Below are 121,896 nucleotides of genomic sequence, written 5' to 3' on the forward strand. Positions count from 1 at the left end.
ACTCAACATTAAAAAAACTAAGATCATGGCATCTGGTCCCATCACTTCACAGCAAATAGATGGGGAAAAAGTGAAAACAGTGGCTGACTTTATTTTTCTGGGCTCCAAAAGCACTGTGAACAGTGACTGCAGCCACGGAATTGAAAGATACTTGCTTCTTGGAAGGAAAGCTATGACAAACCTACATTGTATACTAAAAAGCAGAGACATTACTTTGCTGACAAATGTCAGCATATAGTCAAAGCTGTGGTTTTTCCAGTGGTCATGTACGGATGTGAGAGTTGGACCATAAAGAAGGCTGAGGGCTGAAGAATTGATGCTTTCGAACTGCAGTGTTAGAAAAGACTCTCAAGAGTTCCTTGGACAGCAAGGAGTTCAAACCAGTAAATCCTAAAGGAAATCAATCCTGAATATTCATTGGAAGGACTGCTGCTGAAGCTGAAACTCTAGTATTTTGGCAACCTGATTTGACCAGCTGACTCATTGGAAAAGACCCTGATGCTGGGAAAGACTGAAGGCAGGAGGAGAAGGGGGTGGTAGAGGATGAGATGGTTGGATGGCATCACCGACTCAATGGAGATGAGTTTCAGCAAACTCCAGGAGAAAGGGAAGGGCAGGGAAGCCTGGTATATTGCAGCCCATGGGGTCACAAAGAGACACAACTTAGTAACTGAACAACATCACCATCCTTTGACTGGTACAGTCAAATCCTCACAGCCCAATCCTCTGGAAATCTATCACTAGGCAAGTTTGGGAAACACTGCTCTACCACATTGTAGTTAATGGGGTTAACCAGAAGAGCCCTGAAGAAATAAAACCCAGTCCTGGTGAGTTTTGAAAGATCTTTGGAGTTCTTTCTGGGTGGGGCATTTCAGAGGTATTCTGAGGAGTCTATGGGTACATGAGGGAAGGGGGATTAGCCATAAAAGAGAGAGAATAGCAAACGAAGGGGGCTGGAGGAGAACTCTGATGAGATTCTTTAGCAGAGATAGACAGAGAGCAATTAAATCAGAACCTTGAGGGGAGGACTCTGGCACTGATATTTTTAAAAGCTCTGATGATGACTACAAACTGCAGCCCAGGTTTATAATCTCTGTTCCTTAGCTGAAATTCACCAGTTTCACACCAGGTAAAGCTGGTCACTGATACTGAGGTTGTGATTCATTTATTCCCTGCTCAAGAGGATGTGAGGATTTTAGTCGAGCTGCTCCTTTTTAATTAGAGCAAAATTCCTAAAGAGGAAATGATTAGCAGGTTCTGTCCATTTTAATTGTGTCATATCACTGAATGTTCCCTTTCTACGAGTAAAAAGAAAAAGAATAAGGTAGATTTTCCACTTATCACTGTGTGTTATCCAGTTGTTGCAATAACAAAAAAAGAACTCAGAAATATGGCTGTAAAAGTCTTTATTCTTTTCTAAGCTATTGCAAAGAGTAAAGTGAAGTGAAAGTGTTGGTCACTCAGTCACGTCCGACTCTTTGCAACCCCATGGAATGTAGCCCACTAGGCTCCTCTGTCCATGGGATTCTCCAGGGAAGAACACTGGAATGGGTAGGCATTCCTTTCTCCAGGGATCTTCCCCACCCAGGGAACGAACCTGGTCTCCTGCATTGCAGGTGAGCATGACCTAGTAATACTACAAGCGTCCAGAGGAAAAAGAAATGAATTTGGTCTCAGAAGATAGGTAGGACCAGTGCCAGTACTGCCCATGGAAATCATTAAACACTTAACTCACACTTAGTTTCCTTCTCTGAAAATAAGATTTTTCATCTCTTTGGATCTATAATGCCACTGATTGTAAGATGCACCAGTTTTATATATCACAAAGAAAACACAGATGACTGTTTTATTCCATCAGTAATGTAAATAGCATTATGACAGCATCTATTGGTAACACAGTCTAATGTTCCAGAATATAAAAATAAAAACTTTTTTTCTTGTCAGATAAGCTGAGAAAAATCCTCTAAATCAATCTTTCCTAAAGTCAACTTGCTAAAAATGCCCATTGAAACTCCCTTCTTCTCATGCTTGTTGTTTAGTCGCTAAGTTGTGTCCAACTATTTTGTGACCCCGTGGACTGTAGCCCGCCATGCTCCTCTGTCCATGAGACTTCCCAGGCAAGAACACTGGAGTGGGTGCCAAGATACAAAAGATTATCTAATTAAAAAGCGACCTAACTCAAAAGTTTCCTATATAACTTCCAAAAGATGTGCTAAAGAACACTATCCACCCCCCCAAGAAAGTGATTAGAGATTTACACATATGAAGGCAATGGCAAGCCACTCCAGTACTCTTGCCTAGAAAATCCCATGGATGGAGGAGTCTGGTAGGCTGCAGTCCGTGGGGTCGCTAAGGGTCGGACACGACTGAGCGACTTCACTTTCACTTTTCACTTTCCACTTTCACACATTGGAGAAGGAAATGGCAACCCACTCCAGTGTTCTTGCCTGGAGAATCCCAGGGACAGGGGAGCCTGGTGGGCTTCCGTCTATGGGGTCACACAGAGTCGGACACGACTGAAGTGACTTAGCAGCAGCAACTGGTGATAAGAGCAAGAATTGTTTTAGTCAAAATCTAATCATGGGATCTTAAATACATTTTAGTTTGGCAGAAGCCAATAGTGTTTGTTTCAATGTTGCAAATGTGTAGGGAGAAAACATGAGGGTGATTACAAAGACAAAAGGTGAACTGGGCAAGCGTGCTAAGTTAGTGAGGTATTCCATGTAGACGGAGGAGGGACAGCAAGAGGGAAAAAAGATACAGGTGGAAAAGACTAGGGGAACACAAGAGTTTGAGGGGGAAAAAAGACAACTGTGTAACAGGAGAGAAGAGAGGAAGGAAATCTAAGATGTTAACTGAACGCCTCTAACAATTGTTCTCCTGGATGAGGCCTTTAACAAACGAATAACCTGACAGAAAACAACATTCAGAAAATATCCCGAAAAGAAACAGCCTGCATGCAAACAGTAACGAGGGTGGGTGGCAAGAAACTGTAGGTAAAGGACAGAAGACTGTGTGAGGGAGGCTGGGCCTACAGACCCACTGAATGTCTCCAGAAGAGCCTCTTAGTAGCGAAGAGAGGGAAACAGGTCGGCAATCTAGCTTAAGAAACAAAGGCAATTTGTTAGCTCATGTAACCAAACTATGGAAAGGACCGAATGATCCAGAGACTCAAAAGACAATGATACTCTTCCTTCATTTCTCATCCTGGTCTTTTTCTTTCAATTTCTTCCTTGGGGTACCAAGAGCCTTAGGTTGACATCCTTTATAGTGCAAGAGCGAAAGGTTAAAAACAAACCGACAGCCAGCCAGCCAGACCCTCTACCTGGGCAACGTTCATCACTGTATTCTAAAATCGTTAAGTGAAAGGTGTATGGGAAACTTGATAATGGAGGTTCGGGCTGATGACCTCACCTGAACCCACTGATTCAGCCAGACATTACCCGCCTTTTGTTGAGATGCGATAGGAAAGGATACGTGCTACCAGTGCACCTCTGCTGCTGCTGCTGCTGCTAAGTCACTTCAGTCGTGTCCGACTCTGTGCGACCCCATAGACGGCAGCCCACCAGGCTCCCCCGTCCCTGGGACTCTCCAGGCAAGAACACTGGAGTGGGTTGCCATTTCCTTCTCCAATGTGTGAAAGTGAAAAGTGAAAGTGAAGTCGCTCAGTCATGTCTGACTTGTAGCGACCCCATGGACTGCAGCCGACCAGGCGCCTCCGTCCATGGGATTTTCTAGGCAAGAGTACTGGAGTGGCTTGCCATTGCCTTCTCTGAGTGCGCCTCTAAAGCTTAGTAAATTATACCAGGATCTAATTACAGCTTTATAACTAACTATAAATTTTCAAAAAACATGGAGAAACAAGTTGAACGACATCATCAGTGATAAACGAGCCAAATGAAAAAATGTTACGTTTCATGGTGTAAATATCCGGTTCGCCCAACAAATCAGTATCATGAAGAGAAACGGCGGTGGGGGAGCGGGGAGTGGAGATGGGATGTTAGGAAATTAATGACACTTTCATGGGGTCCCGGAGAGTCCGACACGACTGAGCGACTGAACTGAACTGAACTGAACTGAAGAAGCAAGGAAATGGCAACCCACTCCACTATTCTTGCCTGGAGAATCCCACGGACGGAGGAGCCTGGTGGGCTACCGTCCATGGGGTCGCAAACAGTCGGACACGACTGAGCGTGACTTCACTTTCACTTTTCAAGAAGCAAGGAGATCCAACCAGTCCATTATAAAGGAGATCAATCCTGGGTGTTCATCAGAAGGACTGATGCTAAAGCTGAAACTCCAATACTTTGGCCACCTCATGAGACGAGTTGACTCACTGGAAAAGAGTCTGATGCTGGGAAGGATTGGGGGTGGGAGGAGAAGGGGACGACAGAGAATGAGATGGCTGGATGGCATCACCGACTCTGTGGACATGAGTTTGAGTGAACTCCGGGAGTTGGTGATGGACAGGGAGGCCTGGCGTGCTGTGATTCATGGGGTCGCAAAGAGTCGGACACGACTGAGCGACTGAACTGAACTGAAGAAGCATAGCCGGAGAGGGCGATGGCACCCCACTCCAGGACTCTTGCCTGGAAAATCCCATGGACGGAGCCTGGTAGGCTGCAGTCCATGGGGTCACGAAGAGTCGGACCCGACTGAGCGACTCCACTTTCACTTTTCACTTTCATGCATTGGAGAAGGAAATGGCAACCCACTCCATGTTCTTGCCTGGAGAATCCCAGGGACGGGGGAGCCTAGTAGCCTGCTGTCTATGGGGACGCACAGAGTCGGACACGACTGAAGCAACTTAGCAGCAGCAGCAGCAAGAAGCATAGCAACCAAACACAACGTGGGAGGACAGAACCTTCTTTGGAAGGCATCTTTTAAACAACCAAGGAAATTAGAACGTAGTGAATATTACGTGATAGATACTAAGGAATTACCTTAACTTTTCGAGGTGTGATAATGGGTGATTACTTTTCTTTTTTCCCCTCCAAGGACTCATCTAAGAAAGTTTAACTGGGAAACTACGAGCTCTAAAGTGAGGCGGGCGGCCCACTCAGAAGAGCGTCCGGCTGACTGAGCAAGCGCGTCCCGCTAGCCGGCGGCCCCCTCAGCGCGCAACTCTGAGGGCCGTTGTCGCGCTCTCCGCTCCCAGCATGCTCCACGGGCCGAGCGCTCCCGCAGGAGGGCCCGGGGCCCTGGGGCCCTCGACGGGAACCCTTACCCAAGATGCTCCGGGCGCTCATTTGCATGTTCCACCAAGAGGTGAACTAGACTGCGGTCTAGTTGTCAGAGCACCAAACGTGCGAGCTTTGTGAATGGCTGCACGAAATTAAATTTCCCTAAACGTTCCGCTTTCGCTGGGAAGAGGCACAGTTTGGTCACCATAAGTGTATAGGGCCGAAAGATATCTGTGCCTTATATATGCCGTGGGGGGACGTTCGTTACGTGCTCGCTTCGGCAGCACATATACTAAAATTGGAACGATACAGAGAAGATTAGCATGGCCCCTGCGCAAGGATGACACGCAAATTCGTGAAGCGTTCCATATTTTGCTCTTTTTCCCACGCTCCAGATACTGTCTCAAGCCCAAAGGAAACGCTTTGGGTCAAGCACGTCTGGCACGCAATACTGAATTTGTGATTTTTCACTATGTTATAAAAAATATTCGTGCAAAGCAATCTATGAAATGAGAATGAAGCTGAGTTACATCTGTAAATTTATGTGCAAATATGAGCTTGAGTAAACTCGGAGTTGGTAATCACAGGGAGGCCTGGCGTGCTGCAGCCCATGGGGTCGCAAAGAGTCGGAAACGGCTGAGAGACTGACTGAACTGAACTGATGACGTTTCTACATTATCTTGGAAATAAGAAATCTTGCATTTCCTTAAAAGAACTTGAATGTTCTGAAATCGCCTGTTGATCTGTCTCCCTCGACAACACAAAGCAGAGGCTCAGGTAGCTCTGGCTCTTAGTTCACTAAAGGCTGCCTGACACACGAAAGGCTCAATGAATCCTTACCAAATCATTTCTAAATTATTAAATAAATGAAGTATTGCTAAGTTAATGAATCCTTGCTATAGGAAGTAAGCATCAGTAGTACACATTCTCAGACTGAGCTACATAAAAGCAGGGACTGTTACCAAAGAGTAGTTATAACGGAGTGAGCTCAATGTTGGCCGGTGGATCCTAGAGCTTCAGGATCAATTGAAAACTGGCTAGAAGCAGCAAGCCCGTTACTTAAGTCTTTCTGAGACGGGTTTTATATGCCTGTTTTTATCTGACTTCTAAAGCCATGAAATTAAAAGACACAGTCCTTGGAAGGAAAGTTATGACCAACCTAGGTAGCATATTAAAAAGCAGAGACATTACTTTGTCAACCAAGGTCCGTCTAGTCAAGGCTATGGTTTTTCCAGTAGTCATGTATGGATGTGAGAGTTGGACTGTGAAGAAAGCTGATTGCCGAAGAATTGATGCTTTTGAACTGTGGTGTTGGAGAAGACTCTTGAGAGTCCCTTGGACTGCAAGGAGATCCAACCAGTCCATTCTAAAGGAGATCAATCCTGGGTGTTCATTGGAAGGACTGATGCTAAAGCTGAAACTCCAATACTTTGGCCACCTCATGCGACGAGTTGACTCACTGGGAAAGACTCTGATGCTGGGAGGGGTTGGGGGCGGGAGGAGAAGGGGACGACAGAGAATGAGATGGCTGGATGGCATCACCAACTCGATGGACATGAGTTTGAGTGAACTCCGGGAGTTGGTGATGGACTGGGAGGCCTGGCGTGCTGTGATTCATGGGGTCGCGGAGAGTCGGACACGACTGAGCGACTGAACTGAACTGAAGGTGCACTCAAAACGCCGCTTTACCTAAACCGGGTGGATTCTGTGATGGGAAATACAAAAATTCAGCGCCCAAAACCCAAAGTGTATTTTTACCAGTAAAAACAAGCATTCAACTGCAGGCACCAAGATTAGCTAGGTAATAGGATGAGACAGGTTGGTCGGGGGGATGCCAGGCAGCCATCGAGCTAGAATCGACGGAGGATCCGGTGGGAGAGAATTGCAGGTGTCCTCAAGTTCTGGGGATGCACGCCGGAAAGCGCAAACCGGAGGTCTGCCTCCAAAACTGCCTCTGAATACTTCACATTTTTTTGTGTTAACACGGCAAACAGAGTCTGGAGGTGGGGAATGGCGCAAAATATGGAACGCTTCACGAATTTGCGTGTCATCCTTGCGCAGGGGCCATGCTAATCTTCTCTGTATCGTTCCAATTTTAGTATATGTGCTGCCGAAGCGAGCACGTCCTGGCGTCCGTCCACGGCGTATATAAAGTCCGGAAGGTCTCATCTCTTTACATTTACGGTGACCAAACCGTGTATCTTTTCGATGATTCTGAAAGTTTCAGGGAAGTTTGATCTTACAGATCCACGTACAAGGCTCTCATGTTTGGTATTCTGACTGCTAGATCACAAAACTTGTCGAGTTCGCCTCTTGCTGGGACATGCAAATACGTGCCCGGAGCATCTTGGGTAAGGGCCCTGTCACCAGCTCCAAGTCGGACGATGGGTCCTCTGGGGCGCTCAGCCCCGCGAAGCATGCTGGGAGCGGCAAGCGAAGCGCTAGGAAGCTGGACTCGCGCGGTCCGTGACGCGGCCGCGATGCGGAGTGGGCTGCCCAGCTTCGACGACTGAGGCAGCCCTCGGGGCCTGCCTGGAACAAGCGGCATCTTCCCCAAGTCTAAGAATTTGCGAATCGGTTGCTTATAGGATGCTGGGTCACTAGGATTTGGATCGAGCTCGGGTTCTCCCAGCAAAATGGGAACGTGTCACCAATATTTCACCCGTGACATAGTAGCCTTGTGCCAGTTCCAGAGGCTTTGTTGATATAAGCCTAGCGTCCAGCCCTCCGGGAGATTCCTCCCAACAATTAAACCAACTTAGATAATGACTGTCAGCACCACACTCCAGGATGCCCCGGGCTCCTCTGGCGTTAGGACCGGTGGATCCGACCTGCATCCATTCTGCGCAGAAGTCAGTGAGATGGGCGGGGCAGCCAGGACGGATGGCCACGCCCCTCACAGGTGTCTTTCCCGGAGGCCACCTTGTAGCCTGGCCTCCAACCCGCTGGAACACTAAAGGACACGCTGAAACGCAGCTGTTTGGCCTGAGAGATCGATTAGAAGAATTAAAGTATTAGAGCTGAACTGGATAATCATTCTTGTGCTTCCGCGTACTTCCCACACGCTAAACCTAACCCTATTATGATACAAACATGCCGGATAGATCTACCTGCAAGACAGACTAGAATGCTAGTGTTAAACATCCTGATTTTAACTACTGCTCAAGTCGCAGCCTGACACGTTGTGAACTAAGGACCAAAGGTGAAAGCCTCCATATGTTGAATTAAAGTGAAGGACATAAGCTTGCCTGCGTTGTGTTAAAATGGCACCCTTAACAAGGCACATGGCACCCCACTCCAGTACTCTTGCCTGGAAAATCCCATGGATGGAGAGGAGCCTGGTAAGCTGCAGTCCATGGGGTCGCTAAGAGTCGGACACGACTGAGCGACTTCACTTTCACTTTTCACTTTCATGCATTGGAGAAGGAAATGGCAACCCACTCCAGTGTTCTTGCCTGGAGAATCCCAGGGACGGAGGAGCCTGGTGGGCTGCCCTCTATGGGGTAGCACAGTCGGACACGACTGAAGCGCCTTAGCAGCAGCAGCAGCAACAAGGCATATGGCATATTATAGAATAAGTGGGATTTTGCTTCTTTTTTCTCTCTTCTATGGTCGTTCTACCCTTTCCACAACACAGTATTTTGAAGTAAAAATCTGTAAAAGATCAGTAATTTTGAGGAGTTTTAAAATTGGTATCCAATTTTATGATGTACAAGAAGAAAATGGGGAGAACTCATGTAAGAGTTTCTGGTATTGATGAGATAAAAACAGAGAAAGGAACAGAGAGCCTACATGGATTATTGCTGAACCTATCTTTCTCTGTGTTTATAGTTATAACTCTCTTCGTTCATAGATTTTCAGAAGTAATAAAATATATTGTTCTTACTTCTTCCCAAATCAGGCAAAAATGACAGTCTGTTGAGTTAAATTGTCCAATTACAAATAAAATATGCTTTGATGCATTTTTTCTAAAGGCCTGTCTTTTCAATAAGCATTTCTGACTTCAAAGCTATTAAGAAATAATAAATTGATGTTCAGTTTTATGATTTGAAGAAATATATCAAAACCCCTCATGTTCTTACTCCATTTAGAAACTGCACAGCCAGGTTATTAAAGGATACATGTTAAGAGGAATCTGTGGCTCAGCTGGTAAAGAATCTGCCTGCAACTGGGGAGACTTGGGTTCTAATCCCTGGGTTGGGAAAATACCCTTGAGAAGGGAAAGGCTACCTACTCCAGTATTCTGGCCTGGAGAATTCCATGGACTCTCCATGGGATCACAAAGAGTCGGACTCGACTGAGTGACTTTCACTTTTACTTCATAGTTGGAAGGATGGTCAGAGTTCTAATGACATGAACTTGATGTCTCTATAAGTTGTAAACTTCAGTCAGGCTACACTTCTAGGTGACCATGTTTAAGTCCTCATATTTTGAAAAGAGGAAAAATGTTTTATTACAGACAGAAAAAAATTTGAAAGTTGACTAAAGATCAAATTTTTATAATGGCTTTAAATTATCAGATATGCATAGAAATAGCAAAAATGTGTGATTTTCGAGTCATGACACTTGGAGTAGAGCAGAATTTCTCACAGGTGATTTACACATGACCCCCTTTAAAGAAATAAAGTCTCTCTAGGCTCCCTGTATTGCTGTAATTACTTCTATTACGTTGTTATTTAAATATGTATAAACACAAAACTGGGTATAAATTCATTCTTGTAGCTGTTACATAGTCTAAACCAAAACAAATTTACAAATTAAATACACAACTACAAATCAATATAATTCAAATGAACAACATTAATTTATTGCAGTAGATAAGGTGTATGGCTGAAACTAAGTAAACACTCATGGGTTTGATAGTGGAAAGATGTAGCCTCAGATTTAGTTCTGTACTAAACTTGTTTCTGTGTTTTGACTCATGCAGAGAATGCAACTCACATAAGCATGTTCTGAAAAAAACTGAACCTTGGTTTACTACCAAATAATATACTGGAACATATTTTAAAAAATATTTTAGCATTTTTGAAATCAGGCCACAGCACACAATAGATGGGAGCTGAGACTCTATGAAATAGGGTATTTTCAGAATATCAGGCCTCCTCGTTAACACTGCAGTAAGCAATCTTTAGATGACTCCATAAAGCTGTAGTATTTATTTCAACATGGAGTTGGTGTAACAGTATAATTGAAATCAGCACTGAATATATATCTAATCAAATTCTGCTGAAATTTAGAACAAGATAAGATTATATGAAGTTAGTTTTAAACTCTTAAATATTTTTTTAACTTTTTTTTTCCCCAGATTCAGCCCTGAGATTATAGTCAGACAATTGAAAGATAAGAAGGAACTAGGTTTCTCATATTGTTTTGTTTACATCTTCTTGGGACTCTATTTGGACAATATTTCAACAATTGTTGGCAAGAGAGGAAAGGATTAACAGAGAGGCTGTATAATCAAAATTACCCTCTCACCCCCAAAACAAGGCAGACAGGTTCTACAGAGAAACAAGTCTGACACAGGCATCATAAGCCTCGTGGTTTTTTCAAACAGGCTCCATACGATGTTTGCCATGAATGAGGCTTGAGAATGCAGAATTTCACAGAGGCAATTAGATCCTGAAACTGCCTCATTTACATCATTTCAAAATTGATCATAAATCAGACTTTATTATGATTGCTTCCACTCTGTTTTCAGTTTAGAATATTCAAATTACCATTTAATCTTTATTTGAATAGACTGTCCTGAAAGCATTTGGATTTCTCTTGGTGCAAATACATCGTTTATATTATTCAGTTTATCTCTGTTCATTTCTCATTAGCCCCTACAAAATAGTACAGTACTCAGTGGCATATCATTTTCTTGATGAGAAACCAAAGTATTGATTTCTTTTAAAAAGTAAGAAACTAAAGACAAGCATTGAAAATGTTATTCATATGTATATTATTCCTAGGGAAATAGAAATTTTGCCTTCACAGAATATGAGTACAGTGGCAGACACTGGCCATTGCTACCATTTATTATAGATAATAGGACATGCCAACCAAACAGCACTGACACACTGATGGTTCCTTAGTTCAGAAAGCGGAAATTTCAAAGGTAAATGAAAATTTATATTGAAATTTTATGGCAATGATTAGTTGTAAACTAAAGATAACTTATTCAGAAGTTTCGGACTCTGCTTATTTTAATATTTTAGGATAATCATCCAAATATAAATAATTTCTCTTTAAAATCCAGTAGAAAACTCTGACCCCTAAGAACCTGTTTTAAGACTCCAAGAGATTCTATATCCCAGTTTGAGAAACACTTTATAGGTTGATAGAGAAAAATCTACTTTCTAGAGTTTGTGCATCTTTATATGTGTTCTTTTCTTGAGAGGACAACTCAAGAATTAGAAATAGGAGGGGGTAATAGTTATTAAGCACCAACTACTTGGTAGGCATATAAGACTGCATTTAATATTTGCAATTATCCCATTCTACAGCTGAGGAAACTGATGCTAACAGGAATTGTGCACCTTGTATAAATTCATATGAGTAATAATACTGGGTTAGGGGAAAGCCAGCATTCAAACTCAGGATCCTCAGAATCCAAATCAAGGCTGCTGCTTCGTATCTAACATTAGAGAAACCCTAATACAGCTTTAACCAGGAAAATCTTTATGAACTATTTTTAAATTCTTGGGCAATCAATACATAGAATATCAGTTCAGTTCAGTCGCTCAGTCATGTCCAACTCTTTGAGACCCCATAAACTTGGGGAACTTGGATACTTCCCCAAAAGATATTCAAATAGCTAATAAGCAAATAAAAAGATGCTCAACACCATTAATCACTAGAGAATTGCTAGTTAATATACAATGTATACTATTGAACACCTATTAGAATGGCTAAAATATAAAACATTGACAGTATCAAATATTGGCAATTAGGTGGCTCAACTAAGAACTTTCATACATTGTTGGTAGGAGTATAAAATGATACAACTTTCAAAGAACAGTTTGGCAGTTTCTTATAAAGACAAACATACATTTACACATACACTTACACAAACTTTCACATATTTGCCCAGAGAAATTAAGATGTATGTACACAAAGATTCAAACAGGAAGGTTTGCAACTGCTTTACTCATAATAGTTCCAAAGCGGAAATATTCCAAATGGTTTCCATCAACAGGAAATCGGATAAATTGTAGTATACAGTGGAATACTACTCGGCAATAAAAAGGACTGCATCACTGATACACATAACAACCTGGATGAATTTTACAGACATATTGTACAAAAGAAGCCAAACATAAAAGAGTACCTTTGTATGATTTCTTTCATATAAGGTTTAAAAAGAAGCAAAACTAACCTCATAGGAACAGAATTCAGAACAGCCATTGCTTAGAGGGGAGAAGCAATGGGGAATGGACTAAAAGATGGTACAGAGAAACTTTCTGGAATGATGTAAAGGTCTATATATCTCAGTCAGTGGGTTATATGAGTGTATATATTTGTCAAAACATATCAGCTATACACGAGATGTGTGCATCTCACCATTATCAGTTATACTGCAATGAAAAAGCAGAAAGCATTGAGAACAATAGTTCAGTTCAGTCACTAGGTTGTGTCTGACTCTGCGACCCCATGAACCGCAATACGCCAGGCCTCCCTGTTCATCCATCACCAACTCCCGGAGTTCACCCAAACCCATGTCCATTGAGTCGGTGATGCCATCCAACCATCTCATCCTCCATCGTCCCCTTCTCCTCCTGCCCTCAATCTTTCCCAGCATCAGAGTCTTTTCAAATGAGTCAGCTCTTCACTGTTGCTAAAATCTAATGCTGATGGATTTTTAACCACCATTGTTTTTAACCAGTGTTCCTGGAACTTTATACTCTTTACTAAACATATATCCCATCTAGTAAAAAGGCATTTACTAAAGCTGGTAGGTATAACCTTTGTGGAGGTTTCATCAAGTTGAGTTGAGAAATAGAAACATATACTTCTAAAGTAGTGAACTGAATATCTTTCAACACACGGTGTGTGTGCTTAGTCACTCAGTCACGTCCAGCTCTTTGCGACCCCATGGACAGAGTAGGCCCCCAGGCTCCTCTGTTCATGGGGATTCTCCAGGTAAGAATACTGGAGTATGTTGCCATGCCCTCCTCCAAGGTATCTTCCCAACCCAGGGATTGAACCCAGGTCTCCCGCATTGCGGGCAGATTCTTTACCATCTAAGACACTAGGGAAGCCCTCAACACACAGTAATTTCTTTATTTAATAAGTAGTTATCGGACTTCCCTGATGGTCCAGTGGATAGGAATCTGCCTGCCAATGCAGGGCACACAGGTTCAATCCCTGGTCCAGGAAGATTCCACATGCCTTGGGCAACTAAACCCTTAAGCCACAACTACTAAGCCTAGGCACGAGAGCCCAGGGAGTGGCAACTACTGAGCACCTGTACCCCAACTACTGAAACCCACGCACCTAGAGCCAGTGCTCCGCAACAGGAGAAGCAACTGCAATGAGAAGTCTACACACCACAGTGAAGTGTAGCCCCCAATCACCCCAACTAGAGAAAGCCCACAAACAGCAACAAATACCCAGCAGAGACAAATGTTAAAAAAAGAAAAAAAGTAGTTATCGAATACCTATTATACACCAGGTACCAGAGGTAGAGTAGTGACCATGGAGTTTTAACTGAGTGTGAAAGAGAGAGATTTTTAAAGTATTCAAATAAATAAATGAGATAAGATCAGATGGTGATAAATACAATGAATAAAATGAAATTATTTGACCACATTTTACTTATTTCTGAGGCAGGATATGTGAATCACATATTTGCACGTTTCAGTTCAGTTCAGTTCAGTCGCTCAGTCGTGTCTGAGTCTTTGGGCCCCCATGAATCACAGCACGCCAGGCCTCCCTGTCCATCATCAACTCCCGGAGTTCACTCAAACTCATGTCCATTGAGTCAGTGATGCCATCCAGCCATCTCATTCTCTGTCGTCACCATCTCCTCCCGCCCCCAATCCCTCCCAGCATCAGAGTCTTCCAGTGAGTCAACTTGTCGCATGAGGTGGCCAAAGTATTGCAGTTTCAGCTTTAGCATCAGTCCTTCCAACAAACACCCACGATTGATCTCCTTCAGAATGGACTGGTTGGATCTCCTTGCAGTCCAAGGGACTCTCAAGAGTCTTCTCCAACACCACAGTTCAAAAGCATCAATTCTTCGGCGCTCAGCTTTCTTCACAGTCCAACTCTCACATCCATACATGACCACTGGAAAAACCATAGCCTTGACTAGATGGACCTTTGTTGGCAAAGTAACGTCTCTGCTTTTTAATATACTATCTAGGTTGGTCATAACTTTCCTTCCAAGGAGTAAGCGTCTTTTAATTTCATGGCTGCAATCAGCATCCTCAGTGATTTTGGAGCCAAAAAAAAATAAAGTCTGACACTGTTTCCACTGTTTCCCCATCTATTTCCCATGAAGTGATGGGACCAGATGCCATGATCTTTGTTTTCTGAATGTTGAGCTTCAAGCCAACCTTTTCACTCTCGTCTTTCACTTTCATCAAGAGGCTTTTGAGTTCCTCTTCACTCTCTGCCATAAGGGTGGTGTCATCTGCATATCTGAGGTTATTGATATCTCTCCCGGCAGTCTTGATTCCAGCTTGTGCTTCTTCCAGCCCAGCGTTTCTCTTTTAGCTCCCTCGTATTTCAAAGATCAATTCTCATATACTTTCGTTTCACTCTATGAGGAAAACACACTTTCAAAACATGAAAACATGAAGACCTGTTTCACTGGTACACATTTATGTACATTTTCTCACACACTCTTTAAAAGGACAGATTGACAATTCATCAGATCATCACACATGAATTAAGAGCACGTGGACTGTAACAGATCCACTATCATCCTTTAGTTTCCCTGGAAACTCACACTTTCTTCTCAAGGCTTGAATATTCAAGAAGGTATACTACTGATTTGGATTTTTAAAACCTATTGGCTTCAAATGACTCAAGAAAACCATACTATTAATACATACCAAGCTTTCATTCACATAACACATATGGTATAAAAAAAAGTTTGAGTCTAAAGTCATAGCACCTAGTTCATTGAAATTATTCTAGAGTCATGTAGTTGAGTCACAGGATTTCATCAGTCTAAGAATCTGTTACCAAACAATAGTATTGCTGCTTTTGATATCTTACAGTTTACTTTAATTCTCATCAGTGGAGGAACAGAAAAGAGATTTGAGCCACTGGTGCCTTTAGCTTTGTTTGCCACTGATGAAAAGCTACAACTGTAGTAGTCTTCACTGTGGCAGATCAACCCTTGTCAGACAACCAGCTTTCCCAAAGTCAAGTAGGCCTGTGCAAGCCAAAACGTGGGTGGAATAATTTCCTGTCGTTTCTATGATGCATTATATCATTTTGAGAAATGGTGGTTTTTTTCATTAGCAAATTCTATTAGCACTTCAGGGAAAATAATTCCTGAGTGATTTTCAGAGACAAGCATCTTTAATGTCACTTGCTTAGAAACAGACACTCTGCCAAAGGGCAGTGGGGTCTGCTCAGTGGCTTACTTGTAGAACTGCAAATAACCAGAGTACGATGAATTGTCCATTCCAGGTTAATCTTCTAGCATTTCATCTCACCTACACAAATCATATGGAAGAAAAATATTTGCTGATTGTCAACACAGTCTACACATGATGAAAAGCTACATTTATATTCATTAACCTTGCAAAATAACGATAACAACATTGGTGATAGCTCTTGAGAAACTATGGGGCAGGTATTCAAGTGAAGGCAAGCAGTCAAAGAGAAGGACAATTGGGTTTACATAGTTAGCTGAGTAAAAAGATAATTAAGAATTAAAATGATCACATATATAAATGTGTGTAATAGTAATGAAAGTGAAAATGGACACTTACAATTTATATGATGATGCTAGTGGTTTTTTCCTTTTTTCATAAAAATATATCCACAGTGTTCGTACTCACATAAACAATAAAACTCAATTCATTTTATCTTTTAAAAACAGTTCGAGGCTGATGGCAGAGGCAAAGTTAGTTGCGCAGTCTTGTTCGACTCTTTGCGATCCCATGGACTGTAGCCCACAAAACTTCTCTGTCCATGGGAATTCTCCAGGCAAGAATACTGAAGTGTGTTGCCATGTCCTTCCCCAGGGCATCTTCACAACCCAGGGATCGAACTCAGGTCTCCCACATTGCAAGCAGATTCTTTACCATTTGAGCTACCTGGGAAGTCTACTTTACACTCTAGGCTAAGAAAATAATGCCAAATCATCGTTGGAGGGCATCCATAATGGTGACTGAACTCATGGTCAGCAGGTCAGCAAGGACCTCGTTTCTATCTATCACACGGCTCTTAACCCACGGGGTTGTTAAGAATACAAACTTTGGGGGAGACATATCTGGATTTGAATCTCAGCCTGTATGATCCTGGGTTAGTTTTTTGATTGTGCTTTCCCACAGTTCCTTGAACTGGGAACAGTACCAACCTCATTAACGTAAGACTGAAAGATAAGATGCTGTATGAAACATGCCTGACCTATCAAAGGTACTCAAATAACTATTTGGTTCATTTCACATCTGTTTCTTTCTCATAGGTCTTATCACACATTGCTTATAAAATGTCATCTTGCTGTTTACCCCTCCTTTGATTATAACCTCCTCAATAGTGAGGATGGCAGATCATTCATTTTTGTGTCTTCTAGAGCCCACCACATCGTGCCTTAAACAGAGAAGGCACTTGGAAACTATATATTGAATTTTACTTCTTGTAACTCAGCATACACTCAGCAATTTAATGAAATAAAACCACAGTCAAAATGTCTAATGATAATTCTTTTTCCTATAGACAGGCTGCTTTTATTTTTAGAAGTGTCTTTTTGGAGCATTCACTTAGACTGATGGCCTTTCCCTTCAGGCAGACAGTCTTCCCAGGTTAGACGGGGCTATCTGTTTTCACCACACATCTGAGGCTTTGCTTTTGTCTTGAAAGTAGTTTGTGACATGCATGTTTAGATGAGTTTTCCAGTAAAACAGGAGAAGCCCAAGGAGTAAATCAGCCAAACTATTCCACCTTTTGCCAACTGAACATCCATTAGCTGCAATTTACAGTACAGCTGACTATATGTATGCATGATACATTTTTAAGCAGTCATAAGAATTTTAGTGAGCCCTAAATATATTCAAAATGCTTTAATCCAAGGAAATTTATTTTTTCCAAGTTCTCCATATATAAAGTAAATGGCAATTATAAAAATACTTTAAAGAGGCAAATTCAAATCCGTCACATGGGGCCATGCCTTGTACATTTTACTATGGGAAAAATGTGAATGAATTAATGGTCTTGAATATTTATGAATTAAGTGCAACTTTTGTTTACTTTATCTTTTCCTTTGGGTCTGTGACCTTAGAGAACCTCGGTTTTCTCATCTCACAAGTCTGTTTTGAGGATGAAATGATGTAAATATACACAGTGCCCAATGCAGCACCCACTGCACAGTGCAGACTGGAGTTGGGGCAGGTGGCCAGGTGATACTGCTATTCAAGGCACAGCATGAGCCCAAGTCTCCCTTTCAGGAGAGATGAGAGTTCTCAATGACAATCCAGTAAGGAATTTCCCAATCCCCTTCTCTCTGAGCCCTCAGACATTCCAAATACTTTTGAGTCAAAATACTGTAAGCATTCTGATCACAAGAATAACAAATAGAAGCAAACAAATGAAAACATTAGCGAGAAAGGGAGTTTGTGGTGGCCCAGTGATTAGGACACTGTGCTCTCACTGCAATTCCTGATGGAAGAACTGAAATTGTCTCTTGTAGGAAGACATTTTAGGAATCAGTGAACTAAAATGGACTGGAATGGGTGAATTTAACTCATGACCATTATATCTACTACTGTGGGCAAGAATCCCTAAAAGAAATGGAGTAGCCATCATGGTCAACAAAAGAGTCTGAAATGCAGTACTTGGATACAATCTGAAAAATGACAGAATGATCTCTGTTCATTTCCAAGGCAAACCATTCAATACACAGTAATCCAAGTCTATGCCCTGGCCAATAACGCTGAAGAAGTTGAAGTTGAACGATTCTATGAAGACTTATAAGACCTTCTAGAACTAACACATAAAAAAGATGTCCTTTTCATTATAGGGGACTGGAATGCAAAAGTAGGAAGTCAAGCGATACCTGGACTAACAGGCAAATTTGGCCTTACAGTACAGAATGAAGCAGGGCAAAGCCTAACAGAGTCTTGCCAAGAGAACGTTCCGGTCATGGCAACACCCTCTTGCAACAACACAAGAAAAGACTCTACACATGGACATCACCAGATGGTCAATACTGAAATCAGATTGATTATATTATTTGCAGCCAAAGATGGTTTATGCTGTACAGTCAGCATAAACAAGACCAGGAGGTGACTGTGGCTCAGATCATGAACCCCTTATTGCCAAATTCAGGCTGAAACTGAAGAAAGTAGGGAAAACCACTACACTATTCAAGTATGACCTAAATCAAATCCCTTATGATTATACAGTGGAAGTGAGAAATAGATTCAAGGGATTAGATCTGATAGAGTGCCTGAAGAACTATGGACAGAGGTTCGTGACATTGTACAGGAGGCAGTGATCAAGACCATTCCCAAGAAAAAGAAATGCAAAATGGCAAAATGGTTACCTGAGGAGGCCTTACAAACAGCTATGAAAAGTAGCAAAGCAAAAGGCAAAGGAGAAAAGGAAAGATATACCCACTTGAATACAGAGTTCCAAAGAAGAGCAAGGAGAGATAAGAAAGCCTTCCTTAGGGATCATACAAAGAAAGAGAGGAAAACAATAGAATGGAAAAAACTAGAGATCTCTTCAAGAAAATTAGAGATGCCAAGGGAATATTTCATGCAAATATGGGCACAATAAAGGACAGAAATGGTATGGACCTAAGAGAAGCAGAAGATATTAAGAAGAGGTGGTGAAAATATACAGAAGAACTGTACAAAAAAGATCTTCATGACCCATATAATCATGATGGTGTGATCACTCATACTCACCTAGAGCCAGACATCCTGGAATGCGAAGTCAAGTGGGCCTTAGGAAGCATCACTACGAACAAAGCTGCTGCTGCTGCTAAGTCACTTCAGTCGTGTCCGACTCTGTGTGACCCCATAGACGGAAGCCCACCAGGCTCCCCCGTCCCCGGGATTCTCCAGGCAAGAACACTGGAGTGGGTTGCCATTTCCTTCTCCAATGCATGAAAGCAAAAAGTGAAAGTGAAGTCGCTCAGTCGCGTCCGACCCTTAGTGACCCCACGGACTGCAGCCTACCAGGCTCCTCCATCCATGGGATTTTCTAGGCAAGAGTACTGGAGTGGCTTGCCATTGCCTTCTCCGCGAACAAAGCTAGTGGAGGTGATAGAATTCCAGTTGAGCTATTTCAAATCCTAAAAGATGATGCTGTGAAAGTGCTGCACTCAATATTCCAGCAAATCTGGAAAACTCAGCAGTGGCCACAGGACTGGAAAAAGTCAGTTTTCATTCCAATCCTAAAGAAAGGCAATGCCAAAGAATGCTCAAACTACCGCATAATTGCACTCATCTCACACGCTAGCAAAGTAATGCTCAAAATTCTCCAAGCCAGGATTCAACAGTACGTGAACCATGAACTTCCAAATGTTCAAGCTGGAAAGGCAGAGGAATCAGAGATCAAATTGCCAACATCCACTGGATCATCGAAAAAAGCAAGAGGTTTCCAGAAAAACATCTACTTCTGCTTTATTGACTATGCCAAAGCCTTTGACTGTGTGGATCACAACAAACTGTGGAAAATTCTGAAAGAGACAGGAATACCAGACCACCTGACCTGCCTCTTGAGAAATTTGTATGCAGGTCAGGAAGCAACAGTTAGAACTGGACAGGGAACAACAAACTGGTTCCGAATTGGGAAAGGAGTACATCATCCTGCTTATTTAACTTGTATGCAGAGTACATCATGAGAAATGCTGGGCTGGAAGAAGCACAAGCTGGAATCAAGACTGCTGGGAGAAATATCAATAACCTCAGATATTCAGATGATACCACCCCTATGGCAGAAAGCAAACAGGAACTAAAGAGTCTCTTGATGAAAGTGAAAGAGGAGAGTGAAAAAGTTGGCTTAAAACTCAACATTCAGAAAACTAAGATCATGGCATCTGATCCCATCACTTCATGGCAAATAGATGGGGGAACAATGGAAACAGTGACAGACTTTATTTTGGTGGGTTCCATAATTACTGCAGATGGTGACTGCAGCCATAAAATTAAAAGACGCTTGCTCCTTGGAAGAAAAGTTATGACTAACCTAGACAGCATATTAAAAAACAGACATTGCTTTGCTGACAAAGGTCCATCTAGTCAAAGCTATGGTTTTTCCAGTAGTCATGTATGAATGTGACAGTTGGACTATAAAGTTGAGCACCAAAGAATTGTTGCTTTTGAACTGTGATGTTGGAGAAAACTCTTGAGAGTCCCTTGGACAGTAAGGGGATCCAACCAGTCCATCCTAAAGGAAATCAGTCCTGAATATTCATTGGAAGGACTGATGCTGAAGCTGAAACTCCAAAACTTTGGCCACTCGATGTGAAGAACTGACTCATTTGAAAAGTCCCTGATGCTGGGAAAGATCAAAGGAGGGAGGAGAAGGGGATGAGACGGTTGGATGGCATCACCGACTCAATGAACATGAGTTTGAGTAAACTCCAAGAGTTGGTGATGGACAGGGAGGCATGATGTGCTGCAGTCCATGGGGTCGCAAAGAGTCGGACATGACTGAGCGACTGAATTGAACTGAACTGAGGATGACAAAAGAAAAAAAACTAAGAACAATTACCTTGAAAAGGAAAACAAGGAAGCAATTATCATAGGTGGGGATGTGTGGAACATTCAAGGGTTTCCTGGGAGTTGGCAGTGTTTTGAATCTGAGTAGTGGCTACATAGTTTGATTTATACATTTATACATTATACATTTGAATTATACATTAGCTATACAGTAGCTAAATTAGTGCCTATGGAAAGAAAACTGATGAGGTACTCTCCATAAAATAGATCTCAAGTAATTTCAAAGAAGTATTATCAGAAAGACTATGATTTCTACAATTCTTCCATGTGTGAGTTGCACCAGCTAGAATCCCAATTTTGAGCTTTCCCAGCTAAAGTTCTTTTCATCAATCTTTTCTCTTGGTTGAAAAAAATCACAGGCAATTTGTTGACTCTGATTATGATGAAATAAAATTCATGTTTTATAGCAAGATAAGAAAAAATTTTTAAAGACTATGAACTCGAAAAATTCAAATAAATTAGAAACTATACAAAATAACTACAAACCCTCTGTATACAAAATTTTAAAAATGCTTCTTAACAATATACAAATTAGGAAATATTTCAGAATAAACAATGACAAAAACATATACTACATCAAAATTTGTAGAATATAGCTAATGTACTATGTATAAGAAAATCTAGAGCTTTAAATGCACATTAAAGGAATGAAAAAAAACCAAAACTAATGATTTAGGCAATCAACCTGAGAAATTATAAAAATAACTCAATAAACCCAAAGAAAGTAGAAGGAATTGATAAAGAAAAAAAGAGGAATTTAATGAAATAAAAATAAAGACCCTATTTTTGAAAGAACCAATAAGCCCAAAAGTTGTTTTTTTGGGGGGCGGGGAACTAACAAAGTTAACGAAATTTGGCAAGACTGATCAATACAAAAAGAGAAGAGGTACAGAGGCATTGTTTAAAATGTAGAGGAAGGGATATTACAGATACAGAGGGAATAAAAAAGGTAATAAACACAAACAACTTGTGACAACAGATTTGAAAGATTAGATGAATGAGACAATTTCATTCAAAAATACTTCGTTCACATGAGATTGATATGGTTATGGATGGTGTAAACTGCAAATTCACTAAAAAATGTCAGACTCACACCAAAAAGGGGTGATCTTTCAGATTATTGTTTGGATACTTCTTGACCAGAAAAGGAAGGATTATCTGAACTCTCATATCTCATGCTAAACCTCTGATGGTATAATGAAAGACAAATTACATTTGGGGGTGGTGTGGGACAGGCCTAAAGATCAGTACCCTATCAACAATAGAAGATGATTAGTCAGTCAGTTCAGTAGCTCAGTCATGTCCAACTCATTGTGACCCCAAAGACCCCATAGAAGATGATACAAGGTATGAAATTATGTTTGAGCTTTTATTGTAAACTATTGCTAATATTCTTTTCATTCTTTTTTTTTTTTTTTGAAAAATCTTTTCAGAATTCTGACCTCATTTGTATTTATTTATTTAGTGACGTCCTGTGGCTTGCAGGATCTTAGTTCCCTGACCAGGGATAAAAGTTTCCAGGCCTATAGCAATGAAAGCAAAGAGTCCTAACTGCTGGACCACCAAGGAAATTCCCTAGTTTTCTTTATGTTGCCATGTTCAATCTCAGAAATTCAAGTTTCAGGTAATACAGCATTGACTTTGGAGTTTTTTCCGAATTGATCAAAACTGCAGCACCCTCAGCTTTGCAGGCTTACTTGCCACTTCCTGGTGCAGTAAGAATTGGTGACCCACTCCAGTATCCTTGCCTGGAAAATCTCATGGACAGAGGAGCCTGGTGGGCTGCAGTCCATGGGGTCGCAAAGAGTCAGGCACGACTGAGCAACTAACACTTACTTACTTATGGACTTCTTCAAAGGACCAGCTGTCAAAGAACAGCCACTTCTTCCCAGTCAACCTATCACATTAGTAAGAAGCAGATAAGACTGTGCAAGAACATGGGTTTTAGACTTCCCTGGTGGTCGAGTGGATAAGAATCCCTCTGCCAATGCAGGGGACATGGGTTCAATCCCTGGTCTGGGAAAGTTCCACATGCCATGGAGTAACTAAGCCCATTCGCCACAACTACTGACCTCAAGCTCTAGAGCAGTGAGCAGTAACTACTGAGCCCACATGCTCCAATTGGAAGCCCATGCACATAGAGCCTGTGCTCCACAACAAGAGAAGCCACCGCAACAGAAGTCTGCACACCTCAACTAGAGGGTAGTCTCACTCTCTGAAACTAGAGAGAGCCCACACACAGCAATGAAGACCCAGTGCAACCAAAATATTCATTGTAAAAATTTTCAAATGCCTTAAAAAAAAAAAAACATGTACTTTGAAGTCAGATCAGTGTACAAATTCACCATGAAGCTTGTATAATCTTGAAAAAATTACATTTAAAACATCTGAATCTCAGTTTCCTCATCTGCAAAATTAAAATAGTATTGTTCATAGAATTACTAAGCCCAGGACAGAACGTGTTGGTATAGAAAGTGTTTATTGTAGAGCCTGTAGGTGCTCTATTGTGTAGTTCTTGTCCCTGGTTCCTACTCAGTGTTAGAGATAACATGTTTTTAAGTGGGTATAACATACAGTGAAAATGCTTCTCCTGGAATCTTTGGAAGTTATAAACATCACATATTTAACAATCCAGTTGTTTCGGCAAAAAAATTCCATTTCAAGAAATTTTGCATTTTTGGTTATCACACTGTTCAGGCGGCTGGTTAGATTTTTTTGGGGGTCTGTATTATAAAAGAGAATGTCCTGTTTTTGAAATGGCTGTAGAAGGCATAAAGGCATCAGTGAAGTGGCTGACTGCCCACCCACCCCAAGATGCTGCCCAGCTGATATCCTACTCCTGTGTATAAATTTAGGGAAAGAAACTTTTGTGGACCGACCTACTTTATACCTTAAGAGATAGGTTCTCCCAATGGGAGATGTATTTCCCTCCAAACGACTTCCAATAAGTAGTTCATATTTGACAAATTAACCTTTGAGTACCTATTCTTATCAAGTTATATTTAAAATCTAGAGTTTCTAGGCCTACAACTCTCAACATTCATGGGGTTTTTCGTTGCTGTTGTTTTGTTTTGTTAATTTTGGGACCTAACCTATTACTGGGCAGTGAAATCACCTGCAAGGGAGGATTGCAGCTATAATTAATTGGTTATGATCAACACTAAAAAAATACAGAAAATATTTGAAAGCATTAATATATGGTAAGGGCAAGTTCTGTTTGGGAAACTTTCATATCTGTGCTCTATGCGTAGGTGTATATGTGTGCACATACACAAATGAATCATCCTGTCAAAATAAACTTTTATTCTGGGTCTGGGTCAAAATGAGAATCGAAAGCTGCTGCTCCGTGTAACCTGGGCAAAGGTTTGTTGTCCACTATATCATAGGGCAAGTGTAGGGGAGGAGATTCCCTCTTGTTGATCTAAAACCCAAGAATCCACACATATCACACACATACCATGCAGTTCCCAATGTTCAAGTTTGTTTTGTAAGTTTTAGAGGACTCAGAATGCATCCTGCAAGAGAAAGACATCAAACCGGTCCACTAAATTCTCTTTAATCTACAGCCAGAGTATTAAACAACCCAAGAATTGTGGAACAATATTCCACAGGGAAATGCAATCATTTTCAATTTATGAAGTGAGATACTCACTAACCTGGAGTAGAAGACACCTAGCTTGATTGCCACTAACCTGTTAATGATTTTAGGCAAAGCAGTCATCTCTCTGAACCCAGCTTCCTCAGGGAAGAAATGCTGAGGTTCTTTAAGGTTTCTTCTTCCTCTGTCATGTGATGATCCAGTATCTCCTCTACTGTCCCACCTTCCTCCCGACAACAAAACGTGGGCACTTGGTGTCCACAGTCAAGTGTTCCTTTCTCCACCAGAGCCCAGCAATGTGTCAGGAGCTGTGTTTCAAAACATAAAAGTATTCTAGATGGCATGATCTTGTTCCAGAACCCCAAGGGTCTGTCCCTTTAGGATTTTCAACAAACTCTACATTTCCCCTATTGACACCTCTAAGACCAGAGGGTCTGTTGGATACTATTGTATACTTGCTTGTACCAAAGCTTTACCTTCTTCTGGACTCTCTTCTATTCTGGACCACCTTGAAATCTGGCAGCTTTTCCTGTCACTGTTTATGTGACAGCAGAATTCCTAGGTATGTAACAAAGATTCCAAACCAGGGGTGATTGTGCTCCCCAGGGGACATTTGGCCAAGTTTGGAGCCAGTTTTTCATGACCGGATCAGGGGTAGTGCTATTCAGATCAACTTGGGTAGAGGCTAGGGATACTGCTAAACATCCTACAATGAACAGCATAGCTCCCCCCACAAAGAATTATCTGGTCCAAAGTGCCAGTAGTGCCAAGGTTGAAAAACTCTGGTGTAGAATGTGTTCCAGTCAGAGCCTGAAGAGGCCTACCAGGTGCTGTACTTCCTTATTTGTAGTAGGGGATGCAAGATATGTAACAGCAAATTTCTCTCACTTTGAGGGGGACCCTAAAAATTCCACTGAAACTAAAGCTCCCTGATCTTAAAAAGGCTTCTCTCTCTCCTCTGGAGTGTACTGTCTCATCAAGGACTCCACCTGCGTAGTCAGCGTAACATCAGTGTAATGGATCATGGGATGCCCAGACATTTTCAGCTCTTCAAAATGTAACAGGTGTTAAGAGAATTGACATGGTTCTGAGGTAAAACTGTAAATCAATGTTATTGTCTACTTCACTTGAAAGTAAGCTGTTTCTCATTCTCTTTCCTAATTGGAATATACTCTTATACTTGCCAAATCAATGACATGTATATTATTAACACATGTTATCAGTGATATACAAAAAAGATCTTCATGAGCCAGATAACCATGATGGTGTGATCACTACCCTAGAACCAGACATCCTGGAATGTGAAGACAAGTGGACCTTAAGAAGCATCACTATGAACAAAGCTAGTAGAGGTGATAGAATTCCAGTTGAGCTATTTCAAATCCTAAAAGATGATGCTGTGAAAGGGCTGCACTCAATATGCCAGCAAATCTGGAAAACTCAGCAGTGGCCACAGGACTGGAAAAGGTCAGTTTTCATTCCAATCCCAAAGAAAGACAATGCCAAAGAATGCTCAAATTACCGAATAATTGAACTCATCTCATATGCTAGCAAATGCTCAAAATTCTCCAAGCCAGTTTTCAACAGTATGTGAAGGATGAACTTCCAAATGTTCAAGCTGGATTTAGAAAAGGCAGAGGAGCCAGAGAGCAAATTACCAACATCTGCCGGATCATCGAAAAAGCAAGAGAGTTCCAGAAAAACATCTATTTCTGCTTCATTGACTATGCCAAAGCTTTTGACTGTGTGGATCACAACAAACTGTAGAAAATTCTTCAAGAGATGGGAATACCAGACCACCTGACCTGCCTCTTGAGAAATCTGTATGCAGGTCAAGAAGCAACAGTTAGCATTTGACAGGGAACAACAGACTGGTTTCAAATTGGGAAAGGAATACATCAAGGTTGTTTATTGTCACCATGCTTATTTATATGCAGAGTACATCATGAGAAATGCAGGGCTGGATGAGACACAAGCTGGAATCCAGACTGCCGGGAGAAATATCAATAACCTCAGATAGGCAGATGATACCACCCTTATGGCAGAAAGTGAAGAACTAAAGAGCCTCTTGATGAAAGTGGAAGAGAGTGAAAAAGTTGGCTTAAAACTCAACATTCAGAAAACTAAGATCATGGCATCTGATCCCATCACTTCATGGCAAATGGATGGGGAAACAATGGAAACAGTGACAGAATTTATTTTTGCAGGCTCCAAAATCACTGCAGATGGTAACTGCAGCTATGAAATTAAAAGACGCTTGCTCCTTGGAAGAAAAGCTATGACCAACCTAGACAGCATATTAAAAAGCAGAGACATTACTTTACCAACAAAAGGTCCATCTAGTCAAAGCTATAGTTTTTCCAGTAGTCAGGTATGGATGTAAGATTTGGACTGTAAAGAAAACTGAGCACTGAAGAATTGATGATTTTGAACTGTGGTGTTGAAGACTTTTGAGAGTCCCTTGGACTGCAAGGAGATCCAACCAGTCAATCTTAAAGGAAATCAGTCCTGAATATTCATTGGAAGGACTGATGCTGTAGCTGAAACTCCAGTACTTTGGCCACCTGATATGAAGAACCAACTCAATGGAAAAGACCCTGATGCTGCGAAAGATTGAAGGCAGGAAGAGAAGGGGACGACAGAGGATGAGATGGTTGGATGGCATCACCAATGCAATGAACATGAGTCTGAGCAAGTTCCGGGAGTTGGTGATGGACAGGGAAGCCTGGTAGGCTGCAGTCCATGGGGTCACAAAGAGTTGGACCTGACTGAGTGACTTAACTGATCAGTGATATCGGGCTTCCCTGGTGGCTCAGATGGTAAAGAATCCACCTGCAATGTGGGAAACCTGGGTTGGGAAGATCCCCTGGAGGAGGGCATGGCAACCCACTTCCAGTACTCTTGCCTGGAGATCCCCATGGACAGAGAAGCCTGGTGGACTGCAGTCCATGGGATTGCAAAGAGTCGAAAACAACTGAGTAACCAAGCACATCAGTGATATCATACATAACACGACCACCTTTTGGTTGAATTTATGACAGCCTACAGTCATCTTTCAGGAGCCATCTGGTTTCTTCAGAGGGCAGACTAGTGAATTTCTAACAAACAGGTGGGGATGATGCTTTGGGTCTCTAGGCATCAAATATCAACTCAGCCTCTGTGTCTAAAATTCTTTGAAATCCAAGGTTCTCCTTTCTCCAGTGTCCCATCACCAAGTAATGGCCTCAGTTGTTTTGGGAAAAGACAAAAAATATTATACTTGCTGAGTTGTTGTAGGATTCTTCCTCCAGGAGAACCATTCACCTTTTTAGTCAGTTGGTTCTGGGTGTGAATACAGGTCTGGGAACTAAGTAAAGGATTTTCACTTTTTTTTGGAGTGGCTGCCTTTGGCTTCTTGTTTCTCCATACTTGGTTAAAAAAAATTTTTGTTCTTAGATGTTAAACAGCATCATCACTGAATGTCCATCTCTTGCTCCTACCCATGACATGTTCTATTAGCCGTCTCCACAATTCCCTGGTCAAGCCTCTGAGACCACTCCCTCCAACCTTGCAGGTCATTATTGTAATTTTTGGCCTTGTGATTTCTTGCAGTTTACTGTGCCACCTACTTTGGGATGCCATCATTCCTGTTCCATTAATTAGCTCAATTCTGTGACCACTTTCCTACCATCACCCCCAGTCGGCAGATGAGAGGAGCCATCACTACTTTTTAGTGAAACTGGTACCCCTCTCAGAAGACCATTCCTCCTGGTCTTGATGGATGCAGAAATGTCTCGATCCCAGTATTTGTTCAACACCACCCAGCAGTTGGTCATTGGCTATAGGTGCCCATGGATAGTACGTCTTGAGTTTAAATGCTGCGGTAGATTCTGACAGTGTTGCAGCTGAGAACTGTCAGCTGACTGGAATCCTAGAGGCAAAGATTTGAGCAGTGGTGCACTTCCATGGCCACCATATGGACATAGTTTTGAACTGAGAAGAGGCACTAGGGCAACACTAGTTGATGGGAATCAGGATGACTTGCTTATGCAACTTGATTGGGTCCTCCAGCCCTGAGGTCCACTCACAGATACACCACTTCTGTCTTATGAGAGATTGCTACTGGGTCCATCTGACCTGATGATGCCTTGATAGATTTGACAGAACCTACCTCATCTTATCAATAGTTCTGGCCACATGGTCATTGATAATCCATGATCATGCTTGCTGTCTTGTCCATGGCCCATAAGCATGCCAGGAACTTTCTGAAAAGTAGGTAATTCTCGGCTGCAGGTGGCATGGATTGCTTCAAAGCCCTAAGAATCTCTCCTGTTGGGGAATGCCATAAATGTCACATGTTGTCTTCTCCCATCACATACCTAAAAATATATGTAAATCTGCTTATTTGTCCTTTCAAAGATATCAGTTGCTATTGATACATACACACTACTATATATAAAATAGATAACCAACATGGATGGACCTACTGTATAGCATAGGGAACTATCCTCAATATTTAGCAATAACCTAAGAGAAAATAATCTGAAATATTATATATACACACACATATACACATAAAAATAACTGAATAACTTTGCTGTACACCTGAAACACACTGTACATCATCTATACTTTTTTTGGCTGTACTAGGCCCATTGTGGCTCATAGGCTTAGTTGCCCTAAGGCATGTGGGATCTTAGTTCCCATACTAGGGATTGAACCCATGTCCCCTGCATTGAAAGGCACATTCTTAACCACTGGACCACTCAGTTCAGTTCAGTCGCTCAGTCGTGTCTGACTCTTTGCGACCCCATGAATCACTGCACGCTAGGCCTCCTGTCCATCACCAACTCCCGGAGCTCACTCAAACTCATGTCCACAGAGTCGGTGATGCCATCCAGCCATCTCATTCTCTGTCGTCCCCTTCTCCTCCCGCCCCCAACCTTTCCCAGCATCAGAGTCTTTTCCAGTGAGTCAACTCGTCGCATGAGGTGGCCAAAGTATTGCAGTTTCAGCTTTAGCATCAGTCCTTCCAATGAACACCCAGGATTGATCTCCTTTAGAATGGACTGGTTGGATCTCCTTGCAGTCCAAGGGACTCTCAAGAGTCTTCTCCAGCACCACAGTTCAAAAGCATCAGTTCTTCGGCAGTCAGCTTTCTTCACAGTCCAACTCTCACATCCATACATGACCACGGGAAAAACCATAGCCTTGACTAGACGGACCTTTGTTGGCAAAGTAATGTCTCTGCTTTTTAATATACTATCAAGGTTGGTCATAACTTTCCTGGACCACTAGGGAAGTCCCAATTATACTTCAAAAAAAAAATTTTTTTTAAGTACTTCATTTTGGGGAAAGATTTAAAAAAAGATGAGTTGTGACTTTACTCTGCATCTATTTTCTACTTCATAATTTTCACTTTTTCCCTGCTGATAATCTAGATTTCCTAATATATGCACTAACAGCTACACATTCAAAGCCATAAATCTCCTCCTAAGCAAATGGCCCTAGCAATCTCCCACAATTAACATCCCACATGATTTGATGCCCTGGTGGCTCAGGCAGTAAGGTGTCTGTCTACAATGCGGGAGACCCGGGTTTGAGCCCTGGATCAGGAAGATCCCCTGGAGAAGGAAATGGCAATCCATTCCAGTACTCTTGCCTGGAAAATCCCATGGACAGAGGAGCCTGGTGGGCTACAGTCCATGGGGTCGCAAAGAGTCGGACACGACTGAGCGGCTTCACTCACTAAGATATTTCTATTTTTCACTCATGAACTTTTAATAAGTATATGTTTACTATCCAAACATTTCAGGATTTTATCTTGTTAAATGATTTTTACCTTAATTCTGATATAACTGGAGAACAAACTTTGTGACTTAAATTCTTTGAAATTTGAGATTTCCTTTGTGGTTCAGCATATGTTCAATTTTATAAGTTTCATGTAAATATCTAGAGTTATTGGGTACAATGACTAATATAGGTGCATTATGTCATGTTTGTTCACCATGTCCAAATTTTTGATACCTTTATAGATATTTGCTTCAGTTATCAAGAGGTGCTAATGTACTTGGGATTGTAAACTTTTCTGTTATTTCTAACTATTTTGCTTTAATACTATGCTATTCAGTTCAGTTCAGTTCAGTCGCTCAGTCATGTCCGACTCTCCGCGACCCCATGAATCACAGCACGCCACGCCTCCCTGTCCATCACCAACTCCTGGAGTTCACTCAAACTCATGTCCACGGAGTCGGTGATGCCATCCAGCCATCTCATCCTCTGTCGTCCCCTTCTCCTCCCACCCCCAACCTTTCCCAGCATCAGAGTCTTTTCCAGTGAGTCAACTCGTCGCATGAGGTGGCCAAAGTATTGCAGTTTCAGCTTTAGCATCAGTCCTTCCAATGAACACCCAGGATTGATCTCCTTGCAGTCTAAGGGGCTCTCAAGAGTCTTCTCCAACACCACAGTTCAAAAGCATCAGTTCTTCGGCAGTCAGCTTTCTTCACAGTCCAACTCTCACATCCATACATGACCACGGGAAAAACCATAGCCTTGACTAGATGGACCTTTGTTGGCAAAATAATGTCTCTGCTTTTTAACATAATATCAAGGTTGGTCATAACTTTCCTTCCAAGGAGTAAGCGTCTTTAATTTCATGGCTGCAATCAGCATCTGCAGTGATTTTGGAGCCCAAAAAAAATAAAGTCTGACACTGTTTCCACTGTTTTTCCATCTATTTCCCATGAAGTGATGTGACCAGATACCATGATCTTATTAGGTTCCTACAAATTTAGAATTGCTCTCTTCTTGTTGAGTAAAGTTTTATTATTATTAAATATCCTCTCTAGTAATGTTTTTTGCCTTATACTGATAATAGTATAATACCAGCTATTAGTATTTGCATATTTTAATAAAATGTCTTTTTACCTTTTGATAGTCATACATATTCCTTATTCCAAAAATACAAATTAGTCACTGATTTTTAAAAGTTGAACCAACTCTATTTCTTCCTCTTAGTATTTGGCTAAATACTGAAGGTTTTCATTTATATTCATGAGATTGCCCCATAATTATGTCCTTGTTGAATTATCAAGATTCTGTTGACCTCATCAACTGTTACTCTTTTTAAGTTCTGCTAAAGACTTTACATAAAGATTTGTTATTCTTTATTTAGTAAACTTCATCAGCAAAACCATGTAGGTCTAGGTACACCATGTATTTTTAAGTTACAAGTTCATTTTAATAGATATCAGTGGTTTATAATACCAACCTTTTCCTCTTAATATTTCTGATCCTTAAGACTTTTGGTGGGATCCTTATAAATGTTTATGATTTTGTCATTTTTAAAATGTGGTCTGATTCTTGTATCATTTATTTAGAACAATTTTTAAAATTCAATGTACTTATTAATACATTGGGGCCTAAGAGGTGATCGAATTCCAATTGAGATATTTCAAATCCCAAATAATGCTGCTGTGAAAGTGTTGCACTCAATATGTCAGCAAATTTGGAAAACTCAGCAATGGCCATAGGACTGGAAAAGGTCAGTTTTCATTCCAATCCCAAAGGAAGACAATGCTAAAGAATGTCCAAACTAATGTACAATTACACTCACTTCACATGTTAGCAAAGCAATGCTCAAAATTCTCCAAGCTAGGTTTCAACAGTACATGAACCAAAACTTCCAGATGTTCAAGTTGGGTTTAGCAAAGGCAGAGGAACCAAAGATCAAATTGCCAACATCTGCTGTATCATTGAAAAAGCAAGAGAATTCCGGAAAAATATCTACTTCTGCTTCATTGACTATGCTAAAGTCTTTGTCTGTGTGCATCACAACAAACTGTGGAAAATTCTGAGATGTGAATACCAGACCACCCGACCTGCCTCCTGAGAAATCTGTATGCAGGTCAAGAAGCAAGTGTTAGAACTGGACAGGGAACAACAAACTAGTTCCAAATCGGGAAAGAAGTATGTCAAGGATGTATATTGTCACCTGCTTATTTAACTTCTATGTAGAGTACATCATGCGAAATGCAGTGCTGGAAGAAGCACAAGCTGGAGTCAAGATTGTGGGGAGAAATATCAACAACCTCAGATACGCAGATAACACCACCCTATGGCAGAAAGCGAAGAACTAAAGAGTCTCTTGATGAAAGTGAAGAAGAATGAAAAGGCTGGCTTAAAACTCAACATTCAGAAAACTAAGATCATGGCATCTGGTCCCATCACTTCATGGCAAATGGATGGGGAAACAATGGAAACAGTGAGACGATTTTTTTGGGCTCCAAAATCACTGCAGATGGTGCCATGAAATTAAGACACTTGCTCCTTGGAAGAAAAGCTATGACCAACCTAGACAGTATATTAAAAAGCAGAGACATTACCAACAGAGGTCCGTCTAGTCAAAGCTGTGGCTTTTCCAGTAGTCATGTATGGATGTGAGCATTGGGGAGTGTAAAGAAAACTGAGCACCGAAGAAATGATGCTTTTAAACTGTGGTGTTGGAGAAGACTCTCAAGAGTCCTTTGGACTGCAAGGAGATCCAACCAGTCCTTCCTAAAGGAAATCAGTCCTGAATATTCACTGGAAGGACTGATGCTGAAGCTGAAACTCCAATACTTTGGTCACCTGATGAGAAGAACCAACTCACTGGAAAAGACTCTGATGCTGGGAAAGATGGAAGGCAGGAAGAAAAGGGGACAGAGGATGAGATGGTTGGATGGCATCACCAATGCGATGGACATGAGTTTGAGTAAGCTCAGGGAGTTGTTGATGGATAGGGAAGTGCGGTGGGCTGAAGTCCATGGCATAGCAGAGTTGGAAATGAGTGAGCGACTGAACTGATGCAAATTACTGTCCTTTCCCCCAAAATCCTTGTCCTACTGCCTTTATTATCAGTTTCTCCCTTTCTCTGATTGAACCCTTTATTCACAAAATGGGAGTGACGGAACTGTAAACACTTTAATTTTCTAGGAAATAGCATTAAAACTCTCCTTACTAACATGCCCAGATCGCTACCATTAAAAAGCTTAGCTTTGACTAGCTTAATACAATGTGGGACTGTAAAACTGCTCAGTTACTATCAAGCCTACATGATATAAAGTTGAGTTTAAATATTGAATGCCAAGGTTTTTCCTACATAATCAACTCCTAACATATAAAATTTTTCCTTTGGGAACTCCCATTTTGTCCTCCCTACATGGAGTATAAAGGCACATGACAGGGACTCTCTTACTCTCACACCTCAGAAAATTGTCTAGTTGTATAGCTTTTGGATAGCTCGATTCTTAAAAAGCTCTGACAATTGATTTTGATATACAGAAACCACTGCTATAAATAGAAAAACAATCTAAAGCCAGCACATTCTTAAAACTTGAGAAAGGTTAGTTTCACCTGAAGGAACTTGTTTGAATTTAACAAATCTATTAGGATTTGTCATTATAACCCTCATATAGCACTTACATAAAACAACCAAAAAGATTTCAGAAGTAAAGATCTACAGTTTGAAGAGATCACCCACTTAATGATGGTCATACACTTAATCCATTTGGACATTTTACTTTTGGTTAGCACTTTAAAGATATTAATCACTTCACTAACCTATATGAAAACTTATTAAAACACTGTATGGTCATGATTACAGATTAAATTACTACCCTCAAAAATACTAAAAACAGAAATAAAGCTGTGAAAGCAATTCATTTGTGACATAAAAAATTATATCACCTTTCCTAACTTCTAGATGCAATGTTTTATTAATCTACTGTGATCTTTCAAAGAAAACTATTCCACACAGTTCTCATTTATTTATTACTTACAACTAAAAAAGAAATGATTCAGTTTTTGGGGAAAAAAAGTGGTATGAATAGAAGGCAACTGTCATTATCCTTCGTAAAATTTTACTCTGACCTACATTATTCGGAGTTACTCTATCATACATTATTCCACGTGAATAAAAATTGGAAGATTAATTTTACTAACCATCTAAGGCAAGGATCAGTCTAAGCTCTGTCGACCAAATCAAGTCTGCTGCCTCTTTATAAACCTAAGTTTTATTAGAATGCAGTCACATTCAATTCTGTATTCTGGTTATTTTTGCACCATAGCAGAGTTGAATGGTGTCAGAGATTGTATGACTTATAAAGTCTAAAGACATCTGCTGCCTGTTCTTTAACCAAAAGTGTAAGTATTAAAGTGGATTTAAAAAATTTTTCAAATTACTTATTGGCTGTGCTGGGTCTTTGCTAGTGTGTGCAGGTCTTCTCTAGTTGTAGCAAGTGGGGGTTACTCCCAAGTTGTGGCGTGGGCCTCCCATTCTGGTGGCTTCTTTTGTTGCAGAGCATGGGCTCTAGAAGTGTGGGCTCAGTAGTTTCAGTTCCCAGGCTCTAGAGCACAGGTTCAATAACTGTGTTGCAGGGGCTCAGTTGCTCCATGGCATGTGGGATCTTCCTGGACCAGGGATCAAACCTGTGTCTCTTGCATTGGCAGACAGATTCTTTACCACTGAGCCACCTGGGAAGCCCTTAAATGGATTTTAATGTAACTTACAACAGTTATTTTGTAAAGAAGAATTGGATGAAACAGTTTGTATTTTTTTTAAAAGTACATTGCTAATAATGGTTTCTTTATATAAACTGAAACTGTACTTTTGAGTGCCAACAATGATGACAAATTTGGAAATAAAATTTCAAGAAATCTCAGAGTATCTAAGACTGTTCTCTCAGATGGCTAGTTTTAAAATAACCTTTTCACCTACACATTTGAAGTAATTTGCTTTATACAAATAATTAACCATAGTAGGGACAGAGCACACTGCTTCTAATTTTATCATTTTAAGTTATTAAATATAAGCTGGCTTCATTAAACACCTACGAAGATATTTATATGGATAAAATAAAATACCAAGACTCTAGAGATAAGAGAAATTAAGAATTTGAAATTTAAAACTGGTAAGACAGTTTAAAAACTGGTTCAGTTCAGTCGCTCAGTCATGTCTGACTCTTTGTGACCCCATGAACTGCAGCACACCAGGCCTCCCTGTCCATCACCAACTCCCAGAGTTTACTCAAACTCATGTCCATCGAGTCGGTGATGCCATCCAACCATCTCATCCTCTGTAATCCCCTTCTCCTCCTGCCTTCAATCTTTCCCATAATCGGGGTCTTTTCAAATGAGTCAGCTCTTCACATCAGGTGGTCAAAGGATAAGAGTTTCAGCTTCAACATCAGTCCTTCCAATGAACACCCAGGATTGATCTCCATTAGGATGGACTGGTTGGATCTCCTAGGAGTTCAAGGGACTCTCAAGAGTCTTCTCCAACACCACTGTTCAAAAGCATCAATTCTTCGGCAATCAGCTTTCTTTATAGTCCAACTCTCACATCCATACATGACCACTGGAAAAACCATAGCCTTGACTAGATGGACCTTTGCTGGCAAAGTAATGTCTCTGCTTTTTAATATGCTGTCTAGATTGATAACTTTCCTTCCAAGGAGTAAGCGTCTTTTAATTTCATGGCTGCAATCACCATCTGCAGTGATGTTGAAGCCCCCAAAAATAAAGTCAACCACTGTTTCCCCATCTGTTTGCCATGAAGTGATGGGACCGGATGCCATGATCTTACTGTTTTGAATGTTGAGCTTTAAGCTAACTTTTTCACTCTTCTCTTTCATCAAGAGACTCTTTAGTTCTTCACTTTCTGCCATTAGGGTGGTGTTATCTGCATATCTGAGGTTATTAATATTTATCCCGGAAATCCTGATTCCAGCTTGTGCTTCTTCCAGCCCAACGTTTCTCATGATGTAATCTGCATATAAGTTAAATAAGCAAAGTGACAATATACAGCCTTGATGTACTCCTTTTCCTATTTGGAACCAGTCTGTTGTTCCATGTCCAGTTCTAACTGTTTCTTCCTGACCTGCATACAGGTTTCTCAAGAGGCAGGTCAGATGGTCTGGTATTCCCATCTCTTTCAGAATTTTCCAGTTTGTTGTGATCCACACAGTCAAAGGCTCTGGCAGTCAATAAAGCAGAAATAGATGTTTTTCTAGAACTCTCTTGCTCTTTCGATGATCCAGCGGATGTTGGCAATTTGATCTCTGGTTCCTCTACCTTTTCTAAATCCAGCTTGAACATCTGGAAGTTCACAGTGCACGTATTAAAAATTGATAGGGACTTAAAAACATTAAATAGGACAGACTACTTAGTTCAAGGTCATAAAAAATGATCTGGTGCTCAGTCATGTTTGACTCTTTGCCGACGCCATGGACTGTAGCCTGCCAGACTCCTCTGTCCATGAGATTATCCTGGCAAGAATATTGGAGTGGGTTACCACTTCCTCCTTCATGGGATTTTCCCAATTGAGGGATCAAACACGTGTCTCCTGGGGCTCCTGCATTAGAAGGTAGATACTCTACTGCTAAGCCACATGGGAAGCTCTGGTGAGTACTGATACATAACTAAAACTAATCTGGATGAATTACTAAGCAATTAGTAAATATGTCAACTCCGAATCCAACACCACGTATACTGGGATTAAGATTTAATACAAAATTGAAAGAAATTTGAAAAAAATTGTTTTAATACCAAGGGAAAGTACCAGACAAGCTATTAGAACAAGAACCATTATTAAATAGTTCAGAATAAATTTTATAAGGCAAATAAAGCTGAACAGAAAATCTATACTGTGGGAATAAACAAGTATCAGGTTGTTCCTAAACTATAAATTCCCTGACATCTACTTACAGCAGAAGTCCATTCTACTGAAGGTCTTGGCACTCTTCCAACAATGAGTAAAAGTAACTAAACCAGAACTGCCAACACTGCATTAATTCCAGGATTTAAAATTTAATACATCAAGCTAAGATCCTGAAAGATTTCTATAAAAGATTAATATTGAACACTTTAAGATTTAAACAACATGAGAACTGTAGATCCTTCCCACCCAGCCCTGCACCAGAGATAAAACCTTTCCAATTCCTTAATCCCAACAGCACAGAGATAAAACTAACACTGTATGGGGGAAAAAATGGAATCATGCTCATAGGAACGATGATGAGGATCAACTAAGTAGTGAATATCCCCAAAGTTCATTAGTCAGTGGACTTTAACTACCTTAACAGATCATGGTACTTGGATCACTTTTAATGACTGGACATTGGATATAAACTGTTATTAACACTTGAAGAGTCTTCTCAACTGCATACAGACCCTACCATAAGTCAATGTTGAAGAGTAGTTTCTTCCCTTATTCAATTTTAGAAAACTTTATTTTCAGACATTTGCTAAACTGAAAAGGCTTCTGAGAACTTCCAGAGTTCAGACACAATAAAAAATTTAAAATGTGATATAAAGTTTTGAAGTAGATCAGAAATTCTTCAGTGTAAGAAGGTAGTTAAAAGGATTAAACTTAAGATAAAACACATACAATCATCATTCAGGTCACTGACCTCACCAGGTCCTTAGAATTTGGTAACAAAGTCCCATAAACTTTGACTGTAATATTCACGAACCATGAAGAAAACAAAAATATTATATTCTTCAATGTCAGCACCTCTGTTATAAACTAGAATAGGCTTCCAATACTTCCAGTAGCTCAAAATAATGTCTCAGTCAGTCAGTCAGTTCAGTCGCTCAGTCGTGTCCGACTCTTTGCGACCCCATGAATCACAATAGGCCAGGCCTCCCTGTCCATCACCAACTCCCAGAGTCCTATCAGTTCAGTTCAGTTCAGTCATGTCTGACTCTTTGCGACCCCATGAATCACAGCACGCTAGGCCTCCCTGTCCATCACCAACTCCCGGAGTTCACTCAAACTCATGTCCACAGAGTCGGTGATGCCATCCAGCCATCTCATTCTCTGTCGTCCCCGTCTCCTCCCACCCTCAATCCCTCCCAGCATCAGACTCTTTTCCAGTGAGTCAACTCGTGTCGCATGAGGTGGCCAAAGTATTGCAGTTTCAGCTTTAGCATCAGTCCTTCCAATGAACACCCAGGATTGATCTCCTTTAGAATGGACTCGTTGGATCTCCTTGCAGTCCAAAGGACTCTCAGGAGTCTTCTCCAGCACCACAGTTCAAAAGCATCAATTCTTCGGCAATCAGCTTTCTTCACAGTCCAACTCTCACATCCATACATGACCATGGGAAAAACCATAGCGTTGACTAGACGGACCTTGGTTGGCAAAGTAATGTCTCTGCTTTTTAATATGCTATTTAGGTTGGTCATGACTTTCCTTCCAAGGAGTAAGCGTCTTTTAATTTCATGGCTGCAATCAGCATCTGCAGTGATTCTGGAGCCCAAAAAAATAAAGTCTGACACTGTTTCCACTGTCTAGCCACAGCTAAAAATTCAGACCGAGGTAACATTTGAGTCTTAAGAAACCTGTGCAACCTTGTTTTTCCAAACATTTTAAAATTAAATTTTCATCTGTAGGTATACATCCAGAACAGATTTTGGATCTCCTCTCATGGTACAGTAAAAGCTCAATAACACACTTCTCAAAGTAAATTATGTCACCATACTGACATAATTTAGAAAATATTTTCCTACTTTATGGAAAAAAAGTTGATTTTTACCAATGAAATGGTAAAATTAGAGGCAACTATAACTTAAAATTACATAGCTTCTTAATGTTTTATTCATAGCATTCTTTACACAGAAGCTTCACTGATATTTAATTTACTGCAGCATCCTGTTGGTGAAGCACAAAAAATTACATAATAAACAAAGAAACAAAGCACTTTGACTTTTTAAAATTATATATATATTTATATCCAGTTGACAAATAGCATCACAATTATTACCGTATAAAAACTAAAAATCACCATGTAAGCTAAGGCCTAAGTTCTTAATCCAACTGCTCCCTTCTGTTACTATCTAAGAGATATAAGAAATTAAATTCCAGTACCTCAAAAAAAAAAAAAAAAAGGTCTACATTATTTACATACAGTATGGAAAATAAAAGCTGCTTTTTGGCTAAGTTAGATTGCTGGTACCTACATTATTTACATTGGAAATATCAGAGGGAGAAAGCACTACTAACAAATACCATTTCAAATGAAAATATATTTTGCCTGGAATTTTGTTCTAAAATTAACTGTATATCCTAAATAACTGTCTGCTGAAGAAAATTTGATTTCCCATAAATCTACTGAAAATTTAGACAGTTCCACTATGCTTCTTTATATTGCTAATCTAGATAGTGTTAAGTACAATATGAAATAAGCACTGAAGCTTAAATGAAACGATGGCAACATGTGTGTAGATGGAATTTTATTTAAAACTGTAAAATATAATGCCTTAATATTTACCCATAATTACGAGACTATCTAATATTCTTTTCATCCTTTAAGAAGTTTCATATATGACAGGTCCCTAAAACAGTGAAACCTTCCAGTAACTTACCAGAAAAATGTTTCATTATATTATTTTGCTTGTAGAATTACTTTTCTAACATTAAAAAACATAACTAAACCCTTGGCAAAAACAAACGCAATCAATTCAGTGTAACAGACTGAACTTTAAAGTGTATTTTAATTATCAATTAACTGTAACCTATTGGTTAACTGAACCAAAAGTAGAATTTTAAATGATCCGCTATGAAACTTTTCAAATCAATTATAGAATGCATAGAAAAGTGGAGATAAATTTTGGGGAAGGTGTAAGGTAGTAAATATGGAAAATGGTAAATGCTAGTTTTAATAACAAAAGTTGCACTAAATGTACATGAAAGTTAAATTAACACAGTATAAAAGAGAATAGCTTAAATAAACTGGGATTCACATATTACAATAGCAAAGTTATGACCGAATGAACTGAAGACATGAACAGTTCTGAAAATTCTCTCAGCCTACTTCCAAAAGAAATAGTCAGGCTTTTTTCCTGTACATAGTTTTGAGCTTTGTCTATACCATATATAGTAGAAAAATAAATTCTTTAGCAACCTAGAAACAGTTTATAAAACTCTTAAAGTTTAATTTTCTTTGCCAGACATGCTGATGTTAAACTGACAGCTATAAATTAAAGCTATATAGACAATAGGTATAAGTAATATAGAACAAGAATACTACATTTACCAGATTTTTCTTTTTAAAAATTACTGTACTTTCTTAATTCCTGTGTGCTTTGCAATAGGAATAATAGGGACTTTGTTTTCTTAGAAAAGATAATAACATGTAAGAGTATAACACAAATAAGATAATTTATAATATACATGTACTTCCACAGCAGCCTGGTTCATGTCAACATCTTGATTCTGAAGTCAAAATTAGAAGTACAATACCTAGGACATAACAGTTGGGAAAGACAGTATTTATTTTAGGAAAAAATGGAGCAAATAAAACTCTTAGGAGTCTCAAATCTCAAAATCATCTATTTACTATAGTATACATTAGACAACCTTAAAATTGCAGTATGAAGATTACAACATGGACTGAAGAAATTTTTCTTTACTATATAAAATATAACCTAGCAACAAAAAAAACCACATTTTTTTTTCCTTTCTGGGGAAAAAAAAAGGGCATGGTTTGATGATGAACAAATTTTGAATAAATCCTAACAAAATTTACCTATGCCACTTAATTCTAAAAATTTTATCTGTAATTTAGTGTTCTGGTTGTAACTTTGCTAACAAAATGTTTAACCTCCAAAGCAGCAGTCATTTATAGCAAATCTGGTACCAACATCAAAGGAAAATAATTGTTTTACAAAATGGTGCAAAAGCCACTTTGGATTTTAGTACAACATATCACAGAAAAGAATGTGAATACAAGTTTGCAACTTTATATATACATACTCCAAAGAGGCTGTCAGTACCCAAAGTATTTTTATTGCTATATTAGCAATGGACTTTTGGATATGTTTTTTTAAGGGCCACATAAAAATAGATTCAAGGGACAGATTAAATTGAAGTCCTAGATTAAAATGTTTGGTTTAAAGAATTTTCTACAACAAATTTCATGTTTATGTATGAAAAGTTATATAACCTTATATGAAAATGTCATGAAGTATTTTCTACACTATACTAAATGTATTTCCCAAGAGGGAAAAAATTAAAATATCTAAAATATATTAGATTAAGATTACAAGACCATAATAGATCTTTTGAACATGCATCTGTTTACAGAATTAACAGTATACAAGATGTTGGTTTCATTATGGACTATAAAGAAATGAGTTGGTGACAACTATCCTTTGCACAACGTTATCAACTCACTTTAGCCACAAGCATGTCCCTGGTATGTGTGTACAAGAAATATTTTCATTTAACCCCATCAAATCATCCACAGGTTTACTTAGAAGATGAAGGTGCAGAAATATGTTAAATGTATTTTTTTTTCCTTCAAACATCATCCCAAGCATGGCATAAGTAGCCTGAAATAATAAAATACTTAAATGGGCTTTTTAGTTATCTACACAGACTACTAAAAGTAAATTAAGTTGCTCAAATAAACACATCAAATAACAAAACCAGCCATAAAGCAGGCTGGAAAGCATTAAATGTTTCATATACGTGAGTTTTTAAATCATTTAATTTCTATAGAAAAATTTTATTCACAATATAATGTGACAGAAAATGCCACAGGAATGATATACTGATTGCAATAAGGTTGCATGCAACAGCAGCTTTGTATTTTATAGCTATTTTTGTTTATAAAAATTAAACCTCTCAGTCATGCTTATCACATGGTCTTAGATTTGTAATGTAAATGAGTAAGGAATACCATACAGTTCAAAGAGGAAATGTCTCATTTTTTGAATGTGAATTATCTGTAAGAAACATGAAGTATACTACTGAACCCTGAAACATGCATGTCTAGATTTTCTTTTGTCCAAATTCGGCTGTCTGCAATCCTTCTTACTTATATAATACCAAGAGGATCCGTCTGTAACTGTGGTTGTATCAGCTGAGGTTGCAATGGTGGTGGTAACTGAAGTGGTACCATTGGTTCTACCAATTGTCCTGGGTTTGAAGGTGGCGGTGGAGCCACAGTGTTTGCAGTTTCCACAATTTCTCCATTGTAAAAGAAAAACTGACACTGCTGAATGAATGTTTCAACAACGGACTGATGGATCTTGGTGGTAGACAGAAATTCTCGATTTTCAAAATCAGGTCTCATCAAAGTTGGCCAAAAACAGATGGATAAGTTGTCTGCTGTCATTAAGTTGACTTTATTATGTTGACTGACCCTGAAATTATGATATAAAAGAACAATTAGAAACCAGTCAAAACTCATTACAATTGAAGAATTCATGAGTTGGAAATTATTTCAGATGATTTGGCTTTACTTTTTTTTAAAATCTTAACTTCAAATTTGAAACATTTTCTTCTTATGCATTCCATGTTCAACTACATTCTAATAACAGAAGACAGCAGTAAAATCCATTCCTTATGAGAATCAAAGATGGTTTTTACTTCCAGAAAAATTATTCTACCTCCAACCAGGAGACTTTTTAACTTTCAAAGAAAATTAAGTTTCTAGTATTCTAAAAAAACAATCTTTTTAATCATCAACTACCTTGCACATCATCACAAATTCAATTTCAATGACAACATTCTACCTTAAAACTCTTATGATTTAACAATAAATAATTTACAAATGACCATATATTACTAATTTGCACTTAGTCTTTTAAATGTGTGAGCAAAGCATTACTACCACCGTATATAAAAAATCAAGAAGAAGCAAATCTTGAATTTTAACTCAAAATTATTAAATGGGGAGGAAGTTTTAGATATTTAAGGCAACCCTCTCAGTTCACACATAAAGAAATAGCTCAATACGCATAGTAGCAGGAAAACTTTATACTTAACTGTTCATATCAAAATGTTTAAAACTTTAACCAAAGGACCCACATCCCCAAACATAGGAATTGTTCATCCCAGGTAAAATAAATGCCCTAAAAACATGTATTCTGTGGTAAAAAAGTCATTATCTTTTGTTAAGAGACTAAATTAGAATAATCAGAATAAAATCAACCTTTTCTTAAAATACAGTGTATAGTGGGGCCCAGTCAGGTATATCTATGTGGTAGTCAAATAAAGATTCTGAAAATGCCTATAAATCTGAAAGACATGAACCTGGGCAGGTCTAATCGTTGAGTCAAAACAAACAAAAGGGAGGTAATGTTTGAGTTGAGTAAAGGGTAATAGGTGTTATAAAACCCTAGGAAGAGTACTTCAGTCACAACAGTGGTTCTCAAACACTAGAAAGCTAAAGTAATCAAACAGCAAAGTATTGGCATAAAAACAGACACATGGATCAATGGAACAGAACAGAGGGCCCAGAAATGAACCCACACATCTATGGACAATTAATCTTCAACAAAGGAGAATACACAATGGAGAAAAGACAGTGTCTTCAGCAAGTAGGAGAACTGGACAGCCACATGTAAATCAATGAAGTTAGAACACTTTCTCACATTATACAAAAAAAGAAAAAAATGAAATCAAAACAGCATAGGACTTAAATGTAAGACATGACACCATAAAACTCCTAGACGAGAACATTTCCAAAATACTCTCTGACAATGTCGTTTAGTCGCTAAGTTCTATCTGACTCCTTTGTGACCCCATGGACTGCAGCCGACCAGGCCCCTCTCCCCATGAGATTTCCCAGGCAAGAATACTGGAGTGGGTTGCCATTTCCTTTTCCAGGGAATCTTCCTGACCCAGGGTTCAAACCTGTGTCTTTTGCATTGGCAGGCAGATTCTTTACCACTGAGCCACCTGGGAAGCCATATTCTCTCCCATTAAATCACAGCAATGCTTTCTCAGGTCAGCTGCCCAAGGCAATAGAAAGGAAAGCAAAAATGGGACCTAATCAAGCTTAAAAGCTTTTGCATAGCAAAGGAAACTATAAACAAAATGAACAGACAACCTATGGAATGGGAAAAAATATTTGCAAACAGTGTGATGGACAAGGAGTTAATTTCAAATACACAAACAGCTCATACAACTCAGTATCAAAAAAAACACAAACCCAATCAAAAATGGGCAGAAAACCTAAATAGACATTTCTCCAATGACATACAGATGACCAATAGGCACATGAAAACATGCTCAAAATTACTATTAAAGAAATGCAAATTAAAACTATACTGAGATACCATCACATACTACTCAGAATGGCCATCATCAAAAAGTCTACAAATACCAATAATAAATGATGAAGAGGGTGTGGCGGGAAGTGAACCCTCCTAAACTGTCGTTGGTGGGAATGTAAATTGGTACAGCTACCACTGAGAACAGTATGGAGGTTTTTTAAAATATTAGAGTTGCCATATGATCCAGCAATTCCACTCCTGGGCATACATCCAGAAAAGATGAAAACTCTAAACTGAAATGATATATCCACCCCAATGTTCACAGGAGCATTATTTACAACAGCTAAGGCATGGAAGCAACTTAAGTGTCCATCAAAAGATGAAAGGATAAAAATATGGTAAATATATATACACAATGGAATAAAAAAGAATGAAATGATGCTATCTGTAGTTAATGAATGGACCTAGAGACATACTAATAAAGTAAGTCAGAAAGAGAAAAATACCATACAGTGTCACTTATATGTGAGATCTAAAAAATAAAATGATACAAATGAACTTATTTGTTCAAAACAGAAACAAGATTCACAGACAATAGAAAACCTATGGTTACCCGAAGGGAAAGGGCAGGAGAGGAATAAATGAGGACTTTGGAATTAACAGCTACACATTACTACATATAAAATACAAAAACGATAAGGCCCTACTGTATAGTACAGGAGCTATATTTGATATTTCATAATAACCTATAATGGAAAAGAATCTGAAAAATTATGTAATCGAATCACTTTGCTGAACATCTGAAACCAACATAACATTGTAAATCAACATTAAAAAAAAAAAACCTCCCAGTGGTTCTCAGTGTATATCAGAATCTCCTGGAGGGCCTGTTAAAACACAGGATTGATAATTATGTCTTGGGTGGGATCTAATAATTTGCATTCCTAACGAGTGCCTAGGTTTTGCTGATGCTGCTGGTTTGAGGACTGAATTTTGAGAAAGACTAAGGCAGTCATGTGGTGCTGGAGAAGACTCTTGAGAGTCCCTTGGACTGCAAGGAGATCCAACCAGTCCACTCTAAAGGAGATCAATCCTGGGTGTTCATTGGAAGGACTGATGCTAAAGCTGAAACTGCAATACTTTGGCCACCTCATGCGACGAGTTGACTCACTGGGAAAGACTCTGATGGCTGGGAGGGATTGGGGGCAGGAGGAGAAGGGGACGACAGAGAATGAGATGGCTGGATGGCATCACCGACTCTGTGGACATGAGTTTGAGTGAACTCCGGGAGTTGGTGATAGACAGGGAGGCCTGGCGTGCTATGATTCATGGGGTCGCAAAGAGTCGGACACGACTGAGCGACTGAACTGAACTGAAAGCAGTCATGTTAAGATGTGGTAAGGAGCCAGGCACAAATTGATACCTTTTGTTAAATGCTATCAGTTTAATACAGTGGTATTGTAATAATGTGGTGGAAACAGAAAGGAAATTTAACAGAATAAGTTAGAACTAGGCCATTTAATGTTAAACAATTTGGATTTTTTCTTCAGTATATAAGTGATCTTTACAGAAAGAGTTTTCAGAATGATCACTCTGGCCTTGTGATCAAAGGAGAAAGAAAAACCAGCAGAGCGCTCAATGAAAAACTAGAGTCCCCTAAATGAGAAATGATGAAATTAAAACTAAAGCAGTGGCAGAGGAATGAAAAAGAAAAATAATTAGGACAAAAAACTAATTTGACACAGTAACTCACTCAATATGAAAGGTGAAAGAATATATTTAAAGAACAACTCTATGGAATAATTTTTGCAATCTGTCAATCACCGATTATATATTTATCATTTATTTCCTATACTAGAATGTAAGTTCCATGAAATGTGTGATTATTTTATTTATTGATATCTGTATAGCACTTATAAGAGTACCTGGCACAAAGAGTAAACCCATTATCGTCAATAATTGAGTATTTCTTTTAAAATTTAAGTCTGATGATACAATTTCTCTATTCTACTTTCTAGTGGCTCCCCATACCATTCAGAGAAACAATCATGCAATGTTTTTTTCATTGACACTTGCTCCCCTCCCCAACCCCTATAAATGTCAGTTGAACTCAACAATAAAATTAGTGATATACATGAAAGCAACCTCCTTGTGAAAATATTTTGAGGACTAAAGCTAGTCAACAGGTTACATTCTAAGTAGTACTGTCCTATCCTTAACTCTGCTCAAGCAATGTATGCTTCTTTGCTATTCCTCAACGTATCAAATGTGCTTGTTGTCATCACTGGAGTCAAACACACTAAGTGTCTAACAATAACACTGATGGTGGACCAGCACATGATTCTTTGAACATGCTCTTTCCTTTGTCCCTTTTCCATATTATTTTTTAATGAAGTTCAATTCTTATGTCAGCACTTCAAACTATAATATGTTCCTATACCATCCCAACATTCCATACGAGATAATGTCTCTTATAGTACCCTGTACATATCTGTTAAAAGCATGAACCATCTGTATGGTAATTTTCAAGAGAAGAAATTCCACTAAATACTGCAATGTTATGTATGCTGGTATTTTCTCAGAGAGGGAAACTTCAGACAAGTTACTAGAAATGTTTATAATTTTATGCTACACTGAAAACTTTAATAATCTCTTTTAAGAGGTACAGGCTGAAATGTACTTGTTTTGGACACTGATATTATTAGCTTAAAAAAACCAAACATGAGTTCATTACAATGTTAGTAGAAAATATTGTGAAGGGTGGACTCTCAGTCTCAATAACAATTCTGTGAGGTGTTCTTTTTCTCACTCTTACACAGTCAAGAAAATCAAGACTTAGGAAGGGTTAAAAAAGTTGTCCAAGGCCACAGAACTAAAAATGTTTCAAAACCAAACCTATTTAACTCCAAAGTCTTGAGGTTTATCCCATTATACAATATCGATATTTTCTTTCATTTAACAAATGATATTGGCAAGAGTTTCTTTACAGAGAAAAGCATCAACATGAGGCTTTACATTATCTAAGGTTTTTGATATTGGATAATGTTACGCATTTCAATCAAGAAGGACGGTAATATGAATTCAAGTTTCTAATAGACTTTCACTATGAAGACTAGCTAAACAAAACAAGCAAGATATACAAAAGAAATAGTACAAAAGAAGAGGGAATTAAACCACTTAATAAAATTTGGATTCTAATCGTAAGATGTGTCACTTGAGCATATGATTTCTCTCTTTAAATCTCAATTTTTCCAACTTCAAAAAGGTTGATTAGGTTAATTATCTAAGTGTCATTTTGTAACTAAAATTCTATAGAAAAGAACTGTTAAAGAATAGCAATGACAAAAAAAAAGTACTCACTTACTTTTTATATAATTATTACATATACTAAAAGGGCCATATATCTTTCTTTAAAAAGGTTGATGAAGAACCTATTTTACAAATCCAGGAAAAAATGATCTAGAGATTCAAAACTGAACTGTATATTTAGTTTGTCTCTATCTTAAAATTATCCAATTTATAGTTACATGTTGAAATCTGTAGTGCATTTTACTTGCAAAAACAAAAAACAAAAATACCTGTTTAGATGTGTTATTATATATCTGAATACATCATAGTTAACAGGATGAAATTTCTTAACAATTTCTTTCAGTGCATGAAGGCGTTCTGCTTTATCCAGGATTTCTGTAAAAGTAGTGAGGAATTTGTATGAAACACAGACATTAAAAAATATTGATAAAGCTTCTTGCTATGCTTATTGTATAAAACAATCAAGAATGTATATGAAATATGTCAGGAGGGGTAAACAAAAACAAATAAAATGTAAAGAATCTGTTAATAAATAGATTATCATTTATTACAGTAAGACTTCACAAAGTTAATAACTGGACAAGTAACTTGGGGATGGCTAAATAGTGTATTAGTAATTTTTTAAAGTGACATCTAACTAGATACTGACTTAGAATCAACTAATTACTAACAAACTTGTTAAGCTCTTAATATTCATGGCACAAAGAGTAAATATTTTAGGCTTTCTGGGTGAAACTATTCAACTCTGCAGTTGTACAAAAGCAGCCACAGACAATATGCAACAAGACTGGCTTTGTTCTAATAGAACTAAAAAAAAAAAATCTGAATTTCATATAATTTTAACATCATATAATTTTTTCTTTTAACATTTTCAACCATTTAAAAATGTAAAAAAACATTCTTAGCCTGCAAGCCTTCTGAAAACTGATAGCAAGCTGAATTTTTGGCCTATAGGTCAGTTTGCCAGCACCTGATTTAAAGCATCACCATATACTTATTTATAATTCACTTAGCTTATCAAACATCTATTTTCACAATCACTACAGCAGTCAGTTACTTTTCAAACTTATGCAAATTATGAAACAGGATAAGTGAAAGGCAGTTCTGCTGTAAACAGGAGGAGAGAAGAGAGCACCCTTACTTGCTTCTCTTCCTCATTCACTTCTTTCTTCCAAAATAACAGTGGGTTCCTCTGGAGGGGCCCATTCCACATAGCAATTCATGACAGGTAGTACAAATACCACTTACTGTGTATTAGTCACTCAGCTGTGTCTGACTCTTTGCGATCCCATGAACTGCAGCCCACCAGGCTCCTCTGTCCATGGGATTGTCCAGGCAGGAATACTGGAGTGGGTAGCCATTCCCTTTTCTAAAAGGGGATCTTCCTGACCCAGGGATCAAACCCAGATCTCCCACATTGCAGACAGATTCTTTACCATCTGAGCCACCAGGGAAGCCCAAAAACCAAGTACTAAGAAATTTCTCATTTGCCACATATTACTTCTAAATCAGCCCTCAATAATTTCCTAACTAGGAAAGGTATAAGGCTATTGTTTACAGTCAAAAAAGTAAGAAAATCTAAGCTATCAAATGGACCATTTTCCCAGTTTATATATGAGATTATGTATAAGGCAACTGCATCGTGTGCCAATATATTGAAGTGGGTTTTAATTAAAAGAAAATTAACTGAGAACTCTAACAATCAAAATTCTAAGAAAGTAACTTCACTCTAAAGAGCCTGAAGACTTGGAATCAGAAGGACATATTGAAGAGAAATATTTAGAAACTAAATAATGAGAACACAGTAAGGATTAAGCACTAGGTTACCTGACAGTCAAATAGACCTTTTTTTCTCATCTTCCAGATAACAAATGCGTATCTGCTAAGCAGAATCATCTGGATGAATGATGATGCCAAGTAAGAATCAATACCGAATAGGTATTCATTTTCCTGTCTAACTCTCTCAAAAACTGACTTAAGACACGAGGCCAAAGTCAATTTCTTTGACTTAAAACGTATTTTACTAAAATACGTTACAGATACATTAGTTTGAAGAATTAATTTCTTTTTCCTAAATGCCTTTGAGTTTGAATTAAAACTCAAACCTCAAACTTTCAGCACTATGATCTAACTTTAGGAGCACCTAGTCATCTAGGAGGCTAGCTAAAACTATTTAAAGGGAAAGAACTTTAATAAACAGCTCTAAAAGCTGAATTTTTATTTGCTACATATTCTACTGAACGACCTATTTTAACACATAGCAATCAATGTACAAACCCCACTACCATCATCCCTCTCAAAAAAAAAAAAAAGAGGCTTATACTTACTTGCTGCTTCCAGTAGCTCTGGATGAAGAGAATATGGAATTAAAGGATCTGGTAGATCTGCGAAGAAAGCTTTAAGAGCTCCAGCTACGGCATTTACTGTTACTTCCATTGATACTAGACTGATATTATGATCTACAAGACAAAAATTGAAATTAAAAATTATAATAAATTTAAATTTATTACAAGAGAAGTAAGCTAAATGGGTATTTGAAGATCCAAAGATATTTAAGTCTTCTCATTGATCACCTTTATTTACAGGCAGATTCATCTCTCCCCCATTGTTTTAATGTAAGTTTACCTGATAAAACTATAGACAATGAAAGAGAAAACCAAGCAAGCAGCATTTTCTGTTACAATAAAAAAACCTATTAGGCTTATTAGTATACAGGCAATATTATTTAACATCTCTCTTAAAACATTCTGTTTAATGGAAGCTATTTCAAAGAGGTCATAAGGAAACAGAGACACAAAGATAGGAATCATACATATAAATTCAACCTTCAACTTTTTAACTTATACTTAAAAAATTTTAATATAAAACACTTTAAACACTTATCAGTGAAGTTCTGACTTTAAATAGACAAGAACAGAACACAGTAAAGATGTATTATAAGGTTAATTTGCTATTTTAAAGTCTTATTTTCCTTTTATAAATACAATGAATACTTATGATAAAAAATTATCCCCATAACCAAGAGATAATCACTTTTATACTTTAGCATGTTTCCTTTCATCCCTTTTCTGCTCATTAAAAAAAAAAAGATGAATCATATATATTTTATATTGAATTTCATTTTTAAGGCATTATCCAAGGTTATTAAAATTTCACCAGTAACTTTTAAAAAATATTTTGAGGGAGCAGGAAACATTTCACTGCAATTTCAAGCTTGTAGAAATTCTGCAATAATAATAAAAATACAAAGAACTCACGCATATCATTAACCAAGAATCACCAATCTTCACATTTTGTCCTATAAACAATTTTAACGACTATAAAACATTCTCCCAGACATAAAATTTACATAATATTCTATTACTGAAGATTTAGATTTCTTTTAAAAAAACTATAAAGATGTTATGATTAAAAACATGTATTTATTAAAGCTTACTTCCTTAGGCAGACAACATTCCTTGAAATATAAGCTACCCAGTGAACACTTAACATGGTGTCTGGCACAGAAAACTCCTCATATGCATTATCTCATTATTCTTTGGTTATTTTTATCACTTCCATTCCAGACTATGAAAAGCTGCTGTTTAGAAAGATTAACTTCCAGAGGTCACAAAGGTAAGTGACTTCCCAGGTAGCGCTAGTGGTAAAGAACCCGCCTGCCAATGCAGGAGATGTTAAGAGATGTGGATTTGATCCTTGGGTTGGAAAGATCTGAAGGAGGGCACAGCAACCCACTCCAGTATTCTTGCCTGGGAAATCTCATGGACAGAGGAGCCTGGCGGGCTGCAGACCATAGGGTCACAAATAATTGGACACAACTGAATCAACTTAGCACAGTAAGTGGTAGAACTAGAAAACAAAACCAGAAAGTCTAAATCAAGAGGCCCTGGTACTGACTATTCTTCCATTCTTCCTTTATTACTTAGAAGTAAAATTGTAAGAATTTGATAAAGTCTAAACAGTTCTTGTAACAAAATATTTTAAAAGTGAAACACTAACAATACTCTTTCAAAGCAAAGCACATACACCCTCTTCTCCAACACTCAACAATTTTACCATTTCAACACATATAATCTTCATTATTCTATATGGTTTTCTAGTATTCTGCTTGTAAACATGAGTGGACTTACCTTTAAAACAGAATACAAACATTGCTGCAATAAATTTCTTGGTAGGCTTACAGGAAGACTTGTAACATAAATATTTACAAATGGAATTTCTCCAGCAAAAGCTATCTAAAGCACCCATAATCAATAATATACAACATACCTGTTTGCCTATGCCCTATCAATAATCTTTTCCATTCTCATAATAAATACAACCTTTTTGTTTTAATTTTTATTTATTTATAACTGACAGAGGCTGACCATATTTTCATTTGTATATTGGTTGTTCTGAAATGAATTGCTAAACCTAGCAAAGAAATTCCATAGCCCCCCTAGATTTACAGTTTTTCTCCTGATTTTGTTTTATCCACTGTCCCATACAGAAGTTTTTACATTTTTAGGCAGTCCAGTTTATCATCTTGTTCCTGCTTACTAGGTTTCATGTTAAGTTTAGGCCTCCCCTTACTCCAAGATTATAAAAATATGCACCCATTTTTCTCCCTAGTTCATACAGATTTCATTTTTTTCACTTAAATCTTTGATCTCATATAGAATTAATTTGAGTAGGAAATTAAGCTTTTTAAAAAATCCCTAATTAGTTGGCACAGTATCATGAAAGAAAAAAAAACTTTCAATTTGAACTTAAAGGTAAATCTGCAAACACAAAGATGATGATGCATCATAACTCAATTTACTGCTTTTCCAATTCTGGTAATGGATTTATAGCTCTCCTGTCTCTTGACTCTGGTATCTGCTTTGATTAAATACTCCTAATACTACTTCAAAACTTTCTCTCATAATACATAATCTTAAGGAGGTTTTCATATGAAATTTCAATAAGGAAACTAACAAAATTATGATTTTGTCTTATATAATTATCTTTTTACCTTGATCAAACTGCTTTTGAATATTGTCTTGATCAGTTTTGTTCCCACTAACACGGTAGAGTCCTTCAGTACATAATCCTAAAATAAAGAAAGAGACTTTTGGTACATACATATATAGGTACAACAAAGAATATACTTAACCTTATGTACAACTTAGTGACTTACAAAATATGGTGGCAAATATTTTTAGGAATAAAATAATTTTGAACATTTCATTTAAAGTAAGTTCACAATGGACTATTTTAATTTTAAACCAGTTAGCCTACTCAGTTCCATGCAAAAAATGAGAAGAAACATTCTTCCTATTTCTTTTACTAAATACATCTAATTTCCTGACTGTGATATATTGAAAAAAATAAAGACACTGAAAGGTGGAGAGAAACTGAATTAACAGCAACTCTAAGAACATGAAAAACAACATGACTGAGTTCTCTGGGTTTTCTTTTTGCCTTATATATCCTAGACCAGGCAACAGAGAAGCCTGCAACCCAGAAACACTGATGAACACAGGCACAAAATAAAAACAACAAACCACCACCCAGAAAACCAACAAGAAAAGTCTGCTCTCTCCGGTGAAAGGATGGGGAGAGGTGCAGACGAGCAAGCAAAATCATTTTTAATTACTGCCCTACTCCAGCCAAACACCGTGGAACCTACTCCTCCTCATTCACAACAATGGCAACCAAATAGAATTCTACTTGAGCTAGCAGTAACAAAGGTGTCCTTCCCCTTTCAAGATGTCAGCAGGGGCTGATTGAAGCCTGAAGTTCTTAACTACCACCCTGAGGTAAGAGGTACCCTCCCCTCTCCACCACAGTGGTCAACAGAGGCTGGTGGAGATCAAGCAGGGTGGGAAGGCCAATCTTCTAGCCTCACTTTGTAGTAATGAGGCAGCCTTCCTCCGCTGCCAGTACAGTGTCAGAGGAGGCCTGTTAAAAATAGATTTAAATAAGACTCAAAGTTTCACAGCACACTATCCAAAATCTAGAATAAAACCATAATAAAATGAAAATCATTCATCATTTCAAGAATCAAGAAAATCGCAACCTGAGTGAGAAAAGATAATTAACCAACACCGATACAAAGATGTCAGTTGTGGAATTATCTGATAAGGATTTCAAAGCATCATAAAACACTTTGGTGAACAATTATAAACACACTTGAAACAAACTTTCTAACGAAGTTTCAGCAAAGAAACAGAAATATAAGGAACAACAAAATGGAAATTTTAGAACCAGAAACACAGTAACAGCAACAACGAATTCACTGAATGCAATCAACAACAAATGACAGAGAAATGAGCAAGTGAACTTGAAGACAAACAACAGAAATTATCCAGTCTAAAGAACATAAAGAAATTAGACACACACACACACGCGCGTGCGCGCTGCAGGGATTTGTGGGACAACAGAAGACCCAAGACTTGTATCATCAGCCAAAAACCTATCGCTATGTTCAACGGGAAACTTCTAAAAGAGACTCAATTTGATAAGGCATTGTACTCTTCTGATCACAAGGAGGAAAAAGAAGAAAAGAATAGTGGATTCTGTCAAACCTATTTACAGAGCAATATCAAGGTACCTGTATGGGACAATATATTAATCCCTTCTAATTTTCATCAGGTTAAATTATTTTATTAATATTGTTTTATAAATTTCACAAATATCTTTACATACGAAGATGTGAAAGGGGAAAAAAATGTACCTCACAGTGGAGGAAGCAAGTCAACATTGAGAAATTCATGAACATAAAGGTAAGGGAAGATCCCCTGGAGAAGGAAATGGCAGCCCACTCCAGTATTCTTGCTTGGAAAATCCCACGGACAGAGGAGCCTGGCAGGCTGTAGTCCATAGGACTGCAAAGAGTTGGACACAACTGAGCGATTGAGCACAAACACGCAAAGGTAGCAAAAATCCACTAACAAAAGTTTCATGGGTCAAAGTTATTAAATCTAAAGTTTTAACTTCAATGAAGCACAGCTTCTGCTGCTGCTGCTAAGTCGCTTACTGACTCTGGGCGTGTCAGGAAGTCGGGGTCTGACTCTGTGTGACCCCACAGACAGCAGCCCATCAGGCTCCCCTGTCCCTGGGATTCTCCAGGCAAGAACACCAGAGTGGGTATAAAGCACAGATGCTGCTGCTGCTAAGTCACTTCAGTCATGTCCGACTCTGTGTGACCCCATAGACGGAAGCCCACCAGGCTCCCCTGTCCCTGGAATTCTCCAGGCAAGAACACTGGAGTGGGTTGCCATTTCCTTCTCCAATGTGTGAAAGTGAAAAGTGAAAGTGAAATCACTAAGTCGTGTCTGACCCTTAGCCACCCCACGGACTGCAGCCTACCAGGCTCCTCCATCCATGGGATTTTCTAGGCAATAGTACTGGAGTGGCTTGCCATTGCCTTCCCCGATAAAGCACAGCAGATACCACCAAATAACCAAAATTATCATTTACTGTGGGATAAAATAACATCCTATCCCAACAACTCAACACTCAAAACACGAAGATCATGGCACCCAGTCCCATCACTTCATGGCAAATAGATGGGGAAAATGTGGAAACAGTAACAGACTTTATTTTTGTGGGCTCCAAAATCACTGTGGACAGTGACTGCAGCCATGAAACTAAAAGACGCTTGGTCCTTGGAAGAAAAGCAATGACAAACCTGGACAGCATATTAAAAAGCCGAGGCGTTACTTTGCCTACAAAAGTCCGTATAGTCAAAGCTGTGGTTTTTCCAGTTCTCATATATGGATGTAAGAGCTGGACAGTGATAAAGGCTGAGTGTTGAAGAATTTATTCCTTCAAACTGTGGTGCTGAAGAAGACTCTTGAGAGTCCCTTGGACAGCAGGGAGATCAAACCAGGCAATCCTAAAGGAAATCAACCCTGAATATTCACTGGAAGGACTGACGCTGAAGCTCTAATACTTTGGCCACCTGATACAAAGAGCTGACATTGGAAAAGACTCTGATGCTGGGAAAGACTGAAGGCAGGAGGAGAAGAGGACGACAGAGGATGAGATGGTTGAATGGCACCATGGACTCAATGGACACAAGTTTGAGCAAACTCTGGGAGGGATGATGAAGGACAGGTAAGCCTGGCATGCTACAGTTCATGGGGTCACAAAGAGTCGGATACAACTGAGCAACTAAACAACAATACCAACAGATATGATGAACTTAGATACAACAATACTTTGGTGGTATTTCTAACTAAAATGCATAATTTGAATCCAATAATGAGGAAAAGCAACCTCAAATTGATGGAGAAAGAAAACGTTTATTTGTATAGTAAAACACCAATCAATAAACATAATAAAAATGATAGACTAACCTGACATAGTGACAAGCATTTATTTGCTACATGAAAAAGGAACGTGTGTAATCATCCATGCTAAAAACCTTGCCTTCCTTTCACTGATAACTGAGAGATGTATTTTTTCTTTTTTAAAAAGCAGCAGCAACAGCAACTTAATAATCTAGATGTGAATTAAATCATCCAAAGTATCCATCCTGGGCCTCCAAGTAATACAGGCATTAGAAATTTATACCAATATTCCAAAACTAAACTTAAAATATGTTCTAACCAAGTGCTTTCACCTTCTTTTTCTTCCATTAGAAAGATAACTAACCCTTACACTGCATAGAACTCACGATATCTGAAATTCTAAAAGGGTCTAGGTTCTATTTGAGTTGATAATAGATATGAGTTTCAAAGAGTTGGACTGTGAAGAAAGCTGATCGCCAAAGAATTGATGCTTTTGAACTGTGGTGCTAAAGAAGACTCTTGAGAGTCCCTTGGACTACAAGGAGATCCAACCAGTCTATTCTAAAGGAGATCAATCCTGGGTGTTCATTGGAAGGACTGATGCTAAAGCTGAAACTCCAATACTTTGGCCACCTCATGCGACAAGTTGACTCACTGGTAAAGAGTCTGATGCTGGGAGGGACTGGGGGTGGGAGAAGGTGACGACAGAGAATGAGATGGCTGGATGGCATCACCGACTCGATGGACATGAGTTTGAGTGAACTCCGGGAGTTGGTGATGGACAGGGAGGCCTGGCATGCTGTGATTCATGAGGTCGCAAAGAGTCAGACACAACTTGAGCGACTGAACTGAACTGAAAGTCACAAAACACACGACAAACAGTAAGGGAGAAGCAAGCTGTGTAGATAATCCATGAATTATATTGTTTCCATGGGAGGTAGTGTCAGCAAAAGAGACAAAGAAATGAATTTTGGAGCTTGGTTCCCCAATAAAAGCAACTAAAAGTGAAAGTGAAGTCACTCAGTCATGTCCGACTCTCTGCGACCCCATGAACTGTGGCCTACCAGGATCCTCTATCCATGGTATTTTCCGGGCAAGAGTACTGGAGTGGGTTGCCATTTCCTTCTCCAGGGGATCTTTTCGACCAGGGATTGAACCTGGGTCTCCCACACTGAAGGCAGACACTTTACTGTCTGAGCCACCAGGGAAGTCAAAAGCAACTAAGGAGCAGCCAGAATGTATCAGAATCAACTTCTGCAGAACTCTTGAATCTACTAAAGAAATTACAACCACCATTAGAAGTTTTGGAGAAGAAAGAAGCTTTAAACTGCTCAGCTACTACTCCCCATACCCTAGACTGGCAACGACCATGAGGAAGGTAGACTGCAAGTGTCGGGGTTTAGGCTGCAAGTGTCAGAGGCGGGAACAAGATCTTGTTTGCAAAGAACTATAGTTGTAAATTTTAACTTGTCTGGTGGCTCCCAGAAGAAAGTGCACAAGGGCTTGCCTATGTTTTACTATGCTAAAATATTTAATATCTTATTTTCAACAAAAAATTTAAGAAGCATAGAAAGAAAAGCCAGTATGGTCCATTCTAGGAAAAAATATTAACAGAAACTGCCTATGGGGAAACCCAGTCACTGCACTTATTAGACAAAGACTTTAACCTTTAAAAATGCACAAAGAGCTACAGGAAGCTGTGAACAACCAACCAAAGAAAACCAAGGGAATGGTGACTTAAAAAATGAAGAATATTAATACATACAAATTCTAAAAGATGATGCTATTAAAGCACTGCACTGAATATGCCAGCAAATCTGGAAAACTCAGCAGTGGCCACAGGACTAGAACAGGTCAGTTTTCATTCTAATCCCAAAGAATGCTCAAACTATTGCACAACTGTGCTCATTTCACATACTAACAAGGTAAAGCTTAAAATCCTTCAAGCCAGGCTTAAACAGCATGTGAACCAAGAACCCCAAGCAGCGTGCCAGGCTCCCCTGTCTTTCACTATCTCTCAGAGTTTGCTCAAACTCATGTCCATTGAGTCCGCGATGCCATCCAACCGTCTTATACTCTGTTGCCCTTCTCCTTCTGTCCACAGTCTTTCCCCAGCATCAGAGTCTTTTCCATTGAGTCAGCTCTTCACATGAACTGGCCAAAGTGTTGGAGCTTTGGCTTTAGCATCAGTCCTTTCAGTGAATATTCAGGGTTGATGTCCTTTTGGATTGACTGGTTTGATCTCCGTGCTGTCCAAGGGACTTTCTCCAGGACCACAATTTGAAAGCATTAATTCTTCAGCGCTCAGTGTTCTTTATGGTCCATCTGTACACGACTACTGGAAAAACCACAGCTTTGACTATATGGACCTTTGTTGGCAAATTAATGTCTTTGCCTTTTAATACGCTCATAGGTTTTAATAGGTTTTTCATAGCCTTCATTGGAAGGAGCAAGTATCTTAATTTCATGGCTGCAGTCACTGTCCATAATGATTTTGGAGTCCAAGAAAATAGAATCTATTAATGTTTTCACTTCTTCCCCATCTATTTGCCATGAAGTGATGGGACTGGATACCATGATCTTAGTTTTTTGAATGTTGAGTTTTAAGCCAGTTTTTCACTCTCTTACTTTCAGCAAGAGTGAAGTTGCTCTTCACTTTCTGTCACTAGAGAAATGGCTGCATATTTGAGGTTGCTGATATTTCTCCCAGCAATCTTCATCCCAGCATGTAATTCATCCAGCCCAGCATTTCGCATGATGTACTCTGCATATAGTTAAATAAGCAGAGTGACAATACACAGCCTTGTACTCCTTTCCCAATTTTGAACCAGTCAGTTGTTCCACGTAAAGTTCTAACTGTTACTTCTTGACCTGTATACAGGTTTCTCAGGAGACAGGTAAGGTAGTCTGGCATTCCCATTTAAGAATTTTTCACAATTTGCTGTGATCCACACAGTCAGTCTTTAGCGTAGACAATGAAGCAAACGTAGATGTTCTTCTGGAATTCCCTAACTTTTTCTATAATCCAGCAGATGTTGACAATTTGATCTCTGGTTCCTCTGCCTTTTCTAAACCCAGTAGGTACATCTGGAAGTTCTTGGTTCATGTACTTTTGAAGCCTAGCTTGAAGGATTTTGAGCATAACCATACTAGCATGCAGAAAGCATGCAACTGTATGGTAGCTTGACAATTCTTTGGTAATATTCTTCTTTGGGACTGGAATGAAAACTGACCTTTTCCAGTCTTACGCCAATGCTGAGTTTTCCAAATTTGCTAACATATTGAGTGTAGTACTTTAACAGTATCATTTTTAGGGATTTTAAATAGTTCAGCTGGAATTCTATCACCTCCACTAGCTTTGTGTGTAGTAAAATGCTCCCTAAAGCCCACCTGAACTTCACACTCCAGGATGTCTGGCTTTAGGTGAGTGACCATACCATCGTGGTTATCTGGGTCATTAAGATTTTTTGTATATTTCTTCAGTGTCTTCTTGCCACCTCTTCTTAATCTCTTCTGCCTCTGCTAGGTCCCTACTGTTTGTGTCCTTTATCAGGTCCATCTATGTATGAAATGTTTCCTTGATATCTACAATTTTCTTGAAAAGATCTCTAGTCTTTCCCATTCTATTGTCTTCCTCGACTTCTTCGCATTGTTCATTCAAGAAGGCGTTCTTATCTCTCCTTCCTATTCTCTGAAACTCTGCATTCAGTTGAGTGTATCTTTCCCTTTCACCCTTGCTTTCCTTTTCTTTCCTCGGCTATTTGTAAAGGAGCGATAAGCCTCCTGGCTGGAGGAGGTAATGGCAAACCACTCCAGTATTCTTGCTCCAAGAACCCCATGAACACAAACAGTATGAAAAACAGAAATATCTAAGTACAGATCTAACAAATATATACAAGATCTATATGAGAAAAACTATAAAACTGATGAGTGAAAGCAAAGGACTAAATACAACTGACCCTTGAGCAATGCAGGAGCTAGTCCATGTATAACTTATAGCTGGTCCTCTGTATCCACTGTTGTTCCACATTCACAGAGTCAACCAAACATGGATTGTGGTTAGTACTATATTAACTACAGAAAAATATCCAAGTGTTAAGTGGACACACACAGTTCAAACTCATGCTGTTCAAAGATCAACTGTAAAGGAAAGGTATACCATGTTCTTGGATAGGAAGACAAATACCATTTGGGTGTCAATTCTTCTCAGCTTGATCTACAGATTCAAAGCAACCCAATCAAATTTCCAGGAAATTATTTTATGGTTATCAATAAACTGGTTCTAGAGTTTATAGAGAGAGGATAGGACTTATAGCCAACAGAATATTTATAGAGAAAAAAGTTGGAAGATTGATGCTACTTGACTTTAAGATTTACTATAAAACTACAGCAATCAAGATGATATGAGGGCTTTCCAGGTGGTCCAATGGCTAAGAATTCACCTATCAATGCAGGGGACATGGGCTGGATCTCTACTCTGGGAAGATCCCACAGCTGTGTGGCAACTAAACCTGTGTGCCACAGCTACTGAGCCAGCATTCTAGAGCCCATAAGCTGCAACTACTTAGTCCATATGCCACAACTACTGAATCCCATGCATCTAGAGCCTGTGCTCTGCAACGAGAGAAGCCAAAGCAATGAGAAGCCTGCACACTGCGACCAGAGAAAGCCTGGTACAGCAATAAAGACATAGCAGTCAAAAATAAATAAACCTTAAAATTTTTTTTCAAAAAACAGAGATAATATGGTATTGAGGAAAAAACAAGCAAATAGGTCAATGGAACAGAATAGACAGCCCAGAAAGAAACACCCATTAATAGTCAATTGATCTTTGACAAGGAGCAAATGCAGTAAGAACAATAAAGTGAAAACATTCTCTTCAACAAATAGTGCTAGAGAAACTGGATGTTCATACACAAAATAATGAATCTAGACACAGACCTTTGCCCTTGAGGAAAATGAACTGAAAATGGATCACTAACTTAAGGTAAAATGCAGAACTATAAAATCCCTAGAAGACAACATAATAAAAAAAACCTAGATGACCTTGGGTATGATGATGCCTTTTTAAATACAAGCTCAAATACACAAGCTGTGATAAAAATATTGATAAGGTGGACATCCTTAAAATTAAAAGTCATTGCTCTGTGAAAGACAACATCAAGAGAATTAGAAGATAAGCCACAGATTGGGAGAAAATATTTACAAAACACGTATCTGATAAGGACTGCTATCCAAAATATACTAAGAACACGTAAAACTCAGTAATAAGAAAACAACTCCACTGTAAAATCGGCCAAAGACCTTAATACATACCTTATCAAAGAAGATATATAGATAGCAAATGAATATAAAAAGAAGCTCCATATCATATGTTACTAGGGAATTTCAAGTTAAAACAATGAGACATCACAATCAGAATGCCAAAATCTGGAACACTGACATCATCAGCTGCTGACTAAGATGTGGAGAACAGAAATTTTCATTTACTGCTGGTGGGAATGTAAAATGGTACAGATGCTCTGGAAGACGGCCTGTAAGTTTTTTAACAAAACTAAATGTACTCTTTGACCTTCCACTGCCAGGAGCCTGGATTTAATCTCCAGTTTGGGGAACTACGATCCTGCAAGCCTCAAGGTAGGCCAAAAAAACAAAGAAACCTAAAGGTACTCTTACCATGTGTGCTCAGTCACTCAGTTATGTCCAACGCTTTGCAACCCATTGGGCTGTAGCCCACCAGGCTCCACTGTCCACAGGATTTTTTAGGCAAGAATACCGGAGTGGGTGGCCATTTCCTCCTCCAGGGGATATTCCCAACCCAGGGATTGAAGCCGTCTCATCTGCATTGTAGGTAGATTCTTTACTGCTGAGCGACAGAGCAAGCCCACTCCTACCATACCATTCAGCAATAATGCTCTTTGTTAATTTACCCATAGGAAATGAAAAATGTCTACACAAAAATCTGCACACCGGTGTTTACAGCATTTGTTTTATAGCTATAGCTATGTTTATAGCATAACTGCCCAAACGTGGAAGCATACAGGCTGTTCTTCAGAGGTAAATGGATGATTAAATGGTGGTACAACCAGACAATGAAATATTATTCAATGTCAAGAAAGAATGGAGTTATTAACCTATGAAAAGACATAGAGAAAACTTAAATCCATATTACTAAGTGAAAGAAGCCAATCTGAGAAGGGCACATATTGGATTATTGTAACTATACATTGCAGAAAAGGTAAAACAATAAACAGGTACGTGGTTGCCAGGGGTGGGGGAGGTAGAGATGAATAGGCAGAGAACAAAGGATTTTTAGGGCAGTAAAAGCACTCTTTATGCTACTGTAATGATGGATATGTCATTATACATATATCCAAACCAGTAAAATTTACAACACCAAGAGTAAATACTAATGTACACTATGAACTCTGGATGATTATCATGTGTCAGCGCAGGTTCATCCTTGGCAAAAAATGTACCATTTTGGGGAGTGATGGTGATGGGCAATGGGGAAGAGTTTCACGTGTGAGAGGGGGTAAATGGGAAATCTCTCTCTTGATTCTGCTATAAATCTAAAATTTTTTGTAGAAAGACACAAACATATATAGAAACATATCAAAATGTATGAGGATGGAAGTAAAATCAATGGAGTAATTCTTTTAGCAATGATAAGTGACATTTCAGGGACAAGAATACTATACCAATTAATAAGGCTAAAGGCACTATTTTTTCCCCCTCAATCAAAAATAGTAAATTTTAAATATGGGGGGAATATTACTGCAACTGGAATTCACTGTATTAAAACACACCACCACTTTCTAGCCACTATATCTTCAATATCTGAAAAAAAGCAACAACAGTATTTCAACCTTTCATTTTGCTACTTTCTTTACATAAAATGCTTAAAAGTTCATAATGTAAATATGACATATTTGTTTACATTTCATTTTCAAAATAACTGACAAGAGACCTTATGTTAATGATAAGGAGACAAACTTTGAAAAGTGAATTGACTTGCTAAAGGTAAGATACTGGGCAAGCCAGGGTCATTACTTTGTCTCATCTGATACATAAAGGAAATATTTTTGACATGCCACCCCATTTGTTTCATGGTAGGTGGTTTCCTCTTTCTGCATGCTTTCTATCACTGAGGTTGGCATAATAATTTCATTTCTAGACATTTTTCCCAGAAAATAAAAATATAAGCAAATATGTAAACAAAAGGATAACTGCCAATATTGAATGTAAAAGCTGAATACATTACTAATTATTTCCCCATAGGGATAAAAAGAGGAAGGGCGAGCGTGTTTCTTCGGACTTGCAAACATTCATTTTCCTGCAGGAATTTCACCATTAAAAAAACAAGAGCTACAGGTGTAATCACCTGGTTGTCAATCACAAAAATGACAATTCCATATGTTTCCATCTAACTTAAAAACAAAGTATTTGATATAGTTTTCTCCTAAGAACAGCCTTTTCCTGCATTAACCAGAGCATTTTGTGTATCACCTTCATCAGCTACTATTATCACAAGGTAAAGCCTGGATTTTTAATGATGTAACAGCTCAGTACAATAAAAATTACTTGCAATGTGAAGTCAAGTGGGCCTTAGGAAGCATCACTACGAACTAAGCTAGTGGAGGTGACAGAATTCCAGTTGAGCTATTTCAAATCGTGAAAGACGATGCTGTGAAAGTTCTGCACTCAATATGCCAGCAAATTTGAAAACTCAGCAGTGGCCACAGGACTGGAAAAGGTCAGTCTTCATTCCAATCCCAAGGCAATGCCAAAGAATACTCAAACTACCACACAACTGCACTCATCTCACATGCTAGTAAAGCAATGCTTAAAATCTCCAAGACAGGCTTCAGCAATACGTGAATCATGAACTGATGTTCAAGCTGGTTTTAGAAAAGGCAGAGGAACCAGAGATCAAATTGCCAACATCCGCTGGATCATCGAAAAAGCAAGAGAGTTTCAGAAAAACATCTATTTCTGCTTCATTGACTATGCCAAAGCCTTTGACTGTGTGGATCACAATAAACTGTGGAACATTCTGAAAGAGATGGGAATACCAGACCACCTGACCTGCCTCTTGAGAAACCCGTGTGCAGGTCAAAAGCAACAGTTAGAACTGGACATGGAACAACAAACTGGTTCCTAATCTGGAAAGGAGTACATCAAGGCTGTATATTGTCACCTTGCTTATTTAACTTATATGCAGAGTACATCAGGAGGAATGCTGGGCTGGAGGAAGCACAAGCTGGAATCAAGATTTCTGGGAGAAATATCAATAACCTCAGATATGCAGATGATACTACCCTTACGGCAGAAAGTGAATAACTAAAGAGTCTCTTGAAGAAAGTGAAAGAGGAGAGTGAAAAAGTTGGCTTAAAGCTCAACATTCAGAAAACTAAGATCATGGCATCCGGTCCCATCACTTCATGGCAAATAGATGGGGAAACAGTGGAAACAATGGCTGACTTTATTTTTGGGGGCTCCAAAATCGCTGCAGATGGTGACTGCAGCCATGAAATTAAAAGACGCTTACTTCTTGGAAGGAAAGTTATGACCAATCTAGACAGCATATTAAAAAGCAGAGACATTACTTTGTCAACCAAGGTCCGTCTAGTCAAGGCTATGGTTTTTCCAGTGGTCATGTATGGATGTGAGAGTTGGACTGTGAAGAAAGCTGAGCGCCGAAGAATTGATGCTTTTGAACTGTGGTGCTGGAGAAGACTCTTGAGAGTCCCCTGGACTGCAAGGAGACCAACCAGTCCGTCCTAAAGGAGATCAGTTCTGGGTGTTCATTGGAAGGACTGATGTTGAAGCTGAAATTCCAATCCTTTGACCACCTGATGCGAAGAGCTGACTCATTTGAAAAGACCCTGATGGTGGGAAAGATTGAGGGCAGGATGAGAAGGGGACGACAGAGGATGAGATGATTGGATGGCATCACCGACTTGATGGACAAGAGTTTGTGTGGACTCTGGGAGTTGGTGATGGACAGGGAGGCCTGGCGTGCTGCAGTCCACGGGGTCGCAAAGAGTCAGACATGACTGAGCGACTGAACTGAAATAACTTTAAATTATAAAAAGTCACACCATCTTTTGCAACGGTCATGCAGTCATAGGAAAAAATAATAAATGCTAATTCTATTTTGGGAAATAAAGACTTAAAAAGATATCACTTTTGTGTTACTACTGGCACAAGGACACACACATAGGGTTATTAAAAAAAACTAGGGTTCGTTTTTTAAACATTTTTAAAATAATGATTTAGTCATATGTGCCCCCAGTTTTAGGAGCTAGGGGTCCCCTAATCTCTTAGAGTTTATGGTCTAATGGCTGTGGTGTTCAAAAAAACAAAAAGAAAGGATTAGCTGTACCCCAATGACCAGCTACTTCAAGAAGAAAATGTTCTTGCTAACAGATAAAAAATATGTTTCAAAGCCAGAAAACACAAAGGCAATTTATTAACATACTAGAAATCCTTAAGGAATTTCTGCTAGACACAGGCATACTAAAATTATCTAATGAAACACTTTAAGGGCTAATTTATAATTCTTGGCTAGATCAAGAATAAGTCACTCTTGAATCATTAAAGTTGGATGTCAATGATCACAACTTTAAGCATTATCTGACACTGTTAAGGTGATTAAAAGTCTAGAATTTCAAAAGCAACCTAAAAAGTCTTTTAGGAAACAACATCATATGTTTCTTAGTGTGATGCATCAAAGACACATCAGCCTTGTGTAGAATTACAACCAAAAATGGTTAACTTGAATCTGATCAGGAATCAGACAAAATTTAGGAACATTCTGGGAAAAAAAAGAATTTTCAAAAAATGTGTCAAGAAAATATAAGTAAGGCTAGAGAACTATTCTAGATTAAGGAAAGATAAAGAGATATATTTCATGCATAACAATAAATGCAAATGCACGATCCTTAACTGGATCCTAAACTGAAAGAACAAAGAAGCTGTAAGTGTTTACTACTGGGATAATAATGGAAATCTGCTTATAAACAAAATATTTGAAAGTAAGATTTTATCAATGTTTTATTTCCCAAAGATGATATTTATATTGTGGTTATGTGGAGAAAATGTCCTTGTTCTTAGGAAATACATGCTAAGAGATTCAAGAGTGAAGTACATGATATCTGTAACTTTCAAATGGTCTAGCCAAAAAAAAAAAAAAAAGGCTGGGGAGAAATGTGGCAACCTCCTCCCCCAAAACTGGTATATCTAGATGAAAGTTATATGGATGCTTCATAATATTATCCTCGTAACATTTCTGAATGTTAAAATGTTAAATGTCAAAAAATTTTCAAACTGTGAAGAAACAAAGAAAATATGGGATGATTACTTCAGATTTGTGGTCACATATTTAATGTGAAATGCATGGTTTATGTTCTTCTACAGCTATGATCCACTTTTCTCGTCCAACCACAGAGTAGGCAGAGTGAGTTTAATCAAGGTTGAGGTTTGCCAAGAGAATAACATGGTGGGGGTTGATGAGATATGCAAAGGAGTGAATATAAAAATGGACTGATATATAGGTAGGACAAGGAAGCACAGAAGATAAAAGGCAATGACATTCAGTGAAAAAGTGTTATTTAGATTAACGAAAATGAGTAGGAGTTCTTCAAAAAGGCAAGTGGGAATGATGAAATATAAATAAAAACAAAAGTTATAGTGACCTTTATTTTAGCAATAAAACAGATTCATTTATACTCCTTTCACCTCAATTATTTATCATTGGTGTGCTGGAACAACATAATTTTCAGACCAATATTTAAAGAACCCCACTGAGACACTCATGCTTCTAACATAACCTGAGCAGAAAAATAACCTCCAAGCTTTAGAGGTAATCTTCTCTTTGTAATTTGTAATAATGAGGGCATTTCAGATTAACTACATCTACATGAAATATAAATTTTAGGATAGTGAGAGAAATTCCTCATTTATCTGGAATTTGGTCATCCCATCACCTAACCTATCGTAACTGAAAAAATGCAAATAAAAAGGCTTATAAATAGCCAAAAAGATGTTACAAACCCCTGCACTAAAATATACTGTTTTCTTTATAGGAGGAATACCTCCTGTTTTCCCACAGATTCTATTAAACTTAACCAAAAACACAACTTACACTAACTCTGCCATATGTTTTCCTGACTCACATCAAATTAGAAGTTGCAAACTGGAAATGCAAAATAAAATTATAAGCAGCAGGAGATACGCTGGCAACAAAACAGAAAATTGAAAAACTAAAATCTAGAAAAAATTTTAGAAAATCTCTAACATAGAAATGCTTCAAAAGTTCCTGAAGATAGCTCTTTAATAACAGAGAAAACTAGCATTAAAATATTCTAAAGAATAAAAAGATAAAGGAAGAAACACTTCCGAGCTCATTCTAGGAGGTCAGTACTAAAGCCGATACTAAAGCCAAAGACCCCAAAAGAAACGAAAGCTATATACCAATATTCTTTAGGAATACAGATGCAAAAAACTTCTGCAAAACACTAGCAAACTGAAGGGCTATCCAGGTGGCACAGTAGTAAAGAAACCGCCTGCAAATGCAGGAGATGCACAAGATGTGCGTTTGTTCCCTGGGTTGGGAAGATCCCCTACATTAACGAATGGCAACCTGCTTCAGTATTCTCGCCTGGAGACTCCTTGGACAGACAAGCCTGGTGGGCTAAGAGTCAGACGCAACTGAGCGCACACACAGCAAATTGAATGCAACAGCATTAAAAAGATTATATACCATGAGGCAGTAGGATTTATCACATGAATGCAAATGTAGTTCAACATAAAAAGATAATGCAATTCACACTAATAGAATGAAAGAAAAAACCCTACATGATTATATCAATTGACACAGAAAAATACTTCACAATATCCAACACTCTTTCACAATAAAAAATACTCTACAAACTAGGAATAAAACGTTTCATGGATTGACTTAGTCTCCCCAAAAGAGATGTGGAAGTCATAACCCCCAATGCCTTAGAAAGGTACCTTACTTGCAAACAAGACCACTACAATCAGCTAGGATAAGATGAGGTCATACTGGAGTAGGGTGAGTCCTTAACCCAACAACTAGCATCTTTCTAAGAAGGCAGATACAGCCAGAACTCCAAAGACAGAATGGAGTAACATTATTGTAAGCTAAGGAATATCAAGGATTGACAGACACCACCAGAAGCCAGAAAGAAGCAAGAAAGGATTCTAACCAGAGTCTCTGAGGGAACATGACCCAACTGACATCTTGATTTCAGATTTCTAGCCTTTAGGCTGTCAGCAAATACATTTCTATTGTTTTAAGCTACCCAGTTTGTGGGAGTTCATTCTGGCAACTCCAGGAAACTTCCGTAACATGATAAAGAATATTTATGAAAAATTCAGAGCTAACATGATAATGGTGAAAGAAAAAAAGCTTTCTTCTAAAGTAACGAATACCAACAATACCTGCTTTCACCACAGCTATTCAATATTACACTGGAAGTTCAAGCCAGAGCAAGACACAGAAACAAAAGACAACCAAATTTCAAAAGAATAAGAAAAGCTATCCCTATCTTTAAAAAAACTGAAAAGAAAAAAATTTAACAGCCTAGAAATCAAAAGAACAAAGTTGGAGGTCTATATTTACTGGTTTCAAAAATTACCCCAGAGATAAAATATTGAAAACAAAGTGGTACTGACAAAAATGGATAGGCATATAGATCAATGGAATATAAGTGGAAGAACTACTCACATTTACAGCCAAGTGATTTTCAAAAAGAATGCCAAGGTAATTCAATAAATGGTGCTTGGACAATGGATATGTACAAGCAAATGAATCAAGCTAGAATGCCTCCTTGCACCACACACAAAAATAAACTCAAAATGAATCACAGACCTAAATGTAACAGGTAAAACCAAAAAGCTCTTTTAGAATATACAGGAATACGTTTTTGTAATCCTGGTTTCGGCAAAGCTTTCTTAGATATGATACCATGCACACAGTGACCAAAAAAAAAATTAGATTTCATCAAAATTTACAACTTTTGTGCTTCAAATGATACCAACAAGGAATTTGGGGGAAAAATCTGCAAATCATATTTGAAAGCAACTTGTCTCACTGCAGATGGTGACTGCAGCAATGAAATTAAAAGACGCTTACTCCTTGGAAGGAAATTTATGACCAACCTAGATAGCATATTAAAAAGCAGAGACATTACTTTGCCAACAAAGGTCCGTCTAGTCAAGGCTATGGTTTTTCCAGTGGCCATGTATGGATGTGAGAGTTGGACTGTGAAGAAAGCTGAGCGCAGAAGAATTGATGCTTTTGAACTGTGGTGTTGGAGAAGACTCTCTAGAGAACTTTGGACTGCAAGGAGATCCAACCATTCCATCCTAAAGAAGATCAGTCCTGGGTGTTCATTGGAAGGACTGATGTTGAAGCTGAAACTTCAATCCTTTGGCCACCTGATGCAAAGAGCTGACTCAACTGAAAAGACCCTGATGCTGGGAAAGATTGAGGACAGGATGAGAAGGGGACGACAGAGGACGAGATGGTTGGATGGCATCACCGACTCGATGGACATGAGTTTGTGTGGACTCCAGGAGTTGGTGATGGACAGGGAGGCCTGGTGTGCTGCGGTTCATGGGGTCGCAAAGAGTCAGACACGACTGAGCGACTGAACTGAACTGAACTGTATCTAGAGTATATAAAGAACTCTTCAACTCAACACTTAAACAACTCAACTTAAAAAAGGCAAAGTATCTGAATAGATATTTTTCCAAAGATATACAAATGGCCAATAAACAACTGAAAATATGCTCAACATCATTTGTCATCAGAGAAATGCAAATCACAACCACATGAGACTTTCACACTCACTAATATGGCTATAATCAAAAAATCAGAAAATACATGTTAGCGAAGATGTGGAGAAACTAGAACTCTTGAATATTGCTGGTGGGAATGTAAATGGTGCAATCACTTTTTGCAAAACAGGCTGGTAAATTCCTCAAAGGGTTAAACATAGGGGCTTCCTTAGTGGCTGCCTGCAATGCAGGAGACCCAGGTTAGATCCCTGGGTCAGGAAGGTGCCCTGCAGAAGGAAATGGCAACCCACTCCAGTATTCTTGCCTGGGGAATCCCATGGATGGAGGAGCCTGGTGGGCTACAGTCCAACGGGGTCGCAAAGAGTCGGACACAACTGAGCAACTTCACTATACTTCACTATACCCTATGATCTAGAAATTCTGCTCCTAGGTATGCATACTCAAAAGAAGTGAAAAACATTTCCACACAAAAAACTGGTACATAAGTGTTCACTGCAGCAATATTCAGAGTTGTCACAAAGTGGCAATCAACACAAATTTGCATCAATGGAACATTATTCAACAATAAACATGAATGGGGATTCCCTGGTGGCTCAGTGGTAGAGTTTATCTGCCAGTGCAGGAGAAATGAATTCAGTGCTTGATCTGGGAAAACTCCACACGCTGCTGAGTGAGCCCATGCGCCACAACCACTGAGCCTGTGCTCTAGGGCCTGGGAGCTGCAACTACTAAGACCACGTCTGCAACTACTAAAGCCTGCGTGCCCCAGAGTCAGTGCTCAGCAACAACACAAGCCACTACAATGAGAAGCCCATGCCCTGCATCTAGAGAGTAGTCCGTGCAGGAACAAAGACCCAGAACAGCCAAAAATAAATAAAAATTATTTTAAAAAATGAAGTACTGAGAGATACTAACACGGATGCTATAAAACACTATTTTAAAGCAAAGAAGACAGTCACAAAAGACCAGAATAGGTAAATCTATAGAGTCAGAAAGTTAAGGGAGGGTAAGTACGGAGAATGGGGAACTGACTGCTTAATGGATAGGGTTTACTTTGGAAGTGATGAAAACACTCTAAAATTGAACGTGCTGATGCCTGCACAACTCTGTGAACACACAAATATACCACTGGACTGTACAATTTAAATGAGTAGATTGTAGAGTATGTGAATTATATTTTTATACAGCTGTTTTCTAAGAGGATTATAACCTAAGAAAATCTTTCAAAAATAAGGATAATTGTTTAAAGTAAAAATTATAAACATGTGATACTTAAAACATATTGTAAATTTAAAGTGTACAACAGAACAAGGGATAGGAGGGTTAAATGTACTGTTCCAAGGTTCTTAAGCTACACATTATGCTGGTGTAATGTTGTCTAAAGATGAACTGTGATTAAAGATAAATATTTAAAATTCTAGACTACCACTTAAAATAACCCTAACAGATAAACACAGTAACTGTATGCTGGAGTTAAAATAAGAGTAAAAAGTTTTCAGCTAATCCAAAAGAAAGCAAAAACAGAAAAGGAATAATGTTCACATGAGATAAAGAAAAAAAAAGAAGATTTAAAACCAATTAGATTGATAATTACATAAAAAACCCAATGATCTAATAAATACTCCACTTAGAAGAGTGGATTGTCAGACTCAGTCCATGAGAAACGCCATTAAATAAAAAGATACAATTAAAAGGATAAAAAAAGATATACCACATAGAAAAAAAGAAAATGCAATTTGCTATATTAATTTTAGATTAAGTAGGCTTCAAATCAAGGAGAATGCATCATAAAGATACTATTTCATAAAAAAGACATAATCCTAAATATATGTGAAACTAAACAAATTTCAAAACACACGAAGCAAAAACTAACACAACTGAAAGGAGAAACAGACAAGTATCAATCATGATTAAAGATTTTAACAGTACTCAATTAAAAAAACAAGTCAACGAGAAAATCAGTAAGGAGAGATAAGACTTGACCAATATTCTCAAAGAACTTGACCTGACATTGGACGAAACATTTTGCTCAAGGTCCCAAGGAACATTCTTCAAAATAGACCACATTCTGGGCTATAAATAACAAGTCTCAATAAAGTTACACTGAAGTCAAACTGTTTTCAACTGCAACAAAATTAAACTATAAATGAATAACAGAAAATTATCTGGAAAACATCTGAAATAAAACTTAATGCATTAAATTAAAAAGTCAAAGGGAAATTACAAAGTATCCTGAACTGAATGAAAATGGAAACAGCATTAAGACCGTAGTGTACAGCTAAAATAATATTTACAGGAAAATTTTAAACGCTAAACAGTATAGAAGACTGGATAAAATCATTAATTTAGGTTTATACTTTAAGAAACTATAAAAAAATCAAATGAAAGTAAAAAGAAGGAAAGAAGTAGTAGAATTCACTGAATTTAGAAATGGACAAAAGATAAAAATAATAAAATCAAAAGCTGGTTCTTTGAAAAGATCAATAAAATGAACAAACTTCTAAAAAGAGGAAAAAAAGAAATTAGTAATGCCAAAAACAAAAGATGAGACATCCAAAGTATGATACGGAATTTTATAAATCACCTTATAGCAACTTGCATGAAAAGGACAAACTCCCTGAAAGACACAATCAATGCTTACTGAATAAATTGAAAATCTGTACAGTCCTATATCCATTAAAGAAATTTAATCTATAGTTAAAAGCCTCTTCACAAAATTCCAGGTCCAGATAGTTTCGCTGGTGAATTCTACCAAAATTTAATAAAGAACTATTACCATTCTATATAATCTTTTCCAGAAAACAGACTCAGTCTATGACGCCAGCTTTACCCTGATACCAAAACCAGATAGAGGCACTGCTAGAAAACTATAAATTGTTAATTCTTAGAATGCAGAAATCCTTAACATTTTAGCAAACTGGGTCCAGCAATAACACATAGGCCAAGTGGTATTTATCCCAGGAATCTAAGGTTAGTTTAACATTTAAAAATCAATTAATATAATTTCACCATTTACACTGAATTAAAAATGAGCTTTCTAGATAGGACATTCACCTAACTTTTTAATTTAAAAATATGCTTATCAAAAGGTCATTAAGAATAAATAAAGCTATAATGAAATTAGCTAATTCAAAACCATTGAATTTTGTAGTCTATTCAGATCACTGTGGTTTCATGGTTAACTTGCATTCATTTTAAATGCACATAAACATAATATTCTGCCTTTATTCCTCAACTGTGACTAGTCCAACCCTCAGTAACAGATTCACTGGATAAAACATGTTAAGAGCAGGCTTCTTTTTAAAACAGTGAGGATATCTACACACGCCTTACAAATACAACTCAAACCATATAAACCATATTAAGCTAGTGCTCCTGAATAAATAATAACATCACAAACAAGCTACCTCTTGTGCATTCATAAATATTGCTATGAATTTTAAAAGGAAAAATTCATGTGTAAAATGAGTTAAAAAACAGTATCAGACTTAAACATTTTGAAAACATTCAAACTACTACCTTAAATCATATCTATGATTAAATAGTAGCATAATTTAATAACTGAGTTAAATTCCAGAATTAATTTAACATTCTAGGATCTGACTTTGCCACTTAATAAAGAGAAGTCTAATAAAAGCATGACTGGCTAACAAAAAAACTGCTTTCAAATATCAGATGGTTATATCTAGAATATGCAAGATAATTAATCCTAATGAGAATGACATACTTTTTGCAAATTTTAGTTTGAATCAGGAATATCCGACAAACTATGGGTGTAGCAAAAGTAAAATTTTAAATCAAACCTCTTGCAATGATAACTTCTACCCTACCTGTATCTTCAATAAATTCCACACATTTTTCAACAAATAGTGGTATAGGCTTCTCAGCTGTAACCAGATCCTGGAGGGGCATCCCAAAGTAATTACTTTCCCAATTTCTACGTGTTGGTGGATTGAAGTTCTTAGTTTTCTTTTTCTGCTGTAAGAAAACATATTCAAGTTAAAACTATTTTAATTAATTCCCTTTAAAATAACATTAGTATCAAGCAATATAAATATACAACTTGTATCAAAAGAAATATCTAAAAGTTACATCCAACCTAAATGTCCATCAATACTGGATTCAATAAATAAATTCTGCTATAAACAGCAACTTGACCAAGAGAGACGAAAGTGAATAGACAAAAAATGGCTGAACAGAAGAAACTGTTCTCTTTGGAAAATAATAGAAAACTGGATAGGCAGGAAAATTAGAAAAGATCATTTTTCAATGCCAATGAAAAGGAGAAACAAGGAGTAAGCATCACACAATTCACAGTTCAAGTGTGGTATGTTAATTGCTGCATTTGTTATTTGGTCTTTGGGAAGTTCCAAGTGAGATTTTTGTGCATAGCTATATTAGTAAGCATAACATAGCTTTAATTATTGATTATATAATGAAGCTATGCAACTCCATGAGTGTCTAGTTTCATCATTTATGTCTTATTTCCCCATTTTCTTCCATAGTATCCATTGAATATTTCTTAAACATTAAGATATTTTTTATAAAAGAAAGTAACATCCCAGTGGGAAATGAGAAGTTAATTCAGTCTATTAAAAACATTTTACTAGGCACCCAAAAAGGTAATTTTTATTAGCCATGAACAAAACATTTTCACAATAGTAAAAAGTTACATAAGAATTTTCAAAGTTTAATTTCAATCCTGCATTGGGAGAAAATAGCTTCTTAACCAGGGAGTGAACATTTCAAAAACTAAGGAAATACTGCCTGAAATTCAACCCTTAAGGAGATTCTGAGTCAGTCTTCCTTAAGTAGGGTGTATTCATATTTGTCATAAGTATTGTAACTGACTTACAAATCAGATAAAAACATGCTATTTCTAATCAGAAAACTGTATGTGTGTGGTGGGGGGTGGGTGGCGGGGGTGGGGGGGGGCAGCACAGAAAGGGAGCACAGGCTGAGGTTTCAATGCTTAAAGCAACAGCCCTTATTTTAATTTCCAATTCTTCCCAGAGGAGTCTCTCCTTCGGATGGATTGATCTTTCAATATTCTTTCAAGTTCCAGGTTACGCAATTTCCCTGGTGGCTCAGATGGTAAAGAATCCAACTACAATGCAAGAGACCCGGGTTTGATCCCTGGGTCAGGAACATCCCTTGGAGGAAGAAATAGCAACCCATTCCAGTATTCTTGCTGGAGAACTTCACGGACAGAGGAGTCTGGTGGACTAAGGTCCATGGGGTTGCAAAGAGTCAGACACAACTGAGCAACTAACACTAACGGTCAATTAAGTCCTTTCTTTCATTTCAGTTTGAGGCTGCTCTACCTAGCAACATCCAGAGTTCATGAAATCCAACTTCTAAATTTTCATATACCATCACTCTGGTGATACAGATTACACACAGTATAACTAGGTGTTTGGAATGTCACCATCAAAGCACTGGAGTACTTGACCTGGCTCAAGACCTAGCGTATCAAGTCAAGTAGTGTGGATTCTTCCTACTCCTTAAACAATCCTTCCACTAACCACCACCACCAAAACAAAACAATGTGCAAGAAAGCAGAAATGAGCTGAGGAAGGCAATGGCAACCCACTCCAGTACTCTTGCCTGGAAAATCCCATGGATGGAGGAGACTGGTAGGCTGCAGTCCATGGGGTCATAAGAGTTGGACACGACTGAGCAACTTCACTTTCCCTTTTCACTCATGCACTGGAAAAGGAAATGGCAACCCACTCCAGTGTTCTTGCCTGGAGAATCCCAGGGACGGGGGAGCCTGGTGGGTTGCCGTCTATGGGGTCGCACAGAGTTGGACACGACTGAAGCGACTCAGCAGCAGCAGCAGCAGGGATACAGTGGCTGGGTCTTTCTTAGGAGGAGCATTAAGATGCTTTCTAGTCTGCAAACTACTAGAAGCACCATCTGATTAGAAAAGTAAAAACTAAGGCAATGATGGGTGTTTTTGTTTAGAATGATAATACACGTGGTGAAAATAAAGAGTACATTTAAGCAGATTAATGATAACAGCAATGCCTAGCCTTTGGTAGCAGCAACAGAAATAAAAGATCTTAATCTGCAATGCCACCTAAAGGAAAAAGTTGTAAGAAAAGTAAGCTAGCTAGTCCTAATTGCTCCAATCAACTCTTAAGAAATTTGCTTTTCATATTACCCTTTAGGAACCAATCTAAATTCTGAACACTTTACTAAAATTGGGGTTAGATTTCTCTCGGTTATGCAGAGGGGATATCTCCCAAGGTCCATAAAGGCACCAGGGCAAGTTACTCAATTCTGCAGATTCAACACCACTAATCTGAGGGACTAAAAGGCTAGGTGGCTTATAGCATGGAATTTCTGGCAAACTCTAAAGGGATAATTTACTAACATTTAACCGCCTTGACAGTCGAGTTACAGGTCACACACACTGTGGGGGAAAAAAGGGTAAAAAACTTACGAGACGTTACCAATTTTTCTACTAATTTATACTGCTGCAAAAGAAAATTCGTGTAGGAAAACAGTCTTGAATTAGACACTCCTGGTGGTTCAGAGGTTAAAGCGTCTGCCTCCAATGCGGGAGACCCGGGTTCGATCCCTGGGTCGGGAAGATCCCCTGGAGAAGGAAATGGTAACCCACTCCAGTATTCTTGCCTGGAGAATCCCATGGACGGAGAAGCCTGGTAGGCTACAGTCCACGGGGTCGCAAAGAGTCGGACACGACTGAGCGACAGAACGGAATGGAACGGATGAAGAAAAATGTCTATAACTTTTTTCTGTAAGTGATAGTTCATTTATTTATTTATTTAGGCTGCATTTGGTCTTTTTCTCTAGATGCTGTGAGCGGGGACTACTCTGCAGTTGTGGTGCCAGGAATCCTCACTGCAGAGGCGTCTCCTGTCGCGGAGGACAGGCTCTAGGTACTGAAGCTCTAGGCTTCAGCAGTTGTAGTGTACAGGATTAGCTGCTCCACAGAATGTGGGATCTTTCTAGACCAGGGATCGAACCCATGTCTCCTGCATTGTCATGCAGGGTCTTCACCATTGAGCCACCAGGGAAGCTCTATTAAGTGACAGTTCTTAGGCACAAAAATCACTTCAGAGAGTTCTTTAAAAATGTGAATTTTTATGAAGTTTTGAAAAACTACATAATTCTAACATACAACCCTTAGTTAAGAGTTGCTAATCTATAGCTTCAAATTTATACCAATTGAAAATAATTTATATAATATAAAATCTATTTCATAAATTAAACTGTCTAAGGCTAGATGATGACAACTTCTATTGCCATCAAGGTTTTCTGAAATGCAAGAAAAAAGATGGGGCATATGGTTATTTGGTCATTTATATCTATAGCTTTTGACCAATCATTAGTCAGAAGTGGCAGCCCCCAATTAAATAACTGTGTTAGTAAGAAAACAAATCTGATTTATGATAATTCAACTTTTGATTCATTATTACATTCATATAAATTTTAATTTCTGCTTAAATACAAATACCCATGGTCTTTTTTTCTGGCCACTTAGGTAATCTCATGTCTGCAAAAGCATATCTAGTAAAACAAACATTCCATTTCACAAATAATATAAACAATGTTACTAATTGTCTAGCAGATATTAAAAACTATCATTAGAGTAAACAGAAAAAGGTATATAAATATCTCTTTACAGAATTGGCTCTTCCCCTTCAGCAGGATCAGCAACACAACAAAGGAGAAAAACTAAGCAACATCCTGAAGTAAATACTATAATCAATAACACTGAAAAAAACACAATACCTCAATTCACAGGTAATCAGCCAACTGAAGAAAACTTTGGTAGCAAAAAACAGTTGAGGCAGTTTTCAAAGAATAAATCTAGGAAACAAGAAATTTTGGACTTCTCTATTGTCTTTAAGATGGGATTCTTGAAATAAAAGATGAAAGAAGAAATGAGATAACCAGAGGTAAGATGTAAAGAAAGTGAAGAAAAAACCCATTAAAGAAATGAATATCCTCTTTAGTAAAACACTCAATGATTAAAAATATCAGAATAAAGTGAAAAAGATCGTCAGAGTCCTCTTTTCTACTATACCATTTCTCTGACACACACCAAAAACCACTTTTGCTCCCATTTTAAAAAGAAGTCTTAATTTTCCTCTCCCTGCGAGCAGCTGCTCCAGAATGCTAATTCCCTTCTGTAGAACAAACTCATTGGAAAAGACCCTGATGCTGGGAAAGATTGAGGGCAGAAGGAAAAGGGGGTAATAGAGGATGAGATGGTTGGATGGCCTCATCAACTCAATGCATATGAATTTGAGCAAACTTTGGGAGATGGTGAAGGACAGGGAAGCCTGGTGTGCTGCAGTCCATGGGGTCACAAAGAGTCAGACACGACTGAGCAACTCAACAATAAACTCCACATAAATCGCCTATACTAGTTGTCTCCAATTCCTCTCTTTCCATTCCCTTTTATATGTACTCAAATTAATCTTTTGCTCAGATGATAAAGAATCCGCCTGCAATGTGGGAGACCCTGGGTTGAGAAGATCCCCTGGAAAAGGGAACAGCTACCCACTTCAGTATTCTGGCCTAGAGAATTCTACGGACAGAGGACCCTGGCAGGCTACAGTCCATGGGGTCGCAAAGAGTCAGACACACCTGAGCGACTTTCACTTCACTTCAAATTAATCACTTTCATCACTTCACTAAATCTGCTCTTCTTAATATTATAAATGATTGTTCTGCAATAATCAGTTTTCAGCTCTCCTCTTAACCTTTCAACAGTTATTCTCTTGAACAGACTTCAGGAGACTACCTTTGTTATCTCACTGTTCTCCCCTTATTAGTCTCCTTTGCTGGTCCCTCTTGGAAACCTTGTAATACTGGCAACACCCCAGGCCTCAGTCCCTGTCTTTTCTTTCTCAATATCTATAATCACCCTCTTGGTAAATGTCACCCATATGCTGATAACCCAAATCAATACCTCTAGCTCAGCTCTTTCTCCTGACCTCTAGACTCATTTGGAACAGTCTACCTGACATTTTCACTTGAATGTCTGAAACATTTCTTAACATGTGCAAAACTGAACTCCTAATGATTTATTTCCTTTAAATGTGCTCCATCTTTAGCCTTCTATATACATCTCAGTTGCTGACAATTCCATCCTTTCAGTTGCCAGACTAAAATCTTGGAGTCATCTTTGATACCTCTTGTTTTCTCACATCCTACTTTCAAATGTATCAGTTCAGTTCAGTTCAGTCGCTCAGTCGTGTCCGACTCTCCGCGACCCCATGAATCACAGCACGCCAGGCCTCCCTGTCCATCACCAACTCCCGGAGTTCACTCAAACTCATGTCCACAGAGCCGGTGATGCCACCCAGCCATCTCATTCTCCGTCGTCCCCTTCTCCTCCCGCCCCCAACCTTTCCCAGCATCAGAGTCTTTTCCAGTGAGTCAACTCGTCGCATGAGGTGGCCAAAGTATTGCAGTTTCAGCTTTAGCATCAGTCCCTCCAATGAACATCCAGGATTGATCTCCTCTAGAATGGACTGGTTGGATCTCCTTGCAGTATAAGGGACTCTCAAGAGTCTTCTCCAACACCACAGTTCAAAAGCATCGATTCTTCGGCGGTCAGCCTTCTTCACAGTCCAACTCTCACATCCATACATGACCACGGGAAAAACCATTGCCTTGACTAGACGGACCTTGGTTGGCAAAGTAATGTCTCTGCTTTTTAATATACTATCAAGGTTGGTCATAGCTTTCCTTCCAAGGAGTAAGCGTCTTTTAATTTCATGATTGCAATCAGCATCTGCAGTGATTTTGGAGCCCAAAAAAATAAAGTCTGACACGGTTTCCACTGTTTTTCCATCTATTTCCCATGAAGTGATGGGACCAGATGCCATGATCTTTGTTTTCTGAATGTTGAGCTTCAAGCCAACCTTTTCACTCTCCTCTTTCACTTTCATCAAGAGGCTTTTGAGTTCCTCTTCACTTTCTGCCATAAGGATAGTGTCATCTGCATATCTGAGGTTATTGATATTTCTCCCAGCAATCTTGATTCCAGCTTGTGCTTCTTCCAGCCCAGCGTTCCTCATGATGTACTCTGCATATAAGTTAAATAAGCAAGGTGACAATATACAACCTTGACGTACACCTTTTCCTATTTGGAACCAGTCTGTTGTTCCATGTCCAGTTCTAACTGTTGCTTCCTGACCTGCATACAGGTTTCTCAAGAGGCAGGTCAGGTGGTCTGGGATTCCCATCTCTTTCAGAATGTTCCACAGTTTATTGTGATCGACACAGTCAAAGGCTTTGGCATAGTCAATAAAGCAGAAATAGATGTTTCAAATGTATATGATACAGCAATTACCCACATCTTAACCATCTTATTGTGTTGCCTGCCTAATCAATCCTCCCTGCTTCCATCATCATTCCCTACAAACCATTCTCAATAAAGCAAACAGGATAATGATTCCACAAATAATGGCCTTTAAGGGCATATACAATCTTGCATGCCTTGAACTCTGCCTCTCTTTATTCTGACCTTATTTTCCTCCGTCTTCTGCTTCATTTTACTACCCTTCCTCCAACTACATGGCTTACTTGCTTTTTCAGCATGCAACACATGCTCCTAATTTTAGGACTTCTGCAACGTCTGTTCCCTTTACCTTCTCAATGAGGCCTACACTATTAAAAATTGTAATCTGTGGCCTGTCTCCTGCCCAGAACTTCCAATCCTTCTTACACTGCTTTTCCTATCCACGACACTGTATGATTTTCTCATGTATCATCATCATTTTGGTGTATGCCTGCTACAATTTAAGCTCCACACAAGGGCAGGGACTTTTATCTGCTTTGTTCATTAATATACTTTAATGACCTGGAATACTGTTCGTAAAGAAGAGAAAAGTACAAAGTCAAGGTCTCTTCTGAAATAATGAATTTAACTTGCAGATCGAATAATCTCATCATGCACCAAGAAAGATAAAAAATAGGAATAAACCATCAAGTTACAGATATGCTGCAGAATTGGTAAGCTTCAGAAATCTTAAAAAGCATTTAGGTAGAAGAAACCAATCACCAACAATGGTGAAAAAATATCAGGCTAGCCTCAAAGGTCTCAGTTCAGTTCAGTTCAGTCACTCAGTCGTGTCCGACTCTTCGCGACCCCATGAATCACAGCACGCCAGGCCTCCCTGTCCATCACCAACTCCCAGAGTTCACTCAAACTCATGTCCACAGAGTCGGTGATGCCATCCAGCCATCTCATTCTCCGTCGTCCCCTTCTCCTCCCGCCCCCAATCCTTCCCAGCATCAGACTCTTTTCCAGTGAGTCAGCTCGTTGCATGAGGTGGCCAAAGTATTGGAGTTTCAGCTTTAGCATCAGTCCTTCCAATGAACACCCAGGATTGATCTCCTTTAGAATGGACTCGTTGGATCTCCTTGCAGTCCAAGGGACTCTCAAGAGTCTTCTCCAGCACCACAGTCCAAAAGCATCAATTCTTCGGCGCTCAGCTTTCTTCACAGTCCAACTCTCACATCCATACATGACCATGGGAAAAACCATAGCCTTGACTAGACGGACCTTTGTTGGCAAAGTAATGTCTCTGCTTTTTAATATACTATCTAGGTTGGTCATAACTTTCCTTCCAAGGAGTAAGCGTCTTTTAATTTCAAGGCTGCAAAGGTCTCATGAAAACCTAAAAAGTCAGAAAACTCTTCTATAGGAATGTTCATGAGAGAAAGATTTGTCAAGGAGTCTTTACTTAGTGTGTCATCCAAATATGGGTAATCAGTCAGTTCAGTCAGTTCAGTCGCTCAGTCGTGTCCGACTCTCCGCGACCCCATGAATCACAGCACGCCAGGCCTCCCTGTCCATCACCAACTCCCGGAGTACACTCAAACTCATGTCCACAGAGTCGGTGATGCCATCCAGCCATCTCATTCTCCGTCGTCCCCTTCTCCTCCCGCCCCCAACCTTTCCCAGCATCAGAGTCTTTTCCAGTGAGTCAACTCGTCGCATGAGGTGGCCAAAGTATTGCAGTTTCAGCTTTAGCATCAGTCCCTCCAATGAACATCCAGGATTGATCTCCCCTAGAATGGACTGGTTGGATCTCCTTGCAGTATAAGGGACTCTCAAGAGTCTTCTCCAACACCACAGTTCAAAAGCATCGATTCTTCGGCGATCAGCCTTCTTCACAGTCCAACTCTCACAACCATACATGACCACGGGAAAAACCATTGCCTTGACTAGACGGACCTTGGTTGGCAAAGTAATGTCTCTGCTTTTTAATATACTATCAAGGTTGGTCATAACTTTCCTTCCAAGGAGCAAGCGTCTTTTAATTTCATGGCTGCAATCAGCATCTGCAGTGATTTTGGAGCCCAAAAAAACAAAGTCTGACACTGTTTCCACTGTTTAAGCAACCCTAAAAGGAACTATAAGTTCTCAAATATATAATAATTAATATTTAAATGACAGCACTCTCAAACTGCCTTCTTACAAATCCTAATCACATAACGAAACATCACTGGGTGGAGAGCAGGGGACACAGGGATAAATTAGGAGTTTAGGATTAATATATATATATGTATTAGTATATATAAAGTAGGTAACAACAGGGGCCTACTGCATAGCACAGGGAACTATACTCAGTACTTTGTAATAAGCTACAAGAGAAAAGAATATGAAAAAAATATATATATACACATATACATAATAACTGAATCATTCTGCTGTACATGTGAAACTAATAAAACATTCAAAATCAACTATATTTCAATTAAACCACAATGAAACATCATCAGTATTAAAGAACTTACATCTGGAAAATGTGTGCTTTGAAAAACATAAACACTTAAAACACAAAACTAATTCTGAGTTACAGTGGAACAGCTACTAAACAGAATATTATCTATAATTTTGTGAGTCAATCTACAGAATGTAAAAATTACACAACTAGTAGGCCAGAACCAAAAGTTTCAACCTATCCTAAAAAAGGTGATGGGGAGTAAAAGATAAAGCAATTATGTTAATACGCAACAGGGTATCACAATATACTATGAAGGGTTAAGGATGATAAACTGAAGTTGGGATTCAATATAAACATAAAGATAAAAAGAAGCTGCAAATAAACTAATACCTCCTTTCTCTTTTTTTTTTTGGCTGATGAAAAATAAAAATAGAAAATAAGAAAAAAGCAAACTGAAACATAAAAATAAATGTAAACGGGGGTTTCCCTGGTAACTCAGTGGTAAAGACTCCGTCTGCCAATGCAGAAGACACAGGTTCGATCCCTGGACCGGGAAGATCCCACATGACTCGCTGCAACTAAGCCCATGTGCCACAGCTACTGAGTCTGTTCTCTATAGAGCCCAGGAACCACAACTACTGCCGCAACTATTGAAGGCCTTGTGCCCTAGAGCCCAAGCTCAGCAACAAGAGAAGCAATCGCAATTGGAAACCCAAGCTCTGCAACTAGAGTAGCCCCACCACCTGCAACCTGAGAAAAGCCCATGCAGCAACAAAGACCCAGCACAACCAAAAACGAAGATTAAAAAAATTTTTTTTAAATATCTAAATGGAATAAGATCAGGTAAGATACAGAAGACTCTCAGACTTGGTAAAATAAAAACTAAACGTTACTAACCACATGCCATTTTAACAGAAAACAAAATGATGGAAAAAAGAATGATTTTTGTTTTTACAACAGCAATGTTAACTCTGCTGCTGTCTTTAAAGCAAAAAGCTTTGAACCATACAAAAGAAACTCACATGACAATTATCCAGAATTCAACCCATCAAGTAGCAACAAAAAACTATAGCAGAAATATGTACCTCTAAGGAAAAAGTGAAAAGGAAGCCTCTTGATGAAAGTGAAAGAGGAGAGTGAAAAGGTTGGCTTGAAGCTCAACATTCAGAAAACAAAGATCATGGCATCTGGTCCCATCACTTCATGGGAAATAGATGGAAAAACAGTGGAAACCGTGTCAGACTTTACTTTTTGGGCTCCAAAATCACTGCAGATGCTGATTGCAGCCATGAAATTAAAAGACGCTTACTCCTTGGAAGGAAAGTTATGACCAACCTTGATAGTATACTAAAAAGCAGAGACATTACTTTGCTAACAAAGGTCCGTCTAGTCAAGGCTATGGTTTTTCCCATGGTCATGTATGGATGTGAGAGTTGGACTGTGAAGAAAGCTGATCGCCGAAGAATTGATGCTTTCGAACTGTGGTGTTGGAGAAGACTCTTGAGAGTCCCTTAGACTGCAAGGAGATCCAACCAGTCCATTCTAAAGGAGATCAATCCTGGGTGTTCATTGAAAGGACTGATGCTAAAGCTGAAACTCCAATACTTTGGCCACCTCATGCGACGAGTTGACTCACTGGAAAAGACTCTGATGCTGGGAAAGGTTGGGGGTGGGAGGAGAAGGGGACGACAGAGAATGAGATGGCTGGATGGCATCACCGACTCTGTGGACATGAGTTTGAGTGAACTCCGGGAGTTGGTGATGGACAGGGAGGCCTGGCGTGCTGTGATTCATGGGGTCGCGGAGAGTCGGACACGACTGAGCAACTGAACTGAACTGAAGGAAACAGAAAATTTTAAATGATCTCCTTTAGTTCTTGTCAGATCAAGTATACCAAAATTATGGATAACAAAGATGAATTAAGAAGGTTGATTTCTACAGATTTATATATACTAATATATGTTAAAGTTTAGGAACCGGATAAATAGTATAATCTCATTCCCAAGTAAATCATTTATGTTAATATTATAGCAAAAGTTAAAAAACAAATACTAAACTACTGACAACAATCCTCTAAGTTTAGAGGATGGTAAAAAAGTAAAGAAAGAAAAGGTTGGGGTGAGGTTACACAGAATCTTCACTGTATGTTGCACAGTTCCTTTTGAAAAGAAATTGCTTTCTGAGAAGATAAAGATTACTTGTGTAACCAGAAAAAAAAAATAAATCAAGATTTAAAAAACTATGCCTATGGAAAAAAAACTGTCTACAATACATAAATTGTAATCCTATTTTCAAAAAGGAAAGAGATAAGAAAACAAATTTTTTCCCAGTAGCTTCTGAGTTTTCTCTCCTTCTTACATACTCTGTCCCACACAGATTCTCAACGTATCACACAGCATGCTAAAAAACTGAGTTGTGCAATTAAACAAACTCATGTAACTACAAGCACTACCTACCCTCTCTCTTCCTAATGTCCTCAATTCACATTTCATCCATCTATCCCTCTCCTGGGTCATTCTTATGAATATACAAATATAATATCTCTCATTTTAAAAAACAAACACAAAAACCCTCCTTTGATCCCATATTGAGCTCTACTGTCCTAATTCTTGCTCCTCTTCATGGAAAAACTTCTTGAAGATGTCATCTACATTTACAATCTCTACTTTTCCACATCCCATTCACTCCTCAACCTACTTCCATCTGGCTTTCTCTCCCGTTCCACTGAAACGCTTGTTAAAATCACACACCTCTACACCATCAAATCAAAAAGAAACTTTTCATTCCTCTTGAGCTCTCAGCAACTTTCTTGACTGATCAATTCCTTCCTTAAACACTTGCTCTCTTGGCTCCCATGTCACGACTCTTTACTAGTTTTTCCTCTTTCTCCCCAAGAATTCCTTTTTCAGTTTCATCTACTATAACTCCTTCTGGTTTACCCAGTGTCAGTTCTAAGTTCTCCCTTCTCCAGCCACTCTCTGTCCTTATGTGAATTTATCTAAACCCATGGTTTTCAATGTTCTTCTATCCTGAAAACTTTTCCTCTGGGTATCAGATTCATACATCTAACCTTTATACTTCCACTGGGATGTCAACACAGATATTTTAACATAATATAAAAGGCACAAAACAGATGTCCTGATTCTCTCTGATCTGAAACTTTTCACCCTTAGCTCAGTCTTCACTATCCCAGCAAATCTAAATCTACCCGTTGCTTATACCATAAATTAATAATCAACCTTGATATTCCCTTACTCTCTACAGTGAATGCATAAGAAGGCCTATTGGTAGGACTTCCAAAATACTCTAGAAATTGTCCACTTTTCCTTTTTATTACCTATACCTTGGCACAGTATCTGGCACACAGGTGCTCAGTCAACACTAAAAGAAGCAAACAAAATGATAAACAGGAACCTGAGAAAGCATTCACTATATAATGTTTCTGTTAACAAACATACCAAGTACTGTTGGTTTATTTACCAGTTATGCAAGTAGTTTCATTATACCTAATTTTTTTTCCTATGGGAGTCATTATATATAGGTGTACCTAAACTTAAGTATTTAAAACTAATAAAATCAGGATTCATACAAAATAATGATTCTTATCACAAAACTACAAGAAGAATTAACAGCCAACTCTATGCAAATTCATTTGGAATAAGGTAATGTATCTTCAACAGTATGTAAGAACTGAGCATTTACCATGTACGTAACATCATGCTAGGTATCGTGGAGGACAGGGCACACAAAGCTACAAACGTGAAAAACTTCACAGAATACACACATACACACACAGAGAAGTACAAGCAAACATGGCAGACTCTAAAGACCCGTGGGTTAATCGTCAATATACTGTTTGTGATACTGTACTAGTTTTGTAAGATGTTACCTTTGTGGGAAACTGGGCAAAGGGTACACGGAATCTTTCTGCATTATTTCTTACAATGGTATGTCCATCTACAATGAATCTAATTAAACTTTTCTTAAAAAGGTCACTGCAATAATCCAAGTAGGAAGTTATGATAACCTCAACTAAGACCATGACAATGAAATGGAAACATGTTTTATGGCAGAATGAAGATCAGCCAACTAAAATAAACAGTAATAGCATGTAGCTTAGACCCAGAGTATTTCCTTCATGAAAATACATTCTTAACCAGTCATGGTGAGGACAGGGAAGTAATATCGATGTAAGGAAAAACCTGCCTCTCCTAATGAGCAGGTACAAACATGCTGCGTATGATCGACTTCTAGAACGCACAGGAATTTCCTTAAAGACCCATTCAGCTAGACAGGGTTTCTCAACTTCAGTATTATTGACATTTTGAATTGCAGGGTTTTTAGCAGCATCCCTGGCCTTTACCCAACAGCAATCAGTAGCAAACCCTCACCCTAGTTCTGACAGCCAAAACTGTCTTCAGGCATTGCCAGATGCTCACTGCAGGTCAAAACTGACCCTGGTTGAGAACCATTGTGCTAGGCTAATAACAAGGACTGAGAACTCAAATTTAGGAGATGCCTATAAACATAGCCCTGAGAAGTCTGAGTTTTTTTTTTAATTCAGGATTGAGAATCACTACTGTAGGGTACACAAAGATGAATGATAATCATAACAGCCCTCAAAAAGCTTACAATGTAATAATAAAAATAAAACTTATTAAACTACAAAGCAGTAAAACTACTATAAAGTGACTATGTTGGAAGAATATTACACCATAGCATGTGTGTGTATGCTTAATCGCTCAGTTGTGTCCAATTCTTTGCAACCCCATAGACTGTAGCCCTCCAGGCTCCTTTGTCCATGGGATCCTTCAGGCAAGAATACTGGAGTGGGTAGCTGTTTCCTTCTCCAGAGTATCTTCCTAACCCAGGGATCAAACCGAGGTCTCCCGCATTACAGGTGGATTTCTTACCAGCTGAGCCACCAGGGAAGCCCAAGAATACTGGAATGAGGAGCCTATCCCTTCCTGACCCATGAATCGAACTGGGTCTCCCACATTGCAGGTGGATTCTTTACCAGCTGAGCTACCAGGGAAGCCCATAGCGCAACACACCAATATAAGAAAGAAGTCTTTAGTGAGAGCCAGTATTCTGTGAAGATCTACTTAATACTTTAGAAAAAAAACAATTCTATCAGAAATGTTAGGTGCTGAGAGTCCAAACACTTTACAAATGAGAGGTATTGTGAATACTCTCTCACACCCTTTAACCTAACACTACGTGAAAGAGGGAAGAGAAAATAACTGAGGGCAAATAAAATGTGGTCTGGGTTCTTGTATACACTAATCAGACAAAGTGGTTCTCGCACTGATTAATCTCTAAGATGACATCTTCCTATAAAGCATTTCCACATATTTTATCTACCTGGCAGGCATTTTATTAATGCCATTAACAACTTTATTACAAAAAAAATTAAATCTGGAGTCACATCATCGACTCAATGGACATGAATCTGAGAAAACTCCAGGAGACAGTGAAGGATGAGGAAGCCTGGCGTGCTGCAGACCATGGGGCCACAAAGAGCAGAACACAGCTTAGCAACTGACCACCGCCAGGAGAGGGACCGAGCAAAACCCATTCCCATGAAGAAAGAGGAGATTTCTCCCCAGCTCCCCTAAACATTTATTTTCAAGAGTATTCAAAGGAAAATAAGTTTTATATTATACCCAGCATTTTATTCTTAAAACCACTACTTCTCCCTTTGCTTTTCATGTCATCTGTTAGGTTCTTTCTGATACTCCAGTATTTTTGCCAATCCAACAATCAGAGCATCAGTAAAGAATGAAGAAAAATTCAAGTGTGTTCTCCTCTTACCTTACATCAACAAAGGTTCTACAGTCCACAGCTTTAGTAAGTACATAAGAAACCTTTAAAATGCCACTAAAATTTTGCAAATGTGCATTTTTCCTTTTCCCCAAACCCTTCCTTAGATTCTCAAAGGCTAAGAACGATTTCCAGAAAGCTCAAAACAATTACACATGCACATGCAAAATGTTCCTTTTATCTGGACAGTTACTTTCTCAAGACCACTTTTGTCATACCCTTGATATTTTGTACTAAGAACTACAAACATCAGAAATTACTACTTTTAAAAAGCAGGCGTCCTTCCTCTGAGGCGTCTCTTTACAGTCACAGATTAAGTCCTATTGACGGCTCTTTCAACACACCAACTATGATGACAAGAAAAAGTTAAGGGCTAAAAATTATAAAACAATACCTACTGTAGAAATAACTCTTCTAGGGCTGAACAGGACAATTTGCAGTACATAAAATTTTGGAGCACATAAAATTGATAACCCTATAGACTCCTAAGTCTTGGAAGAGTAACAACTGCCCACTGATGTAAAATTATAGTAGGAACACATATTCTGTGTTATAGGAGTTAAGTACCTCCTTGATATATATATTTTTTTCTTTTAAATTATTTATTTTAATTGGAGACTAATTACTTGACAATATTGTGGTGGTTTTTACCATACATTGACATTAATCAAGCCATGGGTATACATGTGTCCCCCCATCCTGAACCTTGCCCTCCACCTCCCTCCCCACCCCATCCCTCAGGGTTGTCCCAGAGCACCGGCTTTGAGAGCCCAGCTTCACACAGGGAACCTGGACTGGTCGTCTGTTTCACATATGGTAATATCCATGTTTCAATGCTATTCTCTCAAATCATCCCACCCTCGCCTTCTCTCACAGAGTTCAAAAGTCTGTTCTTTACACCTGTGTCCCTTTTGCCATCTTGCATAGAGGGTGGTTGTTATCATCTTTCTAAATTCCATATATATGTTAATATACTGTATTAGTGTTACTCTTTTTGACTTACTTCACTTTGTATAATAGGCTCCAGTTTCATTAACTAAACATATTCTATAAATTGTAATGCTATAGAACTAAGAGTAATTTCAATAATTTGTGCTATGCCAGGTTTTGCTAAACATTCAACATACTACTATGAAAGCTAAGAAAAACGCAAAGTTTGAATAGAGACACACACTGAAGACAATAACATTTGCTCTTAAATTAGTAAAAAACAAGCATACCACTGACAGAATAATTTAAAATAAGTCTTATTAGAACATGTCAATCAAAATGTACTTTAAAAACTAACCATTCTGAATTACATTTCATTCTGAATTTGAAGAGTAATAGATCTTGGTCAAACCCACAGCAAAAACCAAATCCAAAGAAACAGCAAACAGTAAAATATAGGCAGATATACTCATATATTCACACTTATGTCATACAATTAATTGATGTCACCAGCACCAGAAAGTGAAAGTGAAGCCGCTCAGTCGTGTCTGACTCTTTGTGACCCCATAGACTGCAGCCTAACAGGCTCCTCTGTCCATGGGATTTTCCAGGCAAAAGTGGAGTGGATTGCCATTTCCTTCTCCAGGGGATCTTCCCAACCCAGGGCTCGAACCCGGGTCTCCCGCATTGTAGACAGACACTTTACCATCTGAGCCACCAGGGAAGTCCAGCACCAGAAATGCTACTAAAGAAACCAATTTTAACTTCATGAGAAATTTCTCAAACACTTTAGAACTCATCAATCAGAGGTAGAACATATTTAGCCAATTAGCCAGTATGAAAGCAACAGAAGCTGTTACTAAAGACACCTAACTCAACGCTTTCCAAATGAGATACCAGAAGTTTTACTAACCTTGATGAAAATATAAAAAACGCTTAATATTCAACAAAACCAAATTCACTAGACTGAATTCCTGAGAACAGAGCCCACGACCAAGTCATAACTTTAGACAGTGTTCCTCTGTCATAGCAAGCATTCAACAAGATGCTTACTAGATAAAAAAAAACAATTTCCTTGAGTCAAATAAATGCAATTATTAAAAAAAATATATATAAATGGTTGTTTTATTACCACTACAAGAAAAAGTCATATATTCATACTGACTTCAACTGATCATAGTACAACACATTGTGCGAGGACATGGTGATCAACTATAAACAAGATATAAACCCAGCCTACAGTAGACACTGGTTTTCATCCCTTAGAAATTACACTAATTTGGGGGAAGCCAACACCCCAGAGCTCTAAAGACTCAGATCAACATTCAGCAGCATAATTCTACTCTCCTGGCCAGACTTCACTGGTTAGGAATGGAGACAGGACCCAACTCACAGCAATGAAACTGGAAAAGATGCTGACTGAGGAGGAATCTGGGAAAGCAGTTTTCTCATTCTTCTGAACACACTTCCTTTACAAAAGTGACCTTTATTCTCTCCCTTAAGGAAGTGTCTGCAAGGTAATAATAGATATAATGGGCACCCTATACCAACTGCCCAGCAATCTTTAGATTTCAAAAATAGGTAAAAAATAGAAAATCTGAAACTGTCAAGCAGTTCAAGACTGTGTTAAATGACCCTGTTCATTAAACAGGTACAAACTACATTATCTGTATCTGACCTCTAAGTACTCCTCTTTCTATAAGTTTTTCAAGCATCCATTTTTAGTTAGCCTTAAATATAATTCTTTCAGGACTCTAGTTTCTCTCAGATGTGAACACCGACAGTAACTTAAGCAACCGTCAGAAGGTTACACTAAAAAAGTGATACACATTAAAAAAATAAAAAATACAACTTACCCTATAACTTATACATTCTGATATAGACAAACAGCAGTTCAACACAGACATATTTTCACATATCTCATTACTTTTGTATCTGGGATGAACAATTTCTAGATCAAGAGAAAATTCTTGTTACCACTGTTTGGCTTGACAGTATTTTCAAACTGGGCATTTTACTTAATAAAGACTGAGGTTCTAGAAGTCAGAAGTCTAATAATTCTAAACTTAAGATTTACAGTTCTAAAGGATCTACCATAGTAATAGCTTGGTATCAATTCACTACTTACTAATAATAAATTAACATCTTCTGACTTAATATTTGGATATCCCTTCCATTTTTTTTTTTTTAAGAAAACATACCTACTTTGGTATTCTTTTCTTAACAGGCTCTAAGCCCTAGTACAACGACTAAAGCAGCAGAATCTTCTAAGATACTGATAGAGGGGTTTTAGTAAGAAGGGAGCAACAAAATACAAAGAAAACAATATGGATTGGAAGGAACATCTGAGAGTAAAATACCAGTTGGTAGTTGCTAATAAAAATAAGTGGATGAAAAGATTCACGACCTGGAAATGACAGGAAAAAAAAGGCTGAAAATGAAAAATCATTAGAATACCAGCTAATTCTAATGCACCACAAAATTCACCAAGTATTCTACTATTTACTATCTGAATCAAAATGGATACTGAAGAAAAGACAAGTACACCTCACTTCATTGCATGCATGTGTTAAAAACTGGCAATTTTATCAATACAACTCAAATTTTCTCATTTAGTCCATTCTCTTAAGCACTGTTTTACAAGCACTTACAAGTTACAAAATCAATTTATTAGGTCACAACCAGCACCTATTTTTTCACTATAATAGACTAGAAAACCAAAATAACTTGTAAAGTAGGTATTGTTTTAGAAAATTTCCTTTACACAGAAATATTTATGTGTATAATGGGTGATGACTTAAGAAAATAATCCTGACAAATCTTTCTAAATCAAGAAATATCTTACAGTTTTTGTTCCCACAACTAATACTAAACTCCTTTTGGGGTACAGAACAAAAGATAATAAGCATAAAGATTTCTCTGATTGGCAGAAATGACAATTAAAGCCCACAATAGGAGCATCAGGTCTTTGAGCCTCTTTTAAATGCCGCTAATGCCCAAATGTTATGGTTTTCCAGATGTCAAGAAACCTAAGAAAATATTCCTAGACTAGAGCTCCCATGCTGGAATCAAAGAACAAAGGTTAAGAGAACGAACTTTTCTTTTAGAGAGAAAATAAAAGAAAGAAAAGAAGTGCATAAACTCAGGATCAGAAATCACGGAAGTGCAAACTTAGTATTTAATTTTAAAATGAGTCAGGAAAGTAATCCAGCAAATGGGATAGAGGACTATTCTGAAATACAGATGAGAATTTGGGATATTTCAGGCATGAAGCACATTATAATAGCATTTATTGAGCACTGCTACATGTCAGGAATTTGAAACACATAGTTCCAATTTCTATCACAATTCCAAGGAAAATATTATAATTCTTAATTTACAGGTGAGGCAATCAGCTAAGAAAGGGTATGTGATCTATGTTTACTCTCCCTACCTTTAAGGATCATCTCTGCTACCTGGCCATTCAACGCTGGTAGCTCTTCAAGGCTGTGTTAGACAACTGTATTCACTCTGCCTATGTCATTTCATCTACTGCCATCTCTGCTTCATTGTCTCCTAAATATGTATCTCCAACTCAGACCTCGTCTCTGAAGATCTGCATATCTAAATGCCTACTTGACACCTCCACTTGAACTCTGATTTCTACCCCTCAACTCCAAACGTGGCAAATTTCCAATGCTCTACGTAAGGAACAGCATCGTCTCTGATTAAACTGCACAAGCTAGAAACCAAGGCGGTATCTTTCCTCTCTCATTCATCATCTTTACCCTTCCCTCATATACGCAATATATTCACCAAATCCACCCCATTCTATCCATTGCCACCATTCTCCCTCCCCACTCCAACTATTCAAATCTTTCATCACGATTCACTTAGGCTACTGTAAATGCCTACTGGTTTTCTGTATCACTCAACCCACACTTCACACTGAAATCAAGTGACTTCAGATTCATTAACTCTGTTCAATTTACTCTTAGGCTCAATAACAAAAAGTCCAACAGTGCTTAAAAAGGTCTGTGTCCAGTCCCCACTCTCAAATCTCTCCTTGTACTATTCTCTCCCATAAATCAGGTATCAGCCAACTATGGCCTAGCTTACCAATTTACCCTGTTGCCTGTTTTTTGAAAACAGTCACACTCATTCATTTACGTATTGTCCACGGCTGCTTTTGCACTGCAACAGCAAAACTAAGCACTTATAATACAGGATGTATTACACCTTCAAAGTCTCATGTATTTATTATTTAGCTCTTTACAGAAAGTTTGTCAACAACTGTTTCAGATCATTGACTAGTCACAGTGATCTCCTTTAAGAACATATACACTCTATTCATTCAGGATTAAATATTCTTCCATCCACCCAGCCACTCCCCTAGTTAAGTTCTATTCATCTATCAGATCTAACAAAATGACAAGTCTCAGGGAAGCCTTTACTTACCCCATAGACCAGTTTATCCTAATTCAGATTAGCCACATTTCAAGCGTTCAACAGCCTTAGGTGGCTTGGAAAGACAGTTCTGAGTTAGAGGTCTGTATATTTGGGCGCTCTCTGTTCTATTTTACTGGTCAGTGTGACTGTCTCTATGCCAATACCACACTGTGTTAAATACTAAAGTTCTACACAATTTGACAGAATAAGCACATACATCACCACTCCACCTTTGCCTTTCTTCTTCAGAAGTGTCCTAGCTATTCAATATTTGTATTTACTATTTACTCTTCCATATTTGTATTGGAATCTGTGTAAAATTTCTTGAAAAATCTTTAACACTTTGAGTGAAACAACACAATATAGAGATGTAGAGTCTGAAGAACAGTAACTTCTTTATGATAAGCCACATTTGGGTAGGAAGGCAACAGCTTCCCATTTAGACACTCTTTAATGACTTAAAATAATGTTTTATGCTTTTCAACACAGAGGTCTGCACATTATGTTATAATTACTCCCAGGCACGAGAATATCTGCTATGCTTTTGTAAATGGTGTCTTCTCTAATTATTTTTTCTAGTTATTTATTGCTGATGTATAGAGATGCAACTGACTTGATTATTGATGATATATGGAACTAACTCTGCTCTTTTATTAATATTATAATTTATCTGTAGATCCTATTTGGCTTTTACATAGGCCAATCATATCATCAGCCACTAATGAAATTTTTCTTTCCAATATCATGCTTTTATTATTTTTTCCTTATCTTATTGCTTTAACTAGGATCTCTGTATAATATTGACTGGAAATGGTGATATTATAAATATTCTATCTTGTTTCTGGGTGAAAAGGGAATTCATTTTCCTCATGAGGATGTTATTTAAAGTGATTTCACTTGTTTGCATATTTATGGATACCTGTTCTCAAGTAAGCTCTCATCTGTTCATAATTTAGTAGCTTTCCACTAAATTAGTAGGAAGCTAATGAATTAAATTTTATTAAGTGGCTTCTGTATATTGTTGATTCTTCTTCTTTTGCCCTTAAAGTCCATCCTAAAGGAGACCAGTCCTGGGTGTTCATTGGAAGGACTGGTGCTGAGGCTGAAACTCCAATACTTTGGCCACCTCATGCGACGAGTTGACTCACTGGAAAAGACCCTGATGCTGGGAGGGATTGGGGGCAGGAGGAGAAGGGGACAACAGAGGATAAGATGGCTGGATGGCATCACCATCTTGATGCACATGAGTGGGTGAACTCCGGGAGTTGGGGATGGACAGGGAGGCCTGGCGTGCTGCAATTCATGGGGTCACAAAGAGTTGGACACCACTAAGAGACTGAACTGAACTACATCTAACAACCCCAACAAACTGTGGGTCTGTACCCTGTGTTCAAATACATGAATATATCTGCAGTGAACTATATGGATATTTTTTTAAATAAGACAAACAATGATTATATGTAGCCTCTCACACCAGTTCCAGTAGGATTTTCCCAAGAACAGGGTAAATCAGACCATGCTGTCAAATTCTACAAACATTTTTGATTTTCAGATGTTATGGATTTCAAAGTTGCAGTTAAGGGTCTGTGGACCGGCACTTGAAAATTTTTGCATGTGCACTCATAAGTAAAATGAGACTATAACTTTCCTTTCTTATATTATCATTGACTGGCTCTGGGACTAAGAATAGATAACTTCACAGAGAATGAATTGAATAAATTCTCCTACTCTTTCTATTTTCTGGATTTGTAGAACATTGGAATGACTTGTTCCTTAAAAAGTCTCCTGTAGAAATACCTGGATGTGGAATTTTTGTGCTAAGATCTAACTACTACTTCATAACTTATTTAACAGTTACAGGATTATCCTAAGCTTTCTTGTCATGGACTTCAACTTTACTTAACTTTCAAATTTATTGATCTAAATTGTTGACAGTATTTTCTACTATCTTATTAATCTGCTGCTGCTGCTAAGTCACTTCAGTCGTGTCTGACTCTGTGACCCCATAGACGGCAGCCCACCAGGCTCTGCCGCCCCTGGGATTCTCAAGGCAAGAACACTGGAGTGGGTTGCCATTTCCTTCTCCAATGCATGAAAGTGAAAAGTGAAAGTGGAGTCGCTCAGTCGTGCCCGACTCTTAGCGACCCCACGGACTGCAGCCCACCAGGCTCCTCCGTCCATGGGATTTTCCAGGCAAGAGTACTGGAGTGGGGTGCCATTGCTTTCTTCGCTTATTAATCCGATCTATCTGTAACCATATTCCCCTTTTCATTCTCAGGGTTTACACTTTCTCTTTTTACCTGATCTCGCCAGATTCTATGTTTCTAGTCTTTACAAATAATAAAACTTCTAGTTTTGTTGATTTCTCATTTGGTCTCTGTACTCATTACTTCAAAACTGAATGTGCACATCGGCCTCCTGGCTAGACTACCTGATGCCAATCTCTCCCTATTTGGAATCTCAAGTACAAAACAATTTTCTTATTGCTTACTACTACTACCGAGTCACTTCAGTCGTGTCCGACTCTGTGTGACCCCATAGACGGAAGCCCACCAGGCTCCACCGTCCCTGGGATTCTCCAGGCAAGAACACTGGAGTGGGTTGCCATTTCCTTCTCCATTTCCTTTTCCTGCTTAACTAACTGCTTTTGGATTTAAACTAGCTCTTCAGTTTAGCAGATTCTTATAAGGTTCAGTTCAGTTGCTCAGTTGTGTCCAACTCTTTGTGACCCCATGGACTGCAGCACACCAGGCCTCCCTGTCCATCACCAACTCCCTATAAAGGCAATGATATTGCACAATACCCTCAACTGGGACAGTTTCCTATTGTATGTTAACTTGCCTAGACACAATTTTACACCTCTGTACAAATGACTTCCCCCTCTTAAAGTATCTTTTCTTCTTCCTAAAAACTAATCAAAATACTCAAAACTTGTGATTTACCTTTTTCATGAAGTTTTGTGAACCTAACTCTATACCCCTATGGTGATCTCTCATCTTGTATTCACTTAATGTATGTATCTGATAGTATTATCATAAAATAACGTATATACTTTTTTATTTAATCAATTTACCACATGCCAAGCACTATTTTAAATAACTATGAACGTATTTCTCATAGGGAAATATGTTTATCTCCATCTTCCTTGAAAGGAGTATACAGAAGTTATACAGCTAGTAAGCCGATTCAAATCCTAGCAATCTGGCTCTGGATCATGTGCTCTTAACTATTATACTATGCTTCCCCACAGTGCTCCAGTATTACTTTTCTACCTCTATTCCAAAAAACAGGGTACTGTCTTTCAAACTAACATTTAAGCTTTTTTAGGGATGCACATCTTCAATTCTTTTATATCAACAGTTTTGTGTACAGACTTAAGCATTTAGCAGGTTTTTAATGAATGCTCACTAAACTGAAACAGAAGACAACTTACTCAACTCCAGCTTACACAATGAAAATAATTTCCAGGCAAACAAAAGCTGCACTAAAAAGCTCCAGCTTTTCTGTAATGCTTAAAGGAAAAATACCACGGATAACTATGATATAAATAGTTAGCCTTGGAAACATCCAAGGCACTTCACTATATATATATAATACAAAGCCCTGAAAGTATAACTGCAGCATAAAACTGTATTTATAAAGCTGCATTGTAAGCTATGTTTATCTTTTTAAGAACAGAGGTTCAAACATTTAAGTGACATTTATGTTTAAGGTTAAACACTGAAGGACTAAAAAATCACTTATAGATCTAAAAGCTTCCAAAATATCATGTTTTCTAATTCTCTTAAGTTCAAGTATCGTAACACAATGAATCTAAAATTTAAAGCAATGTTATATAGGCATGTCTTGGAGATAATACAGGTTGAGTTCCAGACCACTGCCTAAAAACAAATATCACAATAAAGTGAATCACACAAATTCTCTGGTTTCCCAGTGCATGTAAAAATTACATGCACACTATATGGCAGCCTATTAAGTGTACAACAGTATCATGCCTAAAAAAACCAATGTATGTACATCAATTTAAAAATGTAGCTAAAATGTGTTAATCATTATTTGAGCCTTCAGTGAGTTGTAATCTTTTTGCAATCGTAACATCAAAAATCACTGACCACTGTAACAAATTTAATAATTTTAAAATTTGGAATATTTTGAGAATTACCAAAATGTAACACAAAAGCAAGTAAGAAGTAAGAAAATGCTACTGGAAAAATGGTGCTATGAAGCCTTGATCATCGCAGGGTTGCCACAAACCTTCAATTTGTAAAAAATGCAGTATCTGGGAAGCGCAAAAAAGCAAAGTACAATAAAACTATATATCAAATATGCCAATACATCTAATTAATATATTTATGTCAACAAATCAAGCTGCGAAACTGCTAAGTCAAAAGGGAAAAACAGACAAATAAAATGCTTACAGACAAACAGAGAAAATGAACAAAAGCATTTTATATCTAAGTTTCTGTAGATAGAATCTACATATTCACCTAGAATTTTTATGCTGAAGAATACAAAATCAAACTTTCACCCCAAATAAGCCTTTTGCTGTTCAGTTGCCCAGTCATGTCTGACTCTGTGAAATAAGTTAAAGCACAAGTAAATAAAATGAAGTAACAAAAAATAAAATGAAGTAATAAAAAATAAAATGAAGTAACAAAAAATAATCAATACTCACAAAATGTTCAGAAAATTAAAGAGCTGCCAATTACACTTACTAAATGGCAACCCACTCCAGTGTTCTTGCCTGGAGAATCCCAGGGACGTGGGAGCCTGGTGGGCTTCCGTCTATGGTGTCACACAGAGTCGGACACGACTGAAGTGACTTAGCAGCAGCAGCAGCAAATGACAGCCTAACTTCTCACTGACATCAAATCCATTATCTTAAAAAATAACTTTTTAAAAGTCAAAATATCTTTAGAAACATTATGAACCATAAATTAAACTTACTTTTTTGTCTTCTTTCACTTTGTGGGTTTTCTTCTTCATTTTCTTATCATCTAACTCTTGATCTGAAGTGATTGCAGGATTATCAATACCACCTTTCCAAGTTTCAACAGGAGAAAGAAGTGGATCTTCCTCACTTCCACGATGTCTTCCTTTTCTTTTCGTTTTAGAAGTCGTGAAAGCCTCATCATCACTTGCATCTGAATGTGTTCTTCTGTAGTATGACTTGGCTTTACTAAATAGGGTTTTAGATTTATATTTGTATTTTGAAGGCCTCCGCTCTCCATGACTTTTCGAGGTTCTATCAGAAAATCCATTTTCTTCATCTCCTTGGGTGTTATTTACAAATGAATTTCTAATTTTAATAACACGATTCTGACTGTCATCTGGGACAACGTATATCTCATCAGAATAGCCCTTCTGTTTGAAAATTGTGTCAATGGGTTCTGAATAGTTATCTGAAGGATCCATATCTTCGGGATGTGCCAAAGGCACCCGAGAAGTCTGTTTTCTTGGATTTTTACCAATACCAGCTTCAATTGTTTTTAAAAGGTTTGGATCCAATTTTTTCACGTTTGTCTTCGGTGCAACTGGTTTAGGTTTAATAGGTGGAGGCACTTTATGGTTGCGTTCATGGTCATGACAATTCGGGGTGCTGTGAATAGGGTATTCATTTCCTTCCAAGTCTAATCTATACCTGGATCGGTCACTAGGTGTTGGAAGCAGCTGAACATCATCCCCAATTGGACTATAAGGAGGTGGTGCTTCTGTATCATCATCTGAATCAGGGTAGTTGTTGTAGGGAAAACAGTCTCTGGGAGATGGCAGGAAAACATCTTCACTCTGATGGGTTGATTCCCTTGTACTATCAGATAAATAGGAATTTTCTATCATATTTTTTTTCTCTAGAACATCACTGAAAAACAGTGTAAAGACCTCAGTTTGCCGATGATACTGAGATAAAGAATACAACGCTGTAAATTTAGCAGAGATCTCAGTTGCAATGTGTTCTCCTTCAGTCATTAACTCCTTGATGGCCTCATTTTCAAAAAAGTCTGCTTGGCTGTCAGTAACTGCCACCAGTTGTACAGGGATGGTGTCCTGAACCTCTGACAGAAATGCTCGAAGCATTCCCATTGATGCTTTCCGTTTGGCAGAATACACCAGTATATACCCATGAACCAGTTCATCTTTCCTTACTCCAATTGAGGAATGGTATGATAATATTGTGATCTGTATTCGCCTCCTTTTTTCACCAATGATTTTATCAAGCATTAGGGAATTATTCTGTCCAGCTTGGGCAGCACTACAAGAATGAGAATCAAGGAAGGGTGAAAGAATAAGATCCACACTAAATGGATCACCACACATGGCACACATGACAATTCTCAAGTCAGCTTCTGATACATCCTTATTGGTGGGAACTGGGCTTACCACATCTAAATTATGTTTAACAGATTCTAATACTCCTCTTAGAGCTTGCTTTATTTGGGTTTCATTAAATTTACGAGGATATGTACCACCAGGTACATCTACAAAAGGACATTGTAACTTGTTTGCCAACTGTTGCCCTTGGTGCCTGAGAATTGGTAGATTCTTACTAATAGAATCTCTCTGATTAGCCAGAATTAATGTAAATGGAAGGCTGGCCATATACTTATCTTTTCTGATCTGAGAAGCTTCAGATCTTATTTTTCCAATAAATTCCCCAATAAAATTCAGTGACTCAATGGAATTAAATACACAAAAGCACCCATGTGGTTTAAAGGCAGCAGTCCATAACTGACTTAAAAAGTAAGGCGACTTGGCATCAACAGGCCGAAGATCAAGTTCATAAATTTTTCCATCTAAGGCATACTCATCGTCAGTGGATTGTGTCCTTATCTCATTTGCTAGTTCTTGGGCAAGACCATCTTTCCCTAAAATGAAAAGGTTAACTTTATCTATATTGGTGCTATCATGATACAACCGTAAGCGACCATGATCCAACTGCAAAAGGCTACTGGCAAGTAACTGCTCTACTTTAATGTCTGTACAGTTTTGGCCACTAAGACATGTTTCTTTAGTGGGATGATAAACAAATCCTATATGCTTAAGTAGAAGAGACTCCCTATCCGGTGCAAGTTTCTGTAAAGCTTTGTATCTAGGTTCTTCGCTCAAAACTGTATGAATTTCACTCATTTTATCTGAACTAGGTGTTGCATTAAGATCTAAATCATAAAAAAGTTCAGAATGTTCAAAAAGCATTTCCTGAAACTCTTCTTTGGCTTTTTCAACTATTTCTCGCTGATGCCTACCATACACCTCTTTGCTATCAGCCTCAGTGATGTATTTGAAGGCTTCATCCTCCATTACAAAGCACATAACTTCCTCCCATGGTTGCCCAGGTGAAATAAACTGAATTTTTTCCAAAGTCTTCTTGAATTTTTCCTTCATTTCTACCCTCCTCTTCTCTGATATTAGATGCTGTACATGGTTCTGATAGACTTTTTCAGCTTCTAAAGTGCTCAGGAGGTCAAATGGGATCCGTCTATCATTAATTTTGTCTATATGGTCAGTTTCATCCCAAGGTGTTTTTTCTAGCACCACAAAACATAACTGAAAATCTGCTCTCTTTTCCATTAACTTCAAAGCTTCTGACCAATTCAAATGTTCAATCTCTTCCAGATTTGGCAAAAGAGTGTTAAAAGCTCTTGGTAAAGTATTTATATATTCTTCTCTCCTTTTTCTTATATGTTCCTGTTTAAGCTGTTCTATGTGTTTTGAGAATGTATTTCTAGCCTTTCTTGTTCCCTCTAAGTTGATATATTCTTCATAATCAGGATGATTTTTCAATTTGTTACTAACAGTTTTCCAAGTTGCATGATAATCTCTCACAGTCTGTACAAGTTTTTCGAACTTATCTGTTGCTGTGACAACAAGTTGTCTCTGTGTTTTATAAGCATCCAGATAGGGAATAATTTTAGGCTTGCCACGAGTTTTATCCAACATTTGTACCAGTGCAGTGAAACATGTCTCAATGTTGACGTTAAATCGTGCTGATGTTTCCACTACAAGAAGGTTCTTTTTGTTTGAAGCAAATGCCTGAACTTCTCTGAGATAATGATCCACACATTCATCACATTTAGTTGCTGCTATTATTACAGGTTTTTTTGATTTTGATAGCTGGACAAAAAGGTTATTCACAAATTTAAGTTGATCATCAAACTTCCTATTGCATCCCTGACTTACGTCAATGCACAATAAAAATCCATCTACATTGAGCTTCCCTTCAGGCATTTGCTTCTGTTCAAAGTCTTGCTCCAAGCCTAGTTGATCAGTGCAAATGTACATTAGTTTTTCTGCTGACTGCAATTTAGAGGCAGCTGCACGCTTTATATATGGTTGCAAATTCGTACTCCGATGAGGCAAGAAAGTCTGGTCATCAATGAACTCAGTCTGTTCGATGACATGAATTTTGCATTCTACTCCATCTTCACCACTTTGCGTTATGTCACCCCAATACAAAAAATGATCATTGTTTACTACTCGCCCTCCGAAGTCAATGGTGCTAAGCACAGAAGTATGTTCTGGATAATATTCATCAGCTTTTGAGCGTACAAATCTATTGCACAAACAAGACTTTCCAACTCCACAGTTACCTTTGTCTTTTTCAGTCCCAGAGAGTCCAACTACACTGATGGTATAGGATGGGGGGCGAGGCTCTTTGTTTTTTGCCATCATAACTCTCTTGTCATGTCTCTACATTCATAAAGATAACCAGATATACTTCTCATTTTGACAATAAAATCATCTCAAAATACAGATCCCACATTTCAGAACTACATTTGGTTCTTTGTATTTCCCTCATTTCTGTGCAGAAAGGTCTTCAAGATCATATGGATCATCTTCCTAGAAAGAGAAAAAGGACAAGTCTTAGTCATGAATTATAGATGCTGAACTATATACACATTAAAAATGTTCATAATAAAGTTAACGTCACAGTATTTTAAGAAATCACCAAAGACAGTTTATGATTTACTGTTAAAAGTGCAAGATGACCTCAAAATTTAAGGCAAATCTAACAACTAAAAAAACTAAATACAAATTTTAAGGTGATCTTACAAATTTTGAAATAAAACCCTATTAACCAAATATGCATTTTGTTTCTAATCCTTCCCTTCCCTCAATTTTCCTGTCTTCTCTGACTGGAGGCTATGTTTGATAATAACTAAAACAAACTAGTTGCCTTAACAACTCTCTCACAACTTAAAAAAAACTATCTGCTTTCTATTACATGGTTCCTCAAAACTTATTCCCTAAAATGGAATTTCATGTGAATTTAGCAAGATCTTAGAATTTTAAAAGTCTTACACAATCTATCAAATATTATATACAAAACCAACTAAGTATATTCATATACGTAAACAAGAAAATGGAAAAAAATGAACAGTTAATACAAATCATTACAGTGATTAACTGGATCAACACTTCTCAAACTAAGGACCAATTTTCATTTCATATCCGCAAGTCAACTTTTAAAAATACAATGAAATTTTTAATCTGAATGAAATCTTTTAAAAAATGTAGGCCCCAATTTATTAGATTCAAGACACAAAAAATTACTGCCAAACTGTTTCTAAATGTTCTTGATTCCTGCATTTATTTCCTCTCAGCGTATTTACAAAAAGCTCACAGATCATATTGTGAGAAGCACAAAGCTGAAGAATTTTAAGATTATATATCTGAGACAATCTTTTAGAATTACTTGATATAAAAACAACAAATAACCCATAAGACCTGCATGTAATTTAATTTAGGTTATTTGTGTGGAAATAATGAATTAGTCTCTTACAATGGTTTTATTTGGAGACTCTTCACATTCTTTTGAGGTTGAATTAAAAGCAATACATAACTTCTACCATACCACATTTCACAAGGAAAATATCCAGTCATGTACATCAACATATATGAAAAATATCTTCAATCCAGACAAAATAAAAGATCATAAAGACCATGAGGGAAAAAAAAAAATAAAAGGTCAGAAAATAACCACTATTTGCCCCAAATATGTGGTTTCTCCACTACCCTCAAAACTGCAAGTAAATATGTATTAAGATTATAGTCCACATCTGCTATACTAATGGTAAAAAGAAATTATTCTTGCAATTTAAAATTTTGACTAATATTTCTAATACACTAATATTTTAAAATAAAATCTCAAGATTTATTCTTGTATTCTCTAAGTTTATCCTAGCAACCTCAATGAAATACTAATTTTAACTGCATCAGCCACCAAACACTCAAGTAAAATATTTATTAGGTTCACTTCTGTAATATAATGTTGAAGGACCAAAATCAGTAGTAGAAAATCATGAGTAAATGGAAATGACTTCAAATTAAATTACTAACATTTATTAGTTTACAACAACAGTAAAACCCTAAATCTTTTGAGACACGGTTCCCCCATGTATAAAATGGAGCTGCCTAACTAAACAAATTTAAGAACTAAGTTTTTCTTTGTTAAATGCAAAGAAAAAAATGCTTAATAAATATTAAGTTCTGTTTTTAAGATTTAATTGTTGGAATCAAGGAAGCTGTTGAAGATTTATAAAAAAAATGATATGTTCAGGCTGGTGACTTACCAAATTTATCTGAGAGCAGTACATACAATAACTAGCAGTGTAAGAAATTAGGGCAGTCCCACTCAATCCCATTAACTCTCTTTTATCAACTAAAAAAGTTTTTAAATCCTAATGTGATAAAACTGAATATCTGCACTGAGCATTAAGTTTAACATTCTTTACTTAAACTACAGAAAAGAACAATCGGGCTACTTAATGGATATTTACTGAAAAGAAAACAATGAACTAACTGGATAACAAAGTTATAGAGAGCAATAAAAAGGGAAATTGGTTTGTGAAAATAGCATAGTGATTCCATAACAAATGGTTAAAAAAAAAACCCTGCAAACAGCAGAATTCAAAGTCTACCCTTCTTTCTAACTAGACAAGCAAAAAATTGCAGACGATATCCTTTTATATGTACACCAAAAGAAAACGTAACCAGTGATTACTTTGGGGAATTTTTACATTGAATTCTACAAACACCAGAACTACACAGAGCTCCTGATTAACTCTGGTGGACAAACATCTATTCTGAAAATTAAGAGCAATTCAAAGCAGTGAAAGACTGTTCCCTGCTTTTCAGTTTAAGAGACACAAAATTTTCAATAGAAAAGTAACTATGTTATATGGACCTGAGTATTGTGGAAAATTTTCAAGTACAAATCTAATCCTTATCAAAATGGTTACATCTTGGTTAATATTTTTTACAAATACTTATCCAAACACATTAAAAGAATCATTCATGCTCTCCTACAGCATAAACCTCAGAAGACTGAGATACTTTTCTATCTAAAGTTATCCAACATAAAAGTCAAAGTAAAAACACTATCACAAAATGAATTTTTAAAGTTTCAGAAAGAAAAAGCCTTTAAAAGTAAGGTGAATGGAAGCATGAAATCATCATCCTTTTATCAGTCATTGAAAACTAGAAGGCTTTTTATTTAATAGAGAAATAAAACTCTACTGTATTGACAAATTTTCAGTACTAAGGCTTTGACACATCCTAATTAATGGCAGTCTCTGACTTACAAATATTAAAGTTCAAATTAAAAATAAGGTAGCTTTGTGTGACATGTGTGGTTTACAGACCAAATTCACAGTAAACTACCACTAAGACACAGTGAAGAACATCTACGTTCTTTCTACTAACAATGTTCTCAGGCAGGCTACCTGCTGGCCTTTTGAAGTGAGATCCAGAGTTTTTGTCATGAATCACCATATAGTGATTATCTGGTGAGAAAATTCATTTATCTAGAGGTAGGAAAGAATGCTGGACAAATAAATAGTTGCTCTCTCCAATTCTTCACCAGAGCAGTGCCTTCTTTATCTGATTTACAGGTTTACTTAACTCAGAAGCTTTAGTTTAAAAGTGTTTTCAGATTTTAAAAAAGTTTGACGAACCCTAGACTAGAAAACTATTGTCATCTTGTCCTTGAAAAGATTTTGTCATTTGAGTGAGTATGGTATAACTACCTCAAGGAAGAAAGTTATACTTTCTGTACAGGTTTACAAGGAAATTTACTTTCAGACACTTGGATAGTTTTGTAATTTATCCACTGGCCCTCACTATTCAAGTCAAAATTGCACTCCATTAACTAACCAAAGTAGTTTTTCTTCTGTACTGAGAAAAAAAGAACGCCTTTTTAAAATTTCCCACTGATAAGCTAATGGCCAATGTCTATAGGCAGGCTGTTAGATTTAATTTGAAAACTCCTTTCAAGTATTTTAAATGGTTAATACTTGACTATGTCAATCTAGACATATCTTTTCTATTTTTGACATAACTCAATCTTTGTAAAAAAAAAAAAAAAACATAGAAACCAAGATAAAAAGCAATAATGACCTACTCAAAGTTATAAGATTGAGTCTCTTGATGACCAATCTTTACCTTCGTGTTGTCACTGTTGTTTATTAAGTCGTGTCCAACTCTTTTACAACCCCATGCACTTGTAGCCCACCAGGCTCCTCTGTCCATGGGATTTCCCAGGCAAGAATACTAGAGTGGGTAGCCATTTCCTTCCCTCTCTAGCAGATCTTCCCGACCCAGGGATTCAACCATGTCTCTAGCATTGGCAGGCAGGTTCTTTACCACTGAGCCACCGGGGAAGCCCTTCTTAAGTGTTAGTGCTACTTGTAATAACCTGCAATGTAATTTCTCCTCCTGCCTTTAAGATTATCCTATTGGGCTTCCCTGGTGGCTCAGAGGTTAAAGCATCTGCCTCCAATGCGGGAAACCCGGGTTCGATCCCTGGGTCAGGAAGATCCCCTGGAGAAGGAAACGGTAACCCACTCCAGTATTCTTGCCTGGAGAATCCCATGAACGGAGAAGCCTGGTAGGCTACAGTCCACGGGGTCGCAAAGAGTCGGACAGGACTGAGCGACGGAACTGAATGGATAAACCTTCAGGAAATGTTTAGAATAAGTATCTCTACAGAAATTAATAACAATGTATAATCTTTAAGTTGGACAACTGTGCTGAAATGAAGCTATCTCTACAACTAAGTTTTGAAATGTTTTAAGTCATTCAAACACAACATGATCCTTTTAACGGCATTTTAATAACATGAAGTGGCTTTCTGCAAAAAAAAAAAAAAAGTCTTTTTTAAAGTTCTATAAGGAATCTAGTCAACCGAAAAATTCTTAGTAACTCTGAATTTAAATTTTGTAACTTTAGACAAAACCATTGCACTCATGAATTAATAAAAAGTGTATTTAAATATTTTACACTTCCAAGTTACTGTATGCTGTCAGGAAATTCCTGCTGGCCTCATCTTCAAAATACATTCAGAAATCTTCACTTTTCACTACCTTTATTGCTATAAATCTGATCTCATTCCATTCTCATCTCTGGTTCTTCATTATTCCAAAGGCTTCTCAACTAATTTCTCTGCTTCCACTCCTGCTCCTCTTCTTCAGTCTGTTCACAGAGCAGCCAGACTATTTCATTTAAAACATAAGTCAGACCCTCCCTTTCTTGAGGTTAAAACTCTCCCGTGGCTCCAAAACAGTAAAAGCTAAGTTTTTTCAATGACTTACTACAAGATCTACCTTTTCTAACCATATCTTACTCTCTGACCTATTCCCATTTTATTCTCCCCATTCCTCATCCTATTCCAGTCACAGTGAAGAACACTGAACAAGCTAAACATGTTCCTACCTTTGCTTATCCTAATTTACTATACAACTTCTTTATTATTTATCATTAACTCTATCCCTCTCCCCTCCCCACTCTAGGTTTAAAAAAGAGGTACAAATGCACAAATCTGTTCATTCCATCATCATATTCCAAGAGCCCCAAACAGCACTTCCCACATAGTAGCTATTCAATAAATGTATGAAGCCTAATAAATACTACAATCAAATGTTCTTAATTCTCTGGTTAAAAAAAATAAAAAGTAAAGCATGTTAAGTTTACTAAATAAGTGCCTTAATTTATTAACCTAAAAGATATCATAAAGCTATTTACGGAGGAAATATACATATATTCAAAGTTCCAAAATTTTTGTCAAAAATTAAGCTATCAGAATAAAGACTATGATCTATAATAATCTATGATCTCTAATAATGTACAGGTATACCTTGGAGATATTGCATGTTTGGTTGCAGACACCACAAAAAAGCAAACGTAAAGTGAGTCACACAAATTTTTTGGTTTCTCAATGCATATGAAAGTTTACACTATACTGTAGTTTATTAACTGTGCTCCCATTATGTCTATATGTACATACCTTAATCAAAAAATAACACTGTTGGAAAAATGGCATCTATACACTTGGTCTACACAAGGTTGCCAAAAACTTTCAAAGTGCAAACCCTCAGTATCTGCAAAGCACAATAAAACAAAGTATACCTGTATTCAGTCAGAATAATCACCTAATTTTTATTTTTGACACTTAACATTTTTTTAAATCACAATCATTTACTACAGAAAAGTACATTTCAAAGACCTAATTACACAGAAGCAGTTTGTAATTATTCTCCTTTTTTTTTTTCAATTAAAAAAATATTTATTTTTGGCTGCGCTGAGTCTTCCACACTTCACAGGTCTTTCTCTAGTCACATAGAGGGGGCAATCCTCCAACTTTTGTGTGCAGATTTCTTGTCACAGTGGCTTCTTTTGTTGCAGAGCACAGGCTCTAAGGCACACAAGGTTTTAGTAGTTACAGCTCCTGGGCTCTAGAACACAGGTTCAATAGTAGTGGCACATGGGCTTAGTTGCTCTGCACCATGTGGGATCTTCCCAGATCAGGGAGGATTCTTTACCACTGAGTCACCAGGGCAGCCCTGCTCCATATTTTTTTAGGTCAAATAAAGAAAATATCTCTTAAATAAACAAATATTCAAGACAGAAGACAGAGTCAAGCCCAAAGATGATCATATATTCCACAATCTTAGATAAACTTACCTAGAAAAGTTTGAGAGTAAAAATATCAACTGTATACTAAAAGATGAATATGGCATAATATTGCCTTAATAATATACTTTTCTTAAGTATATCTCAATACAAACTTATGCTATAAAAATGATAAGAGGAAACGAAAAAGCCATTTTAACATATAAAAGAGTTAAGTAAATAATGTTAATGCCTACAGGAGAGTCAATCATATTCTGTATTTTCTTTGACTAAGGTTTGTACCACATAAGCACACAACCTTAAGGTTGAAAGGAATGCTAAAGTCATATTCCCATAAATTAGTCTTCATGGAAGCATATCTTGGTAGGATCCAGGATAAAGCGTTAGGATGGAGATTTTTTATTTTTTAACCATATTCCCAGCACTCAGATCAGCGCCTGACATACATGGGAGATCAAGTATTTGATGACTAAATGAATCAATCTTCAAACTCAGATCCTGGAAAATCTTGAAGTCACATTCATAGTCACAATTAACAAAAATCACATACTATTATGGATCCATAAGGTATAGCATTGCAGAACACTCTAATATAAAAAGTCCAGTTCTTCCCCCAAGACCTTTAGTTTGTTCATTAATAGAAATAATGGGTTTATAAACATTAAGCCTAAAGGGTACTCGCAGAAGGGTCTCAGTATGCGGCAGTCTGGGATCTCTCCAAACTCTACTCAGCAAAGGTAATTCTGCTTTTTTCCCATTTTTATCTTTTGATATTTCAAGTATTTGTTGTCTGAAAAAGCTTCACTGCGGAACATAATGGTGTAAACTATTCCCAACAGATTTACTGCCAATCCTATTTTTAATCCACACTTTCCTCTAACAACATGTTTCTGAGGACATGGTATCAAAGTTATTCTAAGCCCTTCCTAGTCTATTTCTTTATTCTGTGGTGAAAACAGAAGAATCAAGGGTCAGCTCATTTACATCAACCTATGTAAACAACCCATTAAATATATACTGTGATTAGCTACTATTTGCATAGCTTTATGGCAGAAGTTTAGATAGGGAGGTCAGGGAGGGTGGTCTGACTAAGCCAGGGAGCTACGAATATATCCAGGGTCCAAGCTCTTTCTTCTCACTTTGGAGAATGGAGACATGGGGGGAAGGGCATAATCTGACATTCATTATTGTAATGCTACACAGGAGGGAAAACAAACCACAATTTTTTAACTTATGGGAACATTAAGTGGTCAAATAAAAATCTCAAAAAAGGGTATAGACTAAAAAGGAGGTATGGATTTTTTAAAAAAGGCTGAAAACCACTGCCCACTCTTTTTAACAAGTACTACAGATGAGGAGACACAGGCAATGTGATACACTATAAAACTGATAAATGTAATAAGAACTCAAAGAAATGAAAGATCAGTACAAATTAGAATAGGTCAGGGCTTTGAAAACTTTTTCTGTGAAAGGTCAAACAATAAATACAAGCCACAGACAATATTTAAACAAATGATTATAGACAATGAAATTAGAATTCCATGTAATTTTCACATATGACAAAATATTGTTCAGAATTGTTTCCCCAACCATTTCAAAATGCAAAAAGCCATTAAACAAAAATAAGTAGCAGACTGGATTGTGCTCAGAGATTATAATCTGCAGACTCCTGCAAGAGATTTAAGGATTTGAGTAAACTCTGAAAAAGAGACTGGATTTGGATTTTAAAAAGTCCTTCCTGGTATGTGATTAATGTGGAGTGATTGAGTACAGTTGCCATGTTAGAAAGTAGAAACTTATTTCTGAAGATATGTCTCTGGAAGGTCTTCAAGGGCAAATAGGAGTTAGACCTTGTAGTGAGCAATAACAAACCATTCTAAATTAGAAGTGAAATACAAAATTGGATTTGGAGGGGCACAGTGCCTAAGAGATGGGCAAACACTAGAGGCTTGAAAGCACCTGAACTATCACAGAACTGAAAAGAGCCATTCAAGACAAAGACTTTGGTGACTGGTTACTAGATAAAAGAAATAAAAGACAAATGAGTCAAGTTTCTTAAAGAAAAACTAATCAGTCTCAGCAACAGATGGTACTAACACTTGAGTTTCAGGTGACAGTATTACCAAGACAAGTGAAAACACACAAATGAAATGAGGTAAAGTCAAGATTAGTAACATCAATTTCAAGATCACAAACTTGAGAAAATAATTTAAGAGACCATTTGATGTGATACCCTCTGTAACAAGCATTCCAAGAGTTATAAACTTAGAGAGTAAAGTAGAAATCTGGATCTTTGTCTCTCCTTCCCTTTAACAGTCAACCAAAACAAAAATACAGAAGCAAATAAAGAGAGATATTATCTTGGTTCTAAAAAGTATAGAAAGAAATATAAAATGCTGGATCACAATACTGAATAGGAAGAAAATGAACAAACTATATACCGTATTAGAAGGCAAAGAATCAGTTTTCCAAGGCTGCTTGACAATGCCAAATATAGTTAACGAAGATAGGAATGCAGAGATAATTTATTTCCCCATTACTCCTTCTATTAACCTTGTGTTAATATTTTCCCCCAAATCCTTCAATTTGGCTTACAATGTACAAACTGAGTTTGTACATTTTTACCTTATTCTCCCCCCTACCCCGTTAATTTATCCACACCTCCTTACGCTTTGGGTCCACAGTGTCATTAACTTGATGTATTTTTTTCTCACTTATCCCAATCCTGCAACTTCAAAAGGATATCTCCTTTATCTAAATTTCTTTACACCAATTTTTAAATCAATATGTACTACTTTGTATATGGTTCTTCTACTGTGTTAACTGGCATTTATTCCTAAATCGTCAAGCACCAAAGCTCCGCACCAAAGGTGTAAGCTCTTTTAAGGGAGCAACATTTTATATTTCCTTGTATCACTCTAGTGCCTAGGTGCGCAGGGATAATAAAATAGACTAAATCTAACATGAAGCTAGAAAAATAAAAATTCGTTTTTCCATTAACTCTTCGTGATGAAAAGCTTCAAAATCTAACCAAATGGAACCATACTAGTCATTATTTTAACCCCAAAATTACAGTTATGCATAACTTTTTCCCAATAGTTCTAAGGAGTAAAATACAGACATGACCAAATATTAACAACCTATTTTATCTGACTGCGAATCTAAGGAATTGTGGACAATCTCCAAAATACAGAGAAAACAAAACAAAAACCTGTTTTGTCTCTCTTACTTTCAAAGTTCTACTTGCAGTCAAACATTCAAATTCAAATGCTTCTTCTGTAAAGGTTTCCCAAAGAGGCCCTGATAGAAACAGTGGTTCTCTTTTCCACATTTCTTAGTACTTGTAACCATCGATATTTATTACTGTAAAGTTACTACCGCTTCAACTATAGCTTGAGCTACAGTATATCTAACTTATCTTGGTACCCCTAAGGCCAGGCACATAAGTGCCAAATGAAGTTAATCTGAATTAATGAATACAAACTGGATGCTTTCAAACAAATTTTAATACAGGTGATTTCTTTTTTCAAAGGAATTCTTGTATTTAGGAAGAACACTTTTAATAGACAAAAATAAAAGCTGCCCTGGTTTCTAAGGGTGAGATATCAGAGGAAGTCTCAAGGCATCCAGCACAAATCCATAAGGGATCCAAGGAACAGAATTTGAAAACCAATTAAATTAAAGTTCATACCTAAAATTCTAAGCAGTGAACTTTTTCTTTGCTTTCCTAGTTTGAGAAAATTATCAACAACCTTCACTTAAACAAATAGGAGCTTGATTACTCAAGTCACCAAATAATGTAACACTTTACAAACTTTTTTCACAGTTCTTTGCAAAACCAAACTCCCGGCGTGTACCCCAAATGTATTTTACAAACATCCTTTAGGAATACAAATGTTACTAAAGCAGAACACTATACAACACTTTTTGCTGCTGCTGCTAAGTCACTTCAGTCGTGTCCGACTCTGTGCGACCCCATAGACGGCAGCCCACCAGGCTCCCCCGTCCCTGGGATTCTCCAGGCAAGAACACTGGAGTGGGTTGCCATTTCCTTCTCCGATACAACACTTCTTGAGTCAACTATATTATCTGCATACTTTCTGGGTATGCAAAGAAAAAATCAGTCCAAATAAATTTCAAAAATAATATTTATGGAAACTTAAGTTGTGACAAAACATTCTTCAGCTACCAAGAAAATCCCGATTATGCCATTTCATGTTTAAGAACACTAAAAGCAACACTTGTGTTAAGTACCATTAATGATGAAAAAGTAAAAGTTCAGTAGTCTTCTTGAGAAATAACTTTTTCGATGTAAAAGTGAGTTACAAAATATTATTCTAAGCTGTACCACAACTTGAACTCCAAAAAAAGAATGCAAATACAATATTTTATTCCTTAAAAAATCTTAACTCTCAAGGTCGAAATAATTTTCTCCTAAAGAGTTTAAGTGTACAGATTAAATCAGCCTTTCAAACAGAAAAAGAGAGGGGTGGGGTCCTAGTTACAAAACATTTAGGATAAGTACCATGTGACAGAATTAAGATATTACTTTTGCAATACAATTTCTAAAGTGCTAAAGTAATTTAAATGAGGGGGAAGAGTGCGAAAAAACTGATAAAGATATCAGAATTCTGTGACAGTTCTTTCTTGGATATACAAGTGTAACACACCCCATTCCCCAATGCTCTTATAACTAATACAAAGCATGGTAAAATACATGCTGAAGTGGGTTAAAAAAAAAAATGTAGCCTACACAAGACAACCAAATCGATTGTTATCTAGTCACCTGAACAGCTCTAATTTCTGCTTTAAGTCAGTTAGATCAGTAGTGCTATTTCTTGAAAGTTAAATGCACAGATATACCCAGATTTTCAATTATGTTTGTTTAATCACATGCTCCAAGGCCTATGCAAGTTTTTGGTAATCTGCATCCAGTGTCTTCCTCTGATCGACTACAAGAAATGTGGGTCAATTTCAAAGAACGGATGAAAGAGCCAAAAAAGAAAAAGCAATTTAAAATGGAAGAGAAACCTTAATCTGAAAACTGCCTAGTAGGTTACCGGTATGGTCAGTATGTCTATCTAAGAATACTAAATAAGAGTACGGTTTCATCACATTAAAGTCAAATAAACTGGAATTGACAGTACTTCCAAACACATTTTATTAACATATTTTACTCAAACAAATACTTTTCTGAAGCGTTGAATCCAGATCAAATTTTTGTTAAAAGAACCATCTTAAGTGGAGATTTAGAGAAATATTCCCTGAAAAGAATGAGAACATCAATGGAAATAAACACATTAATATATTCAAATTGAATATTGGTTTTGGAATTTAAGTGGAATCGGCAAACCCCGCCCTCCCAACACCTGTAGAAGACTGCATAAGAAAAGATCAGAAAACATAGCGACGCATTTCACTGTTTCATACCTGAACACTTTTTAAAAAATGATGTCGTTTCCTACCAATTACAAATGCAAAAGCAAATTACTGATGCGAATTTAAACTTAAAAACGGGCGTACACACCATCTGTATGCCTCTCTTGGTCTATACTCAAAACATTTGAATTCCATATATTAAACATGGGCCCAAACTGGATTCCCATCATATTGTAAAAGCATAACTATCTTCCTTACAACTTTCTCGGAATTTTACTAAACGTCCTGATAGTTTGCCTAGACTTCCGAGCACCTTTCGGCCTCAGCTACACCCTGAGCCTCCACCTCACTTGCATTTCTAATAACGCTGGAGAGGGAGGGTGAGAGGGAGTGAGTGTATTTATGTGTGGATAAGTGCGCGCGCGCTCCCGCGCAGTTCCCCACCCCCACCCCGATACTTTTCTTTAGTGGAAACAGAGGGAGAATCTAGAGGTTATTCTAGCGAAAACTCAATTTCAAAGCCTCAACCCAGCCGCAGCCAACCTGTGTTTCGGTTGCGCAGTGCAACTTCTCACATCCTACCCCGAGCTTTAGGAGCAGACAAGAAATTGGTGAACAGAACCCAGGATCCGGGGGGAGCTAGCCGGGAAAAAGTGAAAGGGCCGATTCCCCAGAAAGGCGCTCAAGTTTGCAATGAAGACTGTGTCTCCGCGAATATGCGCCCACCCCACCTCTCCCCTTCCAGGTGGAACTCGTTAACAGCAGCCGCCCGGCTAATAGACACCGCCACCTTCCTCCCCCACGCACCATCCGAGACCAGGGCAAGTGAGGGCGGCGGGCTGGAGCGGACTCCGGCCACCACCAGGCCTCCGCCGACCCCTGCCCCATCACCTGCGGGGAAAGCGCCCCCTCCCCCGGCCTCTCTGCCCTTCACGCCGCCCGTCTCCCCGCCCCGGCCTGCGAGGACAGAGCGCGGCGCCGGGCTCCCCTCCGCGGCGGCGGGGCCCCAGCCCCTCGAACTGGTTACAACCGGCGGCGGCGACCGAGCGGGGCAGCGGGCGGCGGCAGGGTCCCCGGCGGGGAGGGGGCGAACAGGCAGGCCCAGAGGAGCGGGGAGTCGCAAGGTCCTACCTAACACCGTCGGTCTCCTCCGTCTCCGCCTCAACGGCAGCGGCCCCGGCGGTGGCGGCGGCAGCGACATTCCTGGGGAGCGCTCCCGCCGCCGCCGCCTCCTCCTCCACTCTCGGCTCGCCTCTCTTCCCTGGCGCGCTCACCGAGCGCCGCGTCCCTTCAGCCACCTCCCCGCGCCCGCCCCAACACACACGCCCCGAAACCTCAAGCCCTACGGCTCCCGCGGCCGGGTAACCCACCCTCCCTCCCTCCCCGCCACCAGCGGCGGCCCCGACCCTCCCCCCTTCCCCGGCGCCCGCCGCCGCCGCGCCGGGCTCAGTAATGGCGGCCACTCGGGCTCCCTCGCGCTGACGGCTCTCTCCCTCTCTCCCGAACTTTACCTCAGCATCTCTCCCGGCGCGCACCGCCGGAACGCACACGCGCGCGCGCGCTGCCACACACCCGGCCGGGGGCGGAGCGGCGGCGCAAGCTCGACGGGGCGCGCGCGCGCGCGCACCCGCACCGCCCTCCCCACAATCCCCCGCCCCCGCCGCCCTCACCTCGCGACGCCTCCCGCGCCGCGCGCCCGGCTGGGCCCCGCCCCTGCCCTCGTCTCCCGGGAGCCTGGGAAGGCGCGAGCGCCGGAGCCGGAGGGAGGGAGCGGGCGCGCGGGGCCGCGTTCTCGGTCGCGTCCCGGCTCCCCCATTGGCTTCTGCCCCTCCCCCTCCGTCCTCCGCCTCTCCCATCCATTGGTCCCCTCTCCTACTCCATTCCTTCTCACCTTTTCCCTTTTACCCATTGGCGTGAATATTTTTCCTCCGCTTTCCCCCTTTCTCCGTATTCTGCTCCTCCTCCGTCCCATCCTCCACGCTTTAGAAGCTGCCGACCATGCAGCTCTGAGCACTGTCGTCTCCGAACCTTGCCTGCTTTCTCCCTTTCCTTCTGTTCCGGTTTCTGTCCGTAACAGAGCAAACCACAGTACTGCAAAGGGACCTGATATTGTGTTAGCCTTTACAAAACGTCGCATGGGCACTGAATGATTCTCGATAAATCAGCCTACGCTCTCTGAGTATTAAAGAATTCAAGAGAGAAAAATATGTGCACCAAGCTCGTTCTCAGGAACATGCTCCCGCGTGTGCAGCCAGTTTCTGCCTGGGATTGCTGGCCAACTAGACGGCACCCGCCCGGGACCTGGTGCCGTACTCACCCAGAAAGCAAAACTCCATGGGAGCAAGAAGATTCCGTTTCTCCGTTCACACCGCACAGGGACGGAGGCAGGCCCTCGGTTTAATCCATTCTTCAGGAAATTGAGCGCGATGCCAAGACATGGGGCGGATTGAATTCAGGGTGGCCCAGAAGACCCCTGCTCACACTACTACTGAGCAAACCTTTAGGAACCATCGGTCACCTGGCTTTTATTATACTGTCTCAAATATACTAAATATTTTTGGAGACGTAGAAATTTCACAAGTTTGGAGGTAGCCTGGGCTTTTGGCGTATTTCTCATCTGAGCATTGGCACTGAGTCGTGGTTAAAGGGCGGTGGAAAAAAATGTCTTTTCTTTCATCACTGAAGAAACTGAGGTCTTGTGACTTTCCCAAGGTCATCAGAATCTGTCTTACACATAGTTCTTAAAATAGCTGCCGGCAGATGAAAGAATGAATGAGCAGAAATATAAATCTACCCCAATTTGTTACGTTTAAAAGAAAGAAGTAATTTGAGGGCCAATTTCTCTTTGGGAGTAGATTTATTTCCTGCATTGAAAACGGTTCATCATTAGTAAACATATAAAAAAGTCTTTTAAATTTAAAGTATTCTTTATTTCTTATGTGACATAAGGTACTTTAGTTAGCCAAGGTTGCTTTTTAGTGTTATAATGATACAGCTGCTTCCAACCAGAAGTACGATTAGGGTCTGTCAGTAAAGAAAAACAAAACTGCCTTTTGGTAAAAATCTGTTGGAAAATATTTGTCAGTAAATCTGCCACAAAACTCCAGCAGAAGTCCTATTCCTTTCTTCCACACCCCTGCCCTTCTACTCCATATTCCTCTAAGGTAAACTTAATAGACAAAAGCAGAAGAGATGTTTAATTTCTCTATGTCTCTTGCTCCCTAATTTTAAAAAGGCATGACTAAAATTACTTCCTCCAGCCACTCCCTTGTATCTGAATGGTACCAAATAGGTTAAGTGAGGTACATAGGTACTTATTTCTTTCAGTTATAAACCCTAGGCAAGGAAAAAGGACACTACAGAAAACTTGCAAAGAAAGAAAATATAGAAAAGGGGAAGAAAAAGAGGAGAGGAGGAAATTTTGGAGAGTGGACCCATCAAAATGCGGTACTAATGCCTTAATACACACATCACTTGTACAGGTTGGAAAGTCCATGCATTTAAATGTGTTTTTTGACCTTTGTATTAAAAGTTCCTAAAAGTACAAGAAGCCAATTCAAAGCTATAATTTTGATGTTGAAGTATTAAGTACTATAATAGGGTGTTCATCCTAATATAAAAATTATTTCCTAAATAATCAGAAATTTCATAACCGTGGCATGTATCAGTACAAACCAAAAAGTCAAATCAGGGCTTCTAAATGTGTTAACATTCTTTACATATTACTGTTTTCTTCAAAACAGGACATCATACTGAGGAATCAGGACATAACACAGGAGAGATAAAAAGACTTTTCAAATTTCTTTTTCTCATGATATATACACAAGAAAATGAAGTGGGGCAGGGAGGTGGGGAAGCCATGGTTTTCAAATGATAACTGTCATAACTGACATTGTTTTTACTCTTTAGTCCTCCTATATCATCCATTGTGATTTAAGGAGTCTGAACTTTACAACTTTGCTCCTTATTAATAGTAATACACTAGTGAGCTGCTTACCAGTGCAAATAACTAACAAATTTATATCATTTTAATTTTTGTATCTGCTCCTCTCGAAAAAGAAAGCATACAGTTTTCTGCACAAATAAAAATGTGAAAATGGAAAAAAGGGGTCAAAGTTCTATGGTTAAAAATGCTTAGATATATACAAATAAAGGCTATAAAGAGCAGAAAATAGAACAAAACTCAAGGATAATATGGCATATTTTAAAATTGATCAGGAACCACGCCTTCAGGGAAACAGCTTTAAACACCAACCCTCCCCACCCAAAACAAAAAAACTTTGAGAAAATAAGTAACTTATCATTTTACATACACACAGAAACACTCTGGAGAGATAAATATCACCAACCCCTCTCATATCAACTACCCTTCTTATCTAAAAGGAAAAAATGTAAGCACTTGTTCTCCACTGGATAATTAAAATCACCCAAAACTTTGTTCTTCATTTACTTTGAAAAAATTAGCAGAATAAGATTTCAGCCAGGCATTTTAGGTTTTTAATTTAAATATCCTCCACAAATTTCTAGTTCTTTAACACATCCTAACAAAGTATTCATATGCACAGTCTTTTTAGGATCAAAAGAGATGACAGCCATAAGAAATGTTATCAACATTCCAGCTTTTACCATCAGCAATGCTGCTGCTAAGTCGTGTCCGACTCTGTGTGACCCCATAGACGGAAGCCCACCAGGCTCCCCCGTCCCTGGGATTCTCCAGGCAAGAACACTGGAGTGGGTTGCCATTTCCTTCTCCAATGTGTGAAAGTGAAAAGTGAAAGTGAAGTCGCTCAGTCGTGTCCGACCCTTAGTGACCCCACGGACTGCAGCCTACCAGGCTCCTCCATCCATGGGATATTCTAGGCAAGAGTACTGGAGTGGCTTGCCATTGCCTTCTCCGACCATCAGCAATAACACTACATATAATATTCAGATGTTTGATGTGATTTGGTTTCAAAAGAACTTACCCTATAGAAGTGGGTACACCCCCTGCTGGAAATCTCTGATTATAACTACTTTGACTTTTGTAGCCTGAACCAAAAATACAGGAAAAGCCATAAAGGGCCTTTCCATTCATGACAAAATTAACCCATACTTTTTGCCTGTCTGACATTAAGGCAGGCTTTTGGAGAACAGACTATCTCAGAATATCACCCTGATTACAGGAAAAATACATGAAAAAGTTGGAGAATAACAGAGGCAAATAACAATAACCAAAGCACAGAAAGGTTGTTTCATGTCTAATTTCCCACAGAATTTCACAACTTGTTTCCACACCCCACCTAACCCCTACCTCCTCCCTTGACCTTTCTCTTTCTCCATATCCCATATAGTTAGAGCTATGGGGAGGAGAGAAAGCAGGGTATTATGGGGTGTCACTCCCATGAGCAGGCAAATACCAATAACCAAAAACCACAGTATAACCACAGTAGCCATTTGCTGAGTTAAGGTGCTGAAAAGCTTTCTCCAAATTTGTTTTATGGCTACCAATGATATTTTCAGCATGAAGAAATGGTGTTAATTATGTTTTGGCTATTACCGTAGAAAATATTTTGACAAGAGTGAAGGTAATTGTGAGCATGGGACTGGAACAGTAGGAAAGAAATGCAATGACCTTATTGGCATTTTGTCCCACAAAACCTTGTTCTGTTGATTTTTCAGAATTGTATTTTCAGACTGAAATCCCAAAGATGGTATCAGAGTCTAGCTTCAAAATGTCACGTTCATGCCGCTCTGGTCCTCAGACATAACTGAAAGAGTAAAATTAAAATTCTGTTTTTGAATAATTAGTATTTTATGAAGTTATTTGTAATGCAGACTCCTTTTAAAGGAATAACAATTCATTCAGGTCCCACCAGCACAAATACTTTAATTAGACAAAAATCTTCAAGTTATTTCCTCTCACAAAAGGAGGTATTGTTGAGCCATCTGGACCCTCCATTGAGTTTTTATGAAAGATCACAGCTTGAATTTAATCAACCCCAATAAGTTTAACCCCATAAAGCTAAAAACTAACTGCAAAGGTTCCTAAGAATTCTCTTTGAGATTGTTACCACTGTAATTTTAAATCATTACAGTGGGAAACAGGAACCTGTATTGCTTAACTGTTTGACTATACACATAATTTTTGTGAATATCCTTATTCCCACTCTCTAGATTGTAAGCCCCTCAAGGTAGGAATCACAGATGAATGTTTGGCCCTGTTCAATAACTAGAATTTGATTAGTAGAAAGTTCAGTAAACATTTGGTAATAATAATATGAAACACTCTAGGTTTCATGGATTTCTGTGGATTTATTACTAACAGAAGACTTTGGATTTACTTTGAATTACCAGCTGAGATAATCACTTTGGAAAATACAAATCATTTAAACAAATTGCTGAATTAGCTTGTGAAAGTTGAGTTAGATATCCTTCCCCAAGTACAACCTATATTTCTTCATATTACATCTCCCTGATAGGTAACTGTGAGTTACCAGTGACAAGTAACCATGGATCTAAAATGTCAGGGGTTATTCTAAAGAACTGGTGCAACCAACAGTTTCTGAAATCAATAATAAGGTATCTAATCACTTCACAATTAAGGCTTTGTTATTTCCACCTATTATTATAAACTGCAGTAGATGATGAATGTCTTGCCAATCCATGCTTCAGCATTTCCTTCAAAAAGCTTCACAAATAACAATGTGATTTTTTTCTGATGAATGCTCTCGTTCTTTCAAGCATACCTATTACACAGTGAAGAATAATAACACTCATCTTTCCCCAAATAGGCTTCCCATACAGGGCTCTGGCATATACTTCATTTATTTCTAGCTTTGGTTCTCTTAGGTGTAGACATTATACAACTCTTTTATTCTTTCCCCCAAAAGTATTTACATTAAAAATTCTGAGATTTTACAAACATGATGACAAAGTAAAAGTGACAAAAGTTCATAAAAGTTCTGTGTGTCCTATAAATCAGATTCTTTAAAATTAAATAAAGTGGATTTAATTAAACTTTAATTGGATTTAATTAAAATAGATTAAGTTAAATTAAAAATAAATTTAAAATATTTTAAAAATATATATTTATAGAAGTAGAAAGATATTCATATTTTCTGTGAAAAAAATTAGACTACAAAGCGATGAAGGAAGTACAGTTCTATTTTTATAAAAAGAAAATGTTTTGAAAACAAGATGACAATATTATTAACTAACATGTTACTAGAGATTTAATCAAAATTGCCAGGAGAAATATCGACAACCTCAGATATGCAGATGATACCACTCTAATCAGAGAAAGGGAAGAGGAACTAAAAAGCCACTTGATGAAGGTGAAACAGGAGAGTGAAAAATCTGGCTTAAAATTCAGCATTCAAAAAACTAAGATCTGGTTCCATCACTTCATGGCAGATAGATGAGGAAAAATGGAAAGAGTTGTAAATTTTATTTTCTTGGGCTCCAAAATCACTGCACACAGTAACTGCAGAAATGAAATTAAAACATGCTTGCTTCTTGAAAGAAAAACCATGACAAACCTAAACATAGTATTAAAATGCAGAGATGTCACCCTGCAAACAAAAATCTGTATAGTCAAAGCTATGGTTTTTCCAGTAGTCATGTACAGAT

At 38.3% G+C, this 121,896-nt stretch overlaps 1 protein-coding gene and 2 non-coding genes across 5 annotated transcripts; 1 reads left to right on the top strand and 2 right to left on the bottom strand.

Moving 5' to 3' along the window:
* The first annotated feature begins 5,451 nt into the window (after nt 1–5,451).
* Nucleotides 5,452–5,558, top strand: LOC129550833 (U6 spliceosomal RNA). The gene has a single exon (XR_008684956.1). It is a non-coding gene; the product is annotated as a U6 spliceosomal RNA (small nuclear RNA).
* A 1,641-nt stretch (nt 5,559–7,199) lies between these two features.
* LOC129550834 (U6 spliceosomal RNA) lies at nt 7,200–7,306 on the bottom strand. The gene has a single exon (XR_008684957.1). It is a non-coding gene; the product is annotated as a U6 spliceosomal RNA (small nuclear RNA).
* Nucleotides 7,307–37,245: 29,939 nt separating this feature from the next.
* Nucleotides 37,246–115,908, bottom strand: ARHGAP5 (Rho GTPase activating protein 5). Of its 3 annotated transcripts, none has more exons than XM_055418224.2 (7): nt 115,420–115,635; nt 98,953–102,840; nt 73,933–74,077; nt 53,005–53,082; nt 50,339–50,470; nt 48,281–48,386; nt 37,246–42,845 (listed from the first exon to the last, which is right to left on the bottom strand). In XM_055418224.2, the coding sequence occupies exons 2-7, from the start codon at nt 102,670–102,672 to the stop codon at nt 42,518–42,520; spliced, it is 4,509 nt and encodes a 1,502-aa protein (XP_055274199.2). In that variant the 5' UTR covers nt 102,673–102,840; nt 115,420–115,635; the 3' UTR covers nt 37,246–42,517. The 3 variants fall into 3 exon arrangements, with proteins under 3 accessions (XP_055274199.2, XP_055274198.2, XP_055274197.2); XM_055418223.2 differs by lacking the exon at nt 115,420–115,635 and adding an exon at nt 115,800–115,908 and having other exon boundaries at nt 37,248–42,845; nt 73,933–74,080; XM_055418222.2 differs by having other exon boundaries at nt 37,248–42,845; nt 73,933–74,080.
* Between the last annotated feature and the right edge of the window lie 5,988 nt (nt 115,909–121,896).

Source organism: Moschus berezovskii, chromosome 21 (genome assembly GCF_049115385.1).
Source record: "Moschus berezovskii isolate FMDL1 chromosome 21, NW_MosBer_1.0, whole genome shotgun sequence".
Taxonomy (NCBI): domain Eukaryota; kingdom Metazoa; phylum Chordata; class Mammalia; order Artiodactyla; family Moschidae; genus Moschus; species Moschus berezovskii.

What these genes read in the sequence shown, in the direction of transcription:
- ARHGAP5 (XM_055418223.2), bottom strand. Translation starts at nt 102,672, where the DNA reads ATGATGGCAAAAAACAAAGAGCCTCGCCCCCCATCCTATACCATCAGT. An exon ending in TCAAAAGCAGTTTGATCAAG is followed by an intron (nt 50,471 to 53,004) that starts GTAAAAAGATAA and finishes TTTGTCTTGTAG; the next exon opens with ATCATAATATCAGTCTAGTA. An exon ending in AGAGCTACTGGAAGCAGCAA is followed by an intron (nt 48,387 to 50,338) that starts GTAAGTATAAGC and finishes CTACTTTTACAG; the next exon opens with AAATCCTGGATAAAGCAGAA.